At 39.2% G+C, this 144,179-nt stretch overlaps 1 protein-coding gene across 4 annotated transcripts; it reads right to left on the bottom strand.

The window, feature by feature from the left end:
* Nucleotides 1–37,949: 37,949 nt before the first annotated feature.
* Nucleotides 37,950–125,428, bottom strand: SNCAIP (synuclein alpha interacting protein). Of its 4 annotated transcripts, none has more exons than XM_015615063.2 (12): nt 125,217–125,428; nt 89,146–89,248; nt 79,385–79,457; nt 68,260–69,122; nt 66,422–66,601; nt 64,728–64,841; nt 59,226–59,351; nt 53,887–54,056; nt 48,040–48,132; nt 44,598–45,666; nt 42,711–42,778; nt 37,950–38,522 (listed from the first exon to the last, which is right to left on the bottom strand). In XM_015615063.2, the coding sequence occupies exons 2-12, from the start codon at nt 89,200–89,202 to the stop codon at nt 38,438–38,440; spliced, it is 2,898 nt and encodes a 965-aa protein (XP_015470549.1). In that variant the 5' UTR covers nt 89,203–89,248; nt 125,217–125,428; the 3' UTR covers nt 37,950–38,437. The 4 variants fall into 4 exon arrangements, with proteins under 4 accessions (XP_015470549.1, XP_018860869.1, XP_018860870.1 ...); XM_019005324.2 differs by lacking the exon at nt 125,217–125,428 and adding an exon at nt 123,001–123,097; XM_019005325.2 differs by lacking the exon at nt 125,217–125,428 and adding an exon at nt 100,025–100,120.
* Nucleotides 125,429–144,179: the final 18,751 nt, after the last annotated feature.

Raw genomic sequence — 144,179 nt, 5'->3', positions numbered from 1 at the left:
TTCAACTCATGTGTTCATAGATGAGGCCTATGCTCCCCCTAATGTTGATTCAGAGGTGTATTTTCATTTTGTGTCAAGGCCTCAGACTTTCTTCTTTGGAAGTCTGGATTCTGAGAAACTTCCTTTTTATCCGGCTCCTCTGAATGTAGTCCTGAAGCAAAGGAACTGGCTTAGAAGTCTTTTCAGAAAAACTGTACTGACTGTTTATGCAATTTACATACTGATACAATTCCAGAGATGATGTCCTTCAGGAAACTGATTGATGTCTGTGTTAACTCAGATAAAGCATCTGTCTTCAAAGGCAAAGCTGTGCTTGTGTTACCACATTCCTTCTGCACTCTGCACTCAGTCACATGCAACGAGGGCATCTCCTTTGTGCTGGAGCTATAGTATCCTCTGTGGAAAGCTGGGAGGCAGAACATTAAGTGTGTGTATGTGTGATTATGTCAGCACTGTCACAGAAATGCTCAGGGTCATTTCTACACTGCAGTGACTTGAAGCCAGGGACCACCTCCCATTGTCTGGGCAGAGCTGGGAGCCAGCCACCTGTCTTCTGTGGAAACCTGACCTCCCCAGGCACTTCCCCAAGCTGAGTTTGGAGATACTTTAAATCTAGGGAAGAGTAAGATTAGCTTTAATTAAATATACCCCCTGAACTGATGGAAGGAGACAGTAAATATCAAATTTTCTAACACAAGGAGAAAAAAAATCAAGGTGGGAACATGGTTTTCCTTAGTAGAAGTCTGTCCCAAAGCAACATCCCTTTTTCATTCTGTAATAATATTCAGCTGTGACTGTTGAGTCCTATAAACTTGGTCTGCAGGTGTTGAAATCTTCAACTTACATTCTTACTGGCTGAATTCCTACTGCTTGCACAAAAGCAGAGTTTATGTTAATGCCCAGATACTTAAAAGAAAAAAAAAAAGGAAAAATGTAGTGATCAGTATCCATCATCTTTCCAACTGCCTTGTCACTACATCAATTAATACAATTGAGCAAAAAATGTCACAAGCCCAGTGGAAAAACCTTTACACAGCCTTTCAGGGGGAAGTTTACTCCCAGCTTTTTTTCCCTTGCATTAGCTCCTGTCATCCACAAAACAACAGAACCCAGTGGTGTCAATTATATTTGATTGACTGAGTAAAGCACACACACAAATAAGCAAAAACAATGGACACAAAAATCTATATATGACTCCCCTTGTCAGTGAGAATGCTTGTCTTCTCCATTTTCATGCTGCACTGTGTCCTGCTGCTACGGGCTTAAATGTTTCCTTCAGCCCCCAAACTATCACCAATTAAGTTAGCAGGGTCTTCAAAGGTGTCAAATGACTCCCTGGGCAATTGGCTGTAACTGCTGTTCAATAAATGAGGTCTAATTTATCAGTTTAACTTCACTTTTAAAAACCTAATGTCTCCTGGTACCATGTGCCATTTGCCCAGAGTGTGAAGAGATGCCTGCCACGTCGCATTTTGAAAGTTGGATGAGCTCATGTTAGCAGTCACATGTTTTGTCTGTCATGCCTTTTCTCCCAATTTGAAAGACGTATTTGAATAAAACAGACTTGAGTGGTGTGGGCTTGTGCAGTATAGTATCCAAATAAATCATTCCCAGAAAAATGAATAAAAGGACTTAAACAGAGCTTACTGCTCCTTTTGGTACAGGGTGATTTGATCACACCTTGAAATACAGCCCCATGTTACTTTTCCTGCAGTGCTTTTTCATTGAGCCTGTGCAGAAACAATGGAAGCTGTGTTGAGGTGCAGGAGTTCTGTGGCTATCACAGGAGACACTCTTTCACAGGACACACTTTCCAAGGAATAAGGGGCAGGGTGGCTTACAGCCAGCACTACAAAGGTATTAGGCAGTGCCTCAAAAGGTCAGAAAGGCAGGATCAAAATTTAGGAGATAAAATATACAGGGAGCAAAACTTTTATGCCAGAAGAGTAGTGGTTTTCTGGCACTAAAAAATGAGAGAAGCTTTCACTATGGACAAAGCTTGTGCTAGGAACAAAACTTTTGCTTTCACATGTGTCAGCATTAATATACATCAGTAGTAATGGAAATTCAGGTAACACAGGGCAGCTTTAATTGAATATTTAAGTAAAACTGAAGTGATACTATTATGTGTTTTAGGGTTTTTAAATATATAAAAGCAAAGTTGCTCAGTCAGGAAAAGACATTCTCATGTGAGCTGCTGCTTCAATCCTTTTTCTTCTTTATTCAATCCTACCCGACACAGGATTTGAAACCTACGGAAAAGATGTGTTACTGATGAATTAAACCTGACACATTGTCACACCATCAGATGAGGTGTAATATATTTTTTGTGCAACTTTCTCAACTTGCTAGCCTCTGTTTTGATCCAAAGGTAACTACAGCACACCTACTCCCAACCTAAAACTGTCCTCTCCTACAATGTAAGAACCTTAATTTAATGCTGAAGTTCATTACATTGATGTTAGCATGGCACAAAGGAAACATTTTAGACTTTAAGCTTTATAAACAAGACAAGAAGAACAGGTCTGGCAAGTGTCAGAAGGCACTGCATTTCCCCATTCAGAAAGAACATACCATTGGAATTAAGCTGTGAAAGCCTTGTCCTCAAAAAAAAAAAAGGCTCTCAAGAAGGAGACAGTGCATGAAAGAAAAGTATGAAAGTTACAAAATTAATGAGACTCATAAATCCACATATAAAGAGTCACCCTTTGTAACATCAGAATGAGTCAACAGAAGCTCTCTTCACCTCTAAGACAAATCAAAGGGACAAGAGTAGCATGGGATGACTTTGGAATCTACTCATTTTACCTGAAAATCTTTCTCAACGCCTTCAGACTTCATTTATCTTTAACAGACTTCATTTATCTTTAACAGACATTAGAATTTTGTATACACCCCCATGAAGCCTCAACAAGTCTTTTACAGGGTTGCTGTAAAGTATTTTTGGTCCACTATATTACCTTTTTTTTTTTTTTTCTTGTCCATGACTGAGGACTGCATTGCAATCTACGATCATTGCAATATGTCTCTCATTTTCAACTACAAATTCTCTCTCTTGAAGCAGATTTTTTTACCAGTACCAATGAACCAGTGCCAGCATCTATCAATCTGGCCATTCTTGTTGTGAAGTTTCCTTTTGTTTGCATTGCTGCTTTCTTGCAGGACACTTAGATCCCCTTGTGCTGCTGCTCTCTCTCAACCCTACACCTTGGACAACTGCAAAGACTGCTAAGTGATACCACTTCCCATGGTGACTTCACAGAAAGCCCACCCTTAACTTTGGAGAAGGTGTTTAAACCACCCCCACCCAGTTCAAAAGAAACTGCTGCAACCTCATTTTTAGCCAATTATCACCATCTTCACAGTTCTCATGCTAGCTACCTTCTCATGCTTACATGGTGGTTTTTCAAGTTATAAGATACCAGATGCTTTACAGAAGTCCAGATGGCTTTCTTGCATCTTGTCCACCAAATCAGCTGTGGAAGAATGGTACTGAATTTTGGGAGAGAAAGTTTCTTGGATCTTAGATATAAATTACTAATTATGAACCTGTAAAGTTCAGGGTGGTATCACATATTTTTATAAACCTTGCCTGACTTGTGAATTTATTAGCCACAATTGTCACACAGAGATTATTTGCTCCCTCTTTTAAATGGACACTGAGCCCAAACAGTTAAATATAGATTTGAGGTTTACTTCTATCTTGGATATGATCCCCTTCCTTAATGTCCCTTTGTATTGGGTCAATAATACCATCTCAATTTTTTTTTTCTCATTACTAAGGAGGAAACTGTGTTGTTGCTCTAGTTAATGGTTCAAGCAAAGAAAAACTAAAATTTAGGTGTTTTAAAATGAATGCAACAGTAAATCCAACTAAAGGAAAGAGACTTCAAGCCAAGATTTATCTGAAATTTGCTCACACTCAGGCTGAACCAGACATAGTCCCAAATTTTAACTTGAGCAGCTGTGACAGTGCTATTTACATTAAAAGTAAGTAATAGACCTTATACCCACACTGTCTCTTTAAACTACAAAAAAATGCATCTGTACAGTATCCACTCTGAAAACCAGTGTGGGAAGACAAACCACAGAAAACCTTAAAATAATGAAGCCAAATAATGAACTATTTTTAGAATGTAAACAAATAGCTACAGGAACAGGAGTATTTGGTCAATATAAATTTGGGAATAAATAAATAAATAAATATATTCAGAACTACCTATGTGTGGTGAAGTGCTTTTTCATCCTTCACCTCTCTGAATATGAGATGTGAGTCTGACTAATTTCCTACTGCTTTGTTTTTTTCCCAAGGAAAGGCTTGGCAGTCAGGACAGCTCTTCCTCGGTGTCAGGGAGAGAAGTGGTGTTAGCATCAAACAATAAAGTCTGCACAGTCTTTATAAAAACTGTATGATTTATGGAAGCACAGAAGAATGATATGCAAACAGGCAAATTTAGCTTCATTCTTGGCTTTTTCCCCCTGTCTACCTTCTGTCTATTCAAGCTTTGCTTTGCTGATTGTAAGATTAAACTTATAATAGCACCCATGTGAGTTCATTTCTGCCCAGAGCAGGATCAGGACAAGGAAACCTCCTGTGCATAATGGGAGAAGAGGCATAGTGCCACCAGTGACACAGTGGGCAGTAAACATCCTGGTGAAGAATTAAAATGACTCCTGGGCTCCAGGAAGGAGCAAAAGCCATGACAGAAGTCACCTTCTGAGAGAAACTCGGGAGTGTTTTCCAGTATTGCCAGTGACAGCCAGAGTCGGAGTGATTTCCTAAAAAAACCATAGGCCCTATGTTGTGCACCTTTCAAAAAAAAAATAATGACTTTATTAAATAATTTAGTGGTAACCAATGTATTTTTTCTCCTAGTTCAAGAGTCAAACATTATGTTGCATTTGCAAAGCTGTGAAAGAGTTTTTGCAGCCTGGATGATGCCTAAAAGAATTCCTGTTTTCTTAATGTGTGAAAAGTTAAATATCAAAAAGTAAAATCAGAATAAATAATTATAAGATTTTATACACTTGCCACACTCATCTTAAAGCTGTTAGTTAACACCCATCAAGACTTTTCCAAATTACACAACCCCTCTTTCATGACCTATCTTCTCTTCATTTACATCCTATCTTGCTTTTCATCAAACATGCCACTGAACTCCCATTTGACGATTTTCAAAGGGAGAGTGTCCTTTTTTCTTTCCAAATAGACCCACACTCTGTTACTAGCTGCACTTCTGACAACCCTGGCTGTACCTTCTGCAGCCACCGATGCTGTGGGTCTATTGGCATGACTCCTGTTCTGCTGGTAGAATCAAGGAAGCTATTGGAAATGACCTTTTCTCTTTATTTATTTTTTTTTCCCCCAAGTGAACACGTACCCGTCGTGCTGTGGACTATTGCCCTCTGGAGTTCAAAGCTGGGATGAGCATTTTCTCAATGTGTCTTTCCTGTTCAGACTGCACTATTCTCCTCTTTTGCCTCGGCTGAGTGAGTTTACAAATAAGCAGGAATTTTTCCAGCTTTCACTGTGCCTGTTTTACCTGCATAGACAGCGCTGAAATATTTTCTCCTTGGGGTCAAGCCAGCAGTGGAGCTAATCCTTGTTCATTACATCATTAATGCTTATCTCAACTTTAGAACTATTTTAAAGAAGATTAGAAGCCTTTGACACCTTTGGGCATGAATGATTTCTTGTTCCCACGCACTGCCATTAATTATGGAATTTACTGTTCCAGCCTTGATAGCCGCAGTCATCACAGCACTGCTCTTGTGTGTGTGTGTGAAGACTACTCACTTATCCTTTCAAAGCACACTTTCAAGAAATAATATATGTAATTAATTCATTTTTACTTTTAATCCCTTAATGTGCTATTGCCTTCTGTGTAAATTTGGCTGTACAGAGACATAGGTTTTTGTCTGTGCTCAGAGTTGTCCATACAACTTAATTAGTAAATGTCTAGAAATACAGATTCAAGAAAGAATGGGACTTTACTTAGCTTTTTCTATGTGTTATGGAATCATGTATGTTAGTGTTCATCTGTGTATTCTGTTTTAACAGCATTTGAACCCTTGATTGCATGGAATTACGGGGGATGCAGCAAGAGAGGTATGAAGTTGGGTTAAATTCCTTAGGGTTTCATGAAAACAGGTGCCAAGACAGGGCACAGAGACCATAAATAATCCAATAAGGGTAGTAAATATGCCAGATACTTTCCTTCTTGGACTACTAAGTAAATCAACCAGGAAAAAAAAATCTGTAGGAAATCAGACTCCCAACACTCTGGTCACCCTGAAATTACCTGTTTTTAAATTAGAGTTTGGTAGGAAAGTGCCACCCCTAGCTTAGGTTTAAAAATACTTTCTGAATATTTAGAATATACTTAACTATACCGCAGACTGCCCTCCCAGACTTGGAGACATGTTCCCTCTCCTAATTTTCTGCCAGAAAGAACCTTTCAACTGCTTTGGTTTTGGTAGGGTTGGCAGGTGGTGAAATCAGGCAACCCACAGCCTGTGCCATCAAGGGTCTGTGGGAGTGCAGGCCTGAGGGAGGCGAAATGTCTGATGAGATTTCCTCTGGAGGAGCAATTTAGGCAGTGACCCTGCTGCCATCAGCACATACAAGCAGCTCCACTGAACCTAATGAGACCATTCACAAACAGGCAGCAGAACGTAGATGCTCAAATGGCATTGGAATATCTGTTCCTTAAAGTCACTGATAAGGAATACTTCACTTGACAAGAACAACATAATATAATCCTTGCTTTACTGTGGCATCTGAATAAAATTGCAGGCGGACACTGTTGTTAGCACAGCTCCTAATGAAGATATACAAGACTCTATTTTTGGAGAGTCTGTAACAGGTCTTGTGACAGCTCATGGAGATTTATACTGCAGGGTGTCCTCAGGCATCTACTGGTTTCCCTCCCACAAAGGTATTCCATGGTCCTATAGACTTTGTTCTGATGTATCTCAGGAGAGAAGGCAGCTTATTAACTCGTCTAGTGTGAAGTATTAACTGATGGCCTTATGCTACGTTTTGTCATGCATTAAGCTTTATCCAGTCACTTAAAAAATCAAATCCGTGCCCATGTATTCTGAATTCTTAACAGATATTTTACCAATAGTAACAGGAACATTTCTTGCCTTAACACCAAAAAAAATCAGATTTTCAGAAGCTGAAATACTAATCAATGATGCTTTAGGCTGGCTTGTTTTTATACTACATTAAAAAAGTTCTGAAAATGTTTGAATCCCCAAAAGTCTGTTGAAAAAAATGAAATCTTCTTCTCCCAGACCACAGTGTGGTGAAATAAATTAGTATAATGATTTATGTTTACGGTTTTAGTCAATTCTGATAGAGATTATAGAGACAAAATGACAAACTGCCTTAGAGGTAAACTTAAATCATGTCAGCCAATCTTTAGTTTTTCCTTACTCTAATTGCTCCTCTTGTTCATTTATCTTCCTAGGCAATCTTTAGAAGAAATACTAGTTTAATCAGTGCATGTGCAAACCACCAGAGATAAAAAGTTTAGCCTAATTTGTCTCACTAAATTGTAATGCCTCTAGTAAACAAATCTTGGCTTGAAAGGAAACCAAGAAATCTAAATAAACACCCTCCACAAAATGTTTCTCTCCTCTTTGTTAAATGCAGTACTGCTGATATTTCATAAACTTTGGCTTTTGATGCAAGCAAAACAAAAAACCTATGCACTATGTGCTTTTGCAGTTATATCAGATAGTTGCTTTCAAATATTTGTGATTGTTTTTAAGCACGAGTAATTTCATATTATTACAGAAAAAATAATGTAAATAATTAAATGGCAGAATGAAATACTATATTACAACAACTGTGCAGTATATAATCAGAAGAGATTAATTTTAATTTCCCTTTCTATGGTTTTGAGATCAATACAGTTTTGCAGCTCGCAGCACGCAGAATTTCTTAGCTTGGTATAGCTTTATTGCTGTTAATCTTATCTTGCTCTCACTCAAGAGAACAGTTTTGCCACTCACTTTGAGAGAAGTAGGTTCAATCCATTAAGCTCTGCTTCCACAAATGTGGAAGTGCTTGGCATGAAAACACATGCAAATGTGTGAATCTTTGCAGAGTAGAGACGTAAGACAACGTATAATCGCTGGCTCGAAAGTGTCCCGGGAATAAATTAATTCAGACCACTCTGTGCATTTCTGCAAAGTTAAGGTCCTTGAATGCAGAGGAATGCACTTAAAAAACGCACAGGTCTAATTCTGCAACAACATGCAGTGGCTCAGTTTTAGAAGACTGTTTCAATGGCTACATTTTGGTTGTTTTTCCAAAGAGGCCTATCAATTGGAGAAATCTCATTAAAGGGAATTTTGCCCTAATAAGGCGTCCAGGATCCAGACCTTCCGGGCAACTCAGATTAGAATCTGATCTCAATAGCTAGGTTTTTCAAAATACATCTGTGTGTCATTACTCATAAAACTAATCCCGGCAACTTGAATCAGACCTTATATGTGAGAAAATGAGCACATGTTTTCAAATACTTGCTGGGTTGGGCCCTAAAAACATTTTTTTTTTTAATATCTATAGATTTTTGGTATATATATATCACTGCATAAACCTTGATCCTGCATCTCCTGCTCTACAAGGAGGAGAGACACTTTTAAGCAAGAAGAGTCCTGCAGTATCTATAATAGGGTCATTGGCTGACATCTTGTTATTACACAGCATCCTTGCCAAATACATATGCACAGGGTGGAAAATATGCTTTCTTCCTAATTAAGAAATTAGAGAGCAAAGATAAAAGTAGAGCATCTCCATTTCTGGACAACAGAGACATAACTCATGTCAGATGCTGCAATTCTTATCACTTTCTCATTATGCACATTTATCATGGTCATTCATCTACTTATCAGGTCTGCAAGATGGTACAAACATCAAAAAAGCACAAATAGCCATAAGGCCTCTAAAGGAGCATGACTTTGTGCCTGACCTTTGAAAATATATCAAAAACACTTAATGTTCAGTCTCAGAGATAGCAAATTATGTAAATTTCAGAGATTAAAGACAAGCCTGCAGAATATATATAAAACTCTATTATCAACATAACTCTAATGGTCTATGTCCTTTTTTTCATTGCTTTCCTTGCTAAGGCAGCCTCTCAAATGTTTTAAATTGCCACTACATTCCCTACAAAAGCAAGTTGCAGCTGTGCCAGTTTATACAAGCTAAGGATCAAACCCATGCTTATTTCTGAAAAATTGTGAGGTCTGGATCCTGTTGTTCCAGGGCTTTTAGAGAACCTAACTATGCTGTGGGAACAGCACAGCTACACCAGTGAGAAAGTGGGAGCAGGTCCTCTCCAGTCACCTCAATACTACTGTGCATGGAACCACCACAGCCCTTTTCCCTGTGTGCTGCAGAGCCTTCACGCAGAGCCTCGTAGCCTGGCTACAAAGATAGCCAGATAAAAATGAAAGTTTCTCTCTGTTAACTTTGTCAAGTGATCAGCAGGTTCAATAAATCAGAACCATATTCTCTAAGAAAACCTAACCCCACTCCCAGAGCACGCTGACAAGCTGATTTTTATAGCTGTTCTTTGTAGGGATGGCTGTCAGGAGAGCAGTGCACAGGGTATAATTAGGAAATTATACCCTGATCTGAGACCTCTTGGTTACTAGTACTGGAAGCTGGTGGGAAGCAGAGGAAAAGGCTGAGCTCCAGCAAGCTGGTGTACTTGTATCCGTGTCATACATCCTTTGATCAGCTGCTGGGGGAAGTGGCAGCTGAGTAAGGGCATCCTGCCCCCTTACGTGGAATGGCAGAAATGACTGAACCAGACAACTGTCCACCCTCTCTGGATTACTCCTCGCATCTCCTCAGGGTCTCAACTAGGGAGCTGGCAGCCAGGGGATTGTGCTAGGTCCCGGCAGTTCTCAGGGGCACTCATAAACTTTCTGATACATTGCTTCTGAGTACCTTGCTACAAGTTTATCTGAATGAGAAAGAAGAAGCAGAATACTGTCCAAGCACCCTTCTTACAATGAAATTAAACAAAAAGGAGTAGGGCACTTGACATGCTGCTCATTTCTGGTTTTGGTACAAAGACACAGTGATTATGAGACCTCAGACATCATTTTAGATTTCTAGGTGTGGATTACAGAGAATTGAACTGAGTCTTGTAAACAATCTAACAAATGTACCCTTTCTGTGAGATGCTTAAGAGTAGATTACAATTTTGCAAAATAATAAGTAGTCTCAATTTTGTGATGAATAGTTAATTTAGTTGATTTAAAATAAAAATACATGTTGCCCACTTGCAGCTTTTGCTGTAAATGTCATATCATTTGACATGCTGTGTGACACCTTTACTGAATGGCTTCGGCATCATACTCATAATGAGCACCTAAAACATCACAAGGAAGGTGATCAGACAAGAGCAGGCAAGACCTCTTGACTTAAACACCACTTTAACTTCCAGCCACTGCAAAAACACATGCACCCTGGCTGTTTTATTGTTAAAAGATGTTGTGCCACAAGTGCCTAGCTAAAGGGGTGGTGGTGTTTGTGGTCCTAAAAGAAATAATTTTGGAATGGAACAGTGTCACTGGGAGGTCCAGCTTAGACCCCCTTAGATGTGATCTTCTGAAGACATGGCATGATACCAAATACTGTTCTAGCCAGTTCCCCAGTTAAACCCCCCATTAAATGATATGGGATGTAAAACCCATAATGGGGAGATGAGGACAGAACAATAAACTTGAAGAAAAAAAGAAGGTAGAGTAGTAGCCTTGGAAAACACAAAAAGGGTAGAGAAAGCTTTTCCCCTTGATCTGAGAACCACAGAATGGAACTTGTCAATGTGTCCAGCCTAACAATGCTGCCCTGCAGGAACAACCTTTGTAAGAAAGGCCATAACCTCTAGAGCTATTAAAATTCAGACTTATTTTTCTGAGAATAGCAAAAATCCAAATAAAAATGGTCATACTCTTGCTGTAGGGATGATTATGACAATAAGGATGCCACTATAATGACATGTAAAATAGGTCACCAAAAACCTACCCTTTGGTACATACCACTGCATAAACTTTGATCTTCCAGAATAACACTATCAGTGGCATTAGAAGGCACACAGCAAAAAACCCTTATGAAGGAAAAGCTGTGTTTCTGTTACTGATCCCACGAGACCACACAGCCCATTGTTTCTGTTTTCACTGAACTCTTGCTGGGCTCCGCAAGGATTTACAACTTTAGCACAGGATAATCAATTCAAATACACTGAAAACACCACTCTGAAACTATCCAATCAAAACCAAACTGACAGTGACAAAGAGATAAAGCGTGTGTCTGGAAGCTGCACACTGACATTACCAGAACTAGAGAGAGTAGTGGCCTTGCAGCACCAGGCAGAATCAAAATGTATGGGCAGAAGATAGACGACTAATGTGCGCAGCAGAAAGAGATTAAAAATGAAAGATGACAGGCTAAACATCACTGTTCTGCAGACTGAAGGTTGGGTAGATGGCTAATGATGACGATCCTTTTACACCACTTCCCACATGCATATAACAGGCCTGAGTCCTAGGGGGAAAAAGGTAACACCCCTACATTGCTGAGATTGTAACATAGCAATGAGTTTTCCTTTTTGCCCATGTTTGTTGGATTTTGGTTGTATTGATAGAGTGTATCACATACAACCTATTAGCATTTTACAGAAAACACTGAACATGTTAACCTAAAGGTCCAATAAGTTATACACAGAATATTCTGAGAGGGTTTAATGAAGAAAAATATACTTTAAAGTTTAATTCACAGCAGTTTGTTGGTTTGTTTGTTTGTTTGTTTGTTTTTCTTTTTTAAAGAGAGAATTACAGTCCCAAATGCCTATAAACAGATCATTCAAGCTCCAGAACAGAAAATGCAATATAATTGCATAATTGGAAATGCCTGTAATTGTCTAGTCTTCAGTGATGGTATTAAGATGACCTGCTGGTATTAAGTTTGAAATCTTTTATGAATCTCAAATCTAATTTCGGGGGAATTGATTTACTACTATTTTTGCGCTGCTGCATTTCTTAATTTTCTGCTCCTAAAATATTTACTTTTCTGGAAGGCTAGGTCGCAGGGTAAAACAACTTGTAATCAAGAAGGTGTTCCTATAAGAAATAAATTAAAAAGAAAGGGAGTGAAATCTGTCATCTAACAGACCTCCTTCGTAGACATGCAAATCAGAACAATTGAAATAAATGTGTAATTCCTGCAGCTTTGAACAGCTACCAACTATCTGCAGCAGACACTCACACTGAGACAAGATTCACAATTCTTCTAGGCAGATCATTGGCAACATTTATTCTATCAGAACAAGATCTGTTTAAGTATGAAATTTTAAACACACAGAATTAACGCCTAGAGATCACTATAAGAATATATAAAACATAGAATTTAAAAATAAATGCTATCTTGGTCAGTGACAGAAGCCCTCAGTTGTGTTGCGGGCTGCAAAATGGTATAAGCAGTATAGACAAAGCATGATGGGGCAATAGATCACAGTAATAACATTTGCAATAAACAATAACAGAACAAAGCAGACATCTATAAAAATCCCATGAGGAATTTGCCTTATCCATAATTTTTCTTTACATTTGAGAAACTGTGTCAGGAAAGCCATTACAGCCAATGGCACCAATTAATTTCTGCAACTTTTAATGACATGTTTCTGGGTAAAAACCTCAGATAATACCCCAGGCTCATGATTGATAGAAGGCTCTGTTTGATTTGTACCAGACTGTTGATTTTTTTAGTATTTTTAAAGAGTCCCAGTGCAGCCAATCAAGCAATCAACATGAAATACTCAGATCTTCTCTTGTAAAGTACAAGAAAACAGAAAGACAATGGGACTTCCCTCATAAAGTTGACAGAATATTGGTGATTTTATTTCAGTAGCTCTCCAGATGATGGATGACCCAGATTTTTATTCCAGAAGCAAATGATAGCCAAAAAGAAACCCTTTATTTTCTTTCCATTCTGGATATTATTTGATATCTAGAAGGGCTGTTGAAATGCAGAGGAGATAAAAATAATTGATTTTGAGAGGTGAAACATCAGAATAAACTGATTTCATGTTTGGTCATACATAAGCATGGAGAATTTAGAAAATGCAAACACAATCCCCCATTATTTTCCAGAAGTGCTTATCAACACCATTCACTTATACTTTGAGATCAGTTATAGAATTAAACTGCCTGAAAACAGAAGTAGGTGAATCTTTGCTGCCTTGTGAGCTTTGTACACCCATAGCAACAGCTTCTCACCTCCCCATCTCTGTAACAGTAAGATGTATACAACCGCTCTGGTATGGAAATTAACTAACTAATTAAATCTCTCAGCGAAAACAGAGAAAACTATCTGTTTGTTTGAATTGTTTCCGCAGGACAGCTGAGTATTCAGGAAAAGGTGTCCATACGCGCAGCTCTCTCTATACATACCAGTGGCTGGGGGCGATGCCTGGATGCCACAACTTCCAGCATGAACAAAAACAGAGAGAAAGTGACAGGGGCTGTTTTTCCTAGCTACCTGCTCGGCCGTGAGTGCTGTAATCACCCCTCGCTGTTCTCATGGATAGCCAGCCAGGCCTACAAGCAGCACCGAGATATGGCCGACAGGCCTGTGAATTCTGGTTTATTGCAGCGGCGTGGCCGCGTCGTGCTGGGGCGTGGGGAGCAGCAAACCACAGCCCTCACCCCTTGTCAGAGAGCCTGTGGAAGTCAGACTGCTCATGTCCAGGGCGTCTTATGGAGGCTTGGATGCATGTACCTCAAATGATCAGGCACTTCCCAGAGTCTCTGAGGTGACCCATCTGTAGTTGCTGGTGCCTGCATCCACATGCCTCCTAAATTCCCACAGATGGGATGCGTGTCCTCACAGTCTGTGGAGAATACACCACAAGATGGTCCCTCTGAAACTTAGCTCTTAGGACAGTGTTACAGTAATTTTCTCAGTTATGAACTCAGTTTAATTTCTGAGATCTGTAGCTTTGACATTTGGTGATTGCTAACTGCAGGTAAATACACAACAAGAACATGGATCTCCTTTATGAAACTGCCTCGGAGGCTTCCAGTAACACCAATTTAATTGATTTACTTGGAATATAAGCTGGAAAGCTTTGAAATACTAAAAGTAAGAAGACATGTAACATGAGCAGCAAATAACATTTCACAGTCATGATCCTTGGTGCATTGTACTTTTCAAGACTAGTACCTATACTGGTACCTTACTACTGAGACAGAATTTATTTTATTACCCTCTCACTGCTGATTAAGATCTCAAACTTAGGTAGGAATGCTAATAAGCTGTTTAGCTAAGCCCTCTCATCTGGACTGCCAGAAACGATCATAACAGCTCAAAGAAAAGGGCAATTCTACCAAATTTAATACATGGTGGGGAGTTCAGAACTGCAATCCTATGAAATTAATATATCTCATTCCCTCCAAGCCTTGCATGCACAGTGGAAGAATAACTCCTTTTTAAAACACCCCTCTATCCATGAAACTGATCTTAATCAGTCCTCCCAAGCTCTTGGAAATCAAAATAATTCTCCCTAAAAAAAGTCACTTCCTTTTACTGTTTGTTCATATTTAAGAAAAAAAAAAAAAAAAAAAATTCTATCAGTCCCTCCTTGCCTTAAAAACTTACAGTCTTCCCTCCACAAACAAGCAGATTTTCTAATTTTCTTCGGACAAAAACATTTTCTATGAAAGTCTTTATTTAATACCTCTTTCATTACAGGAAATCCTTGTTGCATTATCCATTACAGGGGTCACATCTGCTATCAGTGCCTAAAATAAAACTGTCATATAACTATGACTGCACTTGAGGTTAAAATTTGATTCTCGTAATATGTCTTCTGCAAGAATTTTCAAGTTCTTCTTGTCCCAAGCATTGTCCCTTGCAATTCCATAGCGTCTTCTCTTTGAAGAATAATTATCTACCATAGAAAAACAGTATCTTCTCTCATGCATATCAGATATGACAAATTCAAAAGCTACAAGTATTAATAGATAACCATGTTTAATTTTATTGTCAGAGCTATGCAAAAGAATACCCCAGGAACACCAGTTCCCAGTTCTGATATTAATTACTGTGTAATCACCAGAGAAGAGATTTTGGAAAAAATGCCACTAGCTTTTGGATACAGGCATCTTATTTTTCTTTCTTGTTGCCTTTGTGGCAAGTATTGGGAATACTGAAACTAAAATATTAAATACGTTGCATATGACTCAAGCAGACCTGTGTTTGTTTTGTGAAAAGACGGGTGTTTCATCCCAGAGCCTAATTCTGTAGATTTATCTGCTACAATTACAGTGCTTTGATCACTCCAGAATAGGTGGTGTAGTGTGGGGTGTAGCTGTCCTTTTCCAATTCACTCTCCTTATCAGGATACATGTCTGTTGATTTGTGGGAAGCTGGCTGTTTTTCGTTCCTGACAAACTCCAGTGATTAAAATGTAGTGGCTTGCTCTTGTTCCCCTGATAAAGGTGACAGCTGCAGAGTTTCCAGTGTTAGTGGATATGGTCCATGCAGATTGCTTTTTAATGAAAGCAATATATTATCTTACCTAGAGGCCCTGCAGCCTTACCTTGTTAATGTATTCTAGCTTGGCACCACATTCATCTATAAATTAGTTGTATTAAACATGCTTCTTACTATTTATCCAGTCTCTAAAGAGTTGTGGTTCTTTTGGTTGGGGTTTTTGGTTGTTTGGGTTGTTTTTTTTTTTCCAGTTTATTTTGTTCATAACTGTGCTTCATACCTCCTCCACCAACACCATCATACACACAATGAACAGGGGTGTAGAGCTTTCAGAAAAATGTCTAGGATTAAATAATACAGTGACAGACACTGTGACTCTCTACTTGATGACTTGATAATCCTTTACATTACCCATTAAAATATGCACTAGAGGATGTGGAATCAACATTTGATTATAAAAGTCATATCTGGAAAGGTTTTCCTCTTCAATTTTAAGATCAAGATGATTGGAGTAATTTACAAAACAAGGTTAAGCTAAACAAAGTTATGCTTCAATTCTGTAGTCATATCTCTTTTGAACTGTCTGAAACACAGCAGATTGAAAATTCCAGTTGCATTGTGTTCTTTAAGAAAATACTACAGGTCTCTGGAACACTCACATGTCAAATTCATTATCACCAAGAACAGTCTGTTCTTCAGGTATGAAAGTGTCACTGTCAATAATTTATATTATTTTCAACAACATTCATCTTGAACTAAATTTCAAAAAAGCACTGAAATACTACTTCTGTTCTTCTATTAGAAGACCAACTTCTGTTCTTCTATTAGAAGTATTTTTCTAGCAAAAGATAAATATATTAGCTGAATTCCTCTCATAAAATACGCATAAAAATAAAGCATTTGAATTACATTTCTGTTATTTATTCCTAAATTATAATGAGAATCTAGTACATTGGTATAATCCAAGGGTGATCATTACATTATTTTTTATAAATCTTTTGTATTTATCAAAATTAAAAGAAGAAGACGTGACTCAATAATTCCTAAATACATGAGCTGCTAACTACTGTGAGAATGTTTTATTAATCTTAAAATTAACTATGCCTGGGCCCATTCAAAGGCTTTTTCAGTGGTGGGCATCCTGCCTTTTGTATTTGAAATACTGGAATTTAACTCCCTTAGCATGTCTGTGTGTCTTTGCTCTATCTTTTTAACAATGCATGTACAGTAGGCAAGATAAGTAAGGGATTAGTAAAGGATTAAAGGAAAGCCTTTGATTTATATACACTCTGAACACTGCCTCCACAGTTAATTTTTTGAATTTTTGCATTTTGTTGGAAAGATAATGAAACAGAGTAAATGTTTATTTCCTCCATCTAAACTAGCACCTCTTATCTTCTGATTTCCCTAAAAATTGCCCTTTCTAAATATTTTATAAAAATAAGGATACTCTCAGCAGCAGCTTTGATGTGAACTATTTATTTATTTTCTGTCTTGCTCTTGTTTATGTTGTAAATTTTAAAGTCATCTGGATCTGTCAAGTTTTCTTGTTTCAAGTGAATAAATTGTCATCTTTTCATTAAATACCTAGCATCCACTGAGCCTGTGAATGCAGAGATAAAGACAGAGAAAGAAAGCATGTAAACCTGTAATTCTGAGAAGGGCCATAAAGCCTTCTGGTCACTTAACCCGGAAATACCAATTCGCAGCTGGGGTGGGAACTGCACTTTCTCATGCTCCCTTTTTTTTTTTTTTTTTTTTTTTTTCCTGGCAAGGTTTCTTTCTAAAAACAGATCCTCTTTTTCCCCATGACAAATATGTGAGAGCTATTAAAGGTGATATAAGTACACTTCATGCAACCTTGCACTCTCTTGTATTCCCTTTGAAATCAACAAAAAGGCTCCACCTTCCTAAGCTCCTTCAGGCATGTTTGCTCCCTCTCATGAAATACAATTTATTTCTGTTTTCTTTGTAACCATCTAAAGCTCTGATTATGCCATGCTGACATCTAAATCATATGTAAATAACTGAGGTCATAGTCAAAGATCTATTTAAGCTGGTAAAAGATCTATTTAAGCTGGTAAATTAACATCATGGGTGAGTTTGAGTCTTCAGAAGCCAATTTGTTTCTTGCTTTTGCTGGGAACAGTGTCATGAATTCATACAGGTACAAACCTGAGTAGCACAGTTTAACACTTTATGCCCTCTGCAGCTATCTAAGAAGGCTGCTTGCATGTACTATGCATCATCATTCAACTGCTTAGTACTCAAGTCTGAATGCCTGTCTTAGTAGAATTGGTTCTAATAAAATGGAAAACACTATAATTGAAAATTTCTTTTAAGCATTATCTTACAGATGGCTCTTTCTATTTTGTATGATAGTGTTAGTACTGCTGTCACTCCACTGCTATGTTTTGTGGAGAGTTCGTAGTGAGCCATGTGTTTCACAAGCCTAAAGTACATTTCATTTCATTTCATTTCATTTCATTTCAGTAAATTCTTGCATTTCTTTGAATACAGTAAGTGATCAGTAAAGAGCTTGTAAAATTATGTATTATGAACTTCAAGGTTTGATAACTGTGTAGAAAGCAATCAAGTGGACCACTGCCATTCTCATCCCACTAGGATATTAAAGGCCTTAGTTAATGTATTCTACATCTTGCCTTTGGCTTGCTCACATAGGCCCTTGAGAACACAGCCTCGAACCTTAAGTATACATTTCATCCTCTTTTTGCTCATCTTCTGTGCCTTAGAGACACTCAGCCACCAAACCAGACAAAACCTTCTGCACTTCCCCAGGTGCAGGGAAAAGGCAATGGCCAGGCCCTGAATGTGCTCCTTCTGTCCCAGAGAAGGCTGGAAAGATGAGGAGATGCAATGCAGCAAAGACAGAGGATATGACTCCACCATCTGGGAAAAGGGAAAAGTACAAAGGCTCAAAAGGGAAAAAAAGAGTTTTCATTTTGCACCCATTAATCATTTAGACAACTGTACAGGTCCACAAAACATACACAAGCAAACCCATAGAGTGCTGATTGCAGCATTTGTTCCTTACATATAACCAACCATTGCTTTGCAAATTGGTTCCTCTGATATATTTTGCCATAAATAATCTGTTTAAAGTAAACATTAGATACACTATATGGGCTGTTCTCCACTATCTTTTTCGTATATTGCTGTTGCACAAAGAGATTTTGATTGACAAAATAACACACTGGTATAAAACAAGCAGAAATGCCATGTCATAAATCACAACAGAAAGAAAAGAGATTATCAAACAACTAAATAATGCAACCCACAGCAAAACATACCAGTAAATCATACAAAGCAGGGTAAATTAGATAACACTGTCCATATACAATTACACCAGTTGGCTCCCACAACAGCCTTTAAATGTGACATGTTATTTGACATGTATGCAATTAGGGCTTAAAATCAATTTTTTTCTATTCCATTTAAAATAAAAAATGTACTATTTCCAAATCAAATGCTACCTTTTTAGTCAAGATGGACAAGAAATAGTATCAGGTTAGCAGCAGCATCTCAGCAGCATAATGCAAGCCAGAAAAGGATGGCTTCCCCGAATGCTGTGAAAGACCAGATATCAGGTCATTATTCAAGTACCCTATTCATGCTTAGTTATTATTTCAACCTTTTTCCTCCCAACACAGGGCTTATTGCAAAACCAGGACCAATTGAAAAGTAAAAACTCTGAAGTATGATTTTATGGTTGACACATAAAATACCAAAGGTTTAGCTTTAGCAGGTAGCTATGCACTTTTAGAGAGACATAGCATCTGTAGCGTTCAGCCCATGGGAAGTGGTCACAGAAGTGACACCCTGGTACAGCACTGAGCACAGACCTGGGAGGAGGAACATTGCTGATGTGATGTTTCAGGGCTGTCAGATTCATATAGCTTCTCTGTCACTGTACTTTTATCAGAAAACTCAGAGCAGCAGAGCTTTGCTTCTTTACCCAGTTTAGAGAAATATTAGAAATATTGACTGATTTCAATGAGACCAGTTTCATGGTTCAGTTTGAGCATGAAGGTCACTAGAAACTTGTTCCATGTTCAGCATCACTGGGTGATAATTGCCAGCCCAGTTGCAGCCTCCTTGTGCTTTTTGGCTATCCACTCACACGTGGGCACATCAAATGGCTTCATGGCTCCAGGATGACAGATGGGTGACATGACATCACACAAAGATTGCAGCCCTAGGTTTCTGGTCTTTCCTCACTTACACCTGCTGTCTTTCCAGCCAGAGAGAGAGTTTTCCATGTTCAGAGTCTGCTTCTATATGGCTTTTCCACAAGCAGTCCATTCCCACCTCCCTGGCTGATCCGTCTCCTCCTGACTCCATGACTGCTCAGACACTCTCTGCCTAAGGAGAGGAAGGTGGACAAACATGCTTACAGAAGGGGTTGAGAGTAGGTAGGGGGCCAAGAAAAAACAAGGGGCTTGCAGAGGCTCCTGTGCTACAAAGAGCCACAAACGCAGTTTTAGATCCCAGCCTCTGTGGAGTTTATGTTGTAGGGGCACAGTGGTATATCCATGCTGTGCTGTGGCATGCAGCAGACTGATGCCCCAGCTGGTTGTAAGCAAGTTCAACTCGGTGATACCTTCTCATGTTTTCCCAGAGATGGATTTGCTTCACAGCTTTGGAGAAGATAGGTAACTTTGATCTCAAATTCCTGAGTTGTATTTTTCCTCCTTTTTACCCCCCTAGAAGTCATCTTCCGGCTGTCCAAAGCAGGTTGTGCTGACAAAACAACAATTCTGACAGTTTGAGGACTCCATTTGAATCATTAGCAGAAAGTCAACATCATTCTCTGTGTTCTCCCTGTGTTTGGCAAAGAAACAAAACTTTTATAACCCCCAAAACAGAAAGATGACAAAATTATTCACACACACACAAAAAAGTATTTTAAAAATATACAGATATTTCCCTTATACTTAAAAAGTCGTACTCCATAAAGATCAGCTGTGCACTAATGTTGACATTTCTTGTACATTTTCATATAGAGAAAAAATTCTCCAGAAAGGTACACTATACATAGCTTATAAATAATACAATGACTACTTCAAGACTCTCAAAACCAATATTCGCTCCTTTGTGCATAAATGTAATTATTATTGGAATAGGATTTTATATATATATATATATATTATAGTATATATATATAATATACCATATTATATATGGTACTTTTATTTTATTTTTTTTCTTGCAGTCTATTTATTACTCTATTTATTATTTAAAAAAACGTAAAAAGGAAGCAGTTTACAATTTCCACACAAATTCCTTTCCAGGTCATCATGAAACTTTTGAGGAATCAAATATAATACATTGCACCTGAAGAGAGCCCCCAAAAGCGAGGCGGTTGCACAAGGTAGAAAGCCAGGGAAATGTTAAACACCACAAGTAATTAAAATTAGCGGGGCTGGCCATTCATTCTTCCTTCCCTTTCTGTGTCTGTCTTGTCTCTGAATAGTGGGGCTGTTGCATCATTAATTGGTTTTATTTTATCATCAGGTACATAGTACTTGCTTATTAAATACAAATGGAACAAGTTCGAGCTATACATAACAACTCTTCACTCTGTTCCTGTAGAGAACATGAAATCTCCAGAAATTATAACTACTAAAATGAACACTTCTGCAGTGATGGCTGTAATCATGATCTTACTTTAAGATGAGGTATTACAGTGGCTTCCTCTCTAATGCTTTTGTGCACTATCCTATTGGCATTAATGCTGTGCTGTGGAATCAGACACAGAGATAAAATGAATTCTAGTGATGAGTGATAAATCAATTCTTCACTGCCCTTTCTTTGATTCTATGTATGACTAAAAACATGCTGCCTTGTTAGAGAAAGCTCTTTCTGTATCTTTTTTAACCATTTTCATTCAATACACTTGATAAACAAAGGGCAAATATTCTGGAGAGTCCTCATTTCACACTCTCCATGTATGATGGTTGCAAACAAATTACTTTCCTGGAAAATCAGAGGAGGCTGAGAAAACGACACCCTTTGAGGATGGTGTTCCTGGATACACTGGCAGCAATTAAATCTCAATTAAATTAAATTAAATTTCTCTTATTTTGTCTTTGAGGCCTGTCCATTCCAAAATCAGGCAGGACCCGTGTGTGGCGCGGTGAACGTGGTGGAAGCAGCAGACGTGCTCGCACAGGTGTGCACGTTTCCTCAGATTTCCTGCTGCAAGGAGCGGGGATCCAGGGAGACCCGGAAAAACACAGCTGCTCACAGCAACGCGTCTCCCGGCCTGCTAAGCTTGATTTTGTTTCTGCAGAGGGCAAGCACGCTATCTCCGGCGGCAGAAGCGCTCCAGCACGCCCTTTAACTCGGGGACGGCGCTTGGAAATGCCATTTTCCCGCTCAGCTCCGCTGGCTCCCCGGGACAGGCGGCAAGAGAAGCGGGAAGGGCTGCCCTCAGCCTGCCGGAGCTGCCGGCCCCTCCCGGGACCGGGACACCCCCGGCGCCGCCGCCTGGCCTCTCGGCGGGGCGAGGGCCCCCTCTGCTGCTTTCCTTGAGGAAACCAGCTGGCTTCCCGGGAATCGTGCTGCCGAGCACGGCCGGCGGCTGTGTGGGGACTGCGGCCTCGCGTCTCAGCCGCTGGGGCCAGGCCCGAAGGAAGCCTTGGCGTCTCTTCCTTCCAGCGCGGAAATGAATGGGAAGAAAGAGGTGGTGAGGCGGCCTCACAGGGTATTCTCACCTCCTGTGCCTGCAGCTACCTACCTGGCTGTGCCTCAGTCTGATGCTCTGCCCTGTGAGATGGCTGGGCATTTTTGATCCGCCTTCGTAATTGCTGCTACAAAAGCCTGGGTGTGCGAACGATAGGGCACCCTTCACGTGTAGGCAGCCCCTCATCTTAGCTATGAAAAAGTAGGCAGTTTTACAGTCCTTATTTATGATGTTAGCAGTAAGTCAATATACCATACAATCAATACGCAATCAATATTCATAACTGGAGGCAGACAGAAGGGCAGAACTCAGCAGTCATCTTCCCAGTCCTGCAGTGACAAATGACTATATGGCAGTTCTGCTTATAAAACACTCCTGATGGATCATATAAAAGATCAGGTCACCTACTTAATGTATGAGAAGGGACACTGATCTCATACACCAAACCAATCCTGGGCCAGTCTGCCTCCAGTGACGACAGTTGTATTTACTCGAGGAGTAACATAACTTCTTATTTAACCTCCTTGTTTTCTTACTGTCCTTTGATAAGTTCTTCTGCTTCTCTGCATGGGCATCTCATTGCTCATGGCTACAGTCAGGAAACCCACAGAAAAGGTTCAGATAAGGCCCTGCCAAATAATGGAAATGCACCCACTCTGCAGCTGCAGAGAGTCAGTGCTGTAGGAAGCTCAGAGACTGACAGTAATTCAAAGCTCATCATACCAAATTACAAAAGAGCAAAAGCAGAGAAAATCCAAACTCGGATAAAGAAAAACCATCACATTTCAGAATACCCTCACCTATCTCCTACTCAAGATGCTCTCTGGGTTTTACCAAGAGTGCTATTTAAGCCTGATGCATTCATAAAAGTACAGCAAGTGTAAGTGGAGAGACAGCTCCATCTGACTAAAAGCATGACAAACAAGCTCGTGAAGGCTTATGACCACTGCATAAGCAGAAACAGAGTTGAGAAGCTGTTGTGAGAGAAGTTGTTACTATTCTTGTGTCTTTTTTAAGTAGCAATGAAAGAGGAAAGATGTTTTAGATTGGGTCAGCTCTAATAAATACCTGAGTTGTGAGGGACTGATGTAAAAACAACCTTAAGAAAATTGTGGTCATCCAAGCTGATTCCTCTATAACTTAGTGGATGTGCACCAGTTCTTCTGGCTTGCAGAAGTCAAACCAGCACACTACCTTTTCCTCCATGGCTAAAAAGGCTGTCCTGCTGCCTGAGCAAGAAGAGGGTTTTTCTCTAAAATGTATTTTCTTTTCTGTCAATTTAGATAATGAAAACATTCTGCTTCTACTGAGATCCTTGTTTGTTTTCATATTGTAATGTGTTTGGTTCCATGCTTTTAAACACTGTGATAAAGGTGACAAATTTGGGTGTCATTTGTCTCTGAATCAGACTGAAAGCAGAAAAGCAAGTTCATCTCCAGCAGAGGCCAGTACACATTTCAAAATAAAACATCTTGCCAAAGGGTGTTTCAGAGACCTGTATAGGCATGTTTCTATAAGTGCTCTCAGCACTCACTTGCACCAGGCATAGTACGAACATGTGGCACCACCCCTCAGTGCCTTGTTCATAATTTCATAGTCCTCTCTGCCAATTCCTTTCTTTTTCTGCAGTTCTGCTTCACAGTTTCTTTTCTGACATGAAGTTTTGTATTTGTCAGTGCATAAATAGAACCAGGATTGTAAAAATATTCTGCTTGGCAGCCAGGCTTGGCAGTTCCAATCAATTAGGGCTGGAAGTCATGATGGGATGGAGAAGGCAGCCCAGGCCCAGCATGTATAAATGTTTTCATGGCCCAAAAATTCTCTTGGCAACACCAGCCCCAAGCAATTCAGTCTGCTTAAATTACTGTGTTTTCCACAGTGCCTGTGCTGGTCTACTTTGCTTGCCTCATGCTTCTTAGGTTAGTGGTGCCTCCAGGATTGTTTCTGTGGTGCTGACAAAGCATGTACTTACCTTGGGGCCTGAGGGTGAACAATAGGGATAAGAAAGGTGGTTGACAGACCTCTGGTGAACATTCCCTGTGGATCTGTATGGGCATCCTCAGGATAAGATAGGAAAGGAGCTGTAGGAGTGCACAGCTTTCTGGACAGCTTTCTGTGGTTATGGTCAATCTTCACAAAATGGAGAAGGTGGCCCTTCTAGCTCGGCTCCACTTGCAATCTGTTCAACTTCTACAGCGAAGCATGGTGCAGCCCAGATAAGCCATGGAGAAAAGCCCCATAGGATTTACATTAAAACAAAAAAAAAAACAGTGGTGGTGGTCCAGACAACAATTCACTCTTTCCCTCTGACTACTCACTGAACACTGATCTTAATGGCATGTAGCGCAACACATGGTAGACTAATGTTAGCCATTCCTCAGAACTGTGCTGGCATCTACTACACCAGTGACTTACAATCAAGCTAATTTAAAGATATATTTACTAACATGCCTTCTACAGATGCAGCCACAGGGATAAATCATGTTTCTGACAGCTACCTGTCTGTCCACAGCTGGATGCATGCATTGCAACACAGTGTTCTGTTAGTTCATCTCAGCTGTAGGGCAGAGCAACAGGGAGAAGTCAGGACCAAAACCAACTACCTTACCATTGCAGCTATGGATTCCTTTATTTCACTTGGCAGCTGATGCACCTTGCCAAATATAGGTTTAATTTCTCCTATGAGGGCTGCTTTGCCGGATATCAGCTCTTGCTGGGTAAAGCGAGTGTAGTAGTGATTAAGTCAAGAACAGAAGAACTCAAATTCATCAGCTGGCTCAACAAAGAGTTTAGTTTTGAATTTAACATGGTCTATGGCCAATAAGAGAACGAAAGCATTCATGGTCAAAGCTCTGTGTGTACTGCAGCCAGTGGGTACCTGTGTGCAGCATTGACCATACATTCTACACACTGAGCTGGGTGTGTTACATACTCGTGGTAACAGCTGCTTCTTTCTATCAGATCCTAAAATGCTAGTTTTGGAAAACCATTCTGCTGGAAAAGATGCTCTGGTTTCAGCTGCATTCTTACTTTGCTGAATTGGTGGTTCAGTCACTGTTCTTGTGGGCAGATTAGTATCAAGTCATGGGAATGGCCAGTTATCACTGCATCCTGATCTTCAGCTCCCTTTCTCAATCTGGCAGTTTCAGGCAGGCCTTCTCAGTTCTCAGTACAGCTCCTAAAGTTTTTACCTCCAAACAAGCCCAAGACCAAAATTACAATCACAGGATCCAGGCAACAGATTTGGATAATCCCTCAGATTAACTGCAATGGGAGTTCGTCCTCCTGGTTACTGGTTGCTAAATTCAGGCTACAATGTGGCAATCTCCTGTTAAAATTCATAACAGACTTGTCCAGTGAAATGAAATATTTTCCTAGTTTAGCTTCTTTCCCTCAGAAAACATGCTTGAGATTACCTTTTCTTTTTTTTTTTTTTTATTTTTTAATTCTGTCACTGTTTGTGTTAAACACAGTGTTGTTTTAACATTGGCCTTTTTGGCCTATTCTTAAATTCTTTTTTCCTGTAAAGGAAGTCTACTTTGCGTCCTTGCACTATGAGTATTTAAGTCCTCTCTTAGGCCTCTCTTAAGCTTTGTTAAAGCCTGTATTGCTTACTTGCCCAGCAAATACACAGGCCTCATTTACCTTTTGCAGTAACCAAAACTGAAATTATTGATTACCTGTTTCCTTCAGGACACAGTGTTAAACTGCTTCACTTCCAAACCAGAGAAACTGCACACAGCAGAAAATCCCCCAGAAAATGTAAAAAGGTCAGTGGTGCATTTGATGACATGAGTGCTTATGAAGCCACATAATTCATCATTTGTTACTACAGAACTTGTTCCTAGGGGGATTAACATTTGCCAATAAATATACCATATGCTGGATTCTGTATGGAGATTTTTTTAAGCTACTTTACTAAGTCATTAAGGATCTCCCATGACAACTATGACTAAAATGGGCCAAACCCACCAGGGTTCCCTAGACCAGTGAAGCATGTAGGTTAAAGGATGAAGTCATGTCTCATTCGTGTACCAATTCTTCAGTGAGACGTTTACAATTAAATAGTTTGGTTGTGACTTGTCTTTTGGGCAGAACTATTACTCCTCTGTGAGGATGTGGACTTAACCCTTCCTTCTCTCCAGAAGAAGAATGGAGAAAGAACACAGATGAAAGGAAAGTACAATCTCAGCAGCTGTTTAGTGTCTGGTGAGGTTTAGATTCCAATAAGAATCATGGACATTGAAGAAAGTTTATTAGTAGTTTCCTATTACAATTGAATTGTAACTTATTTTCTAAGTCAAAGGACCAAATAAAAGGAGTAAAACCAGTTCTTGGAAGTTGGTCTCTCACAGGAAGCTCTTATATATTCCACTTTCATGCTGTCATGGTCCTTCCTTAGCAAAGTTGCCTGAAACTGCAGAGAGAGAAAATGGGCTTTCCAGCAACTGCAGCAGGAAGCTCTGTGAGACAGACACAGGCATGAGCTCACTCACGGTCTGTAGCTGCCTGTACCAACCAGCTGAGAAAAATCCTTTTGCAGATGGTGAAAAAGCATCAAATTGCTTCTTTGGATCTCAGCTATCTCCTGACTCTGGTGCCAAAATAGTTAATATTTCCGTTGCCTCCCATCAGCCTCTCCTGTGTTATGCTCTGCCAGTAAATGAAACAATGGCTCTTTAAAACACACAACCTGCCTTTGTGAGTGTACAGGCTCAAGCACTCACACAAAACATGTTTGGTTTTTGATATAAAAACGCTATATATACACACCCAACACTGCATGTGCTGAACTAAAACCTAAATCACATCACTGGAGCCAAATGCTTTGAAGAATTAAGTATGACTAGGGGCAGGTCCATAGCATGTGAGAAACTCTGAAGACCTCTGGAGATGAAAGACATTACTTAATTTTTAACACTGGGAAAAATTCCCAGTATAGCTGGAAGTTAATGACAATATTCCCAAGGAACTTCATTAGAAGGAATATTTGGCTCATGTGACATGGTACAGATGGTTAAATTTTATCATGATGGATACTGTGTAGATGGCTAAATAAAGGAGGAAAAGACATGATGAAATAAAAACAATAGTAGTATATATTTTCTAAAGTTATCTTAAAATGGGTGCTCAAAATAGATGTAATCCTAGGCTTTTGCTTTCTTGAAAAAGTCTTTTTCCTGTTCTGAGTTTCTGTTTGCACTAACACAGAGATTTCCAAAAGCAAACCATGCTCTAGCAGAGTTAATCTCAGTTCAGGTAATACTCATGTTAGTGCATGTCCTATCTGTAGAAATATATATGGCTTCTTTTCTCTGGCCACTATATACAATTTATTCTGCCAGTGAGAACCAGCACAAACTTGACATGAGTGGAAATAGAACAAGAGAACAGTATGTGTCTGCTTATCTATTTCAGGTTATTTTTAAATGTGAAAAACTTTCTGTGAAGCCAAACCCAAACAATTAACAACCAGGTAATCCTGTTGGCCTGACTGGTCAAGAAATTGCATTATTTCAGTCCAACAAAAGAAATGGTTCATAGAATTGGCATGTGGGACACTTTTTCCACACTAAATTTAAAATAGCAATAGCCAAAATGAGCCAAGGCCACAGCCATATATGAAGGTGCTATTTTGAACAGAAAAAAACGAGTTATCTGATTAAAAAAAAAATTATTTGCCTTGCTGTGCTTTTATTTTTTGCCTTGAAGTTTCAGTGTCTTTCCTTCTTCTACCCTATACTTTAAGTAACTTTTCATACCACTGTGTTTGAACAGATAAAAGCTGTTTGTACCTGGCAACTTAAAATGAATGCTGTGTAAGGAGTCCATTTCTCCTGTAATCGTGGGTTGTACACAGAAGAAATGACAGATTTTCTGTGTGTGTTTTGAAATATAGAATACATGAGAGTCCATATTATCCTGACCATTACAGAATGGTTTTGCTCCAACACATATCAGGGAAATGACACTGAATGGGCTTTCAGGGAAAAACTGTCTGACAGCCCAACTACTTGCAAATCATTAAGTTGCCAGTTTTTCCTTTCCTATCAATAAAGTAAGATAGAAAGCAGAATGAAGTAATTTAGCCACATAGGCAGTTAGCAAATGCAAGTTCTTGAGAGCAGAGGATGTTGATTAGCTATGGGACCTGTGAGAAGCCATTTCATCCAGGTAATTATGAGGCCTCTGAGACCTGCTGGTCTATTGCCTGGAGAAGTACCATGATTTTTGGCTGCTAGATTTTTTTCCAACAGTCATTGCTAAAGCCACTGTAGACTTCTAAATCATTATTTTGGCTGATGGAACAGTAAAGGCTTGAGTTCATCATCCACAGGATGATCTCACTGCTCTGTAGGTGTCAGGCAGAGATCATCTCTGCTGTCTTTTCAGCCTTGTTGTAACACAGGTTAATTTCAAGAACTGCGGCTATAAAAGAGAAAGTACTTCTCAGTATTCTCACCATCAAAATTTACATCATACGAAGAAGTTTTGAAACAATTAAATATCATTGTAGATGTGTCCTTTTTAACAACAAGAGGTTCTCTCTAGTGCGCAGATGGGGCCTCAAACACCCCTTTCATTCTCTCTCAACAAGGAATCACCCCAAAAAGCACATATGCACATGCTTCTGTGCTGATTTCGTCAAACCATTTGTGTTTACATATGTATTTCATTAACTTAGAATAAAACAAAATTATTACTAGTAAGTCTGCCTGTATTCAGAAATATTTTGTCCTATGCTGGTAGAATGTTGTTCATTTGCCTCCTGTCAAATGCATGTCCACCCAAAAGAAAACAGAGCACAGAGCAGTGAAATCTCATTATTATTCATATTGGTCACTGTTTTGGAAACTTGCATAATCCCATGCTACCTTTACCTTGAGCACTGCCACTTTCAGCACTATCCTAAAATGTTACACGCTCTGTCTCCCTCTGGTGATCAGCGAGGCCACAGGGCAGCCAGATATCCCCAATATGTGTTTTTGTCATTTGTGGTCTACACACAGGACACTGTTCATTTGCCACTCAAAATCCAAGCGATTGCATCCAAACAATATCTGCATTCATACCCACACACCGTATATTTTAACAGCTTAGTCCCTGCGTTTTCTCAACAGTCTGCTGAAAAATGTTCCTGTAATACTTTAGTGCCTGAAGATAGACAAAATGTTAGACGCTTATGCTTTAAAACCTGGACCATGCTGCACTCAGTGTTGCATAAAAAAAGCATCTGGAATACAGAAAATAATACTCTGAGGATAGTTACTAATTGGATAATCATACTACTGGCATATGATTTTGCAGTTACTGAGTTTCAAATACAATTCCAAGACAAATGGTTTGAACTCGTCTTCTAAAAAGTTTGTATGTAAAATCTTTCCAAGCCATGTTGAAGCAAGTTCTAAATACATCATTAGGAGAATTGTGCCTCCTAAAGAGACTTTTATGTGAAATATTTCTTGAATAGCTCCCTATTGCCTTGCGCAACATACTTTCAGTGCTTGGAAGTTACTCTTATTCTGAGTAGGCGGTGTTTGACTGACATATGTTCTGCTCCATAAATCTAGATGAAGAACAGAAAATGCCAGAGAAAACCTGATAGTTTAACAGTAGCTGCCAAGTTACATTTTGAGTTATACCTGTGTGACATCTTAAAATCTTCTGATGTGTATCAATACATTTACATGTAAATATACATATAAAATGGTATATATCTATCCACATCCACCCACAGAGGACAAGGGTAAAAATGAAAAATAAATCTCTGTAGAAATGGATTTCTCCTGTTTCTGGAATTCTGTACTCTGTTTATTTTCAGAACAAATTCATTCTCTTCCCCTACCTGACTTAATAGTCCCAAAGCTTCTAAGTGCTTCAAAAGGTGCAGTTTCTGGAGAAGCATGAGGGGGCTCTTGACTGCCAAGCACTTATCTAAGAGACAGCAATGGAAGTTTCCACAAGGCTTAGCTGCTTTGGTTTTAATCAGCCCTAAACTCACTTTTCCTTAGCCTTTGCTGGTTATGGTCCAGTCTTTGTTTTAAAGGCTGTTCAGAACAGATAACAGACATGTTAAACACACAGACTCTGGTCTAAAAATTTCATGTGGAAGTGCAAGTCTCTCCTGTCTTTCAGGAGGAAGTCTAAAATAGGCACTGAAACAGCTCCCTGTAGATGCCCACTATACGTGGCAAATTTCCTTACCCAAAACCCCCAGAAATTCCAAAAGAGCAAGTTCACTACTTTTCCAGTAGAGGACTTTCACAAACACTACCTCAAATTAAATTAGATCATATATGTGATTTTGATGTCCAGATGAATATTTTTGTCTATTTAACACTGCCTAATGAAATATGTACCCTTTTAATGTTTGTTTGTTTTTTTTTAAAGTATAATAAAAAGCAAACTAGGAGAATTCTCGGGGTTTTTAATTGCTAGAGCATAAAAAGGATTTCCTCCCTGTTTCTTTTCTGTGGTCTGTTTCAGCATATGCTTAGCCTGTTCATATGAATACAGCAAAGGCTTTCAATGTGAATATCTGCAATAGGATCTCTTTGTAGTAATCTTTGTTTTTAATTTCTTTGAATGCTTTGAAGTACACTTTAAAGCATGCTTTAAAGCACTTACCTTTAGTGCCATAAGGTTTGTGAAGACATACTGCTATTCTACTAAAAACTGGCAAAAAATATCCTCAGTGCTGACACTGGATGTCACTGGATGGCAATTTTCTACCACAGAATTAGAGTTGCTCATGAATACATTTGACTGTTTTCTACTCCATACTGCAGAGGGAAAACAGCTTCAGAAAAGCCACTTAGGAGAGCGTGCCCAGGAACATATCAGGCAAACATATTCAAGACACTGAGACATCCAAGTGACTTTTACGTGAGACCAGTCCACACTTGGCCCACAGCGCTGTTCATGCTATCTTAAAAGCAATGTAAAATTATTTCTTGCAAATGTATTCCCAGTGGATCCAGAAATTATAGGCTACAGGCTTTGAGGACATTTCTTTCTTCTGTTAAGATTTTAGGAAATCCAAAGACAATTATGATCTGCAACATCAACTGTAAGGGGTACACAAAGGATTATCTCATTATCAAGTGCCTCAGAAAGTAGTTCACACAAATGCAGCTGCCTCAGACATGTTTTTTGGATTTAAATCTTCATGGTAAGAGGAAGTTTATTGTCTCCTCTAGGTGAACTGTCAGATGTCATGCTCCAGGAAATAAAAGAATTGGCTGATTTATTTACTTTTTTTACTTGGTAAATAAAGGATCTAGAGCAACACAGATCTAATCAGCATCCTATTGTGTATTGCCAAGTGAGTTCTTCTTGAGCAACATCAGTGAATCATCTCTTGACACCAGCAGGAAACAGTGAACCCTGCAGCATGTGAGTGCACAGAATGAGGTACCCAAGAAAGTCAGTAGTACCTGTAGCAATTTCACCCAGTGGCATATTACAATTACCTCTGAGAAACACGAAAAAACTGCCTGTTTTACACAAGTGCTTTTACAGTGCAGCTCTTTTCTGCACAGTCCTTGCTCCCATTGCTAGTAAAGCAGACAGTTTGTAGGGCACCAGCACTCCTGCTGCTTTGCAGATGTTAGGGGAGTGCAAATCAGTGGATTTGCCCAGTAAGAGGCCTGAGTACCTTATGAAGCACCTAATGCTGCAACTCTTCCATCCTCTTTTCCTCCCAGAACATGCCATTATCAGCAACAACTCTGGCTTTAAAGAGCCCTTCACCAATGCGCCCTTTCAATGCCAAAGAACTGACTCAATCACTGGAATGGCAAAATGTTTTCCTGTGCTGATAGAAGGGCACTTCTATGACAGAATTCGTGTTCAAACAAAAGGGTGTCTATTACAGGACAGGATCAGCTGTTCTGCTAACTCTCTTAGGCAGTGGGAACTTCCCTTCAACAAAATGTGTACCTTCAGTTGCTGTTCAAGGTTCTTCTCTTTAAGTAAAACTGGACTGTTCAATTACCCTCTGTAAGCAATCACAGAATCAGAGAATGTTTAGATCTGGAAGGCATCACTAAAGGTCAGCTAGTTCAAGCAGGGGTCCCTAGAGCACATTACTCAGACATGTTCTGTTTAGACATGTTTTGAACCTCTCTGAGCAGACTGTTCAGTCATCCTCACAGTAACGCTTTCCACATTGTTCCTGTGCTCCAGTTCCTGCTCAGTGTCCCTTGTCCTATTGCTTGGCAACACTGAGAAGAGCCTGGTCTATCCTCTAGACATCCTCCCTTCAGATACCCACAGACACTGATAAGAACCCCTCTCAGTGGTGTCTTCTCCTGGCTAAACAACTTCCTCAGCCTTTCCTCATATGAGAGGGGCTTCCCTTCTGCAGCCCTCTGCTGGACCTGCTCCAGGAGCTCCATGTCTCTCTTGTGCTGATCCCAGAACTTGACACAGCACTCCAAGTGAGGGAGGCCTCACCAGGGCCAAGTAGAGGGGTGGGATTGCCTCCTTTGACCTGCTGGCAATGCTCTTCTGAATGCAGGATTCCATTTGCCTTCTTGGACACTTTGGCTTTATTTTCTCCTGTGCCACTACTGCATATAGAGTGAAACCTGAGAATCCTGTAAACAAACTTTCACTTTTAGCTTCTGGTGCCCAGTGAAAACTGGGCATTGCACTGAACAAAAGGTTTTATTATCTTAAAAGACCAGAAGAATATTTTAGAAGCTGTTGCATTTGGGCAGACATTTTCAGGAAAGCCTAAAGTTGTCACTTACTTGATTCCTTAGCAAAGCTGTAGATGAATCTCATCTGACCACTGCTCTCAGAAAATAAACGCTGTATCATGGACCACTGGCAGAATTGTTGGTTGTCTTGACAGTGCTATGAAAGTCACAAGGTATGAAAAACCTCAGATTTCCCTTTTGATTCTGTTACAGAATCACAGACCCATTAAAGGAGAACTGCCTGAAAGGGATATCAGGAGGTCATCCAAATCCAGCTGCCTGCCCCATGGCATTTCTGATGGTTGTTGCTGGCATGTCATTTCTGACAGTTGTTTCTCCCATCTGTACTTAAAATCCTCTAGTTACCATTCTCTCCCATCTTCCTCCTGGGTATTGTTTCCAGTGCTGTCGTTATTTGTGGGAAGTTTTGCTAACACATGACCTTCATATCCTTTGCTCCAGTTCTGTATTTACTGTTTCTAGTTCTGCCCCTAGCAGACTGTGCAGACCAGCAGGGGCATTATTTCTACCCTCCTTTTTAGCTGTGTACTGGAAAACTGTTGTCTTAATATCTGCATGCATATACAAACGCACAGATATATGACCAGGCCACAGCTTTTTGAACTGCATAGCCCCTGAATTTGTCCCTAAGCTGGAGTTTTTCCATACCCATCTAAACGTAAGGCCATGTTCATGTCTGAACAGGAAAGAGGGAAAACTCCTTTAGGGCCTTTTCCCTTCACTTCCAGACCCACGATTTTCTTTTCTTGGAGAAGTATTGCCTTCTTAAAACAAACATAAAAGCTAGCTCTGTGTTCTAACAGCATCAGGATTTCTTATCAGTTTCCCAAATATACCCTGAATAATTATTTTCCTTCTTCCTGTCCACTGCTTGCCAGTAAGCACACTGGCAAAACACCTAACTGTTAGAGTGGGAAAGGAAGTGACTCTGCAGCTGTCAAAGAAATGTTCTCCAGGAAACAGATGGCTAGAGCTATTATTTACAGCTGACCACATATGTTAGACTAAAGCCGTCCGCACGACAAAACCTGGAGTATCTGGAAAAGAGGTGATGCATTACCAAATGTGTGCTAAGAGGATGGGTGGTTGGTGCTGTGTATATAGCACCCTTCTTTAATTGGAAGAGATTGTGTGGCATATTAAGAACCCATCTGATCTCTCCTGTCTGAAGTCTCTGATAGTTGGATCAAAGTTACATATTTGAGTGGCCACTATAAGGAAGAAAAGATGGGTACAAATAGTGAATAGTATGTCTGGTGTATGCAAGAAGGTGATAGGGCAGCAATATTCTACAGAGCCAGAGCATGAACTGCAGGTTAAAAAAAGCCCTCCCTGGGCTTTTACACTTGGGCATACAGTGCTCACCATAGTTGTGTCTGAAGGATATTTTGGTTGCAGGGCATGTACTGTATTTCTCTTGCACAACTGTTTGCTTACTTCCAACCTCAAAACGCAGAGAAAAACAGTTATACAAAAACCAACTAAGTAACAGCCCATACGTGAGCACAGATGATGTACTGTTGGAAAGACATTTCGGAACTTGCAATAAGAAATTAAATATATTTTGAGAAATTACTCCTACTATGTCATTGAAAAAACACTTCATGACAGACAAACAAAGCCTTGCAGTTTGACACAACAAATGCAGGGACTACATTTTAAACTAATCTTGCTGTTGATTTTTCATCAAGTAGGTTTTTAAAAGGCTAAGAAATATTTCAAGCATATGAAGAGGTGAATCTTAGTCTACATGGGAAGTTGTCATCCCTTGAGACCTGTTTACTAATCCATTAATTCATACCTGGCATATGATGTGCTGACATTTTTACTTTCGTTTTGACGGTTTGCACGATCATATTCTGACGCTTCTTGTGATGGTAGGTGATGAAACATGCAATAAATCAGCTCTCAGCATCTTTCTGAGACAGTTACCATTTTGTTATAAATAAGTGGATGTATTTTTTTTTTTTACTGTTACGCTGTCAGTCATATTTTGTTATGCCATTGATCTTATGCCAGCTTGATGTTACAAAAAAGTTTCTGAATGACAGTTACAGTGAAATGAATATTAAATCTAAACGAACTAGTCTCTTCCACTTCATACAACTATGCTGACTATAGTGATTTTACTTATTAATACCTTACTAAACTAATGCATTTGACCTCTAACTTGGACATTGAAAGACAAATAAATGGAGTATTATGAAAATGAATAAATGATGAAAAAGGATAAACACCAAGAAGCTTATTCTGACATATTCTGGGTGACAGATCATGAAAAGTTACTTCATGTATCTGTGGCATCCAGAGGTACAGTTTTACTAGGACACACATTGGTTCACTAGAAAATCACTGACTTCTTTGATCAAAAATTTCTGAGTGGATGGAGGACCATCTTTTATGCAAGAGCTGTAATCACAAGGGGTTTATGTTCCTGCTAAAAGCTTTTAGTAAGTAGTATTTTCTGAAGATGTTTTGGTGGAAATTTCCTGACCATCTCTTCTGCCTCTGGGAAATGCTTATGCTCTGCTGACAGAAGCCTGACTTAGATTCATGCCAGAAGGGATATACTTGGAGGATTAGAAACTGAACAGGAGGAGTAACGACACCTGGATTTTATAGCTACTGAGGATACAAATATGTGAAACACACAGGCATCAGCCAGCTGCAGATCACAGAATCAGCATTTCTCTAATAGGCATGACATCACGATGTACCAAGTGCAGGCTTTGGGGCCCTGGGGAGGAAAGAGACTACAAATTAGGAACAATAAAATCAGCAGTTTATACAACATGAGTTCACCTTAAGCCTTCCAGACACTACTTTTCATGCTTCCATCAAGCTGGCCTCTTTTCTGAACTAGCTTGCCCCAAAATATTTTTCTGTTGCAATGTGCTCAAGAACCACGGATGTCATTAACCACAGACCCCAAACATCTCCTGGCATTGTATTATCTCATGTAATAACTTGCATTGCCCTAGGATACTTGCATAATTTGATTCTCCACATGCTGTATATTCTTATATTCTAACATCCTTGGAAATTGCTACATTACAGAGAGCAGATAACTTTTAAATCCCTAGTCTCTAGAGTAGGCAGTTTCTTACTTCCAGGGTTTGACAATATTTACATCTTGGTCTGCTTCAAATCCTTTCATGGAAATTCAGTTTCATCCCCTGCTTCAGCTAGGTACTGCAGACTGTGGCAGATTTTACACATCTCCAGTCAGTCAAGATCACTCAGCAGGACTGCTGCTTCTGCCAGTCACATGAACACAGTCAACTCTTCACATTCTCAAAAATGCAAATTGCCAGTTTGTTTTAAGCCCCTCTGCCAGACATAGAATCTCTCCTTTTTAGCTCTCTTTCACCACTCTGGCAATTGCAGCACATGTGTCTCTTCTCATTTTGCTTTCAGATTTTTCATATGCACACAGATGACAGGAGGCCCAGTTAGAGGTATTGCTGTTCCTGGCTCACAGATATTTTTGGAGGTTTGGTTGTTTCTTTAAACAGGTCAGATAGAGTGCTAGGTTTATCACTTTAGCTAGAAAATCAGAGTGCTGCCAAGTGACAGATAAGAACTGTGGAAAGAATTTATGAATTTTATTTCTGCAAGTACAAGCTTTTATTTTTTAATATTGTGTGGGCTTTGGAGTGGGTTTTTGTGTGTGTGTGTGTGTGTGTGTTGGATTTTTTTGTTTGTTTTGGTTTAGTTTTTTTGTTTGGGTTGTTTGTTTGTTTGTTTTTCTTGTGTCTCAGTTGGCCCTGTGTTATCCAGTAGGAATCTGTGCTTACCCAAAGCCTACGAACAGGGTGCCTGGGGCATTCAGCCATCCTGGTCCATGCAGGATGTGTGGCCAAATGTGACATCACTCTCAAGCCTGACACAAAGAAAGACATTTATGACACTTAATTAAAGTCATCCAAAAAGTAAGTAACTATTCCAACAGCTTCACTATCTCAGTTCCCTGTAGTAAGTAGGAAGGGACTAGCTGGTTCTCCTGGCAAGTAAGAGATATCTAATAGGTAGAATGCGTCATATTCAGGAAGTTTCTCCTCACTGACCATAAATGAAACCCAACAGTCAAGATAAACACAAAGAAAAGGCAAGAGAAACTGCACGGAAAGCAACTCCGTTGTACTTAATCAAAATCCTCATGTGCCCACATTTTTTTAGTTACTAGTTCTGCCTTTGCAGGAATTTAATTATCACAGTATTATAATTTTTATGTCCCTGCCCACTACTGGGAGGTTGGAACTAAATGATCTATAAAGGTCCTGTCCAGCCCAAACCACTTCATGATTCTATGACTGTCTTTGTGACACATAAAAAATTTCCTTGGCAAACCTTCTTTGACTTCCATGTGTTCTATTAGAACAGTCAGCAAAATAAATCCTCATGAATTTGGATCTTTCTCAGCAAACTGTAGCACTCTTCAAATGGAAATAAATCAACATAATCAAAAGAAGGCAAATATATACACATATATTTGCTATAAATAAATGTGACAAGTAAGGATTGCCTAGTAGTCTGCTTTTGGATGTTGTGCTGTAGGACACATTTGAAGAATGTACTCATAGTTTACCACAAACAAGGCAAATTTTTTTTTTTTTTTCACTTCTGAAAAGTTAAAAGAACTCTCAGAAAAGGGATCATGACAGCTTTGAGAAAAGGTGGATTAGAGTTTCAGCAGATTATGCAATAACTTCAACAAAACTGAACATACTGCCAGTACAGGGCAAGTAGCATTAATTGGTTACTTAAAATTGCATTTATACTTCTTGCATTTTTTACATGTTTTAAAGCTGATAAAGAACTACTAAAAAGCAACTCTTAAACTAAAGAACTATTTAAAGCAACTCTTGACACAACTAATTGACTGAAATCCAGAAACTGGACGTTGTCAAATTATCAAATGAATGTCAAAAAGAACAATAAAAAATTAAAGCTTGAAAAAGGAAATTAATATTAGGAAATATCTGGACTCAGTGTGTCCTATTAACACCTTCTTTATTTCCTTTTTACAAAAAATAGAAATAACAACAGATAAAACATACTAAAAAAAAAAAAAATCAACGCTTTTGCCTTGATCTCACTGAGGAGCTGCACAGGCAGAGTCCTGGATGAAACTTTGACAGTATATGCTGTTGACAAAGGCAAATAAAGATATATGACAATATATCCATGCAAGACACAAAGTACAAAACGTGTTCTGTGGTCTAACAAACATTTTGGAGGTTGCAAGTGTCATAACAATTTTCAAATTGTTACTTCTGCTCACCCATGCCTTTACACAGCACAGTTTACAAACAAGTTACATATACACATATATCATAAAAAAGATTTGTAAATGGTCTAACTGATACAAATTAAGGCATCCTAACAGCTGCTGTTTTGCTGGTGAAGGGTATGTCTCATATTAGTGTTTCCAAAAGGCTATATTTCAGGTATTTCAAACTAAGTGAGACATCACAACGTGGTTTAGAGGAAGAATTCCTGCAGCTCTGGCTCTTCAGTACTCTTTTGAGCATCAGATTTCTGGATTTTCCAGTTGATGTCATCATGCCTGGAGAAAAAAAAGGAGAAAATTACTCAGTGGTAACGCTAAAAATATAAAGGGGTTGGCAATGTATTTATTTACTCTGCTTTGTTCCATTTTTATGTGCTGAAATATGAATTCAGCTTTCTCTCTGGGCTTATTTTTCTAGACATATGTATGCTGTGCAAAATACTTTTTAATTTTCTGGATATTTCCTGAGTTATAACCTCCATTCTGAAATCAAACCTGAAAACCAATGGGATGATGAAGAGCTTTTTAAGTGTCAGCATTAATTCATGTGCTATTGACAAGTTCTGGTAACAATGCAGATACAGAGTATCAAAAAATTCCTCATACTTTAGAGAAAAGTATCACAGTGACAGAAAGATCCACTACAATCAACATTAGACATATCCTATTGGTTTCTGACTCTGCCTGTAATAGAATTATCTTGTCCTCGTTAATAATTATCAGGGAGAAATGAACCTATCTATCTATAATGTATGAGACCTGAATGACAGCTTGCCAATTAGAGTAGAAAAATTAGGCACAACATATTTGTAGCACTCATTTTCTTCACTTTCTTTCATATGTTCTTGTTCTGAATTCCCACTATATTCCCATTCTCTTCAATTAACCTTCCGACTAATTGCTGATGAAGCATCCAGTCCACAGCAATTGTCAAACCCATTAAGAGCCTCACTTTAAGTTATTACTACTGAAAAGCAAAAGTCCTACAATACAATCATGATTAGCTGGTTTGCTGCTGCAAAGAACAGACACTAGAGTGAGAGCAAGAGTGTGCTTGAAGAAGCTTGCCTTTAATTCATGTATCGGTGAGCCTGACTCTTGTAAGCCAGAACAGCTTTATTTCAGTCTACAACCCTCACACAGAACCAAATATTCCCAAGAAACTTATACTTAGGATGATTAGATAACCTGGTGGTTTCTTCAGGGTTTAACAGAAGCTGACCTCAGGGACCATAGTTTTGGGTCCTAATAAGAAGCATATGTGTGATCATTATATTTTAAACCCCACTTTATACATCTAAATTGCAGTTGTCACCTACCCAAAGCAAGAGCAAAAGGCACAGAATTGAACCAGGTGAGACCAGCTTTGCAGGACTGAATCTGAGGAGGTAAAGGAGGAGCTTAACTCTTTGCCAGACCTACATGTTGGCATTTTAATAGGCATTGCTGCTATCGTAGTGTTAACTGTGTATCTTTACTACAGGAGGCCTTCTAAGGCTAAGATTTACCTGCTGCATTGGCTTGGGCTTGCAGCACTGAAAGAGCCCGTGGGTGGGTTCCCCATGTAGAGAGGCTCACCAAAGACCCACTTTGGCAGCTCTACAGTTGCAATGTGACTTCAAAGAGGTCACATAAAATGTATGTGAAAATGTATTACCAATATTTCTAATTGGTAACCAAATTTCTAATGAAATTTCTAACATCTTCCAGTGCCTGTATCACCAGGCAACCAATACATCCTCTCATGCAACAAGTAGTGATGCATGATCACAACAGTTCACCAGAGAACTAATGTAAATCTTCTGTGACAAAGGTACTTTCACATTCATGTTATACTCTGCTGATATGAATGGTATGATAACTATTTTCTTAGACATACAGATAGGCATTCTTTTTCTGGAGGATATATTTGAAGTTGTAATTTATCCAGTATTAGGCCTAGCAGTGGGATATGTATTAGGTTAGATACATTTGCTGTTTCAGAAGCATGCCCATTTTACTATCTGACAGACATCTAATGATGGATTCTGCTGAGTGCTCCCATGTAGGAAGCAATTTTTGCTGTTGATAGCTGTACCTAATACAGGGTTTTATACTGATATGGTGAGTTACTGCTTATTTTAATGTAATGTAGATCTCAGATGACTTAAAATGTGGGAAAGAACTGTTCATTGGCATACATGTAAGATGGAAAAACTACTATGAGTTTTTGCTTGGAGTTGTAATATGCAAAAACTAGATAGTCCTTCCAAAAGAGGAAAAAATATCCAAAACTATATTACACATCCAACAATTTCCTCCAAGGCTTTAAAAAAAAAATAAAAAAAATTTAAAAGGCCACTAAAATTTTAGCACAGTTGTCTACTATTAAGCTGTGACCAGCTTGAAAAAGTAAACTACAAAGCCTTAATATACTTTAGGGCATTTCTAATGAAAACAAAATAACAAATGAAAAGAACAGAAGCTGAAGAAAAAGGTGCTGGAAACTAAACAACTGGAATGTCATTTTGCTGAAAGTAGATCTTTTATAATGACTTCAGATTTCAGGAAATGCTAACAAAATCCCCTATATAAGGGTGTAGTGTCAAAATGGGCTTGGGACAGTGTTCAGAAATATAACTGTCCAATATAAAAATCTGTAAAGGTTTTAACCACCGAAGACCATCCTGCTCTCCAAAAAATATTTTTTTTTTGTTTTCTTTTTCTGAAATAGTTCTGAAATGGCAATTACATAGTCTCCCCAGGCTATCCAGGGAAAATTCAAACAGTGTCCAGGAGCTTGTAGTGCACACAATGGTGATGTTCTTTTAAGATCTGAATGTCACAACTACTGGGCATCATGTAGTTGACAAATGTCAGGCACCCATTTTGCTATTCAAAAATCACAACATATGCTAAAGGTCACTGCAAAGGCTAGCTTAGAAGCTCTGAGAACCTTCAGGTCTGTGTCCTGATTTCTGAAAACCAAAATACAACTTCTATTCTTACGTGGTATTTGGGAATCTCATGCCACAGACTTTGACACATAGTTTTCCTACTTCCTAATTTTTGGGTACTGTAACAGCCTCCTCAAGCTGTGCCCTTCGTGCACTCTGTTCCTTCTTTCCTATTCTGGCTCTCCATGTGTCTATGGTAATGGGGGCAGCTTTAGGACATGGTGCGTAGACCCACAGTGCCTGGAGGGATAGCCAGGAGTTCATGCCTAGCCATCACCCTCCCAGCAAGTGACTGCACAGACCTGCAGTGGCAGCCAGACTTCCCCTGTCTCTCACTTCTGGGAAAATGCCACATTGCCAGGGATTTCTCACACAAGAGCATTTACGCAAGGCAAGTGACAAATTACAACAACTGCCAACATCTGGGAGATGGCTCTAACATAAGGATGAGATTAATCATTTTGCATTAATCTTTAATCTGGACAGCCAGCTGGATGTTTTGACCGGAAGCTGCCCCCTGATGCTCCCCTCAAACTGCTGCTATTCAGCCTTCTGCAGAGAAGTTTCCCTCTTTTTTTTCACGAGAGAATGAAACCTCTTGGAAATCTTACGGTTTCTGGTTTCACATACACTGTGCCAATGGCTTCTGGACAAGACTCTCATTTCCATTACAGAAATTGAGTTTTTAGGTATGGGAAGGTCCCGGCAATAAAGAATAGTGAATGGACCTCCCTTCCTTCATGTATTAGATATTTAGAAATATTGAAAGTGACTTAGGGTTTTGAACTGCAGAATAACTAGTATCAAACTACTTACATTTCAGTTTAATAGAAAAAGAAAAAAGGAATTTGTGAATGTTAAGAGTTAGGTGAAAATGACAGGTCCTTTTTAGAGACCATTTGCTTATAAAATAAACAAATATTTTATCAAGTGGTGTTTTTTCTAACATATCTTTATGGAATTGAGGGACTGGTCTCTATCTGCCTGAATAATCCTGATGGAACACGACTAAATTAAGGAGCTTGAATACAGGCACAGTTAATCAGACTTAAAAATGAAATTTAACTTCGAAATCTAAGGGAGAGTAAGAAAAATGTGTGAAAATAGAAGAGCACTTAGACTTAAAGTACAGCATTCTGCTTCATGTTCTCTATATTCTCTATTTAGAGATGAACTGTGGTCTTTTTGCTCTTCTCATGAGAGGAAATTTAATTTCCATTCTCATCTGGTACTTGACTTTTATTCAACAGAGGCAGAATACTCAGCCAAAGTCTGCTATACACCCTGGTGGATTTATGAGACTGAATACTTTCTGTACTTGCTTGGAACTGAAACCCTGTAGCGAGTTCAATTGTGACATCAGCAGAAATCCATCATAAATTTCTGCTTTTCTAGGAATTCAGATGTTCATCTGCTTTCCCTCTCATGAATCAACTGATTCCAGTGTTTCAGTTACAATGTTAACAGACACATGCAATTTGAGAAAAGGCAACAGAGATGCTAAACATTACCATGCATAAGCACATACCAAGCAAAGTTACACAGTTCTTCATTCAAGGTGCTAGAAGAAAGACTGGTGTAGTTGAAGTAAGGATCCTAAGGAAGTACAACAGCATATCAATTAAGAGCATGCACAGAGCTTCTCACATGCATAACATGGAAATCTACTAAAACATGCAGCCAGATAGCAACAGTAACATTTTAACAGATTTATTTTTGTGCCTGAATCTATTACCTCTTTGAAATATATGCGGTGGTCCAGTCAGTTGGTATGAACATTTATTTTTTCTACAGTTCTGATGCTGGCAGCAATACATGCAAACATGGCCTTTTCACAGAACAAGCATTTTACGTTGCAAGCATCAATACTGTTAGAATTACCTGATATAATCCTTCAAATTTCTTATGGAATTACAAAAATGACTCATGGCCTTGCAACCTATCAGAAAATCTGAAGACAGTCTGTCTTTTCCTCTGCCACTATAAAAACTGATTCACCCATTTAAAAAAAGAAAAAAAGCACCAGTGTGTTATAAAAATACTTAGTTAAATTGGGTGTTCAACTAGATGGTGCATGTCTTTAAATACTCAAATCAGTAGTTCATATTGTAATCCTGAGTAAACCTTAAGAAATGCAGTCCCACTTCAATTTAGCCCTTTAGGTCTCCTTTGAATTTTTCGTTTAGTTTATTTTAATTTCAGTGTGCTATAGCACTACTGGTCTAACAGTACCCACTAATGTGAACTATTCACTATTTCCCAGTTCTCTCTTTCCACTGTTTCTTTTGCTTCCTCTTTGCCTAAGATTTTCCTGTATTATTCTCCCATTACCTTGTCATATTTTTTACAGTATATAATTCACTTCTGCTGCTTCCCTTCCTATTGGCCTGCTTTATGGTGTTTTTTTCATCCTGAAATCTTCATTTCTTTCCATCTACTGCTTCCCTCCCTCCCTGTCTTCCACAGAGGATTAAATCATCTACCATTCCCTCTCACTCACCTCAATTGTATCTCCAGATGCTTACACTTCTCTCCACAAACATACTGCACCCACAGTATTTCCTACATCTGTCTGTTCTATTCAGTACAAAATCAAAGAATCACAGAATTAACTACGTTGGAAAAGACCTTTGAGATCATCAAGTCCAACCTATGACCTAGGCTGACCTAAAACCTTGAAAGATGCAGCTGTTCCAAGCATTTTCTCCTTTCTTTTATACAAGAAGACCAGCCTTTTAACTGTGCACACCCCTCTTTCCCTTGGGTTTCCAGAAAAGGCACTCTGAGTTCACTACAGAGAGATGGGAAGATCTGAATCCAGTATGTTTTATGGCAGGCCAACCATATGCTCTGATACAAGAAGACTCTATGCTATGAGGATAAGGTGGTCAAAGAAGACTTGTCAATGACAGCTTCAACACCTAGGGTTGGCTGTAGCTCCCACAGAAGCAGGAAGGAGCATTTATGCAATTTTTCCTTGTTATTTTTCTTATTCTTTTGGCTTCATCAGTCTTCATAGGACAGGACAGGGCTAGTCCTTCAGTTATTTACTCCTCAGAAAACCCATGGTTTCAAGACTGGCATTCTCATCGTATGTTTTGTCACTCACTGCAACAGCAAACATCATTTCCATGTGAATCAAACCTCTGTGGAAAGCTTTCAACACAGAATATGTGAATCATGTGCCCTAAGAGCACAGACTCTATACATAAGCAATACCTGCCGCTCCTTGGAAAATTCTTCCAGAACTAAAAAGTTCCAGAACTAAAAAGATGGGCTTTCTGTAGGTCAAATACAATAAAGTATTTGTCTGTATCATTTTGCGAAACAAAGGCAGAAGGAAGAAGCTGTCAAACTTATGCATTACTTAACGAGACAAGAAAATAAAGGCCCCTCCTTCTTTCCATGTACTCACTGGCTTGTTTCTTCCTTTTGAGACAACTGCTGGATTTCCCTTGCTTTCTGTTGTCTTCCTTCCTAGTGAGGTAAAAGGCAGCGTTGAGGAGGTTTTGATGAGGTTTGCTGTTTGACAGTTGTTGTTGTTATTTTGGTTGCCACTCAGTGTCTCCATTATGGACCGAAAGGCTCCAAAAGGCCTTTTCAGCTGATCCCCTGCATGCTCCCCAGAGCTGGCTGGAGCCCGCATGAGTCCTTTGCTCCGGTCTTTATCCTTTTCCTCATTTAATTCTGACTCTGCTAGTTCCACCTGCACCACAGGCTCCTCAAAAGTTACTCGCAGTTTCAAATTCTGAGAGGTTCTTCGCTTTGAAGATGGAGACTTGAGAGCACTCTTAGGGCTGGTGGCAACCTTCTGGGCAGTGGCACTATCCAAGCTGGATGGAGAGTTGTCTCCACAAAACTGGTTTTGAGGTACTGTACCAGACTGATACGGGGCTTCATTATCTGGATCGCTGCTCTCCGAAGTAGGGGAAGGACTGTGGCCGTCCACAGACTTAGAGACCCGGATACCAAAAGGGAAGCGCCGTCCAGCTGTGGAAGTGTGCTTCTTAAGCATCATGTTCAAACTCTCTGTGCTCTCAACACTCTCCACTATAGGCTGAGGTCTTGGTTTATCAGTTCTTTTCACAGGGGTGTTCTTGTGCTCCTCAGAATTAGCTGAATCTGTATCAGACTCGCTGAGAGACCGCTGCATCAGTTGCCTCAGTCGGGCTAACTTCAACTCCCTTTTCTCTGGCAAAATCTTCTTCACGTTCTTGGAGGATGCATGAGCATCCTGAAATTCCAAAGTCAGCTTTTCCTGCATACAGACATTTTCAGAGATTTCCTTCCCCAACAACTGGCGCAGGATTTTATCTGAATCCTCATCTTTTATCTTTGCTCGAGCACGACTAGATGTGCTTGTTCCCAAGCTGCCAAGAATCTGAATCCCATCTTGGGTGTTCAGTTTACTTTTTGGTGGAGACAATTCATCAGCTTCAGATGGTTTCCACTGGAGTTTGCTAGAAGCAGGAGATGATGGCAAGCTTAAAGAAAAAAAGAAGAAATGTCACAGCAAATGAAGGCATACCAAAATGTGAAACCAGCATTTTCAATGTATATGTCTGTCTCAGTTTATTGTTACTTTTCCTTTTCATCACTACTCACATGGTCACTACATCACTACTTCATCACTGTGATGCCACAGCAAAGACCACATAGAGAAGGATGCAATACTGTTTCCACTCCTATGTAGAATTTGAGTATCTTCACCTTCTCTTACACAAAAAAAAAACAAACCTCCTTTTTTTAAAATATCAAAACTTAGAATGGCTATTCAAACACCAAATATGACTTTATGAGGAGAAGTTTCTTAGAGAAACCACTCCTATTTGTGTGAACTGACATGCAAAAAATTGCCACAAGGCCAAATGCCTACTATCCAAGTCATGTAATAGTACAAAAGTAGCTTACTCTAAGTCCTGTGAAAGTACCACCTCTCTGCATAGCAATGATTTCATAAATCTAAACTGCATCTGGTATTAATAATAACAACCATATAAGACCTCATAAAAAGTCAGGGCAATTTGCACTCAAAACCTTTTCAGATATGAAATACTGAATAGCAAGAGAAAGGTGACATGTATGTATTTCAATACAAACAGAATAATAAATTAAATTTAGAACTCCAACTGTTTTACAGAAGGAAGCAGCAATTTCAACAATGCCTGATTTGTGAAGAATGTAAATTGCAGAGACCTTTTCCTGTGGCATATGCTAGAGCTCAAAACACTTCACATTCATAGTTTAAACTGCTTTTCCTCTAAGCAAGGAAAAATTTTGGTTCTTGTAAAGATTCTTCGGCTCTGACGAGTTTCAGAGTGTTGAAAATTCACATGCCTCTACTAAACACCTTATGTTCAATTAATTCTATGTTTTTTTTCCTGAGGCAAACCTAAACACTCTGAAGAACATGCATTATGTTCTCTTAGATCTGCTACTGCCTCTTTGGATGATAAAAATATCTACAAGTAGATCCAACTAGAAGGAAAAGTAGTAGCCAAGTATGAAATTATAAAATAGAGTGTAATTTTCAGACTTGCTGACTTAACTAAAATGATGTTGAAGCCTACCCTTTTACAGAAATAATGAATGATGAGGGATCTACTTTCACCTGATCTTATCTGATACTGAAAATGAAACAGTCCTGGTGCAAACCAGAACTTAGATAAGAGACCACTTGGAAAGATGAGGCAGCAGAAATCGCAGAAACCAAATGAGCTGGAAAACAATTTTTGGTCCCATTCTCCCTGTTGAGCTGGCACACAGGAAAGACAAAGATCACTTAAAACAGGCAAAAAGCCCTTTTTCCAGTGTGGTTTTCTCCTTCAGCAGGAGTTTGGAGTTTACAGCCCTTTCCTAGATGAAGTTCCTTTACACAAATGCGTCTCCAATTGTAATGTCTTTGTTATCAACAACTTCAACTGTTTGCACTTGTCTGAAACAGTACACATTAAATTCTGGGCCACAGAGCATTTGTACAGAAAAATGCTCATGATTCTGTGAGAATTGAAAAAGAACAGTCACTGACCCTGCAAGTTCATACTTGATGAACCAAAGCTCAGATCGTCAATGGCTGCAGAACTTTTACGCCAGCTTTACAATTTCACATGCATGTAGCTCCCTAACAACTCTGAAACAGGGAGAAGCACTGTATATGGCTTCCAGAGAGAAAAATGTATTAAAAACAAGGATAAACCGAGCTCTATTTGCATGTGAGTTACTTTATTTCTTTCAAAATCATCTTCAGATTGCTGTGAGGGTGAAGTCATGCTTGCTTCATCTGGTTCCATGATGATATCTCGCTGTCAGAGAGATCCAGTCCTTTGTCTTCCTCTTTAATGTCTGAAACTTGTGTTTCTCTTTGTGACTTCTAACAGGATAGGTAAACAATACATAAAGTTTCCAGAGTTTTAACTTTTTATACAAGCTATGGCAGGTAAAAGATTTAATGACTATAAGAAGCTTTATAATATGAAAGCAGGTCTTTTTGGTAACTTTTTATAACTTAGTGCTGAAAGTAATGTATGATAGACCAACAAAACACCAAACTTTACATCTTTCCTAGGGTTTCTAGGATTTTCTGCTGTTCATCTAGTTCAAAATATACTACACTCCACTGTAAAATTGGCTTTCACTCTATTGGGAAGCAGGAACCATTATACTCAAAAATTTCCAATATTTTTCAGCATTACCTGCTGTCAAATTCCAGAAGCTCAGCTTTGAGTTCATGAGGTAAAACCCCCACATCTTCTTTACAGAACACATCTACTATTTAGCCAGATGACAGCTTCTCCTGACAGCTGATATATTATGAAGATGTGCAAATACAGGCTGCAGTACAGTTCCAATCACCTTACCTTGGGGATGTGGGCAGCGACTTGCCTTCTGACCGCTGAGCTTCTAAAAGCTGCTGGAGCTGGTTCTGTAATGTCACATGTTCCACAGTCTGCCTGCAAGAAAATAGAAGACTGTTTACCTCAAACTGTAAAACTGACTGCAGAAGCAAGTTACAGGAAAACTGATACTACCCTTTCAACTTTGTATTAAAGAAAGAAGTCCTTTTCACCTGTACTTTATGTACTGAAAAGAGAACTTATAATAAGAACATAGAGAGTTTGTACTTCTGTCTGAATCTCTGCTGACACTTTGTAATCACTGTACAAGAATAACTGAGAAAAACCTACTTGTCAGATTATTTATTATACTTCATGTAAGGACAAGTGTGTGATCATAAGCAATAGTGAATTGAATTGTCAGTGAATTGCCAGCTTAGGGTCATCTGTTTCTTACTTGATTATGGAAAAGAATAGAAAGCACACAGAGTAAGAGTAAGAAGTCACTTCCTAAGTTCAGTGGATGGCCTTAATCATCTAAGCTTGGGGAACTTTCTATTTGCAAATGAACTCAAAGCTTCTGCCCACTGGAAAGGATTGGTCCAAGCTACAGCTGTGGGATGGAGTTAGGTATTTTATGTCTGTACCACACCAGCTTGTTGTACAACCTTTCCAAAGGTCCCACCTGGGCTCTGCATCCACCTTATCTCTGTGCTATATATACCCAAGTCTATCACTTTCAGTGTGGTGATATGATCTACATTTTTTCAAATAACTTTAGAGACCAGCAGTTAAAAAATTGCAATAGTACCTAAAAATTGTTAGTAATATGAGAGTGATATTCACAGTACAAACTCCATTCTCCATTTATCACCTGTAATCACAACTGCTGTCCTGCAACATACCCATTTCCCCAGGAAGGTCTCAGCTGAGCATAATAATCTGCAAAGCCTCAAGTAGTTTTACAAGAATGGCAGATCAGCTTGCCACAAAAACGTCTTCTTTTCCCTGCTTCCATACAATTCCATTCTTACATCAAAACACCCCTTTTTGCTGACCACCACAGATCACAGATAACGTCTGTTTAGTGATCTGTAATTTCCAGTGCATCTAAACACTGCACAGATAGAACTATTAGAAAAGTTCTAGAAATTAGATTTAGAGGTTTTTATTCCCTGGTCCTAACCAAATGACCATGGGTAAATCACTTTTTATCTGCTTCCCCCGGACTCTGCTTCTGTTGCTGTCTAAGTAATATGTTTTTAGTACTTTTATTCTTGTTGGATAGGCAGAACTAAGGCAGTTCTCTACCAGTGAGCTGGACACTTTCCTAGCTCACATGCCATCAGCAAAAGGTTTAGTTGTGTTCCAGATGTAGTCCTGAAAAATGGCAATGTCAATGCCAGAAAGAATCCAGATCACTTTTTAGACTACAGGTTGTACTTGCAGGCCTGGCAAAAAAAAAATGTTTTAATGTATCAAAGTGAGTTTGAAAAGTGCCATAGAAATAAAGGTGTGATTCTGGCCATACTGCCTTGCATTTTACAACACAGCCATGCTTTATGTAGATCCTTTCTTCCTTAAATTTTCCATCTTCCTTCCTCTGGCCTACACACTTCCTTAGACTATTTTAAAATTACTCCTACCATCTGTCAACATTAGCTTATATTGTAGCTCCCCAGATACTCTCCTCTAAGAGCCAGTGAAATTCTTTTTAGGTTGTGATGCAATTCATCTGTTTTCTTTTCCTTTTATCATTCCGTCAATTTATTTTTCTAAATAATGCAGCTAGCAGTTTTTCATGTTTTTAGCTTCAGTGGAGATCTCCAACATGTCTTCCTCTTGAGGTAATGTTCTCATTCCACTTAAACAATTTATTGTGCTAAAAGAGTTGAAGCTTAGTCCATTTTCACAGTTTATCTAGTTAGTACAGAAGTCACAGAGACCCACACATCTTGCTAGCACTATCCCTAAAATATAAATAACATGCATCTGTATCTATCTTTATCCATCTATATCTATATCTATATATCTATATCTGTATCTATATATGTATATCTATATCTTCCAAGATAACACTGGAAACAGGGGATCACAACTTCTTGGAATAGCAATACTGTAAAGTATTAAAGCCAGATGGATTTAGAAGATAAGATCTGTGTAGCTTCAGGGGTAAGAGGGTATACTTGTTTTATCGTAACTGATGACCAAATTCTGGGGATCTTAGCCTGTGCTCCCAGTGAGTAATATGTAAGGACCCTTTGGTGTCTAGTTAGATATCTGGGGATCCCAAATACCTCCTTATGAAATCAGGGAGTTCAGTAACTGCAGAGGGAATAGGCTGAAGCACTGGGCTCTGTAGGAGTACCTCTCTTAGCATGTTTTATTTTACTCCTTTTTTTTTTCAAATAACACAAGAATGACTATACTACAAAGCAGAACATAAAATGGCTTAACTAAGTAAAAAAGAGATGAACATTGCAAAGTTTATACCAGGTTTCTTACTGTATGTCTATATAACATATTCTAGCCCCAAAAAACTCCACCCAACCAAACACCTCAACAACTTGCACAGACTTTACCATACCACTACAGAGATTTTTTTTTTATTCAATCATTTTTACAGCTACTCTTATGATGTTCCAGGAAAATAATGGATTTCTTTCATACAACACAGAAAAGTGCCTACAAGAGAGAATACCAGATTATTTTCTCAATTTTTGACTCATGGTTTGTTTTGATCTTTGCATTGATGGAGATTTTTGCTTGATACCATATCAAAAGAATCAGTAAATGTCTCACTCAGTAATTGATTTGCCCATCCAGGTCTATAAATGTAGGACAGTACAATCTGGAAATGCAGGTCCATTGTCAGTCAGCATTGCAAAAAGAAGTCTATGGAAGCACTCACTTTAAGTTATTAATTATGACATGGTTTCCTTGGACCAGGAAAGCCCAAATAAAACAAGTTAAACAGCACGTAGGAATTTTCTACACTGGCAACTATGGATTTTTTTGGGCAGGTGACATCAGTGAGAGAATAACTAAGATTGTAAGACTTGTGAAGACCTTAGGAAGTAAAACGAAAGCAAATTGTTTTGTATAGTCTCATGGGAAACTTTTGTGACTGTTGTAAGTATTTTTTTTAGCTCAGAAAGTCATACTGGATTGAAAAAAAACTACTGTAATTAGCAAGAGATTTAAAGCAAAGCTTGCATTTTGTAGCCAGTAACAGCATGTCTTTAACGGCCACTTTCCTTTCTACCTATGGAAAGAATTGCTTGTTTTTTCCCTTTTGGGGGGAACCCACAGTTAATCCTCTTGTGAAGTTTCAAAGGAACATTCGTAATTTCCACTTACTTCCCTCTTACAAATATAAAGGCTTTTTCCCCTGAATGGAGACTTAGTGTCAGCTCAGAATATTTTTCTGTACTCCGCTGTATTTGTCAACTGAGCTGCTTTGGTTCAAAGAGCTGAAAGATGTGAAGATTGCAAAAATGTGATGTTACTGTTTTAATTCTGTGCCTTCTCTTAAGGACTGGCTGCAAACAGTATGAGAGCTTGGAATAACTTCTCTCTAACTCCTCTGTGTTGCTTGATGACTGGAAGAACTATAAAAATAGAGTGGAAGATGAGACATCCTTCTTTGGGTGAAAACCTTTGAAGATATAGGTCCTTATAGTTTCTGCACTGTTTTTCTTCTTGCAGAGTATCGACCATTCCAGTCTTCCTGTGGCTGGGAAAATAGTGTTACCAGAGGAGGCTCCTTTATTTCATCAATAAGGCACTCAAATTAAAGAGGACTGCATAATCAGCTCATGCTTATGGAAGCTGAAGGAAGGCTGGGAAGCACATAAGAGGCCTCGGTGTTGATACTGACTGTTCAGGTAATCCATCATGATACAATCATACTTCTTCCATGTCTAGAACAGTGTTCATTAACCCTGGGAGAAGTAGTTGGTGAAAATCCAGGAAAGCCAGCCCAGGTTGCAGTTATTCCTACATAACAGCTATATGACGTACATTTGGAAGAATTAGATAGCAACCTTGACTTCCATCTGTTGCCATCTAATGTCTTCAAGATCTTCAGAATTGCTTTCAGGATTTTCAGAGGTGCTGCAGCCAGTGAATTCTCCTGTGCTAAGGGTCCCCTTGACAAGCTGTTCAACAGATATACTTTGTACCATCCTCGGATTTTTCAGAAGGATGAGAACCGCAAAGCAGGGCAACAGTCTTCTTCCATTATCCCTTCTGGCTCCTGAGCATGAGCCTCTGAACATGGTCCATTGCATCTATCAAAACCACTTGTGGCCTGAGGCCTGCAGCCCAAATAGCCATGCAGAAGCTGCTCCTTCAAGCAGAAAACAGATTATTTCACTGCCTCAGTAAACTGCAACAGGGTTGAGCAAGAGACAAATCTTTGTAGAATAGGGAGAAAAGGCTACTGCTGCACTTACTGAAACTAATCTGAATCCTGAAAAATAGGCTGCTGAAGGGAAGTAGATTAAACTCCAGCTGAAACAAGCAAATAAACTAATCAGGAGCCAGACAAGAATAATTTCAATGACTTCCTATGGATGCAGTCTGTGAGACAATGGGAATACTTGGAGAAGTGTTAATGCTTTTGTCATGAAAGTCACAACTAGACTATTTCTGTGGGAGTAAGCAGCCTCCTGACTCACATAATAACTCCTTTTTTTCCATATGAGAGGTAAAACTTTAATCAAATACTGGATGAGAACAGAAAAGAACTGAAGCATGGGTATCCTGTGGCTGCCACCTCTGCTTCCTGGTGTGTGTGTGGTTTGGTTTTTTTTTACTGCTGAATTATGGGGAAAACATATTTCATTATATATTGATATGAGTCAGATGCTAATGCTGTCTTCTAGGGAAACACCCTATGTTTTTTTGTTTATATTTTTCCTTTATGTCAGTGTTCACAGAGGTGCTACAAGAATGACTGGTGGGGCTTAGCTGTGTCCTGCAGTGGGTCTATTGCAGAGAGGTCTGTTAGCAAAGGAAAACCCCTCACTTGTTCTCACTGAGGCCACTCTGCAGCTCCCCTACTAGTAGAGTATTGTAATTTATACCCAGTACAATTAGTTACACATTTATCACCATAAAATGATATGGTCTCCTTGAAACATGGGGTTGTCAGAAGTTATTTTCATGAACTGTGATAGCTGACATCTTGATCATGTATCTGTGCTGGAACAATTTCAGGTCAGTGGTGATGGTTTCTAAGAGTCTTATGAGGATAGTGACATGTTAAGCCACAGTAACTGCATCTACAATTAAAACAAGCAATTAAAATAATTTTTGTTTCAAAATAATAGGCTCTTTACAGAATGCATAATAAAAACATACCAAAATATTAAAAGCAGTTCATATTAAGAAATATAGAATAGAAGGTATTTCCTGAGTAGCCATTGTAGGTTTTGGTGACTTTCCAAGACCAAAAAAAAAACCCCTTCCAACTATTATTTCCACTATTCCTCCCAACATCAGCATGCAGCACTGTAACCTGTACATAAAAACATGCTATATGAAGAGAAATTGTCATCTGTAATGATGTGATTGCAAGATATGCAAAGGGAAAAGGGACTGGCTTTCTTCATACATACCCTTTTCAGCTGCCACTCCCTTCATGTATGTACACAGCACAATGCCACAGAAAAGAACAGCTGAAAAACAGCTGCTAAAGGTGAAGGGACAAATACTTGAGAGCAGGAAAGAGTGCAGAAATAAGGTAGAAATATGACTTCAAAATATCATATATAAGAAGAAGAAAATAGACACTGCTAATAAACGGAAGATGAATTAGGTTATTGTTTTAAGATCAATGCCTCTTGCTAACAATGAAACACTTACTCCTTCAGCTGCTTAGTCAGCTTGACAACCTGAGAGGCCAGTGACATACATGTCTCCACAACTACTAAGTAGCGGGAACACATGGTGTGCCCGTGCCGCTCAGCACTTTGTGAAGGTTTCTCTCCCACGTGGTTCTGCATGGTCACATTTGCTCCATATTCAACCAATGTCTGTGGAAACATAAATAGGGAATAGTGACATTTGTCAGTGTAAATCTCTGTTGTGACTTCTGATCAGCCCAAGAATGGTTGGACAAGCACGCCTGGGTAAATGCTTGAAAAACATTACTCTAAGCCAGTCATTTTTAAAATTCAGTCTCTGACAAATCTGTTTGCAGCTTGAATTCAAGCCAGGTACCACTAAAATCTATCACTCAGGTGCAACAGTAACATAGTTACTATGAGCTGCAATTCAGAAGAGCTATAAAGAGACTATATTTTATATATTATTCCTTCCTCTCCCCTTGAAGTTCTACTAAATTAATTTGTTTTCCGTTCATTCATTTGTACAGCATAGCATCACTTGTAGCATTCATACAGTGAGTGGGACTACCAAATGAAAACAGAGGACTTCAGAGGACTTTAATTTGGCCACCTATTGATTCTCTCCTGTACCACAGTAATAAACTTTTTCAGATGCACGTATCTATGCATTACAGAATACTGTGGTAAGTTTACACATGGCAGACCAAGAAAAGACACAGAACACCTGCTCTAGATTGCATCCTGGTCCAGAGCAGCATGAACACCTTGCTAGCCAGTTTATAGTGAAGAGTGATGAGCTGTAATGACTCTGTTCTTGGGATCTTCACACTGCAAGGTATTGCAACACACCCTTAGAATCTCATTTTAGTAATGTCTTTGCTATAGTAATTGACTCCTTTTGTTGGTTAGCTCTCCATTTTCTACCACAGCAGAATCCCTATGTTTAAAACACTCAATAGGGAAGTCTCAGTGTCTTGACTCCTTAACTAAATAACGCTTAGATACGAAAGATAGGGCAGATACTTCAGGTCAGACAGGCACAAATTTCTTATTGCAGATAAAGAACTGTACAATGGCTTTTATCAATCTAGTTGGAATTTTTTTTGGGTGGGGGCGGGTTGTGGCTTTTTAATGCTGACAGAAGTCTCATTCCTTTGCACTTGCTTGGTTAGTCACTATTTTCTTCTGAAGAAACACTGAAATATGTGTCAGCTTTTAGTCTTCAAGAAAAATAAAATCTTACACCCTGATGTATATACCTGTATTACTCACTGTACCAGCAGAGAAACCTAGCTTGCTGCTGGAGAACCATCCAGGTTGTAAGCATGACATCTGAGTTATTCTGAGACTAGAATAAAGAGCATTCTGTGTGCATAAGAAAGACTGGCTGACCTCAAGCCATCCAATAACTGAAGCAAGATTTGAGATCAAGCCTTCCCTCTTTATGATCTGTTTGTGATGATCAGTTAGGAGCTATTTGCATTGCTGGAGTAGGTAAAAATAGGATCTAAATATTCTCAGCAATGCTTTGATACACACTGATACCAACCCCTAGGAAAACTTGTGATCCTATACAGCCAGAAACTACAGCGTCATTAACTTTATACATACACCTACAGAAGACAAATTGCATGGCTGAGCTCTTGCTTGACTTATCCAAGCAGAGCTGGTAAACCAGTGAGGGTTGGAGTGACTTGGCTGACCACAAACAGTAGACACAGAGATCTCTACTTCTGATGACAGAGAAGTGGAATGGGTGGTCTGTCTGGTCTGCTAAAACCATACAGAAAGGAAAGTTATGAACTCTTGCACTACATCTCATATCAGTAGATTGGGAATAATCTGTCAAGAAAGAAACCGAAGGATAGTTATGACCTTGCAGGAAGTAATCATATAGTTTGAAACATGATAGGAGTGTCATGCTCATAAACACAGTAAATGGGACAGGGAATCACTGACAGCCTGTGATTCTTCAATTTTTATGCAGCTGCCTATAGTTTCCCTTTACCACTTCTTTCTTCTTACCAGATTATTCACTGTACATTATTTTAAATAAAGCTGTAATCTTACTGGGCACAGGGCTTATTTTGTTTCACAGGACAACAAAATATCAACGACATTTAAGACTGTGAGCTGTTATTGAAGTGATATTACTGATAATGTGTATTTTTATCACCACTAGATACTTTAATGAGTTATTTCTCATAGCCTCATTTAAAAAAAAAGGCACTTGTTGAATTGTGTATTTACCTAAAATAAAATAATCTTTAAAATTCTAAGCCATTTATTAAGGTTTGTTCTTCACAGGGAAAGCAGGGCTAGTCTCTTTGTTTAGTTTTATCGTTGAAAACAGCCTGCAGATGTCACCACTCTGTTCAAAATAATCTACACTTCTCCTCCAAATGCGCTGCACATCTTGATGAGGCACAGTTGAGATAGCAACCCTAAACACACACTCCATAGCAACCCTAGGCATATCCTCTACCAAAACAGTGCCCCCCACTACTGAATCATAAACATTTCCTCTATCCATTTTTCTCCAACTGATCATAGCAATTGGCTACAATACAATAATAAATCCACTAGATTCAGGATGGATGTAATGGTTTGTTTATTGTATTCTCATATGAGTTTCTACAGGATCCATTCCTCATGTCTTTATGAAAAAAGACATGTCCTCTCAGTAAGAAAATGCAGTGATGGTAATGTTCTCCAAATCTATTTGATGTCTTCTTTTCAAGTCTATTCATTCAGCTCAACCTGTTTTTCTTTTTTATTATGTGATACCCTCAAACTGGCTTTTATAGAGTTATGTCCTCTTGGACATAACTCTATAAACACACTGTAATAATAGTAATAATAGCAATAATAGCAGTAATAATAATAATAATAATTTTAATTAATTAATTTTAATAATTAATTAAAATTAATAATAATAATAATAATTACATCTATAAAAGCTCTGCAGCTGTAGATCCAGCTTAACAGTGTGCACAAATATTTGCTCTCTGAAGAGGTTAGCTAATGAAAATTCACTCTCTGTATTTCTTTTAGGGTTGGACAATACAAATACAATACAAACATTTGCAGCGGCCAGAAGGATGATGTGGATTGGTTCATGCGTGGTAACAGGAATAACATGTTTACTGATACCTATTTGAGTCCTTTGAGAATTACTGCTCCTTCTTAGACATGTTTTCCTCCCTAACTTGACTTAATCACTTTAATTTTTATTTCTTGCTTTTCTGCCAGAGGTTATTTATTCTTTTATCTGTTCTTCTCCAGTGACTGGTTTGTTTATCAAATATCTCTCTGCAATTTCCTGGAATAATTTTATTATTATTTCTTCTCCAAACAGCTTTTGTTCAAAGTGCCGACAACACAAACACTGAAATGTACTCCAGTGACTACTGGTTCTAGAAAATTTGATGGACAGAGGATATATCTGAAATTAACACAAAGTTAAGTTGCTTCACCTTCAAAATTTACCAGAAGCACTGATCAACCAGGGAGGTTCCAGTGACTGGAAGTTGCCAAACTTGGCACCCATGTATAACAATGGAAGAAACATCCAGGAAAGAACAGTCAACCTGATTTCAGTGCTAGACAAGTTCATTGACCAGATCATCTTGTCTATCCTCATTCAAAACGTACAGGACAACCAGGGGATCTCACCCATGGCACGGGTTTATGAAAGACAGGCTCTGCTTGATCAACCTGATCTCATTCTGTGACAAAGTGACCTGCCTAGTGGATGAGGAAAAGGCTGTGGACGTGTTTTACTAGATTTTAGTAAAGCCAGTTAGTAAATATGGTTTCCCACAGTATTCTTGTGGAGAATCTGGTTGCCTATGGTGTGGATGTACTGCTCACTGAGTGAAAAATTGGCTGGATGGCAGAGCTGTGAGGGCGTTGATGAGTATATTTAAATCCAGACTGTGGCTGGTCAGTGGTGGTCTTCCCCAGGGCTCAGGGTTGGGGCCAGTGCTGTTTATTGTAATCAACAACATGGACAAGGGGATCATGTGCATTGTCAGTAAATTCACAGATTATGCCAAGTTGGGCCGGAGTGCTGATGTGCTGGAGGGCAGGAAAGCCCTGCAGAGGGATCTGCACAGCCTGGATTGAAGGGTTGAGGCCAGCTACATGAGATTCATCTGCACTTGGACCACCTCAAGCAGTACAACAGGCTTGGAGCAGAGTGGCTGGAAAGCTGCCTGCAGAAAATGACCTAGAGGTATTGGTTGACAGCAACATGAGCCAGCTGTGCCCAGGTGGCCAAGGGCATCCTGGCCTGTGTCTACAATAGTGTGACCAGTAGGACCAGGGCAGTGACCATCCCACTGTACTGGTGAGGCCACACCTTAAGCCCTGTGACCAGCTCTGGGTGCCTCATAACAAGAAAGACATTGAGGCAGCTGGGGCTGTTTAGCCTGGAGAAAAGGACACTGAGGGGGCACATTGCTCTCTACTGAGGGAGGACATTGCTCTCTACGATTGCCTGATAAAAGGTTGTAGTCAGGTAGGGATTGGCCTCCTCTCCCAGGTAACAAGGACGAGAGGAATTGGCCTCAAGTTGTGCCAGGGGAGGTTTAGATCAGCTATTAGGAAAAAAAAAAATTACGGAAAGGTTTGTTGAGCACTGGAACAGACTGACCATAGAAGCGGTAGAGTCCTTGTCCCTGGAAGTGGACAAAAAAACCAGTGTACATATGGCATTTGAAGACACTTGGACAGATGTATCCAAACTGGTCTATTCCAGCTCCTGTAAATACTGTAGATGTGTAAGCCTTCTCATCTGGACAAATTACCATTTTTAGCACCTCTGTAAAGAAAACTATATTGGTTTCAGTGGCCAAGATGATTCATTGAAAATTAGTTAGAAATCAGCATCACTCTTTATTGTATAGCACAGATTCATTCCAGGATGGTAAGTCTGTAAAGGATGGTTTACTCGAAGTGTAAATCATTCAACAAGCCTATCCTTTATACTTCCCCAGAGCTGTAGATCTACAAATACTCAGTGGAAAAAGAAACAGAAGAAAAATATGCATATCTGCACTGGCTGCCCTTTTGTAACACAAAAACATACACTAGGTGCTTATATGTAAACAATATAATCATGCTTTTGTCTTGCAATACAAGTTAGTTTAGGCTTACAACATCATGCTTGAGAATAGAATCAAAACCACACAGCTTTTCAGTATTTCAGTCTGACTCCTACTGGTTTAAAGTTCTTCCTTCCTGATATATTTTAATGTATCAATAATTGTTCCCACTTAGATTTCCAATTTTTTTTTTTTTCATTCAAGCTTGAAGTTCAGAGGTTTTTGCTATAGCTATCACTCACTCTACCTGTATGCATCCTAGATAGCCATGTTGAGCAGCTATGTGAACAGCAGTATTTCCATCCTGGTCAACTTCATCCAGTGAAATCCCTTGTTCTTGCATAAACTGAAGAAGCCACAGAAGGATTTTCTCCTAAGAGCAAAGAAATGTCACAAAAGATAAGAAATATTGGAAAGCTAAATATACTAGAGGAATACTGGTGCTGTCATCCATTATTAACACTATCCAATAATTCCTTGTTTTCAGTCTGTCTTAACTTTTTAGGCTTAGTGTATCATATGACTCTGGTTTGTCTTTTTGGGGGTTTTGGGTTTCTTTTTTCCCCCCCAAGGAAAAAAAGCTGAAATACCTTATTTTATAAAAAGACATAATAGGAAAAATATGAGAACTGTAACACATTTTGAGAAATTGTATATAATTTCTTATATTTGTGCATTGTGCATGCCTCTGTGCTGGTGATGAAACCCGAGGAAGAATAACCCATTTATCAATCTGAAAATCAGGTTGTGAGATTTGGACAGACTTTAAAAGCCTCTCTGGAAAATTAAAACAGGATTATGCTCAGATCACAGAGCTGAGCAGTTAGATTCTTCAAATTTATAATCATTCCCCACCTCTGTCTGGTTGTGCTAAAGAAGAAAAAATTCAACTAAAACCAGAAAATAAAGCTACCCTAAGAAATCAATGTATTGACTCATGAACCATTCATATGTCCTGCACATTGGGAAGAATGGGGAGATCTGTACTGCAAAAACTTGTCATTGCAAGTCTGGAATGCAACTCTACCAAAATTGAGGTAGAAACTTTTTTTTTTTGATAACACCACCTCTTCTAACAGTGCAGAGTTATACATGTGCACTAAGCTTTTTTGATTTCTTATTTTTTTCCGAGAGTTTATTTGGAAAAAAAATTATTCTCTCTAGGAACATGCCATACTACTCCAGATTAAATTTCACTTTGCCATAATGAATACAATACCTATTGAAAATCTAGAATAAATCTATAGATTACATAGAAAAGTGGGGTTCATTAAAACTTCCTGCAGCTGCTTTCCCAGTTCTTCTATCTGAAAAGGTGAAAAGACTAAATTACTTCCTAGCATAAAAATTTGTTATTTAAACATGTATTTTTTAATATCTTGCATTGATACCTGTCATATTATACTGACTCAGAGCTCCAGTTCAAAGGGGCTTTGTGGATTCTAGTGTTGCTGAGGCAAATGCTGATACACAGACGTAACCTGCAGCACCTCAGTAGCTTCAGTGACACCTAAGTACATAAGCAGCCAAAACTAGAAAAGTGGAAAACTGAAACAGACATAAATAAAACAGTACTGAAAGCACATATAGGATCTGAGCAGTAATGAAGTAGAAAAGCGAAAGACGAAAATGAAGAAAGTTAGTTCTATAAAGGTTGGATATAAACCTGCATTTTTTTGTGTAAAAGTACCACAGAAATGTTAATCTCAATGGAAAGGAAAGGAATTGTCAGACTCTTCTAGAGCTACTCCAGGATAATTCTGCCCATTCAAACATCAGGGATCTCTGCTTTTTACTTCAGAGGGCTACACTGTCTGATATTTATCTTCTTCATATCTTCACTTTAGCAGCAATTTTTCTCTTTTTACAGGGTGAAGGCACAGGTATTTTGACTTCTTGGCTAAATGCCCAACACAGCTGACAGCCAGCATGGAGAGATGACTACAGATGATCACATATCCCTTTAAAAATACTTCTGAGCAATTTCTCAATATACCAGTGGTGATGGCCAAAAAGGAAGAAGAATTATACTACTCCTATGAATTGCCCCTATGTTTTAATAATTACAAGAAAAATATTTTAACAAAACTTACCTGCAGAATTGGGAGACAACTCTAGCTTTGAAATCATATACTTCTTTGGAACGTACTACGGATCAGAATGTTAAGCATGTTCTGTAATTATATGACCACAACCAGCATGGAGCACATGATACTTTCTATCATTTATCTTATCAACAAGGAAATCAAGTGGATGGGTGGCTCTATTCAATCATTTGTACTTAGGACTACCTGTGCACTAAGTGATCACAGGCATTAGGTCATAGTTATATTCAGTTTGTGTTTCAACAAATTTCTCCTTGACCAAAAACAACCCAGGAAAATAATAAATTTCACTTAAAACTAAGAAAAAACAAAGCCATCATATATCAAAGAATGCCACATTTCACTTTATTAACTCATATTATGTATTTGCAGGAAAAGTGTTTTCAGGAATAGATTTATAGTCTTCAATTTATTCAGCCAAAATGACAGATAGTAAGAATACATCAGATGAAGACCATGAAAAATAATCACTTTTTTGTTAAGTAATAGGAACTGATAAATACTGATAAATTATTCAGTTACTTATATCTGTTGCTTTTAAGACCTACAATACTTATGCTCTAGCAGTTATTAACACCCCTCTGACATATTCTAGACCTACAATAATTCAAATCTCTCTCTCTGCAAAAAGATTTCAGAAAAATTTGGGACAGGCTGCTGACTTCAGTACTATCAGATGACTTCTGGAGAAGAAAGTACAACTAACATGGACCATTTAAATTATTACATGGCCTAGAAAAGGAAGGGTTAGCATGCTGAAAAGTACTGATTCTACAGCTAATCCTAGCCCCATCACTTGATATTAAGTAAATAAACTGGTCTTTCCAGTATCCCTTTGCAACAGAGGAGTAGGAGTGAGTGAAAAGAACACACTGACTTTGTAAAAATGACATTTGACAGGAAAGCAAATATCCTGAGATATGAAACAAAGGTGTTTTGTTAGGTATCTGAATGTAATACAGTCCTTCCCACTGTGCTCTCCAAAACTTTATCACCATGAAGGTGTGCACAGGATCCCTTCTAGATCCTCAGCCATGCTTTAGGCGGGTTGCCAAAGTCTCCCTAGATTCTCTGGAATTCAGAAACCCTTGGCATTCCCTACCCTCTGCCTCTTACCAGTGTAGTCCATAGTACCACAATATCCCTGATGGGAAGGTTTTCCATCCCCATGAAGCTCTAAGTCAGGACTAGGGCGATTTGCACCTAGGACTGGACCACCACCTTCCTGTGACATGGTGACTCGGCCAGACACAGCTGGCATGCCCTGTACTCATGACTTATGCCCAGCGTGAAAAGGCCTGCCAGCTATCGTGGTTTCTCTTGCATAACCTCATGCTTTAAGAAACCCTTGCTAGGAGCTATGCTGACCAGGCTACAGGTTGACTTTGAGCTTTTGTTCTCTTCAATCAGATTAACTTATGCGGTCCCCTCTCCCACTGGAAAAATAAAATGTTGCTGACGTGTCCTTGGAGACAGGCCACCATGGCTGTAGCTTGATGACCTTTAATGTAGAAACTTTGCTATGAACTCCCTTCTGCTGCCTATTCTAAATTATAATTCTTCATGAAAAATATGGAGTGCATATCTAATGCCTCGGGAAACAATGGATGGACTGACTCTCCTAGAGAAAGATTCAATAACAGGTCTTCCTTGTAAAAATATTACTCTTGTAATTCTGCCAAGACCAGTGTTTACATGGATTATCTCTCGTGTAACTAATGGTAAAATAAATTAAAGCTTCTAGGACAGCGCCAAGTAAGCATTTAAATTTATCAAAGTTTTTTTTTCGCTTAGTACACTTGGGTAAGGTAGTCTGGCACCCCTTCAGCCTCAATATTTCCTCATGTTTTAAGGTTGTTTATGGATTATTAAAAAAAAAAAAGATAATTGGCATTACATATGAACTTTCTTTGGCATTCAGCTAACAAAGAAAATTTGGCAGCAATTTACATATCACCTTTTCAAATTTCATGGATGGCTGATTGTAGCTGGTGTTTCTTAAGTGGTAGAGCTTCCGTTCTGCTTTGAAAAAAATCTAGAGAAATTGTGCCAGATCTGTTTCTGGCAGTAGATAGCACAGCTCACTGAAAAAAACCCCAAAACTTCATTGGCTTTGGTTTATATAAATATCTTCAGAGATGAGGACAAAATTAGGTTAATCAAGTGAAGATATGAATTTAAGTTCACATGCAACTTTCTCTTCCAAACTTTTTCCTCCCAGTAGCAAGCACTTTTTCTCTGATCTGGCTCACATCTCTCTATCCTCTGTGCTGAGTTTACAGCAAACTTGCTAACACCAGCAATCTGTATATCCAGCAGGGTCCTGTTTCACACCAGCAACATCTGTGTAGTAGGAAAGTGCAGAAAAAGGAGGTCTTTGCACAGCATGGAAAAAGGGTGTCTGTGTACCTATGGAAACAGCAGGAGAAAAAGTAGACTCCCAGCTCCATAGCTTTCCAAAACCACCTCCTCTCCTTCCCTACTCCTACAGTAAATTCATGGTTAGACAGAAGCAGTTAGCAGCCAAAATATGACACAATAATAGTATGGCATTGAATGAGACAATCACACACAGCAAAGACTTCTTTTCTTAGTGGTTGTATTTTGGTTGTTCTCTCTTACGAAAAGAGAAAAGCATTAGCACAAAATCAGTGATGTTTGGGGTCCCTACCAATGTCTGGGGGGTTGGAACTAGATGACTTTTAAGGTCCCTTCCAACCCAAAGCAGTCTATGATTCTGTGATTCCATGATTTATCTTTAATGTCTGTCGAAGAAACTGTGGGATAAAATGGTCCATCTGCCCAAGAGATTAGAGAAGAAAAACCAATCACTCTTCCTACCACAGTAGACTCTGGAGAAGGTCCCTTGAAGAGGGGTTATTGCAAGATCTTCTTAGGAAAAAGCAGACATTGTGGAAAGACAATTTAGTGCAATTAAGTGGCATACATGTTCCTCCAGATATTAGCAAAGCACTAGAGTGCCACCCTTCAGTGGTGTTTCATTGTTCTATCAATGGGCAAGTTAGGTGTGAAACAGGATTGATTTACAATTAGTTCAGCTGGCTGGAGCATGATTTTAATAACACCAAGCTTGTGTGATCAAGCCCCACATGGACCATTTATTTAAGAGCTGGGCTAGATGATCCTTGTGGTTCCCTTCCAAATCAGAATATTCTGTGAATCTACAACTTATTTTTCCTATGTAGTTTTTAATGACAGTGACTGAAACTAGACAGATGATGTTCAAATTCCACTATACTTCACTGCCAATTCAATGAATTCTTAAATTGCAAAATTTTGTTGCTTTTCTGATGTGTCCTATGACTCCTCTGAATGACAGCTAATCTCTGTAGACATTCTTGGGATTTACTGGTTGGCTTAACATGCCAGCTGATCTTCTCCTTGCTACTCTTCAAATCTTATAAAACAAAACCTAACCAACCAAAAAGGAAACAATCAATCAAATAAACAAGTTTAGAGGGAAAATGCTGAAAAAATTATACAGATTAAGTTGGGAAAGATTTTGCTATACTTCAACTAATTAAGAACACCTGTAATTAAAAGCCACAAAATTACCCGTGTACATTAATTTAAATTCTTGTGTATCTAAGTAATCTATTTGAAAAAGTAAAAGAAAGTCATACCTGCCCATAGCAACCTGCATAATGAATAAGGCTTGGGTGGTCTTTTGAGCAACTGAGCTCTGCAATAGCTTCTGTTTCGCTCACCATCCACCGAACACACTCCAGTTGACCGTTCTAAACAAGCAAAAAAAAAAGGTCTAAATTCCAGCTGCTTCCATTCTACTAGAGACCAAAAAGCTTATCAGAATTATTGAAAATTTCCAGTTTGATTAAGAAATTAAAGAATAAGCCAATAACACCTTTTGTCTTTTTCTGCAGAAACTCTGGCTTATTTAACAATGGGTTCCTTCCAATAATATTCGAGCATACTCTGTCATTCAGAGAAGAGAGTGTACACGTGCTGCAGTTCTTCCTGTAAGTGACGGTTCCCCAGCACAAGTATTTCTAATGATGACCTACATTGTCCTGGGTCATTGCAAAGTTCTGTAAGAACTTTTAAGTGATCTGGCTTAACTAAATCTTATGGCTCTTGATCCTTACTTCCAGAGTGGTTTTCAGCACTGATACAATGATATTTATTTTTCTTGCTCTTCCTTTATACCTCTGTAACTCCCATAATGTTGTACTACATTGGGTGTGCACCTATTTTCCATAGAAGTGGTAAGTGTCAGAATTTATTGGCTTACACATTATATATCTACCTTGAGAAAATAAGAAAGAAAAATTGCTAAAATTTTGTTAGTCTTTAAAATGGCAGGCTGCAACGACACAGTTTGACATGGGCCAATATTTCAGAGCATTTCATTAGTGCAACTAGGTATCAGTTAAATTTTCTAATCATATGGCTTGGCCCAGAAAAATAATAAAAAAAGATAACACTGCCACCTGCACTAGGGCCCTAGGTCATTGAAATGATGCCTCAAATAAACAAAACTGCAGGTTGGAATCCACTGATCTTCTCAGTTTCCGAACTCTTCCCAGGAAGTAAGTAACAACAACCTCCCCTCACCAAAGAAACAGAAACTCTTGTATTATGTTTCACCCCCTCCCTTCTTTGGGAAGAAGATTCTTAAATACCTTTAGGGTATTCAGAAGATCAAAGGAATGACATTGAACCATTCACTCTCACTAAAGAACCAGAACCACTATTGTTTAATCATCAGCTTTCCTGCCCTATCTTTTTTTTTAGTGTAATCACGCCATGAATTTTCCTATCTTCCTACATAATAAGTTTTCCTGTAAACTTGGACATTAATTTTTTTTTTTTTTTTTTTATTTTAACAGGTTGTTCTGCAACATGTACATTTTAACTTCGGTGCAACTGCTTTAGACAACTGAGAATTTTCACCTTGAGGTGCTTTTATGCTTTGTAAGCTTGTCCTCACACTTGTCTTACAAGATTATACCAGTACTTGTAAAAAATCAAGAAACTGTTATGCTCCCTAAAGAAACAACTGAATCCAAGTTAAATGAAAACTGCTTGAAATATAACAAATAGTCTTTAAATGCAGTAGACCGATTTAAAAATTCATGCATATGCATTGACAACAATGTAAAAATTGTCATTGCTATACAGTGGATATAACATCTTGTGTAGTAATCCATTTTACTTTGCTTATGTAGTACCAGCCAACAGTTTTTTTCCTCACTTATAAAGCTTGAAAAATATCCTGCTGGATGTGTTTCCTACTGCCATCACAGAAGGAAACTAAATGACCTGCATGTTATGTTACAGTATGGAAAGGGCCCGTTACCTTTATGGCTAGTCCAGCTGGAGTTAGCTGCTCAATGTTTCGTTCATTCAAACAGTCTTCACCCATCAAAGAAGTGAGATGTTGTAGGCATTCTGCATGCCCCTTTGATGCTGCTACATGCAACAGATTGTTGTCACATTCATCATGGATCTTATCCAGATTATCTGCTGCTAAATGTGGCTGTAAAAAAAAAAAATCCGTATGTTAGTTACAACTAAGGATGAAAAGATACATTTATCCTCACAGCCCAAAACACAAGCCAACACAAAGAGGCTTCTCAATAGGCATGTTCTTTTACAAGTCAAAATCCAGACCTTTTCACTTCCCTGTATATAACCTGGGTACTATTAGCATAAGGATTGAGGCTGGATGTTCATTGGCTTGATTCATTGTTAAGTTTCTCTCCTTCTCATGCAATTGTCATGCAACAGTGCAAGATCTTATGCGTCTTTAAGTCTTTGCACATGTCTGATCAACAAAGCAGCTGCAAAAATGCCCACATTTTAATAATTTCTGTCTATTTTTAGTTTTCTCTCCTTTTTTATTTTTTGGCATTATATTGATGAGTAATTGATGAGAAAACATTCATGACTTCTGAAAGACATTCCTGATTAATTTTACTTACCGAAAAAGAGGTAGCCTACACTAAAAGCTGTTTAAAATGTAGTTAAAGCATGTGACAGAAGACTTTTATGTGATAGTTTTTTTCCACAAAAATACTTGTTGGGACATTTACTCAAAAGTTCTACATCACCATGATGTAATACATTATTTCTGCCCAATTCTAATTTAAAGACAAAACAGCTGGGATTGAGAAACTCCAAAAGAAAAACAGAAGATTGAAGACAGAGTCAAGGAGTAGCAATAACAAAGTTCCTAGAGTTATGCAGTCTTGCCAGAGTATTGTTCCATGACTGTACTTCATGAAGAGGTTTCAACTAGTTTGGGAAAAAATACGTATTTTCTTACCTCTAACATTCTCTTTCCCCGCCCCCCCCAATTCCTATTTCAGGATGAATTTAACTTGCTTTTATTTCTTAATAAGTAATCTAATATTCTCTTCTGCCTCTGTCTAGTTTTGAATATCTTCCTTTGTTTTTGCTTCTATGCTAATGGCATGCCTTTGTGCTTGAGCTAGACTGCTAAACAGAGAAGCTAAACAAAAATCTAACAAAAACAGTTTTTATACGTACACTGTGTCTTCACCAGCTGTTCTGTGCGGAGATCACATGCTCTGCATCATTGCGCTAACTTGTAACCAATTACTTTGGAAACCATCACTGACAGTGCCAGATCACAGTGCTAGAATTTACTAAAAAAACCTTCATATGGGTCAGAGGCCAGCGTGGCTTTACAGAAAGCTCCTGCCTGAGAATGCTGCTGCAACAAGACAGTATAAACACGCCTGAATAATAATCAGAATACAACAGAAGCCTCTCTGTTCCCATCATCAACCTCTACATAACAATGGTGGTAAACCAGCAATAATCGAGCAAAGGGACCCACAAATCTGAAAGGAAAAACTCAGCTGGGACTTAAATTTGATATTTAATTTGGTCCTATTAGTTAAAATGTCTGCCTTCTTTGTAATTTCAGTGTACTGCATAAAACAGCAATCTTGGCCATGTATACATAAAACTAGTATCTTGGTTTTGCTGCATACTTTAATCAAATATCAATACTTTCCATTTGCAATCCCATATGCTTAATTTCTAAGGAGTCTACAAGATAAAAAAGGCAGTGGTTCAAAATATGAACTTTATCAGCTTAGCTGGTTTAATAAACCACATCATAGATCACTTTTATTCTATGTTTCTTATGAAAAAGATGATACTTACCAATAAAGATATTTGGCCTTCCTTTACAATGTTTAAGATGCTCTTAATTTTTTTCACCTCTTCACTCCTCTCTTCTGGCCCCCCTGCGCTGCTCCAGTTCATACCCAGTTCCTCTAGCTGCTTGCTTTCTGCCACTGCCGTCTGCAGGTGGAAAGTCCTTCGGTGGCAGTTTGGCATAGTCCTCTCAGCTTTCTGAGCAAGAGGATCAGCAAGTGTCCTGCTGAGGAAGCCCTTGCCCTGGGCTTCAGATTCATGGACTGAGCCACACTTAACTGAAGGCTGGGAAAGCTCTAATTCCTCTGCTGAATGCTTGTGCTGATCTAGGACAATGGGCTGTGTTTTTCTCAGCTGAGTGCCTTTCACAGGAGACAACACACAGAACTGCGTCCCGCCAGCAGGCGAGCTCTCTGTGATCCCTGCAGGACAGGTCTTGACACTTAGACCATTCACGGCTGAACACACACTTAAAAGTTTTTTCTCAGGTGCTATTTTTGTAAAAGCAACAGGCTGCTGACTTGATTTAATATAAGGCACGTCCAAAATTTCATCCATATCCAGGTCATAGTGCTCCAGCTCCCCAAGCAGAACAGCAGGCTCGGTGCTTTTGCTTTTAAGGCTCTCTCCTTCTCCTGGACTCTGGTCATCATTTGGAGGTGCAGACTGAGAATCACTGCCTTTCTGGTATTCTCCCTTCTGGTTCTTCTGGTCATCGCTTTCGTTGTTCTCAGAGCATTCTGGCTGGTGCTTTAATGGAGAAACCCTCTTCACTGGTCTGAATTTATTGCATACATCTGCAATTCCTGTTGGCTTCTGCGCATTTCCGAGAAGAGTTGAGACCCCACAGTTCCAGCCGCTGCTGGAAACTAGAGAAATAGAAGATTTAGCAGTGAGTGCTACCTGACATGTGACATGATAGGATGCTTTAAAGATATACCTGGCCAAACACCAGAAACAAGAATTATATGATAACATGCCAGATTCATATCTAAACAGATTTAATGGCATCTCTATCAAAACTGAAGAATTTTACATTCCTAAAAGAAACTTTCTTTGAGGATGTATGATGTAATAATTACAAATAATTAGTTCTAATTAAGTTCTAATCAAGAATTCAAGTTGTCCATGAGCCAACAACGTATACTTGTGCCCAAGAAGGCCAATGGTATCCTGGGGAGCCAGCAATAATCTAGAGGTAATCCTCACCCTTTACTTGGCCCAGATGAGGCCGCACCTGAAGTGCTGTGTCCAGTTCTGGGCTCCTCAGTAGAGACAGACATGGGGCTACCAGAGTGGTAGCAGCAGAGGGCTGCTACTATTAAAGGACAGGAGCATCTCTCTAACCAGGAAAGGCTGAGGGAGTTGGGCCTGCTCAGCCTTGAGAAAACACAACTGAGGCAGGACCTCATCAACGTCCATGAGTATCTGAACAGACGGTGTCATGAGGATGGACCAGGCTCTGTTCACTGGTGCCCAGCAATAGCAGGAGAGGCAATGGACAGAAACCAATGCACAGGAGGTTCCATCCGAATAAAAGGAAGAGCTCCTTTACTGTGCAGGTGACTGAGCACTGGAAGAGATTGCCTGAAGAGGCTGTGGAGTCTCTCTCACTGTACATATCAAGAACAACCTGGACACAATCCTGTGCCATGTGCTCTGGGATGGCCCTGCTTGAGCAGGGAGATTGGACCACATAACCCACTGTGGTTCCTTCCAATCTGACCCATTCTCTGAACAACAGCCTAGTGGCATTTACAGGGGTCCTGTCCAACGATGTTAGCTTGTACTCTGCTCTGCATTGAGAGGCATCATAAGAGTAGGATGATTTTCTGGGAGGGCAACAAGAGTTAGTGAAAACGTTTTAGTGGATTTGTTTTAACACCAGTAACAACAACTCAATTTTTAAGGCCTGTTTCCTCTGGAAGATGTATTTTTCTTACAAGAACTGGAAATTCATGAACATCAACTGAGAGCTGGGACTGGTCAGCCTGGGGAAGGAAAGAGTCAGGAGGCATCTCATCATTAAGAAGAGATAACAAGGCTGTTTTCCATGACAGGACAAGAAGCAACCAGCACAAAGTAAAATATAAGAAATTATATCTGAACACAAGGAAACACTTCTTTAATTGTGTGGCTGGTCAAACACTGGCATAGTTGCCCATACTTTTTGAAATCTCCATTGTTAGAGATACTGAGAATTCAGCTGGGCTTAGCCTGTTCTAGCTTAAGCACAGTCATTGAACTAGATGATCTTAAGTGGACACTGCTAACTTAAACAATTTTGTGATTCTCTGATCTAAAAATTAAGCCTACTTATTGAGATGTGATGATCCTAACAAACTTCTCCTCTCTATGTTGGGCCATACTTTCCATCCCTTATATGTATAACCTGTATACACCCACACCCCCATTCACATCTATAGCTCTGGACCTTCTAGACAATTAATTCACTGCACTGCAGTATAGAGAATCTGACTTGAGAGAAGGAAAGGAGCTCAACTCAACCAAACTCTTAATTCTACCTCTTAATCCTACTGAACTTGAGCTTAATCCTACTGAATTTGCACTCTTTCATAGTCCCAGCTACTAATATTGATGATCTTCATAGCAAGCGGAATTCTGGCAGAGTTTTCTTTCTTTTGTTATTTTCAGTTGAGGGACTAAAACCACAAAACCATTTAGGCGGTTACTATGTCCCTTTCAATGTACACTAAGAGTTAATACAATCTAAAAGTCACGAATACTGTTCAAACAAAGCAGATTTATAACATGTGCTAACTGCATATCAGTGGGATCTAATTTGTGGTCAAAACACACCATTTGCCACGAACACCTTCCTAAGGAAACAGATATATACACTTTCAGTGCAACATTAATATCTGAAGCAAAAGATTAGTATGGCTTAGTAGTTATGGATGTCTGAAAATTGCATTAATACTTTTGGAAGTGCTTAAGAAAACATTTCTGAAGAAGAAATAAAAATAATAATAATCAAAAGGCATGTAACTTAGTGGGCCAATACAAAGAACGCACTGTACTGATTTATTTATGTATTGTATAAGATTCTAGGTTCAAAGGACTACACTTTTATGTTGGTTTTATTTACATGTGAAATTTTTTCCAAGTGATACAGGGAAATGGATACCATATGTTTCCCAGCTGTTTTGTTCTGACAGGAACTATTAAGCACTCAGTATGGAAATGAATTCTGTCTGAGTTTTATGAAAACACTGCTTTCAACACAGGGGTCTAGACAGAGGAAAAGGCATCAATATTTTGTTTGTCGTCACTTTATTTAAGCTTACATTTATTTTGTTGCTTCACTTTCTCCACATTTTAAGTTTAATAACATGAATTTACATAGAACTCTGCTAACCAAACTGTAAAATCAGACACTGAGAAAAGGCAATGATATTTGTTACAAATCTGCCTCAAATAATTGTGAAGTCATGTATTTCTCCTTTCTTTCATTAAAGTTAGAGCAAAGTAAGGTACTTCAATTTTTCATTTTTTTTTTTTCCCCACATCTCTTTACAAACACTGTTTTTCCAGGGGGAAAAAGCCAGACTGGAATACCAAAACCAGTTAGCAATATTTTTGCTCTTCACTCAACTGAGATGATGAATTTCCACTGCTTTTAATAAAGAATTAGAACATGGCATTTAACCATATAGCTGAAGGGATGAAAGCAAGTCAGACTAGCAGACACAGTATTTCTTTGTGCCATTTACTCCTGGGGAGCTGCATCAGTCCTTAGGCAGTTACAGCATGGTTTCCCTCTACGTGACACTAAAGCCATAGCCTGGAGTGGACGAGAACACAGCTTGAATCTCTTTCCTTCTGCTTTCAGATGCTTGCTCCCCAAAGAAGCAAAAGCAAGTGTTGTCTATAGCCTCCAAAGCACCAGCACAGCAGGAGTTACATTGAGTAGTCTTAAACAGCTGTTCCAGAGGAAAAGCTCTTGCTCATCTCTCCATACTTACGAACTCAGACAGGGGCCATTAAAAGTCTGGGTCAAATAAATACTGTTTGATTATTTTATAAACAACAGTAAAAAATGGTCTGAGTTTAAGACAGGGGGCTAGAATGTGGAGCAGCTAGTTTGATTCCAGAATCTGACAAATAATTCTGGTGTACTCCTAAAAGGTGATTAAATTTTTTTCTCAACTATGTGTCAAAATTATTTCCCAAACTTTTATTCATTAATATAAAAGACTTAGATAATAATACTATGTCTCAATAATACTATTGTATTACTGAGACAAAAAGTGTGAGGAACACAAAAACTGCAGTCTTCATTCACATCAGTAAAGAAGCATCTGATAGACCTGAGATGTCAAATATTTCTTTGGTACAAAAAAAACCACTTTATCTGATGAAAACCTGCAAGGGTCAAATTTGCAGATGTAGTTTTTTACCATATATTGTGCTCTATGTTTTTTTTTTGAGAAAGACAAAACTCAAGTGAGTCCAGAGGCCTGCAGGCTTATTTATAGGTTTTATTATCTACTTGTTTACTTACAGATGTCCTAGAACTACTGGGGGCAAATATGCAGAACAGAGGGACAACAAGGAAACAGCTTCTCTTTCAATTAATCCCCATCTGAATCTATTTTCAGGAATCAAAATTGACCCTTACATAACATGTTTCCAGTTGGAAGCATCTGTTGACTTCAGAGTATTTTTCAATCATCTTTGTGTCTAGAGCATGGTGACAGGTGGAGTTTTATCTGATATACAAACATCTGTGGAACTATAGGGTAACTGAGTTTTCTCCAATCATCAAGATAACTTCATGCACAGATGACCTTTTACACTTGTGACAGGCAGTTTCTGTGATATTTATGGGCCATGCCAAACATCAAAATGCCTCTAAATTGTCCTGAGTATTATGAAAATATCAGTATCATGTTTTACTTTAAGAAAGTCTTTGAATAGCATTGACAACTGCCCATATTTTTTTAAATGCAGTATTTCAACATATTGCTCATGTAATATTGGCAAGGGACCTGCAGCAAGTCTACATAAAGCTTCATAGTTTGAGTTTTACTGTCATCTGAAAGAAATGCCTGAGCTTCTTTCTTGTGATATGCCTTCAGCAGAGACTTGAATCAGTTCAGACCTGCATTAATTCCAGGTCCATCTGAAACACTGTATTCTGACTTTGTATACAGGAGCTGAAGTGTTGACTACAGTAGGGAAACTTCCCAAAAATTCATGGTTGTTATCACCAGTGTATCTCTGACATTTGTAGAAGTATGTGGGCTCCATGTGATAGAGGAAGAGGTGTCTCTTACAAATAAATAGAAAATTAGAGCCAGATACGAATATCTATTTACTCCTTCATTAGTATCACAAAATTCATATTTAACTGAATTCATTTTGACTGAAGGTGGCACTGTTTTACAGTTTTAATATATCAATAACTTGTACCAGGAATACATATTAGAGTTCTTTAACATAAGCTCTATAGCATGAGAACCTGAATTAAGGAACAACCCTGCACAGGAAAGAATGGAAAGGGTTTGTGGAATTTCAGGTCACTTTAAAGAAAGAAGGAGTAAATAGGGTAAATAATAATTAATGCTTTCAAATAGCAGGACATCTTATCCAGGTAATTCAATCATTTTGTGTCTCAATGAATGAATATTTTTTTCTTATATTGGCTTGAGGAAGTTAATAATACAAAAGCTGTCATTCTCAAGTAGAGAATATAGGAAAGGCAAAGAAAACTTTGAAATTAATAAATTTGGTTTACTCTTGTATAGACTGATTTGCGGATGTAAAAGGAAGGTAGAAAGTAAAGTTCTAAAGAAGGTAGAAAGTAAAATGAAAAATTAGAAGAGGTCATTCTGGCACAAAATGAGTGAAAAAAGAAGAGGGAGGATGCAAAAATTAGGTATGAAAAGAACTGGTATGTAACTAGCACAACTGTTTTTTTACTAAGAAAATTCCTCAGTATTCTACCAAGGAATGAACCAATCAGTATTGTATTGTTTCAGACATATTTATCTCGGAGATATTTGGAGATCTAATCTGTGAAATTGATACCTTTTAACACTGCTTCCAAATCAAATTTTACTGCATTTTCTCTTACAACTAAAAACTGCCAAAAGCTTGAGACAGAAATTTTCTGTAACTTTATGTTCATTGATTTATTTATTTTTCTCAGTTAGGAAACTAATATTTTGAATAATTTTTCAAATGGTAGCTTCTTTGGGAATGAATAAAGCAGTACAGAAGGATAACTGATGGACATTAAAAGTGAATTTGTATTTACCAATCTGTGAATAAAGATCTAGAGTAGTATATTGCTTTTCATTTGAAACAACCATTTAATGACAACTGAAAGTTGTCACAGATGACAGAATATACTTCAACAATGACATGGTTCAGTGAAGCTTGTTGAACACAGTTGTCTTGAGCTATTTGTTCAAGTGTCCTTAGAAAATCTGCCCAGAAATAAATAAAATCAATTTCATGCTTAGTAACAAAAGCATAAAGGACTGATTTCTGTTTCAGTTCCTCAGTCTGTATTAAACAATGCTGGAAATCAACAGGCACTCTGGCTAACACTTCATTGCAGGAAGAATGTGCTGGCTAGGTCCATTTCTAAACCACACTCTTTAATTTTCCATCTTTGAAGATAAAAAAAAAATACAGAATCACAGAATATTCTGAGTTGGAAGGGATCCACAAGGATCATTGAGTCCAGCTCTTAAGTGAATGGCCTGTACAGGGATTAAACCCACAGTCTTGGAGTTAATTAGCACTTTGCTCTAAACAACTGAGGTAATGTCCACCTTAGCGGTTATTATGCTACCTAAAAGATCATTATCTTGATGCATGATTCTAGAAAAAATAATTACCCTTAATCACATTTTATTGTGGACAAACCATGATTTTCCCTTCAATTTTTTGCCAATACCAAATTGGCACATATATTTTGGCTCCAAGGATCCCTTGGAATTTTTCTGAGTCAGAATTCCCTAAATCCAAGAAGGACTCAGAGAAGTCATAAGGGACTTGGATGCAGGACTTGAAGGAATAGCAAGTTTGCAGATGATACAAAATTAGGAGGAGCTGGTTATTCCCTCTGAAGACAGAGAGGCCCTGCAGAGAGACCTTGAGAAATTAGAGGCCTGGGCAATCATCAAATGTATGATGCTTAAGAAGGGAAAGTGATGCATTCTGCACCTGGGATGAGGTAACCCTGGCTTTACAGACAGACTGGGAAAGGAGAAGCTGGAGAGCAGTGCCACTGAAAGGGCCCTGGGTTTCCTGGTCAATGACAAGCTGACCCTGAGCCAGCAGTGCCCTGGCAGGCAGGAGGGCCCCGGTGTCCTGGGGTGCATCAGGCCCAGCATCACAGCCGGGCAAGGGAGGGGATTGTCCTGCTCTGCTCTGAGCTGGGGCAGCCTCACCTCGAGTGCTGGGGACAGCTCTGGGTGCCACAACACAAAAAAGACATTGGGGTGTTCAGGAGTGTCCAAGGAGGGCCATGAGGATGGAGAAGGGCCTTGGGGGGAAGCCGTGTGAGGAGTGGCTGAGGTCACTTGGTCTGTTCAGCCTGGAGAAGAGGAGACTGAGGGGAGACCTCACTGCAGTGACAGCTTCCTTGGGAGGGGAAGAGGAGGGGCAGGCACTGATCTCTGCTCTGTGGTGACAGCGACAGGACACAAGGGAATGGCCTGAAGTTGTGTCAGGAGAGGTTTAAATTGGATATCAGGAGAAGGTTTTTCACCCAGAGGGTGACTGAGCACTGAACAGGCTCCCCAGGGAAGTGTCACAGCACCAGCCTGACAGAGCTCAGGAAGTGTTTGGACAATGCTCTTGGGCACACGATGTGACTCTTGGGGTGTCCTGTGCAGGGCCAGGAGTCGGACATGATGATCCTTGTGGGAGCCTTTCAACTCAGAATATTCTGTGATTCTTCGATTCTGAGTCAGGACTGAGACTATGTTGCTGCATGACTGTCATGCACATCTTGGAAAAGAGTGAGGAAAGGAACAGGACCTTCCCAACAATGCACACCACCAGCCAGTGCTGTCCAATAAAGGGAGGTGACGGTGGCATTTCAAGGAGGAAAAACTACACATTGGGAAAACATGTCAGACTTTTTAACACCTCCCTTTCCAAGAGAACAAGTAATCTGAGCAGAAGTTACAGGCAGTCAGAAATAGTTAAAAAAAACCCAAAAAGCCTGCTGAAGTGAAATGCTTGAGAAGACACACTGACATCTAAACACCAGTATTTGCCTAGGATTAAAAGTCCTTGGAGTAATTCGAAAACAATGTAACCAAATACTTTCATATGTTACTAACTTATTATTCAATGTTTGCGTGAAAGGAGGAAAAGAAAACAGAAATGACAGGGCTATTTACCAAATGTATCTGCAAACAATAGTAACACTTCCATATTATTAGCCATATAGTTAAGAAATGTTAATTCCATAATGAGGAACTCGTCTGGTTTACATCTGTTCTAACAATCCTGCTGGTGAAAATAGTTGCCTATATATATATAAAATATTTTTTCAAGTATAAAATTTAATCTTACCTTCTCTATAATTTTGTCTTAACTGTCTTAGAGAACTATTTTCCTGAGACAAAGATGACAGACAACTGCTTTTTAGACTGTGACATGTCTTGCCTGTGATCAATGTTTGCTTAACTTGTAGTTCTTCTAAAAAATAGTTGGATAGTTCTACTTTCATAGCCCTCTCTGTTTTAAAGGAGAAATGCAACCTCTAGCTAAGCAGTATGAGGTAGAAAGCTGGATCCGCTCTCTGTAAGACTTCTGAGTTCTTCTATTTGTAACTACTTGAATTAACAGTGGAATGCAGATATAAAATAGTATGAATGCTTCATGCTATAGTATGAAAGATTTATTATATAATCTATTTTCATAAAAAATACCACACATCATCAATACTTTGCAAACATTATTTTAATGACCCACAGTATAGGGAAGGCAAAAGACTGTGTCAAAATCAACAATGAAAAGTTATCAAATGGGGCCTTACACAATGCTGACTAATCCAGCTCTGTTTATATTTCAAGATACTTGAGATACTGAATTCTGTTCAGATATGTAAAGTGATAAACTTCTGTTCAGCATTATATTATTACTCAGTGATTAAGCAGAGTAAAAGCTGAAGTATTTCAGTACTATCTCCTATTCACCAAAGTGGTAAGCAGCAATAAAATCCAGCTTTCAGTACTATTTCCACTTTGTCAATACTACTATCAGTGCAACAGATCTCTTTTTCACTCAAGACTTTTAACCAATCTGCAATTAACTTCCACTGGCAGATACTCCAGAGCTACTGCTGTCTTCCACCAATCCCTGTATTTGCTTCTGTCAAACGCTTTTCAAGGGAATAGTACTGATGTAATTAAAATCTTAATCAAAAAATGTCTGTCTGCAGAGGAAACTATGGAACAAGAGAGATATTGCCAGCATCCCACATTCTGAACAAAGAGCCCAAAACCAGTATTTCTTCCTTACTATTGGACTGCATTTTACTTTATGACTAATACCTGAATTTTAAATAGAGAAAGAAGAATGGGAGGAGAAATATGGGAGAGAATGGTGGGAGCATGTGGGGAGCAACGAGGGATTAAATGCTATGGAGAATAGCAGGAAAGAAGGAGAAGCAGAAGGGGGAAGAAGTGGGTGAAAAAGAGGAGAGGAGAGAAGGATGCAGGAGGAATGAGAGAAGAATGGGAGAAGAAAAGTGTGGAGCAATGGTGTGACAATAGAACAGGGAGAGAGCAGGGAGAGTGGGAGTAGGAATGAGGAGAAGGAGACAGGAAGAAAGGAGGAATGGAATGGGACAAAGGTGGAAGATGGAAGGATGCAAGGGATGAGGAACGGGGGAAGAACCAGCAAGAGGAAAGAAGAGAGAAGAAAAGGGGTAGGGATGAGGCATGGGAAGGATAGAAGGGTGAAATGGGGCAGTACCGAAAGAAAAAGGGGAATATGAAGGGGAGAATGGAGGAGAGGATAGGGGAGAATGGGGGAAGACTAGGGTAGAATGAGACAGGGCAATTTGAGGGGGGTGGATTAGGAGTCCTCACCCTTTACATTTCTTCCCTGCTCTTGCTTGCAATAAGTAATAATGTGTGTGCAATCACTGCTGTGCCCTGTGTGGGCAATAATCTGCAAGCAAGTATTTAAAGGAGAGCTTTGCTTCTCTTTATTGGAAAGGACAGCGGCATGTGGTAACCTGGCCTTTACCAACTCTGTTAGAAGAGAGTTTCCACTTAAGTTAAACACAGTAGAAATTTTAAAAAGTCTGAAAGGAAACATAGAAATAAAACTTGCTGAAGTATAGCATGGTTCTTAAGTCCTTCCATGTATCATCCCGTGAATTACAGATCTCCTGTTTCAGTTATAAAAGTACTTGATGAAACAACATTAACAGAAGTTCAATTAAAAGATCAAAAAGCACAATAAACTTTTCATAGCTCAACAAAAATGCTTCTCATACCAATTAATTTCTCCTTCATCAGGAAGAGAAAAATAAAAGCGGATTAATCTGATTTACAGAGTGAAAAACAACACTGAATGCACTTTTTGTCAGGGGGCAGGGGGAAGGTCTCCAGCTGGTTCTCATCTATATGCCATGATTCTTCATTTAGTTTACACTATTAAACTAAAAAACTCAGCTTTAATCTTAACTATTACAGTATGCCTTAGAGTAGATTCTATCATGTAGCATCCTTGATACAGACTCTGGCAAAACATCATCCCTCAGACTGGTCATGGCCATATGGGTAGTAAATGTATCCAACATTTTTTCATTGGCGCCTACATTATTACGTCTTGTCACCAATGGTTTCTTGGGTTTTCAAGTAAATTGTTGCACATACTGTGGTTTGGAGCTGCTGAGATGAAGCCCTACATTTATCTGTATACAGCCAAATCCTTTTTTGGAACTTTCTTTTCTTCTAATGAACTAACATCTGTTGAAAAAAAAGAAACTCATGTTTCCAGAACACTGTACATAAATGAGAAAAAAACAAAACAACAGGACACTGCCAATAAGCTATTGTTGCCAAATTGTACATGATTAAAATAAAAAGCCTAGAATATTAAGGGTGGACAGAAACGGGTGTCATACCTGATCTGTCTTCATTTTGTGAATCACACCTTCTACATAATTCTGGGATGGTCTTGAGGGAAGTTACAGAATACTGTAAAAAAGGAGAAAAAAAATGTATAGAGGTAATAATTAAAAAAGATAAGAAGTAAGATTTTCAAGAGGTTCAAGTGTCATGGACTCTAACTAAATCTACAAACCAAGGCTGCTTCTGGCAGTCTGATGGCCTTCTTAGGTTGAATGAGAACAGCAGATAGCACCTACTTTTGTTTCCCACCTCGAGACATATGTAAAAGACTTTCAAAGCTAGAGCAAAGCACCTCCTCACCTCAGATTTCTCCTTCCTACAGGTCACCAATATTCAAGGCACAAATACAATGCAACACAATGTGAGGTACATCAGAGGTCAGGCCACATTCAGGCTTCATCATAAACTTCAAGGGTCTCACTTTGCCCACCTATGTACCTATTATGGTGTTGCACTGCAACAATGATCATGCTTAAAAATTAGAATTCAAGCTGTCACAAACCAGTATGTAAAAGGGATTCAGAATATCTGTGCTGTAGAGATCTGATTTAAGAGAGGGGTGTGTGTACCCACACATATCAGGCAATAGGCTCATTTCTCTAACCTCGGCTTTATTAAAGTGAACTTGTATTGTTATTTTGATGTGACAAAACACATCTGATACGAATCAGTACATTATTCTATGCATTAACCATTCAAAAATGGAAAGAAAAACCCACAGGTGCCATAGGTAGTTTACTAAAGAGAATTTTTTAGTTTATACACTTGTAGAATACATTTGGAAAGATACAGGATCCTATGCTATAAAACCATACATTCTGATATGCAGTTGCTTTATAGCAAGTCTTCCTTAATAAAATACTGAAATGATACAGGAATCTCCACTTAGATGAAAATCATTGTATCTATGAAACAAATACCAATTACTTCGCATATACAAAACATTTCCTTATTAAAACCAGTTTTTTTTTAACTTAAATAGAAAAAAAATATTTAGGATTAGCACAACTGGAATTTTTCTAAGAATACACAAATATCACACGTTTTCAAAGAAACAGGTATTTTTAGTTGGTGTGCTGTTGACCAATGAAGCAAAACAACTACATATAAAACCGTATGAACTTTCCATACAAAAAAGAAATGGTGATACATTGTCAAGGGCTTTGCTGACAGTTTGTCATTCAGTGTTTGACATGTTTCTAAAGCACAGCTGTCAATTTCCTTCAAAATAATCTGAATTTAAGCTCATGTGACCAATTTCAGAATAATGTACTTTTCTGTTACTCAAATGACTGTAGTTACTTCATTAAGTCTAGAAAACCTCCAAGGCCCGACTTTTTCCCTTTGCCAACCTAATTCAGGGATGTATTGAGCAACCTCAACCACAAGAAGAAACCCTCGAAAGTATTCCCAGGATCAACACTGAACTTATTAATTAAAATGTGTAGCAGCACTCCAGAACTACCCAGTGATTCCAATCCCCATTAAACAAGGGGTTTCCTAAAAGGCTGTGACTGCTTCAGGATGTGACAGCCTAAAGAGAAAAACAACAGAGCTGAGAAAGGGAGAAGGATGCTACTAAAGACAAATTAATACAAGTTAAACACAGACATGGACAAATACCATGTGCTGTGCTTCACTTTAGTCATTGTTTAATAAAGCCTGAGAAGTTAAGCTATACATCTTGCTATTTCAGCATAAAGACTTAGAATGCAATGTTGAACTGTAAGATTCAGAAGAATCTGAAGAGTAAGATTCTTAAAAGAATCCAAGGAGCATGTCTCCAAGGAATATGGTAGCTTCATAAGACCAGCTGTTGCAGTTTAAACTATTACACAGTTTGTAATTCAGTTAGAAAGAGGCCTTTTGTACTCTAGTGATATGTGTTTGGTCAGTGAACTTCAAAAACAGAAAGCTGTCTTTTTGTCTTTTTCCTGCTTTCTTGGAAAATCAGATTTTTTTGTTTCAACATTGCTCTAAAATGTATTCAGTTAGTCGTCCCACCACCAAAAATCTATTGAATGTTTATAAATGTTATGCATTTTAATAACATTGGTTTAATTTCATTAACAGACTTCCTCCCACTTACCTCTGTCCTCAAAAAGACTTCAGCAAATTTGTATTTCTGCCTTCTGTATTTTGTGGCTAAAATGTAAAGAACCAGCTTTTGGTCCAGGAAGCAACTAAAATTACTTTTTCAAGTGGAACTTTCCCAACCATAAAACAATCCATTCCCAGCTCTTCCCACTAGAACTGATTTCTCACATTTCTAGCTCCAGTTCTAACCATCATTAATGTTTTCTAGCTTTTCTTCAACTGTAAAATTTCAAGATAACACAGAACATCAAAAGAAATTGAGATTGCAACCCTTCATTGGAACAGAATTTAAGACTTAATTCTTATTCAATAGCATTTAAAATTAATTACTTCCAACTCTTCATTCAATAATTTCAAATTTTTTTTTGCATACAAAATTGAACTCCACTTCTCACATTTCACCACTTGAATAACCACGTCAGCCAGAGCTGAGGGCCATAACTGAGGGTGTAACTGAAAATATAAGAGCTGAGCACATCATGTTACTTCATTAGTCAATGCTTACCGTGACCTTTGGTATTTAATTAAAGTCTGTTGTGGTTGATAGTGACATTCAGTAACAAACTAAGAGCTTGTTCCTAATCTAATACGTGTAATGGAATTCTTGATTACTGTTTGAGATCTGGGCTCCTTTTCTGCATTTAAGGTCTGCCTATGTCCAACCTGAAACAGTGAATTCTAATAAGTCCCTAAAGAATTTTGTAAGATGGAAGAGCAGCATGAACAAAAAATGAGACAAGAAGCAGTACCAAGCATTCCATGCAAATATAAGATATTCCCAGCTTCTTCCAGACACTGCTAATTCAGAGAAAATGGGACCTCCCTTTTAATGCCATACATTTGTTCATTATGTAACACTGCACCATAGAATCTCAATTAATGCTAATGCTAACCTTTTAAATTTCACATGGTTTTCAAATTTCAATGCAATGAATTTTAAACAAAACACATGAAAAAAAAATCTTTAATAGGGCTGTTCTGCTCTGTGCCCTTTGTCCACCACTTGCAGATGCACTTGTGTTCTAGAAGCATCCGAAATAACTGATGAGTAGTAGCAGAGAAATATTATACAAAATTGTAAAAAACCAAATAAATTAAATTAAGAATAAAAAATTAAATAAAGATTTACTAAATAAAGAAACAAAAAAAAGTTACCTTTTCAGCATTCTCTTGTATCCTAAATGGAGTCAAAATGCAAGCTGTATGCATAGTGCAACTCTCAGACCACATTATCACAATCATGACACCCCCAAAAACATTAAGGACCACGTCCAACTGTTTACAGTATCAGAACTCAAATCATTTGCCGCCACCAATGATCTGGACTGGATAAAGACACCAATGACTCTGTCCTGATCCTAAATGCACACCTCTTTGTCTTCATTTTGACACTGAAAACAGGCACCTTCCTCCATTATACCTAATTTTTTCCCAAGTGTTTCCAAGTAAACAGTCACATTTCAATTAATTTGTGATAGTGGAAAACAAAATGCTTCATTTATATAAAAACCTATTAAATTAGTAACTTTACAATGCATTTTCTTAATAATTTATTAACTGTACAACGCCAGTGTATTTCTGAGACATTTATTTGAGAATAGCAAGATATACTGAGAAAAAGTAAAGGAACAATACTTGGCCTGATGTTGCAGGAAGATTTTTCTCAACAGTAGTGTCAAATTAAGCAGCTTCCAAACAAAAAACAGAGAAGAGATTATGGTGAGATGCATGTAGGAAATAATCACCTCCCAAGACTAAATGTCTTTCTTACAGCTGTGCTGAGCATTTTTGTACTATCTGTTGTGTGTCTTATATAGATGCTTGATATGTTATTCTTCCCTTTAGCTTCAAAGGGGACTAACACTGTTAGGGGTACAAAACGTCTGTCTGAAACTAACACTTCCTATGAACAGCTTAGTGGACATCTGCATTTTGCTTCATTCTGAAATGGGAGATGTAAGAGAGAGCTCCAGATGGATGGTAAATAAATCAATCTGCTGCAGCTAATGATTGTGCCTGCACAGCGATGCTGGACCCCGCATGCTGAACCCAGCAGGACTGGTGGCTGGGCAGGCAAAGTCTGGCTGTGTGTGAGCCTGAGGGGTGACCCAGCTCTTCCTGTGGCCAAGGAAGGGTGCAGCAGGCTCAGGAGGGGCCCTGTGCTGGGTAAATGGGAAGCTAGCAACTTAGGCATACTCCTGACCATGAATAGTCTATGTCTTCCCTGCCAGGCAAGGATTCACAAGAAGTTTTTAAAGCTGTTCCAAAATTCCTGATGACTCAACAGCTGTTTACTTAGATTTGAACTCAATTACTTCACCTGCATTTCACAGACCTTTAAATCAGGCACAGTCTCACATTGGCACCACTGAGCCTGGCTTTCACTCATACAGAGCTACGAGAATGATCAGAGCAATTATCTGTACATTCAATCTCTAACAGTTTACTTGTATCTTAGCACAAGCAACTCTGGTTATGATGAGGTTATCTTGTATTATTTCCATAAACAAAGAAATAAAATAATTTAAATTTTCTCAATTTGCCAGTGCAAGAAAAATCCTGCATTTCAATCAAAAGGTTAGGAAATGGTCAGGTAACCATACCAACAGCATAGAAGTTAAGAGCAGAAATAAATTTATTGCCAAAATCAGGAGATATAGGAAAAAGGTGAAAGCATAAAACATACATTTGATAATGTATCTATTTAATGCAACCTAAAGGTCTTCTCTTCCCCTTCTTTTCTGTGAGCAGTTATTAATGAAGAAATAAATGAAAATATTCAGCTGGGTTGTTTAACATCACTGTAGACAGACTATTACTTTTCCTTAACGTAAACAAGAGCCCCAGAAACCTACTCTGCTCTCTGAACTACAGTCAAATATAATATATCATTTAGATCAAGAATGGAACCATCTTAGTTTATAAAATAAGCATGATATTTGCATTCCAGAACCCTGATGGAGATGGTAGAGGTAGCTGCTAAGCCACTCTCAATAATACTTTAACAGTCAAAGCAGTCAGTCTCCAATGACTGGGAAAAAGTGAGTATCACATTCTCTTTTAACAAGAATGAAAAAAAGGGCCCCAGGAACTACTAGTAGGTCAGCCATGCCTCAGTGCCCAGTAAGATCATGGAACAGATCCTCTTAGAAGTTATGCTGAAACACAGGGATAGCAGAGAGGTGATTAGAGATAGCCAGCATGGCTTCACAAAGGGAAAATTGTGCCTGACTAAGAGAGTGGCATCCTACAATGGAGTGAGAGAGCTACAGATGTCATCTACCTCAGCTTCTCTCATGCCTTTGGCATACTGTATCAAAGTACAACTTCCTTGCCTCTAATTTGGAGAGATATGGGTTTGATAGATGGACAAGGAACTGGCCACATCCAATAAGTTACAATCAACATCTTGATCTCCAAGGGAAACTCAACAATGAGTGGTCCCTCAAGGATGCATACTGCAAACAATAGCATTCAATATCTTTGTAAAGGACATAAATGATGAGCTCGGGTGCACACTCAGCAAGTTTTCACATGACACCAAGCTGAGTGCTTGATTTACTGGAGGAATGGAATGCCATCCAGATGGAACTTAGGATGGCTTGTGGTGTGGGCCCATGTGAACATCATTACGTTCAATAAGGTCAAGATCACGTGTCCCTCTATCCATGTGTCAGAGCAATGCCCAGTATCCACGCTGACTTGGATATTGAGAGCAGCCCTGCAGAGAAGGACCTGGCATACTGGAGGATGGACAATTTGACATAAACTGGCAATGCTCACTTGCAGACTAGAAAGTCAGTCATATCCTGGGCTACACAAGAAGTCTGGCCAGCAGAGTAAGGGACGTGATCCTCTCACGGACTTCATTCTTGGGAGAATCCACCTGGAGTACTGCCTTCGGCTCAGGGGTCACTGGGACAACAAAGACATGGATTTGCTCAGTGCATCCAGAAGAAGATCATGAAAACAGCCAGGGGGCTGGACCATTTCTTCTGTGAAGTAAGGCTGAGAGCTTGGATTCTTCATCCTGGAGAACAGGAGGCTGCAGGGAGACTTTCTTATGGCCTTCCAATATATAAAGGAGGCTTATAAAAAAAATACAGAAAGACTGTTTTCCAGGGACTGTAGTGGCAGGTCAAGGGGCAAATGAAAGAACATCAATTTAGATTGAATACAACAAGGACATTCTTATAATGGGGCTAGTGAGGCATTGTAACAGGTTGCCCAGAGAAGTTGTGGATGTTCTACACAGAACTGTGTTTGGTTTGGGTGGAAAACACCAAGAGCAGAGGCTGCCTCCATGTAGGCCTGGCCACTGGCAAAGGCTGAGCTCATCAGAGATGTTGGTAGCGCCTCTGGGACAACAGATTTAAGAAAGGGTAAAAACCACTGGAGTTAGATCAGCTGGGATAGGAACAATAAAATATGAGACATCAAGGTCAGTGAAGAAGCAGGGGAAGACAGATACTTGAGTCACAGGACAATGCCATGGTAGAGCAGATATCCAGCTTTCAGCCCATAGAGGACCTCACACTGGAGTATGTGGATGCACCCTGAAGAAACCTGCAGCCTGGTGAAAGACACTTCTGGAGCAGGCTCCTGACAGGAACTAATTTTTGTGGACAGGAGACCACACAGGAGCAGGTTTCCTGGCAGGAACTGTGACCCTTGTGTGAGACCCATGCTGGAGCACTCTGTTCCTGAGGGGTTGTAACCTGATGCAGTCTCTGAAAAACTGTGGTCCTTGTGAAGAACTAACACTGGAGAAGTTCACAGAGAACTACCTTCAGTGTGTGATGGGACCCCATGCTGGTGCAGGCATGAAGAGGATGAGGAGGGAACAGTAGAGACACTCTGACAACCTGTTCTAGGTTGTAATGTAAGATGCACTCAAAAGTATGTATTCTATCACCATCGTCATAAGCTGTTAAAACCAGGTTGGGCAGTGTTTCTTATCTTATTATTCATGACTCCTCCCAGATAACTCCAGGGGGATATCTTCTCCTAATGGGCCATCGAGTCTTACTGTATGACTGATAAAAGTACATCACCTCTGCTCCATCCAGTGGGAGGAAACAAACATTCCTACCTGGATATAATCTGAGGTTTGGAACACAACAGGCAGCCTTATTCACTGAATTCCCAGAGGACAAGAGCTCCATAACCACCACTGGATCTTCAGAGGAAGATCAAACCCTTCTACAGGATTACTGCTTCAACACAACAACATCTGTCACTGCAGGAGGACTGCAGCCACCATTTAATCACACTGCTACCAACACCCTGACCAACAGGGTGTCAGGTTGTATTCTGATTCTGTCAGTGTTTCTGTATTATTGAATTTAATTTTCCTATTAAATTGTATTTCTGACTTGGGATCTCCCACTGGTTTGCTTTCAAACTGGTACATAACTTGAATGCAAACTCCATCCATCCCCATTCCCCCTGTGCTTATCAAGGTGGCAAGGCAAAGCACTCAGGAGTGAAGCTGAGACTACAAAGAGGGAAGAGGTGGGGAAAACATGCCTTTAGATTTGTCCTTGTTTCTCATCATGCTGTGTTATTTGATTTGCAATAAATTAGTATTGCCAAAGTTGTTTGTTTTTTTTCCCCCCCTGGCACTAATGGGTGAGTGGTGTCTCTCTCCTTAAAGAACAATCTTCTTTATGGAGTAGGAGTGACAGGTGGGAACCTGATGACCAGTCAATGTCAACCCATCACAATGAGACTTAGAGCAACCTGATCTAGTGGAAGGTATCCCTGCCTAAGGGACAGGGAGATAGGAACGGAACGACCTTTGAAGGTCTCTTCCTACCAAAACCATTCTAGGATTCCATGATATTGGAGAAATGTAGTTTCCTCTTCTCATGTACAAATGTAACAACAGCAACCAACCAACCAAAAAACCCACAAAGGAAAATAAAACAAAACTTGAACAAACTCCCACCACTTTCCCTTACTTACATAAATACTTGCCTTTTAAAAGGAATTCCTGTCTTTCTGTCTATCTTTTTTATTATCACACTTCGGTCAGCTTTGCTGAAATGGATGACAAGTGTCTGGACTACAAACAGTGGCTCTCTAAATGAGGTACATTTGTAAGTGCATAATTTTAACAGCCTTCTTGTTGCATTATTATTAGTCACTTTTCTGCACTGGATTAGAACCAGAGGGCTAACATGAATAATATAATTTGCCAATACAGATGCTATGCAGCTGCTCTTACAGAGCAGGCTGATGATAAAATGTGAAGGTCAGGTATTTCTAAACTATGTATGATGAGATATGAGTACAGCACTAGAGTAAACATGAATTCGCTTGTTGATCTGGGTACTGGCAACAAATCCTTTGTCCTCTTACCTGCTAAAGCAGGGAGTAGCACTGCTACCTCAATTATTTGTAATGATTTTTTATTTAATGTTCAGCATCCACTGAAAGAACAGCCTATTAAAGTAGGAAGCCTGAGTTGTTCAGCAGAAAAGTGAGTAACCTAACCCACCAGTATGCAGCAACAGCCACAATGGGAGGGACATGGAAAGGTTACATCTATTATGTTTTACAGTTTTACTAAGCTGAGTATAGAAACAGATACCAGGACATAATCTGACATATAATAGTAATATAAAGAAAGTTGCCCATAATAAGGTATTCACTCAATATTGGCTCATTGTCTTGTAATATTTTGGGCATTTGCCACATTCTGCTCTAATAAAAATTCAACAGTACAATAGGTAGAAAAAAATAATTCTCTTCAAAAGGAATTTGTCAGTGAATAAAGCATCTGGAATGCTTTAAAATAAATCAAGAGTCCCAAATTCTAACGGGAAAACCAGGCCCTTTGTACAAAAAAATAAAAAAAATTTACTTTAAAACTATGAAACATGTGGAAGGAGATTGTGGCATACTTTCATCTGAAAATTGAATTAATAAATTCTCTTGTAGGAGATTTAATTTATGTATTCAAGTCTATTTTTTATCAAACACTGAATTTATGAACAACTCTACTGCACAAAAAGCAGAAACGCTGACAGTAGGAGTTGCACTATGAGTAACAGAGAAATACACAGTACCAGTGCCTCCTAGAAAAGCACTAAAAATGTGTAACAGTAACACAGTACTTTTGCTTGCAATTAGGGCTTTTATTTCTGACACTATGGATCACTCCTGCCTATGAATCCCTTGAAGTCTTTCTATCTCTTTCTGTACACTACCACATCACCTGTTGATAAAATCAAGCTGTACTGGGAAATGGCTACTGGTGGAAAGGGCAAAGGTAAGAGAAGCAGTTTTTTTACAGCTGAAATACACTTGATTAAAAAAATAAAATTCTGGTGTCTAAAACTAGCACAGCAGCACATATAGCTCAATCAGGACAATACAGGAGAGAAGCAACCCAGAAATGAAACTCATTTATTAATTTTGTCTACAAGTAATTTTTACTACCTGATGGAGAGGAATCAAGTTCTCATTCAAAGCTTTTTAGAGAACTTTCCTTTACAAAATATCTGATTTTTATTCTAGATTCAACTATCTAAATATTCCTTTATATGAAGTAAAAAGAAGTGTGGATTCTAAAAACAGTGTTGCTTTTTAAATCACGACAGATATGTAAGGTTGTCTCAACTTGAACAAATAAAATAAGATTCATACTTACCGATATATCATCACTAAAATCTATTTCATCCAAATCAAGGTATTCAGGGGCTTCCATTATTCTCTTATGGACATTTTGGGTGAGTCAGCACATTAGTAAAAACCTAATTAAGAAAAGAGAAAAGTGTTGTCTTTAGAGAGCTAAAATCACACAGCAGAGTTTTCATATAGTTGCTACATTACTGAAACATTCAACTTGAATAGTAAAGTGTTGCATAACTTAATCTTGGAAGATAAATACAATTTGCCACCTCTGCTGTGCATACTGTGAAGCAGACATTTCAATTTTTTGGGAGAACAGCTAAGTACTACTTGAAGTAGAAGTAAAAAATACTTGGTTCAGCATGAGTCAGTCCCTCCAGAAGTTCCATAAAGGTATAAAGACCTAAGATGTTGAACACACTCATGCCCTTGCAACTATAGCTGGGTTAATGATGTGCCTTCTCGTAAGGATGAGACATTTACTCACAGCAACTCCTGTTACCATACTTTTCCTCTGCCCAAGATGGCAGCAAAGAATTGAGATTCTGCTATGCACAGACAACAAAATCCTATTACATCCTATCTCTGCTTACAAGCAGACTAAGACACAATGCAGCCAGTGCTTTACAGATTAATGGTTTACCATCCCTCAGGCTCTGAGTGCACATCCCCCAGAACGGCAAAGAATTCAACACCAGAATTATATCACGTACACTAATTATCAGGGGCATTAACCATTTTCTTACAGCAAGAAGAGACGAAGAGCAAATTCTCTTGCAAAGCAAGAAATTTGGCTGGCAAAGTCATTAGATCTGAATAAATTGAAGGTTCAACAATCAGAAGATCAAAGACAATAAACCCCTCACCGTCAATCCTAACTACAATGAAGGTGTGTGTTATCACTACAGACGAGTGAAACAGAAGTAGAAAAGCAAGGTATTTTAAAGGAAGCTGAAAAACAAAAGCACAATGCATTTTTAAATATTGTGAGTCAGTACATAAGGATTAAGTATTATTGTAGAAGAAAATTAAATTCTCCAGTACTTGCACATAACAAAGGAATCAACTTAAGGAAAAAAAAAAACCAATTTATTCATATGACAACTACCAAGAAATATGTTTATGAATAATGAAATCAGCTGTGCAGACCTAAATGAAATCACTGTGTGAAACTTGCATATGCATTTAAAAATGTCCTAGGATATGGGGTCTGTAATAATGCCTTTCTGTAACTGTCAGACAAAATCCTAGTAGTTAATCTCCCTAATAATACACTATCCAAGCACAAAGCTGACCTTAATACACCTGTTCTTGAGAAGCTATGAGAAAGAGAACCAGTAGGCAAAACTGCAGTACTATGTTGAAATAGATGGAAAGCATAATTTTTGTTTCTCACCATGTTACCTAAGCAGTATCAGCATAATTTCCTCATTATGTGAATGTTCCAGATTTGGCAGGGGTGGAGTTAATTCTTTTTTTACAGTAGATAATACAGGGCTGGGATTAGGATTTGTGCAGGAAACAGAGTTGATAATTCAGGGATGCTTTCATTACTGCTGAGTGAGGCTTACACAAAGCCAAAGATTTCTGCTCCTTACCCCTCCCAATCTGTGGGGGAGTACAAAAGGAGTTGGGACAGCCAGGACAGATGATCCCAACTAACTCAATGAGATATTCCACAGCAGATGACATCATGATATGCATAGAAAGCTGGAGGAAAGGAAAAGGAGTGATGGAATTTGCATCTTCCCAGCTCAGTGTTATGCATGATGGGGCCATACTCTCCTGGAGATGGCCAAACACCTGCCTACCTATGTGAAATGGTGAATTAATCCCTTATTTTGCTCTGCTTGCATGCACAGCTTTTGCCTTTCCTACTAAACTGTCTTGGATCTCAACCCAAGGATTTTCTCACTTCTACTATCCAAGCAATTGTGTGGTGACACTGTGGAGGACATGTAAGAGCAACGTCAGCTACCTACAATTTTCTCTCATTGTGACTGCTAGACTTGAGTGAAGGAGATGGAAAAGACACGACTACAGAAAGGTAAAACCGAAAGTGTCTCTACTGTAAAACTCATCAGAAGCTTTTTATTTTGCACATTCACAAATGCTAAGTTTATTCTCAGAGGGACCCACTAAAATCAGACAAAAGCCTGACAATGAAAGGAAATAGCTATTTTGAAAATGCATTACACATTCAATTCTACAAACTTCTGCACTGCAGATTTTCCTTAGCAAAAATATAAAATGTCACTATAGTATTTTTGAAAGATTTACGTATTTGGTAGACATTACAGCTTAATTGCGGCAAAATGCAGTGATTGGCAAGGCAAGATTTTGGAAGTGGGAGATTTACACAGTTGGCTTTTGAAAGAAGATGCTAGAAGTTTCTGCTGTATCTGATGGAGCTAGTTCCAGACAGTTCCAAAACAGACCCACTGCTGATGAGAGTTGAGTCCCCCAGTCATGGTGGCAGCACCTCTGGGATAACAGATTTAGGAAAAGGAAAAAAGTTACTGTGCAACAGCAGCCAGGAGGGAGGAGAGAGAATATGAAATCAACACCCCTGCAGACACCAAGTTCAGTGAAGGACTGGGACAAGGGGGTCCAGTTGCCAGAGCTACTGAAAGGCAGAGTACTGAAAGGCAGAAAGTACATGGAAAGGCCATGATAGGGCAGCTGTGCCCCTGCACCCCATGGAGGAGCCTGTGGAGATCCCAAGTCAGAGCAGCTGGAAGCCCGAAGGATGCTGTGATCCCATGGACAGTCCGTGCTGGAACAGGGTCTTTGCAGGACCTGTGAGCATGTGGAGGATGCAGACCATGCAGAAGCAGTGTGTAGACAGGACTTGCAACCTCTCTCCAAGAAGCAGGAGCCTATCACTGTGACTATGAACATCAGCTCAAACCAAATTATCATCAGTTTTTGACATAAGACAAAAGCCGACTGCCTGTGCCAAATGTATTTGACAAATTCTGACTGCATATGCCAGCTACCAGAGAGTGTCTGGGCACTGGAACAGGTCCAGGGAAGTGGTCACAGCACCAAGCCTGACAGACTTGGAGGTTTATCTGGACAATGCACTCAGACACGTGGTGTGCCTCCTGGGGCTTTCTGTGTAGAAAGCTGGATTCTATTATCCTTGTGGTCCCATTCCAACTCAGAATATTTTTGTACAATTATATGATTCTGTATGCACTGTCCTACACAAATTAAAGGACTGTGTTACTACATAAGGAGATAAATGTATGAAGTACGAATGAGCATTAAAATGTAAGTTTAAAAACATATATGGACCATATAATATAGAAATATTCTGAAAACAAATCAAAGCTTCAATGAGTTTCTGTTTTTCACTGGAATTAAATGGCTTTAAAGCTGCCTAACCACTATATTTAAAAGTCAACAGAAGAGACAAATAGAGCTACTTGAAACACGTCATGTAAGAAAGAATCAAAAAGTGACCCAGAGCTTTGATTTTCAACAAAAACTGCAGTTATTCAGTTAAAATTAATTTATAATTTTTTTTAAAATAAAATTTTGAATTAATTTTTTAAAAGTAAATTAAATTAGTCACTTCAAAAATTATTCAGCTCATAAAAACTCTAGTTAAAAAAACTCCATAGCTTTAGTAAACTATTTAGTAATTATTATTCCTGGTTACCATATATCAAGATTTAGAACAGAAAGATCTCAATCTTTCAAATTTATTTTTTCACTCCAAATTGGAAGAAGCCATTGAAGCAAAAGAAATTTGCTGTATCCACGCACAGCTGACAAAAGGACTTCATTCCACATAGTGATGTATAAAAGCCATGAAGTCAGTCCACAGTCCTGCATCATTACTTCCCCAAAATGTTATCTTCTGTCTTTTCAAAACTCAAAGACTATGAAACACACAAAGGCTGAAGAGGAAGTCAATAACAAAAACACTAATTTTCTCTATGGAAAGCTTTTTGAAAATAGTGCTCAGTTATATGAAAAGAAGGGGCAAGAAACTAAAGTATTCACTTCGCTACAAGATTTTAATTTTTTTCTTAACGAAGTAAAATTGAGCAGCACCTCAATTCCATTATAATGATTAAATAAGATTTCTCATTATTATACTTGGAGTTTAATGCAAAAGGTGTACTTTTTGGACATGATTTTTCACAGTAGAACTCCACCATGCATAATCCAAACCATGTGATAGGGATGGTACTCAGAGCTGTGACTGTTTTGAGAGCTTTGTGATGGCTGAATCCAGCACACAACCAGAAGCAAAAACAATCTGAATAGGATTCACAGGAGGATCACAAGCACAACTGGCCAAATTCAAGGTAGAAATAATTGCAACCAAAATTGCAACTGCCAGCAACAGCTGACATGAGATGAATAATGTGTTTCCAGTATCAACATCAAAGCAATACAGATGACTGTCTTTAGCTTGTCAGCAGAAATGTCTGACATTTAACCTATAAATGTTCCTAACCATATATCAGAAGCTAGTAATTTAATATTCCATGAAATTTTAACCTCCAAGAGGGCATTTCCTGTCTGGCAATTTGACTTGCAGAGAGAGATACACACACACATATATGTTTTATACAGGTTAAAGCAATCTGGTTTGCTCTCTGAATTCACAACTAAGAGAAGAAAACCACATAAACATCACCCATATATACTCAGGGAAAAAAGTGTCTTGTTACAATTTTGTGAACTAGCTCACAAGGAGAAATCAAGCTAAAATCTACTACACAGAAATGGGGTAATACTAGGATTATTAGTACTACAACATATTGTGTATGTTGCAGTTCAACAGATAGTAGTACTTGGAACCAAACTCATCCTTTTACTTTTCAAACACGAGCAACAATCACTGGTTGTTTTTTTTCAAAACAGACTTCCTCTGCTGCTTTCCTTCTCAGCTAAAACTAGACACCTGAGCTCAAATACTGCTGCTAATAACCAGTATAATCAGATGAATGAGGGGGGAAAAAGGGACAAAAAGAGCAATTTCCCGTATAATACTAATATTAATAATAATAGTAGCAATGAAGCATCCCTGGATGCAGGGAACAAATCAATCAACTTCTGCAAACACTAAAAAACCACTCTGGATTGATGGCACGTATTACCAGCAGATGTAATGCTTACAACTGTTCATAGATTTAGTTTCTAAGGTAGATCAAGCACTGGATTTTCCTCTCCATACACTCTCAAACAAACAGCCACATCACTAGCAATCCCTAGGGGCTGGTGTGCCTTTTGAGGATGAAGTAGCCTTGATGGAGGAATGGCAGGAATGCTTTAAGAGTCAGATCAGCTCTGTCACATAACCCATACTAGTGCTCATAGGGCAGAATAAGGCCCTGCGGTGAGCACTTGCTGTCAGGCAATTAACTGAGTGAATAAGGAGACTGATAGAGGAGGCAGAATGTGTGCGAACACCAGGTTCAGGTTCCTGTTCTGACTGCTCAATGCAAAACTGTGGAACGAAACACCATATCTAATTTGTAGTGATTCCTTTGCCACAAGGCTGTAGTGAATTCAGTAGCTTCAAAAGCAAACTGATCCAGTATCTCAGACAAAAGCAGTGTCAGCGTAGCATGTGAAAGGCCAAATCCAAGAGGGAGCACAGGGAAAATGTCCTTTACTGAGCCAAAATAAAACAAGTAATTGAAAATGCATAATTTTAATTATTTATGGATCCATAAAAACCAAGAACAAATAACAATAAAAGATCTGCTGTCAATTAAATCTTTATTTCAGTTGTAACTCAAAGAAATCCTCCTAAATGCCACATGGGATTTTATTTTCCACATGTCAGAACTACTTTAACAATATATTTGGGGATTTACTTAAACTTTCAATCAAATATAAAGTGAATCAGATGTAAAATACTTCTTTTAGCACAGTTAATATTAAAGATTTAGGCTTTAAATGCCAGAATGTCATGACAGTTGCCTTTTAATTAGGGGATAAGGTTACATTTTTCAATTATAGGTCTAAGATAACAAAATAAACATATGGTCCTTTCCTAAGCATCAGGAGCTATAGTAGCTCAAGATGAACAAGATCTGTGGGCAGAAATGAAAGACTTTACATCTTTAATTTAAGCACACAGTATGTGTTTCAACTAATGCTTGAAATCTGGTAGGCATCTGACTTTTATTCCCTACCATTAAGAAATACCAAGATCATAACCCCAGATTTCTTCACTTTCAAACAAATAGAACAAAGTACCATTACATTATGTTAAATCTATGCAGCATGCAATGAAAAGCCAAGCACACAGTTAAAATCTACCGTTGAGGAAGGGATGTCAGCACTAGGAAATGCCTAAAACTGAATTCAGTTCCTCCATCCTCATATTCTACTGTAACACCTAAGTTATATCAAAAATTTATTTGGCCTTCCACCTCTATTTAATACACAATATGTTGAAAGAAGGACTGTACATGCAATGGAGCATTGCCATAACTGGGGGATGTGAGAACTGGGCTGCTGAAGGAAGGCAAGAAAGCTTAGTTGCTGGATTCTAGCAGAGCTACTCTGCGCTAACACTACCACCTCTCTAGCTATCCCATCACTTCTTATGCTCCCTGGTACTTGGCTGTGTGTTGTCTCCTGTTAAAGATTACATGTTCTTCCAGAAAGGGATTGCGTGGTCACTCTACAGTTGTCTGTAGCTGTTTCATGAGTGGGGCCTGGAAGAGAACACATTTGAACCTTTGCAGAAGATTCCCCAAGACAACATCTTTATTCATTAAATACAGATGGTGCCTTTGCAGGTGACAAATGCAGAAGTCAAGGAGAAAGCATCAAAGACACAGAAAGCATCAAGGACATAGGAAGCATTCAGTTTCAATAGACTATAAAAGAATAGTTGAGTTGGAAGGGACCTACCATGATCATCTAAGAACGAGCAACTGTTTAAATTTAACACTATACATATATGCACTCTTAGAAGACCCCAGCTTCTAACTCATATTTCTATTATCTTCACCATCTCTTAAAGTGAAAATTACTTGGATATAATCAATACATTTTTAAGCAATGTGATTTCAGGAATATAAAGAGTGTCACTGAAGCTCAAATCGAGGCTCATTTCCGTAGCAAATGTACTGCTTTAACTTCATGCATTCAAATAAAATGGCAACATGATACATAGCTAGACTATGTTGATATTTTTAAGTCTTATATGGGTTTGTGATTAATATAATGTACTCTGAACTGCACTGTGCAACCAATTTTTGTTAGATCTCCCAAAGTATTTTTTCTAATTATGTGATGTAACATTTTTCCAACAACTTGTCATTGAAATTACCTATTAAGTCAGATTTTAAACACAAAAATGTAAGAGGAAGGCTCAGTAGGAGTGGTAGGAGATATTAAAGAGTTAAGATGAATTTTAAGTAACAATTTATTGAAGAAAAAAAAAGCTGTTATAGTGAAGCTGAAAAAATATGTGATTTATTTCAGTAAAGGAATATATTCTGCAATCAGGATTACCTAATCCCTTATTGCATTTATTCAGGAATACTCTTGAGTTTAAAAGTTCACAACAGCAATTCATAATAGTACGATACTTCTACGGCAAGGAGAAATAAAAGCACTGCTTATAATCACCACTCAAGTACTATCAGTGCACAAGCTACACTGATAGGACAGGAAGACTGAACTCAGCAAAGCACAATATTCCAAGACCACAATATGCTGTTTGTAAAATTTTACTTCAGAAAATCTCTGCAGACGTACAGAAACAATCCAGCTATAGCCCTGAAGAGTCCTAAATATTGAGCTCAGTTCTGTTCCTAATGAAGCCAGTGTACATAGAGGACTGCTTTAAGATAAGAATAAATGTATTTGTTCCTGGCCAAACGTAGTTGAACTTCTGCTGGTTATATACCCAGACCCTGAGAATACATATCATCTTGGTTGTATATAGAGGACAGGACTGTCCTGCCCTGCTCTGCACTGGGACCTCACCTTAAGGTCTGTGTGCAGTTTTGGGCACTACAATATAAGGATCTAAAGCTATTAGAAAGTGAACAAAGAGTGAACATCAACATGGTGAAGGGTCTTGAGAGGAAGCCATAGGAGTGCAGCTGAGGTTGCTTGGCCTCTTCAGCCTGGAAGAGACTGAGGGGAGACCTCATTCCAGTTCTGTAGTTCCCTCACGACAGGAAGCAGAGAGGCAGACACTCATCTCTTTTCTGTGGTGACCAGTGACAGGATTCAAGAGAATGGCATGAAACTCTGTCAGGGGAGGTTTAGGTTCGGTATCACAAAAAAGGTTTTTCTGGTGGCTGGGCACTGGAACGGGCTCCCCAGGGAAATGGTCAAAGCACCAGCCTGACAGAGCTCAAGAAGTATTTGGAAAATGTTCTCAGATACACGTTGTGATTCCTGGGAGTGTCCTGTGCAGGGCTTGGAGCTGGACTTTGATGATCCTTGTGCTTATCTACTGACTTGGGATTTTCTACACTTCTATGATTCTATTATTGAATCACATGTAGTCTTAAGAGAGATGCACAATGAAAGCCCAGAAAGCCAAACGTGTCCAAACCAAGAGCAGTGTGACCATCAGGTTAAGGGTGCAATTCTGCCCCTCTACTCTGCTCTCATGAGATTTCAGCTCAAATTGTGTGACCATTTCTGGGTCCTCAGCACAGGGAATGACCTGTTAGAGGGGGTCTATAGGAGTGCCACGAAAATAATTAGAGGGAGAGGAAAGGCTAAGAGAGTCAGGGATGTTCAATCTGAAGAGAAGGGTCTAAGGAGACATTTCTGCAGCTTTTCAATTTCAGAGAGGGCTTACAAGAAAGATAGGGACAGATTTTTATTAGGGACTATAGCAATAGAACAAAACTTAGTAGTTTAAACTAGACATAAGGAATTCTTCTTTTGCAATGTGAGTGGTAAAACACTGGAAGAAGCTGACAACTTGCCATATGCCACCTATCCCTGACAACATTCAAGGGCAGGTTGGACTGGGCTCTGAGCAACCTGATCTAGTTGAAGATGTCCCTGCTCATTGCAAGGGATTTAGACTAGATGGCCGTTCAAAATCCCTATGATTGATTCTATGATTTTGAAGATGTCATGTGGAAGGAGGTAATAGTGTATGGTTCACCTACCCTAGTACTTCCATGAAATGAATGGAAAATTCATCACAACCTCAGGCATCTTAACATCAGATATATTTAACTTCTATAAAGACTACACGTAGTCTGTAAGATGTGTGTCAGCATATACAGCATGAAAATAAAGCATGCTTGTTAAGATGCAGCTCCTTGGTTTTTTTGGGATTTTTTAGCACACTGAATAATGCTTCAGATAATTTCCTGCAAGTGTTACCCTAAGGATGACATCTGAGCTGCAGTAACATACAAGCAAGCTTTGCCATTGATCTGTGTCACTAAGATGCTACCCACCTTAGGGCAAGGAGTGTCTATTTGGAAGCATCTCCTTCTTGATTTTTTTAAATTCTGGTCCATTTAGTTATCTCATGAACAACCATTACACTTTATATTAAAAGAGGGTGATTCTACTCCTTCATTTCAAAATTACACAGCAACCTAACAAGAAGAAAATAATGTTCAGGCTAGTGGGTGACCTGACTAAGTGAAGAGTTGTTTTTACTGTAACCCAACTGGAAAGGCATCTGCTCACTGCAAACCACCTCATATTTCTTACAAAAAACCACATTCTTTCCACCCAACAGTTTTATATTCCTTCAATATTCAAGCACAAAGAAATGTGGACTCCAAGCATTCACCCAGAAATACGCACTTGAGCATTTTGGAGTGGCCTAGAAAAATAAAGCTGTTTGTTTCAATTAGCCTTGAAAGAGAAACTGTAGGAGTTGGGAATTAATACCTGTTATTTCAAAACTGCCACAGCATTATGATTCAAGCACTGTAGAAAATACACTAATACACAGTCTGCTTAGCTTTGATGAAAGGATCAAAAAAATAACAGGTCAACTGATCTGTTCAAGAATATTTAATTGGCTGTATTTGATTAATTTATGGTTTTATTCCCTTTGAAGTACGACATGGTTATTCGTTCTTAATATAAAATATCCCACAGTCATGCAAAATTAATATGCTTATCTCATTGCAATCTTGCTTATATGGCAACTGTTTCAGTTATTTCAGACCAGTTAACTCTTTCTTATGCTTTAGGACTTACTGACATGCAGATCAAAACCAGGTCAAACAACCTCCCTTTGTAAATAATGTCTGTACATAGAGGTGCAAAAGCAGGGAAAGCAAAAACATCACTAGAAGACAGAGCGAGAATAAACACTACTCCATTATCACAACTTGTTTCTACAATACTGCTGTTAGTAGTGATCTACTGACAACAGAGGCCAGAGTGGGATGGCGGCTGCACTGGACATTGTGTTTGGAGTGAAGCACACAGCTTCTGCCCTGGATGTAGTCCCAGACAAACTCTAAGAAAAGCAGGTGGTGGAATTTACTTCAACTTCTAACACCTTAACTTTTTCACTAGAAGTGGAATCGGGTCTGGCTTTGCCACTTACCAGTTGTCAGCTGAGGCCAGTAAGAAAAGCATTGCTTTACTGAGGTACCACACACAGAGGTACAGCTTCTGCTGAGTGCACTGCAGCAGCATCCTCTCCTCTTCACTGTGACATGCTGTTGTATTTGCACACAGGGAACACGGAGTAACTTTAACCATTAATGTCTATAAGCTCATTCCTTATTTAGTAATTTTCCATATTAAAAAAGAGGCTCTACCTAAGAGGGGAGATTAAATAAAACAGTGTACTATTCATTCTTAGCCATTTTTTTGTTAATGGCCTTCAAACTAGTCAAGCATGGAAAACAGCCTGTAGTTCTACTTATTTCTACTGCTGCTTTCATGACACTTCAGACACTTACCTAAGCAGTGGAGTAGTACTTCCTGCCAGCCACTGACCCTACTTGGGCATGAGGGCTGCTCCCTTCACTTGTTTAAAAATGGTCTTTAAATGGTAATGAGCTTCTGCTTCTTCCTTTATGCTGCTCTGTGAATACATATTTATTGTCATGTTATCTTCAGTTACTATTTGTTCTCAAAATGGATTTGTTCAGGCTTCCCGTTAAATATTTTTGTGACAGCACGACTAAAATAATTAAGTGCTTCTGCTTAGTGCAGAGAATAACAATTCTCAAATCTCTAGTACAAGAGAAATAATAACTTTTATTGAAATAACCTACTTGTAAATTTAGAAACCTTTCACCCAGAGGGATAAGAAATAGTTGCAAATAAAGCAATCTACTTAAAGTGTGAAATTCTTACCATACATGTATGAAATGACCACTTCCCACAAAAAAGACCAGCACCATCCCCATGATATGCAATTCATTTTCTCAAATTAAATATTCCTATCATTTCAAAAAGGACACTAGAGATAAACACTGCATTTGCAAGAAGAAACTGTAACAGCAAAAACTTAATTAAAAGACTACTTTCCATCAACAAAAATCAATTTTTAAAAAAGAGAAAATTCATTTTCTTAAAGAAAAAAAAAATAAAAGTGAGAAAAGACATTTTTAATAGCTTTATATATCCTCAAAAATAACAAGCAAGTAGATCAACATTATCTCCCAAAATGGCAGCACGGAGCGGGTGAAGTTAAAGCACAGAATGCCATAGGCTGAAAGGGTCTGCCTGAGTTCACTTAATTCAACCCCTCTGCTCACCCACGGTCAGGTAGAGCAGTTTCAATCCAGGACTGCACCCAGCTGGTTTCTGAATATCTCTAAGAATGGACACTCCAAAATGTTCCTGGGCAACCTGGGCCAGTGTTTGACCAGCCTCACAGCAAAAAAGCATTTCATTGTGTTTACATGGAATTTCATGTGTTTTACTTTGTGCCAATGGCCTCTTGTTCTGTCAGTGTGCACAGAAGAAGTCTTCATGGAGAAGAACCTCACTCTTCTTCACTCTATCTCAACATGGAAAAGAGAGAGATTACCTTATTGGGGCCTTCTAGTTCCTGAAGGGAGCCTACAGGAATGATGGAGAGGATCTATTAATAAGTTAGTGACAGAAGAAGAGCAATGAATTAAAATTGAAAGAGGGTAAGCTTAGATTAGATATCATGAAGAAATTACTCAATGTGAGGCTGGTAAGGCATTAGAACAGGTTGTGAAAAAAAGTGGTGGATGCCCCATCCCTGGAATATTCAAGGCCTTGCTGGATGGGAGGAACCTGAGGTAGTGAAAGTTGTCCCTCCCTATCATCAGCAGCACAGAACCATTAAGGTGGGAAGAGACCTTTAAGATCATTAAGTACAACCATCAAGCCAGCACTGCCACTGTAATTCCTAAACTCTTCAACTGCATGATCCAGCACCTGATCCAATCCCTTTTAAACAACTCCGGAGATGATGACTGCACTAGCTCCCTGTGCAACTTATCCCAATGCCTGACCATGCTAGTAGGGAAGCAGATTTCTAATATTTAAGCTAAATCTCCTCTGTCTAAGGCCATTTCCTCTGGTCCTCACACTGCAGTGCATGGCAGAAGGGACCAGCCCCACCACACCACAAACTCCTACCAGAGAGTTGTAGAGACCCATGAGGTCCCCCTCTCTTAACCTTTTCTCGAGACTAAACAAACCCAGGAAACTCAGGAGTTTCTCATAAAACACGTTTTCTAGACTTTCCAATATCCTTGTTGCCTGTCACTGGATGTGCTCCAGTGCCTCCGTGTCCTTTTTAAAGTGAGGGGCCCAGAACTGAACTCCAGGTGTGGCCTCACCACTGCCGAGTACATGGGATGAGAACACACTGGGCTCACATTCAGCCAGCTGTTAACCAGCACCCAAGGTCCCTCACTGCTGAGCAGCTTTCAAGCTTCCCCTGCCCAAGCCTGTGGCTCTGCAGGGGATTACTGCAATCCCAGGACACAGTCTAGCACTGGGGTTGCAGCTGAACATTCTGCAATAGCCTCAGCCCACTGACCAAGTCTGTTCAGGTCTTTCTGCAGAGCCTTCCTAGCCTCCAGCAGATCAACATGCCCACACAACTTGGAGCCAACTGCAAAATCACTGAGGCTACCCTCAATCCCCACGTCCAGATCATCAATAAAGATGTTAAACAGGACTGGCCCCAAAACTGAGCCCTGGGGAACACTGCTAGAGACCAAGTAACATCTGGATTTGCTCCATTCACCACAGCTCTCTTGGCCCAGTCATCCAGCCTGTTTTTTATCCACTGAAGAATACACCCATCCAAGCCACGAGCAGGCAGTTTTTCTAGGATATTGTGGGAGATGGTTACAAATGCTTTACTGAAGTCTAGCTAGATGATGTCCACAGCTTTCCCTTCAACTACTAACAGGTCACTGTCATCCATGGTGAATCAGGTTGGCCAAGCAGGAGCTTTGTTTCGTAACTCCATGCTGGCTGGGCTTGATTCCCTGGTTCTCCTGCATGTGCCATACAATGGCACTCAGGATGATCTCTTCCGTAACCTTGCCTTCCATAACCAAGACTAGGATGTTTAGCAGGATGCTCTGCTCTGGGATGTGGTTCACCCACTGGACAATATCCAATTTGCAAGGCTATCAGCAGTGTATTGAGAGGGGAAGCTATGTGCTGCTTTTGATGTTGAATTATGCTAAAACCAGTCTGGTTCACTAAACCCGAATTAATGTCCTGATTACTGAGGCAAGTGCAGACGTGACTGGCAATTAATCACTTTATACTATGAAAGTCCAGTGCACTCTTACGTGGTTAGGTTCTTCTAACATATTCCTTCTTGCAGTGTGCATGAAGTTTCCTCCTCTAGAGTGGGAATTCTCCTTCAAGGATACTCCTTGAGGCTGAGAGAAAGACATCTGCCCACAAGCATTGGTATGGTGAGTTACATCTATCACCACTTAGTAATTGTTTCTTTTTCCTAACTTTAATAGAATTCCTTTGATATAGTGCACTATCCTATCTTGTACTATATACTACTAGTAGTTTTAGTTTTTACACCGTGTTGTAAGAGATTCTGATAACAATATTTTGTCTGATCATTTGTCATCATAAATAATACATTTTATATATATACATCTGATGTGCCACTTTTAATTCTGTGAGACAAAGTTATTTAAACTCTTGACAAAATCTGGGGCTAAGATTGGATTCAGCTGCACCCAGGCTCCTCTTATGAGGAGTTTAGAAAGCAAGGAGGTTCTTCCTGCACGTCATGACTCAATGGGACAGCTTCTCCAATAAATTTTGTCTGAAGCTCCCACTCCCACCTGACAGGCTGACAAGCCTATAGTTCTCTGTATTATCCTTCCAAGCTTGTAAATGGGCACTATATTTGCTAATTTCCAGTCAGCTGGAACTTCTCCACTAAAACAGCACTGCTGTTAGATGATTGAGAGCGGTTTGGCAAGTTCTTTTGCCAGTTCCCTCATTATTCTGGGGTGTATCCCACCACAGCCCATGATCTTTAAAGTCCCTCCCAACCTTTCTATGAGGCCTTTCTATGATTCTGTGATCAACAAGTGTTTTCTGACTCTTATTTCCAGGGCTGTACCCATGGGATTCTTTCAAGTAGGTCTCTGAAGTTATATGGACCGGCATTGGTGGTTTTTATACTAACAATGACTTCCTCTTCTAAGTGTTCATTTTCTGTTATTTTGCTAGTTTGCAAATGTGTGTCAAACTCAGTGATAGGAAATTTGTATTTCAAACACAGGATATCATAATGCTAGTAATGTAAGATATCCAACACTGAGAACTAAATCCAAAGCAGACATGAGGACTAATTTTGCATTTTTCCAGGTTGGCAGGGTTTCAATGCTTTCTCATTCTAGTGTCTTTTTTATACATTGAAGTATTTAGCAGAGATAAGAACAAAAGAGAGATAATGCTGCTTTCAAGGCTTTTTAGCATATGTAGAAACAGAAATACCTATCAAAATAATTGTTTGCATAATCATGACACAAACAAGCTGCAATTAGACTGTACTTGTTATTTCATTATGCTGCTCATTATGACCAAGATATCCTGTTTGTTCTGCCTGTTCAAACAGAAAAAAACAACCCTTCATGAAAGCAATTCTTTAATAGTGTTTCAGAAGGAAGCTGTAGCTGGTAAACACATGTTCTTATGGGAAATTGCCATAATCCTGACTATATCCCAGCAGGCTCTGAAAATATTTCTCACAAAGTCTCTTACATAAAATCTACAACATATGTACAGCAGACTGTGCTTCACATCCTTTTAAGGAACTTGCAAAATAAACGAAGAGGACATTATCCTCGCTTTTCCTTCCAAATATCTACCTCTTGCAACAGGTATTCTGTAATATTTGTTTGCTCTTCTATTTTAATGATTTCTGCACTATCATGCATCCATAAAAGAGGGTGTGAACATTTACAACTAGACCCCCTTTCAAGAGTGTCTTACTGTAGGCTTCTATGCAGCCTATCCAACACACAGTCTATTGATAAATGCATTTCATTACGTTTGTACCACTAAGCTCCTACCATTCTTCCAGGGCAATTATCAGAGAAATCAATACAGTAGTTATTTTTTATATGGTTGCTAAGAGGTTTTGAAATTGGTATCACTTTTTTTTTAAAATTACTATTTACTGATATGTGAAAAAAACCCACAAACAGATCAACATAGCTCCCTTACTAATTGCCATTCAGCTAAATATCTATAAGCCATTAGGGACATATAAAAGTCACAAATTTCTGAATGGGGAACACTAACTTGATGAAATTTTTTAAAAACACCATTTGAAAAATGTAGATCATTCTTCACCATCTAAAATGGACCAAATGGTTTTCTCCACTATTTTTTCTTCACTACTTCTTAACTGAGCTTTTGCCCTCTTGCATTAAACAAGACAATTCAGTTAAAGAAAATGAGACCATATTATAGATATGGAAACATTCTCAATGCAACCAGAGAAAAATTCAAGAAGTATCTTGAGCTTTTTATTTTAAATATAGTTTCTTTGATATTCCAAATCAGAAACCTAGTAATTAGTCTTTTTAAAAAGCTCTGTGATCCAGTATCACCTACTGTAATTATCTATTTTTATCAAAACCAGAACCAGTAGCAATGAGAAGTCTGCCAAGACTACTGTGTGTGTTGTCTCCTGCCTCATCTTTTTTAACTGTTGTTTTTTTTCCAAAATTGTTTATCAGACAGATGAACAGCCATGCCTCATTGTCTTCTACTCACTGGAGCAAAACTGACCTTTACCATTTGTGCAACTTGAAATTAAGTATTTAAAAGACAGCATGGATAATGACGAGGGTGGTACACTTCTGACCTGTGTAATTTAATAAATCTGTAAAAAGTGGATTTATAACTTCTCTATTCTGATTTACCAGCATTATGCTCATACTTGTGCTGCATTTGTAGGAATAACTGCAGAAAATGAAGGAGGGAAAGAAGAAAGTCAGACCTTTAATGAACATACAGAAACTTATAACCAATGTCCTCCACTTTGAAGTATCACAGATGGCAAGATTAATTTTTAAACGACTGTGCTATCCTTTACCACATGCAAAAATATTACAGTAGTATTTTTAACTTTTTGGATGTTAGTTGGCCACAATTACTTGCTACTACAGTTGGAAACCAGACCACAAATGTTCTACCACTAAAGTTTAAATCTATCTCTTGGTTTTGACTCCACACTATAAATTACTAAAGTAAACAGGAAAACTTTTCATTTGTACTTCTGTTACTTTCCATCCAGGACTGTACTCTCCAGAAACTATTCAGATTTCCCTTCTCTGTGTTACATGTTACTCTTCTAAAGCTCAAGGTTTTAAATGCTCTGCCTAAAGGACTCTAGCTACTTCTGTGGGTGTCACTGTTAATCAAGGGCACATGGAAAGGAAATGAAGGAGCCAAAACACAGCCTTGTTGTCTGGAAAAACCTCAGAATACATGGACATGGGTGACAACGGTAAGAAAAATCAGAGCTGGATAACAGGAAATGTTTGCAGCTTACTGAAACAGTTTAATTAGATCCTTCTTTTAAAACATATGAAGATGAATGAACAAACTTTCAGCCTTAAATTAATGGAAAACTGGGGCAATGACCACAGAGTTTCAAATGTACCCAAAACCCCTCAAGACATTATAAGGATGAGCCTGTCACAACTGTTAAAACAAATCTTATTTTCTTTTTACATAGTCTATACTCATTAAAACACACCTTATTTTCTTTTATATGTCCTACTCAAACTTCACTAAACCTGTAGTCATTTGCAAAACTACGAAACCATGTAGTCAGCTAGACAGAGTGAATTAGGATGTTTAATAGCTAAAAATGATCAGATAGGCCCTGGCAGTAAACCAGTAAGGAGCAACAGAGATACACTTACCTATTAACTGATTTGAAATAAAGCTTTTTAGTCTGCAGTAGCCTCATTTTTGCTCCGCACCAACTACATTTCTGTTCACAGCAACAAGAAAAGCATGACAAAAGCATGCCAAAACTAGGTGATTTCCATCTCTGGTTACTATTAACTAATACCCCATTCTGGTTTCCAGCTGCTAGCCTTCACAAGTGGAACAATAGAAACATATAGCTTAGTATGACCTCTGAGAAGGACTGCAATTTAAAATACATAAGCTGTATGTCCAAACTGCTTATCATACAAAGAGAAGAGCTGATCTTACACTACTGAGCTATCAACTTCATTTCCAGATGCCCTCAACTCCTCCATTTCCACTGAGCTACACCCAGGAACTCTTTTCTAATGATTAATCTTGGCCTACCAAGAACAGCTACAAGAACAGTTACATTTAACACAAACTACTGACAGGGGTTTAAAAGAATGTATGGCCAAATATCACAATCTCTTGGTTTTCTACTCAAAACTTATACCAACCAACATTCCTACTTCTAGAAGGATGCAAAAGAATAAAATTAAAAACTGGGAATAGAGGGAAAAAAACCCCCAAAACTGACAATATTTGGCAGACAGCAGTTTAGCATGACAAGTATTTAGTTGTCCACAACTAAGAAGCAGAAACACTGATTGGCTAGACTTAATTAAAAAATCTATGCAAGCAACTTAGAAGCAATGTTAGAATGTTTCATTTTCCAGTAAACAATACTGCCCTAGGAAAGCGTGTGCTTGTGGACAGTAGCACTGTAATCTGTAGTTTTATTAACATAATTTTCAGCATCTATAAAATAAATCATCATGTGATCAAGGTACAAGCATAGATGCTTCACTGGGAATAAATGCAGTTGGCTAGGCAGTGTTGTAAAACTGTTAATCCCATTTTTTTCCAACAAAGGAGTTACTGCCTCTTCTTCACACACATATACACTGAAACAAGCAACCAGTTACGATCTCTCCCAATTTCAGCAAGGGAAGACAGTTTTAATACTACTTAGAGCAAATCAGTGCCAGTTGCAACTGTTTAAGAGATTATTCCTTTTAAACAAGCTCCAATCTTTTCCATTCACTTGTTGCAAGGTAAAGGGGCATTACATCTGGTGAGAAAGAGGAACAAGGATTTCCTGCTTTGTATATCCTGCTACACAGAAGAAAGCATTGCCAATCCCAGAAATTGGATTTTGGAATACTGACAAAGTTATGAACCTTATGTGGTCCAGGATGTTCATATGGTATTTCAATTACACAGATTATTCACTCTTATTTATCATAGCCATACAGTCTGAAAAGGAACTTTGCATTGCTATGTCAGTTAAGCAGTTAGCTGCAACTGATGAATATGATCTTAGGTTGCTTGTTATCTAGCAAATCCATCTTTTAAAAAATACAGTCTTGCTATGCAAAAGTCAGTTGTTACTCTCACAAATGCTCTTAGGAGATATGAGATGATGTCTTACAATTCCAGCAGAACCATGCTGGGCAAAGAAAAGAGTGTATTGTCTGCAGCTGTCAGAGTCCAATCTAACAAATCCTAGATCCAACTATTTCCAGCCCTTAGAGCCAAGTTCTCAAAGTTCTGACCATTAATGAAGAATTTCACCCTCTTTGGCTGTTCAAACATTCACAGATCCAGCACTGTCACAAGTGCAGACCAGCAAAACTGAGTTTTGTAGCAGTACCGCTCTTTGAGGATTTACAGAAACGCATGCAGAGCCATAAAGTGCTGAAGAGTCACACAACGAAACTACTAAGCAGCTTATGAAAGTTTCCACAAGAGATCAGGCACATCTGTAGAACTGTAAGTGATAAAGACACTAATCTCTCCCTTAACTGATAGATCCAAAGAGCCCATCACCAAAATACTTAGGAAGCTACATTCTTCCCAGCAAGATCACAGCAGATCACAGCCTGCAAGTTTGTTAATGCTTGTACAAATTCTTTAAAGCCCTAGCAGGGCCTTTTAAGCATGGAATGCTTAATCCTTTAATGCTGAGGAGAGTGGCTGTTTCCTTAAGGAAAGCCAGGTCTAAAGTAAGATCTTTCAGAATCAGCTGGCAGTCGCACTAGGACAGAAAATACATTGCTGTATACTTGTGTATATATAGAAACCAGGACTGAATATAATAAGCAATTCTACAGAGTATCTCGCTCTACCTAATCTACCAGAGAACCTAAAATTCAGATTTACACTGAAGAAGGCAGGATTTGCTCTTAATGTAAAATATCCATCCACCCACCTGAAATCCAGAGTTGCTACATCAGTCTCCAAAAATGAACTTAACTGAAGTTGTAACATATATGAACTTTTCAATCCAGATATTTGAAAATCTCCCTTTTGAGTCTTAAAAAGAGCAAGCACTGATTACCCTTCCCATTTCACCAGTGAATGATGTACAAGTTCTAGAAGCAGCTGTGCTGACTCCAAACCACCACCACTTCCATCACCCAGGACAGGGCACCTTAAACGCCACTGGGTCTGAGTGAGGAATGCAAAACTATTATTACTGTCTCTTTTTAAATGTTTGCTAAATTTAGTTTACCAAAAAAGAAAGAGAATGACTTCCTTCATTCTGCAGAATTACAGTGATGTAAATATCAGCATTGGAGATTTTCTCACTTTCTCAATTTTATGGAAGCCATCTCCCTCAAAGCAGCTTATTATGTTACCATCCTGCAGGCCCATGTCTAGAAAAATTGTTATCTGTAAATATTTAAAAATATTTTCCAAGTGCAGTAATTTTTCAAGCATCTTGACTAATTTAAACCACTCCATTTTTGGGAAAAGAAAATGTATTTCTGTTGGTCCTAGTGAAACTTGTATTTTCCATGTTACAGCTGGAGATCTAAAATACACTTAGGGAACACTATATTACCCTCTACCAGTAATTAAAACATGGGCTTTTCTTTCTTCCCCATCACAGCCATGAGCCTCAACATGTTTTAAAATATTAATAAGAAAAAATCTGCATTTTTTATTTATTTTTTTTCCTAATTTGGATTCCAAACTTTCAACACCCAAAGTAACAGCAATGAATTGATAGTGCAATATTTTCTTATGGAGGTTCTAGCAAGATTGAATTTATCACACTGTACTACCTCATAATCAACACAACCTCTGAAACTGCAAGACCTCAGCAACATGTAAAAAGCAGTTCTGTCAGGGTCTTTGAAAGGGCTTTTTCCTTTGCTTTTAAGTGGTAAAAAACCATAAAGGATATTGTACAAATGAGTGGACTAAACCAAAACAAAAGCAACTGAACCAAAGGAAAAAAAATTACATATCCTATCAAGCCATGAATAACATTAAATTAGACCAAAAGCAGAATCTGGAACAACCAGTAATAAAACAAAACATGCACAACAGTGGGAAACCTGCCATTGATATATTTTGTAGCACTGAATGTACGAAGCCTCAAGCTTAAATTGTGCAGCTAGTAACTAGTTCACTGTACTTCCTCTAAGCTTTAAAAATATTTTCTTAAGCAGAACTAGCCAAAGAATCTCCAAATATATTTGTTTTGAGTACTGGTAACTTAATGCTAACACCAAACCCAGGTTAAAATAATACATGCACATACAGATCTGGAGATTGTGTATGACATAATTTTCCGTGGAAAATTATGATTGAGCAGAACATCAGGAATTTAACAAATCTGTTCTTCAGTCATTTTAGAAGTGTGAAATCTGACCAGAAAAGCTTTCTTTACAAACTAATCTTAAAAGACATTCATATTTTTTCTCTACTTCCTGCAAATTTCAGGGAAAAAAACCCACTGCTATTCCAAAGTGTGACTCCCTGGAGAAAATGTACATACAATGTTTGCAATTACCAGGAAAAGTCCACTGCAAACTGAATTTATTACTTTACTAGTGGAAATTCAGCAGCTGAACTAACAAAATCAGGTTGAGTGTTGATTCTTTTTAATAACTGCCTCTTATATCAGTAAATTCTATGGCAGAAATAAATTTTATTTAATGTTACCTATCTGTTCTACCAATGCCAATGCAGGAAGTTCATAAATGTGAATCCTCAGGAGGCTTACACGCATCACTGAGAACAGTAAAATGAATGGTTACACATCTGCAGTCTGAACTTTGAGACGAATACAAGCAAATTGTGAATGTGCGTTTTTCAAATGATTGCACCCATTATTTTCCACTGACTCATGACTGTTGGCAGAAATGAATAATACATTTTAATATGTAGAGGTTCAACAATCACAAGTACAGAGAGTATCTGTGAGTATATATCCATCTTTGCTGCATACATAATACTTAAGCTAGGGGGTTTCATCTGTTTTTTATACTTAAACATCAAATAATTTATAATGCAGAACTGTAAAATATATATAAGAACACTGCATCAATCATGTAAAAGTACAAGTGCTGTTCAGCATTTCTGTAAATCCTCCATTAAACCTAGATTTGAGACCAAACCAAAGATTTACATGGATCAAGTCATGGTCACTTGGAATACTGAGAGACATAAAATGCTGTGTTATTTCATGTCAAGATTATTTGCAGTTCTCTTCATTATTTCAAAGAATATTAGTGACAAATACAGTGCATTCCACAATAAAGCCAGTGCTTATGCCCTTAAATTCAGGAGGCAACTGCTAAACAAGGACTGGGAAATCAGCTGACCCGAGTCCTGAGGTATTTTATATAACCAGTACAATACTAATGTCCACACAGAAAACACAGATGTGTAACTTTCAGTAACATCATCAAACAAGAAGGAATTAATTATTTGAATACTAATAATGTCTTGCTTTGCATGTCTACATTTCCCATCAGGCTTTGTAAAATACCACAAGCTGTTTCTCAAGACATCAATCACTACATGTTCTGTATGGAAATACATGGAAAAAAATGAAAATTCAACTATTATATGGTGGCTGAAAGTGTAAAGCCCATGAGAGCCCACCTAGAATCACTTCAAAGCAGCACAAAACTTTACTAAAGTAAAGAAACATCACAGAAGAAAATGTGTGTGTACACTGCCCTCATATTTACTTGAGCAAGACTACAGAGACATGCATTTCTGGATAATTAAGCAGAACATTCAAGAAATTAATAGCTTGATATGGTTCCCAGTCAATTCAAGAAGAAATTGATACATAAAAATATGCATGATATTTTGGTTTAACAACTTTTTACTCTAGGTACAATTTGAAAAATACTGTGCTGTCAAAGCACTCACAACCTCTAGTCTTTTGGCAAAGGTAATGAATATTGAACATCTGCAGGGTTGTTGTGAGTTCATGAACTATAGAAATAAAAAATATGCCTTCTTTTGGTAGCCTAGCTCTTATGTAAAAATCCAAAAATAATACACCCTAGTAACCACATCCACAAGGAACCAGATACTTGGCCCCAAAGTAAGACAGAGCAACATAGGGCTTATGGTAACTACCACTGCTAATGTAGCTCCAGCACTTATGTTAGGATGAAATCAAGCATAGCAGAGCTCAGCCTTTCCAAATCATGCATTGGGGGGAGGTGGAGGATCCTGTGTCAACATCTTTAATAAAGCAGATGTGACTCACTGCACTCTCATTTCAAATCATAAACTGAGGTTTCTCTCCTTTCTCTGAATTAGTTGCAGCAGCACCAGGGGCAGTAGCACTGGGGAAGCAATCCCTCATAAGTTTTCACTCAGTATAATAATTTCAACTAAATTATATTATTTGATAATGCAGTTTTGTTACAGAAATCCTGACTTTAGTTTCTCTCCTTAATATTTTGCATCCTTAGTCACCTTATCTTCTGCAGGTACTGATCACAGAAAAATACAGAACCAATTTAATCAGTATATCACCCCCATAAATCTTTCTAAGACGCATTTTCTTTTCACTGAAAAACACACTTCATTTATTGTAGGAGCGTGGGCCTGGATTAGACAACCGGGTACTACCTGAGGATTTCAGGATAAAGGTGCCTTGGGCGGTGAGATGAAATAAGAAGTGGGCATGATCTTGAGAAACAAAAGAACTTTAGTAAGGAGAAAATAAGAAACCACAACAACAATCAAGAATGCAAACAAGGTATGGGGTGTGCTGAAACGGCGAGGGCCAGAGTAGGTTACAATAACTTATATACACTAAGGTAGGGGCAGAGTCTGAGGGAAGGGTACCAACCAGAAGTGAAGATTAGGAATATGTAAAACATTGCGCCAAATTCTAACCAATAATAGAGAAACTATAGAACTTTCCAGCATGATTAGCATATACTTTTTCAGGGGGCATTGTGGGTGAGATTTTGCTCACCCCAACTTGGAGATCCTTCTTCTCAGTGTCTGGGGCAAAGTCTCTTTTCAACCCTTTGCCCTGATGGACTCCAACAATTATAAGTGTTGTTTCAATAAAACCAAGTAATCTAAAATTAAAATATCTGTGCTAAACATACTTTTAATGTTGAAAGCATCTGGTAGGTCATATTAGGGTTTGAGGTTTCTTAAATTATTATTATTATTATTACATCGGTGAGGAAAAGGAAGTCTTCAAACACTTGCTTGCATCTTTGCTTTTCCCATTTAAAATTACTCAACCTAGATTCAATAATAGTCCAGTAGAATTTCAACACCTTGTAGCCCCATAATGGCCTGCTCAATTATTTCTAGAAATATCCTGGAAAATAATTAATGCCAAACAGTGCTCTTAAGTTTGCAACATTCAAATGCTGTATTTGAAGTTAGAAATTTAGAACTTGCTTTATTTACATTTCCCTGCCAAAATCCTGCATTCAGTCCCATGATGATTTTTTTTTCTTCATGTGAGCTTTAATTATAAATTCAAGGGAAAACTCATATGTAAGTAGACTCTCTGCTTCAAAGATCACAATACACCCAATGTATTCACCATTTGTGTGAAGTCTGTGCACCATCCTGCTCTCTTGTGGGAGGCCTGTTTTCAGAACAGGAAAGTTCAAACCACTCTCCTATTCTGTCTTCCAACTACAACCTTTTTTTATTCTCTCCTTTTATATTTTTGGGCTGTCAATTCCATTGGCCCATCCTTTGTGCCCTGAAACTGGCTAGAATATCTAAGAGCTATACTCACTCAAGCATTTTCTGACACTCCAAATTTCAAAGCCAAATTTTCCACTGACACAGGTGAATTTCACTAACAGTCAGGATCAGGGGGCAGCAGTGGGTAACCAGCATTACACTACAATTTGGGACATGAGCCAGCCTCACGCAGGGCACATCACACATAGCATATATCTGTGCACACGGACAAAAAGAACCAAACCTCAAACTCAAAAAAACCTTGAACTCAAAAACTCACTCCAGAACTCATGCTCCTTGTCACTCAAACCAACCCACTTTCATTTGAGACTATTTGATGAATAAAATAAATATGACAAATAATATATACATATATTACAGGTATTTGCTTTTAAAGCAAAAAAAAAATAATATTGAAAATACTGAGAATATTATAATTTCTACTGCAAACATTAACTTTTCTCTGACTTAGAAATGACACTTGGCCACTAACATCTATGCAAATATTTTCATTTTGAAAAATTAAAATGAAGACAGTAGAGAAACATCACAATTTGTCATACTTTATTCTGTAGACATAGCCTATGATGTTGTTTGCAAAAATTCTTAAAAGTTAAATAGTGTAAACTACTGTAAATGTAAGCATTGTCGAAAAAGAACCTTTTGTTTCAGTTACTGTTTGGTGGAAACTGAAATATTCAGTGAAAAACAGCTAAATTATTCCTGAGAGACATCTATGCCCCTGAAACCAGAATGCTGTCTTCTGAAACCATCATTATTTTCTCATTTGAGAAACTGATTGCAACTGCACCTCTGCAGTTATACAATGCTATCCTATATAAAGCACTGCCATATAACACTGTTTGCTTAAAATGTTATGGGCAGCAGACACAACCAGCACTACTGTTCAGTTGTGCAGCTATTAGTGCTGTAATATAGTGTGGGATGAGGTGGCAGAAATGCCAATTACAGAAGTACCATTATTTTAAGCTGAAATTTTTTAGTGTCTTCAGAGATTCCTCAAACCCTTCACACAATAAAAGAAAAATTAAACTATATTTAAGAAATGATCCTCACTACCTCACTGCATCAAAACCCATGCTGTTACAAAATTTATGCGCATTCTTTGCTTGTACTGATTTTGATGCTGGGACTAACTGAAGGATCCCACTTCAATGCTTTGCAAAAGGTGATCTGCCTTATGCAGTGCACACTCAAACTACTCAGAAATATCAGGTGTGCATTTTCATTTCTTGTGTTCCCCATCCAGAATTTAACTAGCCTAATTTTTAAATTTATCTAAAAATTTAAACTGCCAAAACCCTATAGAAAGTGGAAGATATCCTTGCAGTTTTTTCCATGGAAGCTCATCAGAAATGTCCAAGTGTTTCACAAACATGCCTCAATTCATTCACAGTCTTACACACTGCAGAATGAGAAAGCATTTTTATTATTCCCATCCAGAAGCTGTAAACAAATGGGCTTACAGGAAGCTGCAGAAAAACACAGCAGAAGGGCCAGAACAAGAAGCATGGGACCACACAGGTGTTTCTGTGCATCTGTCCACATGTCCAGATTGTACAGATCACTGCCAGAAGTGGAAGGTGGCTCTCACTGCAGTTCACTTACCACATATATCTGACACCAACAGGCTCAATGAAGACAACCTAAACATGAAAGCACATGTTTCATGGCCATAGCCATGCCACGTTTTGGCTTGTGCTTAGCTGTGTGCAAGGTTACCATCACAGACTCTGTAGCCTTGTGTGTATGAATTATAACATGCTTCTTCTTTTCACAGTGTTTCACAGAATCACAAAACAGCTGAGGTTGGAAAGGAGTTCTGGAGAACATCTAGTCCAACCCCTTACCTATACCTCAGCTAGAGCCTGCTGCCCAGGACTGCATCCATGTGGCTTCTGAGGATGTCCAAGGATGGAGAGAGACTCCACCACCTCTGAGAAACCTGTGCCAGTTCTTGGCCACCACAATAAACTGTTTCTTCAGTAAGGCTGCTGATGACATCAGGCTGAGAGTGCAGCTGATACTCCTGAAGGGTGGGATGCCATCCAAAGGGACCTGGACAGGCTCAAGATGAGGTTCAACAAAATCAAGTGCAAGGTGCTGCACCTGGGTCAGGGCAATCCCCAATATCAATCCAGGCTGGGAATGAAGGGATTGAGAGCAGCCCTGTGAGAAGGATTTTGTGGTGGTGGTGCTGGTGGATGAGAGGCTGGAAAGGACCCAGCCATGAGCAGTCACAGCCCAGAGAGCCAAACTGTCCTGGGCTGCATCCAAAGCAGTGTGGGCAGCAGGAGAGGGAGGGGATTGTGCCCCTCTGCTCTGCTCTGGTGAGACCCCACTGCAATGTCCAGCTCTGGGGTCCCAGCAAAGAAAGGACATGGACCTGTTGTATCAAGCCCAGAAGCAGGCCATAAGGATGATAAAGGGGATAGAACACGTCTCCTGAGAGAACTGGGATTGTTCAGCTTGGAGAAGGCCCTGAGTAAACCTCACTGTGGCCTTTGGTACCTGAAGAAGGCCTACAACAAAGTTGGAGAGGCATTTTATACCATGACTTGTGCAAATAAAACCAGGGGCAATAGTTTCAAACTAAAAAACAATCATTTTAGTTTGGATATTAGGAACAAATCCTTTATTGTGGGACTAGTGAGGCACTGGAACAGGTAAACAGAGAAGTGGTGGATGTCCCACTCTGTCCCACACTGTGAGCCGCACACTTTGAAGGTGCTGGAGCTGATCAACATAAAGAATGAATCCTTTTAATAACAAAAATATTAGGCACTGTTTGATCACCACATTACGAGATATTGCTACTGTCAATTTGCAGTTCTTGCCTCTATTTTCTTCTCATTTTATAGATGAAAAGAATTATATCATTTATTCAAGACCAAGCATGGCTGAAACCAGGCTTAGCTTGCATTCTTGTGCAGCATCCAGTGAACTAAGACTGTTCTTTTTCCTCAGAAAGGTGTCAAGGACAGGAGTAAGAAACACTTCTTTTAAAGAATTGTTTGATAAAAGATGAGAGAATATTTTACTTATTTCAGTTTAACCATTTATCTAGAAACAAAATATTTTCTTGGCAGACAAATAAGCTGTAGCATTCCACTAGGCCCAAAAGCTCAGCTTCACCTTAGTCCTCTACAGCATTTCTCATGTCACAGTAACATATGTTTTGTTGAAAGTCTATTTTGTATTCCTCTTTGTCTGATAGTACTGCTTTTACGTGAAATATTTTTGTGGCATGAAGAAAAAAATTGCACTAATTAATCCTTTTATGTTCCAACTTTTAAGCCATGTTTTCACCCTTGTCTTTGTTAAATAGCATGAAAAATGCACAAAGAATTAGATACTTGACAGATGGTTTCAGACTATATCCTTAGATACAGATTAGTTTTACTGTTCTCTGCAGGTTTGGTTTTTTCTTTTTGGTTGGTTGGTTGATTGGTTTTTAATGAAGAAAGAAAATCAAGCTCTGCATTAAAAAAATTACTAAAATCTGATGTGCGAGTATACCTGCTCACTCATATAATGTGTATACCTCACTCATACAATATAGTACCTTAATAAGAAGGTTCACTGATTTAATTTTCAAGCATAGGGAGTAACTTAACTACTAATCTGATGAACCAAAAATAACCCTTATTACATACACTAACAAAAAAAAGACCCCACAAAAAATAATAAACTCTTAGCAGTGCAAGGATCTTCCCTGAAATGCTGAGAAAACATACACATTCCTTCTCTTAAAAATAATTTCAAATCCTTTTAACAGAGTTGGATTGTATTTTTTCTGTTATAGTGACCTTACTGTTTTTGATGATATTTATTTTCATTCATATAATTTCACTTTTTTTCTTCTCATAATTGTGCTCTTGATTCAATGTTTTGCTCCAGAACATTTTAAAATGCTCACTTTCTAGCATTTCTCCTTTAACATGGTCTCTTGTCAGAAATTTAACACTTGCAAAATGTATGGCCTGGACATGATAGTTTTTTAAGGCTGAGCTTGACAATCAAATTTGGAATAAGGACCATAAAACTAATTTTGGGAGTGGAAATTTGCCAGAAGTCTCTCTGACACTTTACTGCCCTTTCAATAATTCCTTACAGAGGGGAATTAAATAGTGAGAGTCACTTAAACTCCAAGGAAACACAGACTACCTCAGTACAAAGAATAAGGGATATGCACCCAGATGCAGAGCATCCACCAACAATGCTGCAGGAGGCATGAAGTGAGCATGCAGTCATGAATTTATGTCAGCACATGTAGGCATATCCACGACAGTGCAAATCTAGAGAGGACAGTTAAAAATAGCAGTGCAGACAGATGAAAGCAGACTTCAGCACGGTTTAATGATCTGTCCAGAAGGCTTGGAAAGGCCTCTCGTAAGTCTAGGCTGGCATGTCTTCACATCACATACAGATCAAAGAAATTACAGAGCTGTCTGCATGTCCTGCAATCGCACTACTCAATTGCAGTGTAGACACATCCAGAAATAGTGCTACTGTAGATATGTTCATCTAAAAACTGCATTTGCAAAAAGCAAAGCCAGGAAGCATACTGTAAAGCATATGGGACCTGATGAGGAACATATGCTGGAGAGTGTCCATTTTGCTAAATTCCATTAGCTAGAATTGTGCTAATTCTTCCCTTTACACAACCTGCTTCCTGTGTACTCCTGGAGGACCTCCTTTATACTCCTGTACCATGTGCTGGATGGCCTTTCCTGTGAAGATTCACAGAGTCAGGCCAGATCAACCTGACCCTTCAAGGACAGCAATTCACCCAGCTTTGTCTGATGAAGAGACAGCGTACACTCTGCAGGCAGCTGGGTGCAACCTTGTGACATGTAAACAGCACTCATATCCTCTCCATTCCAATGCAGAACCAACGCTGGGTTCTGAACCGTTAACCCAAGCAGGCATATTAGTTACCTACTGATTCAAAGCCATTGACACCAATGTCTTTTATCTATTAGTGCTGCTAACAGGGGCAGAATTTATGGTGATGAAGAAACCCAGAGCTGATAAAATTCCTCAAATTCAGGACCTCCTCTCCTCCAGCAGTGGTCTGCTGCATGGCAGCAACACTACAACTGCTCTACTGGCTCTAGCCTCTACTCCCCACAAACTACAACAGACACTGCATCTTCTCAAGTATGGCTTACTACCATTTGTCCAGCAAGTGACCAGAGGGATCCACACATGCTCTTAAACTGACTGCATTCTGAGTAATTCACTCTGAGGAGATTTTATGTGCATTTTGCTAAATTGCAACCAGAGGACAAGTTAAGAAGGAATGCAGTTATTCAGCATACTTTGCCATCTTACCAGGAGGGTATAAAGACACACAAGAGCTACTGTTGACTCTGACAGTTAGAGATCTGGTAGGAATTGGATCAGAGCAGAAGGGATTACATATAGGCTAAGTTATCATGGGAAGAAAGCTAGTGAAATACATACAGTTTTGGGTGCAGGGATAAACATTCTGTGCTGCTGCCTGTCTCTTTGTGGAAACCCTGAGCACATGCATAGTTGTGCTCCAATTAGTCGTCTGGACCTGAGCATCTCAGCACTCAAACACGGCAAACCTCCAGTCACTAGGCAGCACCATTCCAGAAAATTCCACTAAACGGGGAGGAGCTGTAGACTTCATTGAAGAGATGCCCTGCAGACACCTTGACAAATCGTAAGGCTGGGCAATCACCAACCATATGAAGCTGAACAAGGGCAAGAGCCACATTATGCACCTGGGACAGGGCTGTCCTGGCTCTAAGGACAGACTGAGAGGCTGGAGAAGGAATGAAAGGTCTCATGGAACAGGATCTGATGGTTCTGATCGAGAGCAAGTTGTATATGAGTCAACAGCATGCTCTGGCAGTCAAAAGGCCCAACTGTATCTTGGGGTGCATGAAGCACATGGAAGAATTCCTCTACCTTATAAATGTCAATTTGATACCTACACAAACACTACTCTCCATTCTTTTTTAACAAAAGAATACCCCACATCCTGGGGTGCATCAGGCACGGCATCACCAGACGGGCAAGGGAAGGACTGTCCTGCTCTGCTCTGCTCTGGAGTGGCCTCACCTCGATTGCTGGGGGCAGTTTTGGGTGCCACAATGTAAGGAATATCTAAAGCTATTAAAAAATGTCCAAAGCAGAGCAATGAAGATAGTGAACAACCTTGAAGGGAAGCTGTATGGAGCAGCTGAGGTCACTTGGTCTGTTCAGCCTGGAGAAGAGGTCACTGCAGTGACAGCTTCCTTGGGAGGGGAAGAGGAGGGGCAGGCACTGATCTCTGCTCTGTGGTGACAGCGACAGGATGTGAGGGAATGGCCTGAAGTTACGTCAGAGGAAATTTAGACTATTTATTAGAAAAAGGTTCTTCACACAGAGGGTGAAGGCTCTTCACCCAGGGAAGTGGTCACAGCACCAAGCCTGTCAGTTTCAATGTTAATGAGAAGCAAATAATTAATGATGTAAGTATAACTCATTTTGCTGGTGATTCCATTCTCTAACTCAAGATAAGTTTTTGACCATGTCCTAGCAAAGCACAAATATTGTGCTTTATCCACAGCTCCGCATATGAGTTTGCAAAATGGTAGTATCCTAGACATTAACATAATTTGGATACATACCCTAAGCCTCTTTCCATGTAACAAGAGAAATGAGTACACTTATACTTAGCATGGTAGAATGTGGGTCAGGGAATATGACACAGCTTATTACCTTACTAAGCAGAGAAGCACTCTTCTGCTTCTGTGTGCAATATTATTTCCCAGATATATTTTGCTTCATTTTGTTTGGCCCTTTTTTTGTTTGCTTTTAAAAGTATCTTGGAGCCAGCTTTTACAAATATTCAAATAAGTGCCTCAACAGGCTGACAATTTCAGTATTTAATATCTTGAGCCCATTCAAAATCAGCTTATGGGATCTCCATAAATTTTCTACTGTGACTCAACTGGAACTGACAGCACAGTATACAAAAGGCGTTAGATAGCATAGATATTTATATCTGAATTTTAGTAAAAGAGAACATGAGGTATGTACATGCACATATAAGCAGTTAAAGGTATTTTCTAATTCTAAAAAAAAAGAGGCCAGACAGTATAGCAAGATCCTGCAAAAGAACTACATGGATGAATAACCCACAGAGAAGTACAGCTCCAAATCACAATCACATCCATGCCCCTGTGATGCACATCACAGATTCACAGAATGGCTGGGGTTGAAAGGGACTTCTGGAGATCATCAAATCCAGTCCCCCTGGTGAAGCTCACCCAGAGCAGGCTGTACAGGACTATATCCAAGTTGGTCCTGGAAGGAGACTTCCCAACCTCTCTGGGCAGCCTGTTCCAAGAAAGCTATGCAGCAGAGTCTGATTTTTTAGTCACAGATGTAAACAAGTTGCTTAAAATGGGGGGAGGGGGGTGTGTGTGTGTGAAGGGAAGTGCTAAGTTCCTGATTAGAATTTAATTTTAAATGGAAAGCTCCAGATTGATTCAGTAACAATAAAACAGAAGTGGGGGGAAAAGGGGGAGGATTTTTATATAAGAAGAGGTCATGTAGTACACTGTATGGAGTCTAAAAGATAAGTAAGACAATGCTTTTTATCTGGTATAAACAAAAATAATGCCAGCAGCTTGACTGCAAACAAGAACTGAGGAGGAAATTGCACCAGAAAGGAAATGCTTACAGCAAACCTCACAAACCTAATGCTATGTTTCAACCAGAAAAAAACACTTTCAAGCACTGCTTAGTAACTCTTTATGAAGTGCAAATCAACCATATTCATATTCAAAATAAGCTTTTGAAAACACTCCTTAGCAGACAAGAAAACATACCTAATGAAGGATTGCCCCAGTTGCCCAACTGTGATGGCTGAATTGCACTTTCCTTTGATAACTCAGGACTAAGACCTTCAGAACCCTGAATAACTTGGAGCTTTGTTGTAGAAGACAAAATTACCATTCCACCTTAGGAAAATAGCAGACAATATTTCTACTACAAAAATTAATTAATTATTTTCCCCTCTCAGTTTAAAACTCTCTCAGGGACTTAAATCAATAAAGTGTCTGATGCATATGTTCTATCTTCTTGTTTCCAATGGTTCCACTGTGCATATCAATCTATTGTAGAACCACATTTGCATTTAAAAAGCAGTTCCCTTGTGTTTACTATGCACCTGCTCCATGTAAGCCTATCTTCTCTACCTCCTTTGAGAAACAACAGATCTGCCAGAAAAAGAGGGAGCGCAAACACAACGCTACTCTAAGTCCTATTGCCAATTATCTAAGCACCATTTCCTTCAGTTTAGTTTAGTTATAGTCCTATTTGGACACGAGTTGAAAAGAATTACTATTTACCCTTCCAAAATCCAATGTTTCTCAACTTTTTCTAACATATTTTTCATTTTGACAATGAACATATACATTTCAACTGTAAAAAAACACTGTACTTGCTTAGCAACACACAGTAAGGCACTGGCAAAGAGATTACTTACAGACTTGCATATGAAAAGTATAAACTTTTCTTTATTTTACTTGGCATTAGCTTTAATTATTACGGCTGCATAAGGAAGGATGAGAATATTCTCCTCTTGACATCTACCTGAAAAGGGATGCAGGCTTATTCTAGTAAAATTGAAATAAAAAAAAAAAAAGAATTGTTCCCTGCTTCCTTGGTCATGATTCATGGGTTGCCTCTAGAGCTCCATGTGCACAATCAGAGACAGACAAGGGTGCAGATAAAGCTTTGCTATCCACTTCTTCTAGTCAGCTAAAACATTTAAACACCAGATGAAGGAGATAATTTGCTGTTTCCTATAAAGGCTGCTGAACTACTGGCCTTTGTGCTCCTGAGGTGCAGCATCACTGCTCCATGACAGCAAATGTCAGGTGTCGCAAGTACCATCATCCCTGCACCACTGCCAGCAGGACTTATGTGCCGCTGTCTATGAAAGATCAGTCACCTCACAGGGCTGCCTCTGGCTGCCTGCTCCCCTTTCTTGTTGCTATCTTCTCACCTGTGGAGGCAGCACTACTTGCATGTCTCCATCTCAGAGGGCAGAAGCTATAGCAGCTGTGGCAGGGCTGTCATGCTTTCCCCTTCCTGCTTCTAATCAGACAAGTGTCCAAGGACAGAGCTGCTGTGGAAGCAGGTGTAGGTCTGAGACACTGAGACATCCTGGAAGTGGACTGTGAGAAAGAGAGCTGTGCCAATGCAGGTGATATTCCACCTCAGGAGTGTGTGGGATGAAGACTTCTTGCACTTACGGAGTCAACATGGGAACAGATTTCAGCTGCCAGGAAAACCGGACAATTGGAAAGCAGAGGGACTGTTCATAGCTTTTCAACCTCTGTTGATGCCCAGTTAAGAAACAGTTACAAAATATGTAATATTCAGGATCATGCTTTTGCAATTATGAAAAAGATGACTTATCACTTACTCACAATGCTCCATGAAGGGACCGAATCTTCAAGGGCACCTTCAGTCAACTTGTCCAAGCAGTCTAATTTTACATGTGGCTCTTTGTAAACTCAAAAGCTGGCCCCAAAGAACTCATGATATACTTAATTTCCATGTTGCTGTCGCTAGAGAAAAAAATATTAAGACAAGCAGCTTCTACCTAATGCAAGATACTATCTTCTACAGAACATCCTTACCTGAAAGACTGCCCATCTTCTCATGCCAAAATGATACTTAAAAGCATTTTGAGTAGCCTGCACTGGACTGCTTGCTCAAAAACGACAGAGGTTTTTTTTCACTCGCTGCATGAGTTTGGAGGTAACTCTACACTGGGCCAGTACTCTGATGTAGTTCTATTTTACTCACTTTTTCAACAAGCTGCAAGTCACACACGTGCTTTCTGCAGCACACTCAATCAATGACAAGGACCAGAAATCACAACACTTGAAAAAGAAGTAAACTGCCAGTTAAGACAGTGTACACAACTGTATTAAGCAGAATGGTGAGTGTGCCTAGGTTCATCTTTGACACATGAAAACATGCAGAAATTAAGCATATCACACCTTAGAAAGGGAGCCTTTTCACTACAGGCCTTTTCACACATGGGCTATCTGTGCTAAGGAATACCTGAAGGGTAAATTAAAATTTTTGTACTGTAACTGCAGTGATGAGGCAAGTGTCTCTTTGACAACTGAACAGGTCAAATTCTAATTTTTTTTATACCGGCGAAAAGTGCTTCTGTGTTTGAGCTAGCCCTTGAGCAACCCTCACAAGCCTGGTCTTGAAACCAGTTTTTCAGCTTACCTGCTAAATCTTCAAAATATGGCTCCAGTATTGCACAAGGCACATTTGCAGGCTTAGCAGTATGAAGACAGAAGTGGCTTACAAAGTCCACCAACCATAAGCTCACACATGAACTAGATGCCAACAATTTTAGGGTGAAGAAACTCATGTTTATGGGTGGTAGTAAGGCAACAGGTCATGCTTTTTATGGCTTGCTGGAAGCACATGCAGTGCACATAACTCAGAAAGGGCAGGACACCATTAAAAGTCTGCTACAGCATGCTGCACAAGGTTAAATGCACATCATTCAATGTAATTTCTGGCTGCAGGATCAGTGCTATTTGCACAAAATATAAAATTATCTTGATTTCCCAATGCTATGACTGCGTATCTTTCTTCAGCCATTCAAATAACAGAAAAGGGCCCAACAGTCAAGTGATCTGCTTCAGAATGATTCTTTAAAAACTTTTTTTCAGTTACCTTTTGCTATTGGAATGCTGAGGCATAAAACAAGGCTAAGATGGTAAGATTTTCCATGGAAAACACAGGCACTAGCAATTTTTTAGTGGGTTTTGGGGTGAGGGGACTTTTAGAGGAACAGTTGTGACTCATTAATATCTCTATAAGAGATGTGGCTTTAAGCCAACCATTGAAAGTGCTCTGAGGTGATAACACTGACAATGAAGACTGAGAGGGGCTGGTTTGTATCCAGTACCATCAGAACCTGATCCTTGGGCTCTCCTTTATAAAAATTACATCTGCTCACATAAAACACTCATTGATAGGGGTATGAAAAAGGTTCGATCCCTGCTGCTCCAAAACCACGATTTTGGATTGACCCAAGTATAAGCCTTGGAGCATGTCCCTACCAGACAGCTTGGCATTTGCTTCCCCACAGTTACAAACATGCCACTCCTGCTTGATTTTCTTCCAGATTTCGGCTTGCCCGGCGGGACAGGAGGGCGCTGAGGGCTGGGTGCCCGCCCGGACGCCCGGCTCCGAGCAGAGCAGCGGCAGCTCAGCGGCGGCTGCGAGCGTCCGCGGCTCACACAGCGCTACAAGGGCTTCGCGGCGCCACTTCGCACGGCTGACATCACGTATGTGCTCAGCCCCGCCGAAACCCCCTGCGTTCAGCCCTGATTTCATGCGCAAAGCACTTCCCCGGGGCGGGCTGGCGGGGGCCAGGGCTCGCCCCCCGCCGCCGCTCCCGCCCGCCGCCCGCGTCTCCCGCCGCCCGGCAGCCCCGCTCCGGCGCCCCCGGGGACGCCTCGGCGGGGGGGAAGCGCCTCCAGCACCACCCGCGCCCCCGCCGGGCACCCCGGGCTCGGCTCCGCGCCCCCTCTCCCGCCGCCCCGGGGGCAGCGCTGTCGGCGGCAACAAAGCCCCCCGCCCGCTCCGCTCCCCTCTCCTCACCTCACCCCTGCGCTCCGCTCGGCCGCGGCCGTTCCACAGCAGCCGGGGGTGATGGAGACGGGGAAAGGACCCAGGTGCCGCCTCTCGGCTGCCGCCCCCCGCCACTCCCCGCCGGTGCAGGCAGCGATCCGGCAGCGGCCCGGCTCCCGCCGCCCCGCCCTCCGCCCCTGCCCTGCCACCGGGCAGCGGCCGGCAGGAGCGGGAGGAGGAGAGGGAGAGGGAAGGAGGGAGCGAGGGAAGGAGGGAGGGGAGGGGAGGGGGCGGCCCTGCTGCGTCACAATGCGGGGGGCGCTGCCACGTGACCGGCGGCGCGGGGCGGGGGCGCGGAGGCTGCGCGGGACCCCGCTCTGGGACCGCTGCCCCCGGAGCCACGGCCACAGATCCTGCCAGCGCCACCGACCCTGCCTCCGCCACCCATCCTGCCACCGCCACCCATCCTGCCACCGCCACCGACCCTGTCTCTGCCACCCAGCCTGCCTCCGCCACCACCACCGCCGAGGCTCCGCGCCCTGCGGGCCCTGCGCTCGTGAGGAGCGATTGCCCGCGGCGCCTGAAGACTGCTCCGGCGTGTCCGATGCGAAGCGCATGGCACCCCGCCGCACTAAAAATAATGGAAATGCAGAGCTCGACCCTTGAAAATGCCGAGTTCAATCCGCTCACATCTGTTTGAAATAAAACTCGGTGGGTTTGGGGGGGTGGATTTTCTTTTTTATTTTTTAATTTATTTTGGTCCACTATAAAACCTGGAAAGCCTCTCTGGTTCATAGGTTGACGAGGACAGAGGCATCCTCGTGCACCTTCCCATCGGGCTGGTCCCACCTGCCTTGGCAAGAAACCAGCGTTTTCTGGCGCAGTGCTGCTAAAGGTGCTCCTGCGCCCCGCCGCTGCAGGTGCTCGGTGAGCCGGGCAGAAACCTGCCGGCTGCCCCTCGGACACTGCAGGGGTGCCCGAAAAAAAGGAGTCCTCCAAAGAGGTTAGCCCCAGTAACGCCCTGCCACCCAGGCATCTGATGGCAGCAGGAGAGCAGAGAAGTGAACCTTTGGCTGGCTTTTCTTCTTTGTGATTTAGCCTATTTCGTTTTCCCCTTACTTTTCATAGGCATATTTTCCATCCTGTCTCTTAAAGTGTATCCTTTTATTTACCTTTCCACCTTCCACTGCTCTTGTGTGCTTTCACCTTTCAAACACAGAACTTCTTAAATTTAATTTACTCTGAAGAGTGAGGACTGCAAAAGCCTGAGAGATGCACGTAGGAAATTTAAGTGGATTTGTACTACTTTGGCATTTTGGAAAACTACTGCCCACAGAGCACACTCAGCAGTACTGCAAGCATGCCCACATCAGTCAGCGTGTAGCAGTGCTCTGGAAGAGTGTCTCTGGAAGTGCGGAAAACACTTCAGTCTTGTGCCTAAACAGCCCTGTTCCTGCCCCTTTTAAGTAATTTAAATCCCCTGAGACATGGTCATCAGACAGTAACAACCTTGATAAACTTGTCATCTGCACCCAGCAACTTGGACGTGAAAAGAAATACAGTCCTCCATGATTCATTACTTGAGCTATCTAGGAGCTGCAGCATCATGCATTTTTAGTTTATGTAATACATTTGCCTAGAAGTGAAAAGCTATTATATTTCTTTCTTTTTAAACTACATTTTTGAGATGTGTAAAAAACAAACGAGTATGAATTACAGTGATGTCTTCTAATGTTTATGTGCAAGGCCAACTATGTGGTGCAATGCTATACTATCTTAACCACATGTGCACACTGAACGTGGAGAAAGGAGTACTTTGGACAGGTCTACTTTTATGTCATTTACTTTTAGGAAAATGATATTTGGATACTGCACGTTTCACACTTGTACGTGCTTGTTTCATACTTGTACATGTATTTGAGATAGTGAACATTTGGGGTATTTGTAATGCACTTGTGATTAGATGGTTTTATCCAGGAATGTTGGTCAGCTGTGTGTGATTAAATGGTTTAAAAGGAATGCAGGTCAGCTCCAGAATACAATATCGTGTAGGAGTATGGCCTGCCTGACAAACAGTGTTGATGAAAAAGCAAAACCAAAAAGTCTTATTTTAATTTAGAGTCTATAAATACCATTCAGATGCCAATACAATTTGTAAGATAAAAGCTTGCCAAGCATCCTTGTATGTGTTATATATAACAGTGTCTCGGTTAGTACCGATAACCCTGTTTGTGTATATGCTTCTGAAATCATTGCTGAAAATAGTGTTTAAATAAGAAGTGCTGACTAGGCTGTGTAACTGTAAAAATCCCTTAAATTATGATACACAACTTCAGTTCTTGTAAGAACTTCAGGGTGGATTTTTACTGCCCGTTATATGGCCCCATCATTATTTTTTGTCTAAATTAAAATCACAGAATGTTAGCTCTCTTCTTGCTGTGCATGCTGATGCAAACATTTGCTAAAATAGTGAAAAGCTTGTCATTGATAACGCTATTCCTGATGGAGTAAAGTGTTTCAAAAGTGCGTTGCCCATTGTTTTTCTAGGGATCATTCAGTGGCTTTGTTGAACCTCAGTATTCCTACGTGGTGAAGCCAAAGCCAGTATTTGTGTCAACTGCAGAGTATGGCTGGATGCACATGTGAACAGACTGATCTGTGGCCCACCTCAAGGGCCCATGGCAGTCAGCATCAGTCACAGCATCTGCCAGTGATCACATACATTGACTTTAATGAGCACAAGACAAAACCTTCCGTTCCTTTTGAAAATCTTCTAGGAGATGAGTTTGAGGCATTTAAAAGTATGATGCTTCATGACACTGCTTATGAAGACATGACCACATTATACTTAAGGCACAAAGTCCATGGAGACATTTCCTGCAAGAGATTTTCTATTCCTATGCAGGACCAACACTGGTGCCTCTATGCTTTTTCCTGGATATGTGCAGCAGCCTTGTGAAGGAAAAGGTAGACTGGAACAGAAAGGAGGCAGCAGAAGCCTGGAAGAGATGAGCCCAGCAACATAGCCATTTTTCTCCAGAGCATTAAGGCTGAGAATCAGTGTTGTACAGGTAACTCTAACAATTGGTAACCTGAGGGACTTTATGTAACTAATACATACAGGCAGCCTGTGAACATCCAGGTTCTAGACCTAGGTGATCTAGGTCTGCTGATGTATAGTATCTCCACCAAGGAACATCAACAACTGTATCATATGAAGCAAAACCTAGCAATTACAGTGTAAGGGTATCTCCTGAAACAACAAAGAACAAGCTTTAGTTTGGTCAAATGATGAACCATGATGACTCACAGTCATTCAAGGCAGTCATCTCTTAAAAAAAAAATAAAAACTTAAAAAGATTAAAAACACATTTAGCTTTGAGAATCGGTAAGAGCAACTACCATTTTTAGGGCATGACAGAATTTATGTACTGATTTCAAAAGGGTGAGTCCAAACCAGGTGAATTTTTCCTGTCTTCACCTTCAGATTCTGAGTGGAGGTAAACACAACACAGATCAAGTCAACCATACATCTAACTTCCGAAAAGTGTCATTCCTAAATTTTCCCACCTTCAGTCTACCCTGCAATAAAAATATAAAATATTTTTCTCATTTTGGAAAAAAACCCCAACATTTTAATTCTTAGAAGCACATAATAATTTAGAAAATAATGGTATAGGCACAATTCTGTTAGGTTGAGAAAATGATGACAATGTGGCATGGACTGCTAGAAGTAATGACTTACTGTTTCACTTGGATTGGTAAAATGGTACCACACATGCTGATGAGTAACTCAACCATCTCAGATTCATGGAGCTGCTACATCTGAAGGAAAATTGAGACTACATATCTGGGACTGCAATAAAACAATTGTTTCTCTGTTGTGTTTTTGCACTGTTTTCAGTGCTTGTAATGCCTGAACCTGATCTGTTAGCCCACAGTGGACCAGTCTGACATCAGCAGAATTCAGAAAGTAAGAGTTTGCCTTGAAAAGAATGCAGATCAGTTCCTCATCCATAAGAAGAGAGAGACCTACAAAAATACAAATAATTGGTTCAAAACCATCTTTCGGTGCATATAGCTTTGTTTCTGGGGTTGGGCAGAAAGTATTTTCTGCAATCTTAAGAGGCCATTTAGTTGGCAGCATTGTGGGCAGAGAGGAGACTCAAGCCTGGGCTTTATTAAATGCTTATTTATTTAATCTATTCTGCTGGATAAATCACACAGAGGATTTCACAATGTGACATCCAAGGTCTTGCTCACACATTTGGCACAGCTGTGCAGGAGAACTGAACATTGTATGTATGGTTGGAAAGCTAGTACATGGCACCATTGCCTCAAAAGGTCAGGGACAATTACCATAATCAGCTACTCTGATTTGTGGCATAAAGCCCCACAATTCCTGGTTGAACTAGAGAATGTTTTTCAGAAAGCGATCTAATCTTGATTACTACAGTCCTAACAACATTGTTGTAATATATCATTAGCTTCACTGTTAAATTATGTATGCTTTGTCCATCTTTTCATTCAGTTTGTTTGAGTTTTGAGATTCTGACTTTGCCCAATGTAAATAGGAATCTGTCCATGTATTTACAGTATGTTTTCAAGCCCCCTTCCAAAAGTTCTTTTGATAGTTTATAACAGATTTCTTAAAACTTCCCTGATATTTTAACAGTAATTCAAGCCCACAACTTTGAATTTGAGAATATTTGACATCACAGATTTTCATTCTGAAAATTAATTTTGGAAAATTGGAAAGCTTCCAAGTGTGAACCTCACAACAAATTACAGATCATAATAAATCTTCCTCTTTTTTTTTTTTTCTATCCATTATTCCTCTGCTTTATGCACCAAGACCACCTTTGGATATGGCCACATTAGCAAGTTGCCACAAGGTAAGACAGAATTTGAAGCAATGGATTACATGTCTGCTCCATAACTGTCCTGGCCTAGCTCCTTCTCCCTCCCATGCTGAAGCCAGATCACTTGCTAGGGGAATGCTCCTGTTTAAGGGGAAAGTGAATTTGCACTCTTCAGAGGATGAGTGCATGCACAGAAGCAGATCCCACAAAGCAGCTGAACCTGATGGGTTTTTGCATTATCTTACGGCATTAGAGCTTTGCGGGATTACTTGGCTACTGTTTTATACTGGGAATACGTGGTTGGCTGTCCATAATTACACTCCACTTTTCTCCCATCCTGTATATATGACACACATTCTCGATGTGACCCCCATTAGGCAAGAAAAACAAGGAAGAAAAGTTGGGTTTTTTTTAATGTGATTAGAATATAAAGATGTTGCATGGTGCCAAATCAGAGATAAGATAAAAAGTCAAAAGCCTTGGAGTTTAGGTTCAATGTCAATTTACACATATCCTTTTCAATTCATTAGGGGTATGAATGAGTCATTAGAGGAAATCCTGACTGGGGAACACATTAACTTGGATTAAGACCAAATATTATGTTTCACTTGAGCCTCAAGCAAAATCTGTACCGCCATAAACTTATTGTAAGAGCCAGAAGTGAATTCCGGTCACAGCAACATTGTGAAATAATAAAAAATTTTATAGCTTTAACCAGTACACCACTACTGATTTGACTGTTTTGAAGATGCCCCAATTAATAACATTATTTTGAGAAAGTTTAAATCCATGCTTACTGTCAATCCCTTGGCAGAAGACTCTTATTTCCTGAATTAGATCAAAGCAAGACATTTCAAACAGTCTTTAAGTAATTGCTAAAATAATGTTTTAAAAAAAAACACTCTAGAGAAAACACTCTGTAAACCAGCTGACTGTAATAAAAGCCTGAAAGGAAGGCAAATTCCCATTAAAAAGTTAGGGCAGAAAAGGTTCGGTTTTGGGGATTGACCAGTGTATTGGGGCCTATTACTTCTCAGCTGAATTCACGAATTCTACAATAACTCTCTGTGGAGAGAACTCAGGGGACACAGAGAAAAACAAAGTGTTTCTAAGCAGTTAGAGAGGTGGCTGCTTCCTGTTTTCTTGTCTTACTGAATCTCAGGCAACACACGAAGACATGCAGTTGCACATAGACACACACATCTATCTGCGTATCTACACATATGTAAAGAACTTGACACAATGACGGCTAAAACTAGCCCTGAAATCATTCCTTGGTAAGTAAACATCAATTCTTTATCCTGCTTTGCTCATTTAGAAGAGAGGGTTCATTTGCTGTATTAGCAAATGAGAGTATATAGTGGTCTGCTTTGGTTCTTATAAAAGTAAAGGTGCCAACAGTGGCCACACTGCTCCCAATACAGACCACTCTCATTGCAATGCCATCTTAAAAAACCTCTCAGAGGACTTCTGTCATGATCAAAGGCACTATTTTGGGTAAGGATAGTAACAGAGTTTCAATATATGGTGAGAGATCACAGACAATAAATGTGTTTACACAGAAGGTTGAGTACAGGCATTTTGCGTGTCAGCATCAACCCAAGGCTACAGCCATCTTTAGTAAAGGTGCTGCTTTGTCCTGGAAGAAAGCCAGTTCACCTGTAACATCTGATCATTGCTGTGATCAGATATTGAGAGTTTCCATCTTCTCAGTTACTGACATGATGCTTCTGAACATTAATATTCACATAAGGAATAAAATTTCCCATTCGTGTGACTTCTTATTTGGCAAATCCATGTTTACCAGAGCTTACTAAAACCACCTGTCTGCCTGAGCTTCCAACTGCAAGATTGGAAGTAGTTCTGTGAACAAAGAAAAACACAGGAGAATTCTTCTATGCCATCATTAATATTTAATATTAAAGATATTTACATATTTCTATACATTCCTACTGGAAAAGGGAAAATGTCTTGGGAATCTTCAAGCTGACTTAACCTGACTGCTTTAAGGTTAAGAAATCAGGTTTCAGGCTGATTTCTGTACAATCACAGAATCATAGAACGGACCAGGTCTGAAGGGACCTCAAAGATCATCTTGTTTCTGCCGTGGGCAGGGACATCTCCCACTAGACGACATTGCAGAGGGCCATCCAGCCTGGTCTTGAGCATTTCTAGGGATAGGGCATCCACAGATGCTTTCAGCAACCTGTTCCAGTGCCTCACCGGCCTCACAGCAAAGAATTTCTTCCTACTACCTAAACTAGACCTGCTGTCTTTCAATCTGAAACAGTTCCCTCTTCTCCTTGTCAATACCTGCTCTTGGAAAACATTCCTCTCCCTTAGGCTCTCTTCATGTGAGAGAAGGCTGCAGTTAGTTCGCCCTGAAGCCTTCTCTCCTTCAGGCTGAACAAATGCAATTCTCTCAGACTTCCCATGTGGGAGAGGTGCTGCATCCCTCTGAGCAGCCTGGTGGCTCCAACAGGTCCATGTGCTGGGGACCCCAGAGCTGGATGCAGTATGCCAGGGGGTCTCACCACAGCGGAGCTGCAGGCAGAACCACAGGAAAACCTCCTTTTCTTACTTTGCACAGAGACAGTTACAAACAAGCTTATTTCAGACAGCATTTTCCTTTGGTTCTCCTGTGTTCTATTCCACTGTTGTTTTCTTCCACTGTTGTAATTACCTGTCTCTTTGCTATCTTTGATATCCAACAGATACCTATTTAAATTATTGGGAACTAAAGAAGAAACAATTCATGTTCTTTTTTTCTGTATTATTCTGCTGTTGCTACTAAGTAGTACTTGTCTGCAATAAATAATTCATAAAAGAATCACAATTATAAAGGCATATTAGACTGTGGCACTCTTTGTAAATACCCTTAACAAGAAGATAAGGACTGTGGGTAAAATAGACCAAAACCTAATTAAGAAACAACATACTGTTCTTCATGAGGAAGAGGACATATTTTCAAAGCACAAGCTGAACTGAAGTTTAAACTAAATCCCTCTGAACTCAGGATACCCTCTGAGCCTGGAATACCAGTTCTCCCCACATGGCCAATAACACAGTTGACTCTTAACACAGAATCAACTTCTCCCTCTTCCAACACTCACACATGCAATTATGAACCAGCAATAACACAATTTGGTAATTATCATCTGAAGTCATCATTTAGTTGTTCTGATACCAAATAGGGCTTCTGCCAAAGAAAACTTAGTTATTCAAATAGCATTGTATTAAGCATTCAAAAGACTTTGAAAACTCAAAACAGCAGTCACGTCCCATGGGATTCACAGTTCGTATTGTCAATCCATCCTCTGTCCCGTGATCATTGCTGTGATTTACAAAAATAAAACCAGAAAAAATGTCTAAAAACAATATGGGCCAAATAACAGCTGTTCTAAATTGTCATAACTTTTCCAATCAAAGAAGAATGATGTTGATCTAACACCCATGAAGATTCCAACTCTGATCTTTTTTTTTTTTTTTTCTTCCAGTATGTCATAAGAAGGATGATAGTAGCCAATGATAACACATCTTGCATGGTATTCCTATTCTCTTTGTATTTGTCCTGCTAGTATTGTGTTCTACACTAGAGTTATTTTTCTCTTTTTTCCAGCTGTTTCTGTTTCTTCTCCTCTTTCTTTTGTGTCTTTTCCTTTGATATATTTGAAATGGCAAAGAAACAGGTTCCAATTTTTTTTTTCTCCAGAAGAAAACATATTTATTTGAATCTGTCTTCACAGCATGTTCCCCACTCGTGGGCCACCCTGCAAGTACCAGCCTCTGCACTTTGTTACAACTCCATTGTTCTAGATACTGGTTGTTATTGTGGTGTGCCTGCATAATGAGAAAAAAATCCAGAATACACAGCCTCTTGAGAGCTTGGAAAATGAAGATGTGAAATTATATCATCTCCTTCTTCTACACTCTTAACAACATGAGAGGATCACCAAGGTATTTGAAACTTATCATCTACCAGAACAGAATTTCCTAATTTCCAAGGAAGCCTTATCTTAGCATCTAGGTGGCTCCTTATATACAATTTCTCCTCCCAGTCCGAGAACTGGAAGCTGGCATGACTGCACTGGCATATGCAAAACTGGCAGATGTTTCCTCCAGAGCTGCTTTCAGCTGGCATAGTTTAGAAATGCCTTTTGGTCACTTGAAATGGTTTGGGAGCTGGCCTTGGATCAACACGAGGACCAAGCTATTCAGCCCTCCTTTCCCCACACCCCTTAGTGTGATTGGCAAGCCCAAACTGAACATCTCAAATAATCTTCACTAAAAATTAGAGTTTAGCCCAGAAACTTACTCAGACAGATGTTTGGTCTATACTGTAGAAATTTGTACAGAATAGGCTATCACATCTCTCACTCTTTGGGAGATTATGCTGGGCCAGGTATGGTACACTGCAGTTATGAAGCCTGAAGGCTCACAGGGTCATGGGTTATCCTCCATTAGCCAAAACACGCTGTCTCCTGGCCAGCCCAAAATCCCAAGGTGTTCTTTTGCCAGCTATTGCTTTTTGGATGTCTATTTTAAGTAGTGAAGCATGAAAAGGCAAGGTTTGGAACCTGATCTAAGGGTCTGAGGTTAGTTGTTTCACTTAAGGATGATATCAGCAAAATAAAATGTAAGTGGAAGTTCAAGAAATGGAGGTAACTATGACTTAGCTAAAAAGGATTTGTGAACTTCAGGGATAAAACAGACAAAACAAGAGTAATTGTGATTTGACATTGATGTGTGCCAAAATCCTGCATCTACATTTGAAGCCGCACAATTTAAGAAAAGCTGTGGAATTTGCAGTGTCAACACCTGTCAAGATTGCAAACTGACTTCACAAACTTTTTCCAAACACAGGTTAAAACAAGAAAGTGGAAGGATTCCTGAAAGCAGGTAAAGGAAGGCACAAGTAGAAAAATACAAAATATATAAGAAGATGATTTTACTGGGTCCAGTGTGAGTGGGTGAGAATTTGATTACAGCATATGTGAGAGGGTTGGGAACACAGTCAGCAGATTCAGAGAGAAAATAGGTCAGAGCAGTGTTAACTGCAAGAGAAATTCCTTCAAGGAATTTCAGACCATATGGAGTAATTATAAAATGTATTCACAGAATTGTAGAATATCCTGAGTTGAAAAGAATCTATAAGGATCATTATGTCCAGCTGCTAGGTCTGCACAGGATAACGCCCAAAACCACACCATGTGCCATTGTCCAAACAGTTCTTGAGCTCTGTCAGGCCGGTGCTTTGACCATTTCCCTGGAGAGCCTGTTCCAGGGCCCAGCCACCCTCTGGATGAAAAACCTTTTCCTGATACCCAACCTAAACCTCCCCTGACACAACTTCAGGCCATTCCCTTGTGTTCTGTTGCTGTCACCACAGAGCAGAGATCAGTGCCTGCCCCTCCTCTTCCCCTCCCAAGGAAGCTGTCACTGCAGTGAGGTCTCCCCTCAGTCTCCTCTTCTCCAGGCTGAACAGACCAAGTGACCTCAGCCACTCCTCACACGGCTTCCCCCCAAGGCCCTTCTCCATCCTCATGGCCCTCCTTGGACACTCCCGAACACCCCAATGTCTTTTTTGTGTTGTGGCACCCAGAGCTGTCCCCAGCACTCGAGGTGAGGCTGCCCAGCTCAGAGCAGAGTGAGCTCCCTTGCCCAGCTGGTGATGCTGTGCCTGATGCCCCCAGAACATGGAATATTGTCCTTTTGCTGGTTAGAACTGGGAGCAGTATTCATGCAGGCAACACACTGACATCTCTAAGGTGGAAGAATTCTTCCACGTGTTTCTTTGGTTGTTTCTCTACATGGAAATCCAAAACTGTTGCCAGTGTCACATTGTTCTCAATTGTCTGCTGTGACATTGCATAGAAATACCAGATGTCCCAGCATTGCTAGATGATTTTTCAATGCCTTATTGACCTAAAGGAAATGGTAAAACATTTCATGCAGTTGAATATGAAGTAATCCTGACCCAGCAATGAGATGCCTATCTCTGGCATTGTTTTTCTCCTTGCCAAATGTTGTCTCAGCCAGCTGCTATTTTCAATTTGATGTCCTTGACTTGACGTATCCCTTCTGTTTCCTTTATTTACTTCTTCTTTTTTTTTTTTTTTTTTTTTTTTTTCTAGTTTATGTCATTCCCCTGTATGGAATAAATAATTTTTAAAAAGCCCCAAACTCAAAAAGAGTATTATCAGGAAAAAGGTAATGAGCAAAATAACCTCATCTGACCCAACATAACTACACAGATAATTGCTGTTGAAATGAAACAAAAATTTATTTGCCACACCTGATTTCCTGATAATTTCCCTAATCGACATGATCTATTTTTCACTCATCTTGTATCTTCTTCTCCCACTTTAGATCCTTTAATCTTGATGTATAATTTATGGAGTTCTGCCTTTCCATACTTTCACTCTATATTTATCCTGCATTTTCCCTCGTGGTCCGGATCACAACACTATGGCAAGAAATGACAACACAGACAAGCCACTTAGAGTTTACACTTCACTTCCACTGAGTCTTTTCTTCATTCTGATTGCAGAATAGCTTAGGCTAAATGTGCTAGGGAAGCATGGAGTGTTTGGTAAGCATCCTGTAGAAGAATTCATTTAACTTCTAACCTACTTCAATTATTCCATCAAATACTCTATCAACAAAAGACAAGACAAATTCATCATATGCTTAGATATTCATGTTCATTAGAAAGCACTAATTCAGAGTCAAACTAGATTTCCAACATGAGTAGTCAGAAATACAGAAGGTACTACATATATTGTGAACATCATGATACACTGAAAAACTGTCCCACTAGCTAAGTGGGTCAAAGTTATGGTTGGCTACAGAGACCTCAATATTTTTAAGATTTCAAGGAAAATGTTATACAGAAATAATAGGTATCTTCTTTGAGTTCTCTTCATCTGCCATCTACCAATTGGAGAATTTTAGTTTACCTTGTTGGAATATTTTTGTGCTTTAGGATAATGGAATTTTTTTTTTAAAATAGGTGAAACATACAGTAACAGCTCCAGCTTCTATAATGGATAGTACCAATTCAGTGTCTCAAGAACTACCTACTAGTAATTTTACGTTGCTAATTCTTGTTCTGTTTTGTTGTTTTGACATTGCTCTTCAGAGTAAACAGCACACTGTCAGTATGTCCGTGATTAATAGAAGTGGCTTAACTAACTTAGTCCTTTTCAGCATGCTTCTCTCTCCCATATAATATATTCTAAGAGGATGTATGGATTCAAAGTGGTTTGTTGAAGTGTTGAAAGATCCTGAACAGAATGTAATTCTGGCTCTAGTGAAAAGAAAAAAACAAAATTTCCACTGGCTCCACTTGGAATCAGGATTTTACTTGAAAGATGTCATGTTTCCATATTGCATAAATAAACTCATTTGGCCCTTAACCTGTGCTTGCTTTTTGCATATCCTGTGTGTCTCCATTTAAAAGACAGGTGTCTGCTAAGGAAGGCAGAAACCTCCCTTGGAATGGAAAATGCAAACCTCCTCCCTCTGAATTATTATAATTTTGAAATTAAAGAGCTCTCAGGTAAATACATGAGGATAGGAATAACAGTTCTTTACTAATATGTATAAATAAAAGAAACCCCTACAACTCCATAATTAAAATTAGAATAAAATGCAGTAGTACTAAAACCACTGACAGAGTCAGGATACAACCTGACACCCTGTTGGTCTGGGTGCTCATAGCAATCTGATCAAAGGGTGGCTGCAGTCCTCCTGCAGTGACAGATGTGGTTCTGTTGAAGCAGTGATCCTGCAGAAGGGTGTAGGTTTCCTCTGAAGGCCCAGTGGTGATGTAGAACAGTCTGGTCCCTCTCCTCTGGGAATCCAGTGGAGAAAGGCTGCCTGTGGAGCTCCAAGCCTCAGATTATATCCAGGTAGGAATGCTTGGCTCCTCCCCCTGGGTGGAGCATCTGACAATGGGATGATGTCATTTTATCAGCCATGCAGTGAGACTCAGTGGCCCATGAACAGAAGATTTCCCCCTGGAGGGAGGGTGGGTGGTGGAAGAGGTAAAGAGCACTGCCACACCTGATTTGAACAGATGGTGATAGAATACATAGTTTTGGTTACCTCTTACACTGCAACCTAAGGCACTGTGAAACAGACACATAAAGTTCAGCTCTTTTTGAGGGATTCAGAGAGTGCAAAACCTGCTAAAAATTAAAAATAAAAAATAAAAAAGAAAATAACTTTCATTTGGTATAGTTCTATACTTCTAAAATTAGGCTGTTCCCACTGTTTAAAATAAGATATGTTTAGGTTTGTAGTCAATGGGTTAGATTTCATTTAACTCCTGTAGTATCAGGTCTCTTGGTTCTATTGTCCAGGTAGTCTTAAGAACAATGCTTTATTTCTGAGTGGAATAAGCCTAGGTTAATTTATTTTCTTAGATTTATGGAGGAAATTATGTGGAAAGACAAAAAAGTGCAGATAGTTGATGGGAATACACATTTATTTATTCCATGAATGTGTCATTAATAAAACCAAAGGATAAGTTCATCAGCACTGTTGTGGTTTTTTTTTTTGATTTTGTGGTGGGTTTTTGGTTGGCTTTGTTTTGTTTTTATTTTTTTCATACTTTTGATGTTATGGCATATTTTCAATCTACATAAAGCAGTGTACAACCCCACACAACTAGAGGTATAAATGCCTATGGGCCTTGTTTAGTCAAAGCAAATTATTTAAAACACATATCCTTACGAAATTTAAGAGGCATAAAAGAATAGGTGGGTGCTGATCAATGAGATGAGTGTTGGAGAAGTGCTGACCAATTCTTAGCTACAGAAGTATTAGGGACCCGTGCCATGGTAATAGTATAAGCTGTTCAAAGAGAGAATTAAGCTGGATAAACCTTTCTCCTTACGCCTGAAAGAACGCCTTTATAAGTCAGTGTTTTTCTCAGTTATAATCCTTGAAATCTAATTCATGAAAAGTTTATCACATAAGATTTTCAGTCAAGGAGACTAACAGTCCAAAAAGTAGGGCAGGATTTAGATATAACAGCTCATGTTTGAACATGCAAGTACATTAATTTGCTTTAACAAGGAATTTTCATGGTAAATAAAGGACAATACATCAGACCAATCTTTACTGCAATGATTTTTGTTTTTACGTAAGAAGAGCAAATGCAAGCACCTGTACTCTATGATGAGCTGAAATGTTTGAAGACCCTAATGGTTGGGTGCATTACACATGTTGGTACTGGAGATGACTTGAAATGGCAAAAGGAATATTTTTACTTGCTCCCCCAGCTCCCCTCCAGAAACATTCATATGCCTCACTGTATTAAGGGATTGCAAGCTCTGAATTTTCATGCTATCTGGTCAGCTGTAACAATCACAGCAAAATGGTATGCCTCTGGAAAACAAAAACACCACGAAAATACCAGGGAAAGTTCACCTGTCCTTTGTGTTCACCTTTTCTGAAAGTATAAATATCCAGCAACAATATCCAAAAGAGCATTTATTGTATCTTTCACTATATTCTTGGTGAAAATTGATCCAAAGTGAGAAATCCATGGAGAAAGCAGTAACCACTAGGTTATTATAGATTAGAGAAGAGGGACTCTCTGTGCACAGGATAGTAGCAAAGACTGAAAAAGTAACCAGCCAAAGTAAGGCAGGCAAATTTTGCCAGGTCACAGGCAAAATGGGCAGCAAAATAAAGGAAAATATACCAAATTAGAAATGCATTATAAAAGAACTCAAACCAAGGTTGGACAATATGGAGATAAAAATATCCACATTGCTGTTTGTATGCTACCCTTTGGCATGGGGAATAAGTCTTAACTGAGGCATGGAGAATTATTCTTTTTTTCAAGCCTGTAACTGGAACGAGTAAAGCTCTTCCATATATCAGAACCAAAATATTTTGCCTTCTAGGAGTCTTTGACAACAAGATTTCTTTGTGAGTTAAATCTCTTGTTACTTCCCCATTTACAACTGCAAATTTAATGTGATTTTTTTTCCCTCTAAAGATTGTCATGCTACCTGCTTTATATTCATGAAGAAAAGATGATTAATTTTGTCTTCTCTGCTACTGGATACTGTCCTTTATTTATAACAAATAACCATCAAATTGAACTCTTTTTTGTTTTGTTAATTTCCTATTAAAAACCATACATGGGAAAATCTGTGATGGAATTTGTTGCAATTTTTTGAATATAGTGAAATAATGGCAAAATTAGAACTTGCTTTCTGAGTTTGAGTCTGAGAGCATGCCTGTGTGAGAGGCTGCTATGGGCTGGCTGAAGCTACAATGCCTTGGCCTGATGTAGCACATTTTCCCTTCAGCAAAACTCTCAGCAGGCCCATCTAAATTACAGCTCTTGACTATCACTACTGAAATCACTTCCAGATGGGAACAGGCCTGTCACCATCTGCCTGCTGGGGCACAGGCAGTGGGGCTTGCACCTGTATAGGAAGACACACTTCCAGCTTTCTCTCCAGCAAGCATTAGGAGTATCTTCTGTTTCCAGCTGCTACCTTTAGCATAGAGCATCACAACGCTTACTTTGGAGTAAACACTATTTAAAACATACCATGCAGTTTAACTACCATGTTTCCTGTCATAACATTCATTAAAGATAAATTTTTATGTTAAAAGCAAAATTATTTTGAAGAAGTCAGAGTTTCAGCTAATGTAATTTCATGAATTATGAGGACCACGAAGAAGGAAGAGGAAGCAACCGATCCAGATATTACTGCCTCTTTCCAAAATATGGATCCTGAAATAATCTCCTTCATTATTTAGGACTGACATTAAGAATTCTTATTTAACTCTTAAACCTGAAATTCTCAAATTATGCTTTCTTGACACAGGGCTGCACTATTAGCTTAGTTTTCTTCTATTGTAATATTTAATTTCAGATGTTCCAGTTTGGAATATGTTATTGCTGAAGGAAGTAGGTCTACATACAAGATGATAATAACAATGGATTTTACGTCTTAATATCTGATATACTACCAAAAATTTGATTCATTATTTAAAATTGAAGAGCTTAGAACAATAGCTAATAATAATAATAACATAATTAATAATAACTAATATAATAATAACAAAATTAGTCACTAGTTCACCTATATAAGACAGAATTCATGGTTTCACTCTGTAAGCCATATTTTGTAGGTTAGTCCTCTGGTCATATGTGATGGGTACATTTCAGTCTTACAGGAGAGACAGAACAAGTATATCAAATGAACTGTAAAGACAAAGGTCCATTTTCTGCTAGCTAGTCTCTGCCAAAGTCTTTTCACTTGGCACCAGGAAAGCAATGAGTGTCTGGACTTTTCTGATGCTTGCAAAGGTGGCAAAGCTTTCTACAATAGGGTTTGTACAGCAAGGTGGTGTCTATAATCTATTCCTAATTTCTGTAAACACTCCTTCTTGCTTTATCTGCAGAGACCATTGTTATAAAGTGGACAACCCCTGTCACTAAGAGTATCATATAAGAAACAAGTGACCAGCTTCAGCTTGGGTTAGACAGAACTGTGGATGCTTTGGTGCCACGGAAGGAAAGAAAACATTCAGATGCAGACTACATCCAGAAATAACATGCTTTGTTTGAGTTCCTGGGAGAAGGGGAGGTGGGGGAGAAACCATGACCTCCTGCTTTGCCTGCTTTTGTACAACCTAAATTCAATCTATAAGAAGGAATGAAACAGTCAGCATTTCAGAAGCTTACCAAATAAATTACTAATGCCACGTCTATTTGTAATTATAGGTCAGTTCTTAATACTGCTGTGAACCACACATTCCAGGGCTTTTCAGGCACTTAAGAGCATATTTTAATCTCTCTGGATAAAAGAAGCTGCCATTGGCAACAATAAAAGAAATGCAGACTAAGTCCCTTGGTTCTTACTACAAAATTATGCTTTTCACTACTTTAAACAACTCCCCCAGCACACAAGCTGCATGCCCTCACATACCACCCATGCTAAGCTATTTCTTGTGACAGTTTCAGCTACATTATGGAAAAACTCCATGTCAAACTGTATCAGAGCACCACACTGACAGTGCTCTCATGATATAATGTCTGGAGAGTATGATAAAAATATCAGAGGCGATGTTTCATAAAAGGCACTCACTGCTAATGGCTCCACAGATGTGTCAGATCCAAATGTATCAGATCCAAAGAAGCTGCAGGCAAGTGTCAATGGCAGAGGCTTTGCTTCCTATGGATATAATTGATCCTTTTGGATTTTGGAAGTTGTACAAGGACGGAAGAGTTGTCTTTTTCTACTGCATGTGCAGTGCTCAATATTAAGGAAAAACAACATAAATTATCCTTTGTATTAAATGGAATGGAAAACGTGCAACAACAGCAACAAATTCTGCTGGTACACTGAGACATTCCTTTGCCCTGAGATCCCTTACCTCCTAAAACCAGGTATGGGAGACCACAAGACTTGTTCTGGCTTCTCTGCCTCTGTCAGATGCAGCTGTAATTGGCAGAAAGGGGAGGCTGGAAGGTGCTCCTGGGCCCACCAGCTTAATGAGGGCTCAGGATCCTCAGTGCAACTCTTCCTGATGCTCTGGCTCCTCCCTTGCCCAGAAGCTCTGTGCTGTGCTCTGTGTCTGTCACCAGGGCTTTCAGCTGCCCCACTAATCATGATGTGATTCAGCCTCCCAAATGGGCATGGCTGGCAGGCAAGGCAGAATCAAGACCCTAAATATTTTCCTTTGTGTTGAGAGAAAGAAGTGGGAAGCTGATGTTCTAGTTCTTATGTTAGACTACCAAAGCACTGGACTCAGGAAATGAGGGACAACGTGGACCTTAACATTTTTAACGTACACTTTATTTAGCCAATTAGTATAATTAATAAAAAAATTAAAAAAGGAAAACCATACATTTTCAACTATGTCTGAGTTCATGCAAAACCAGAAGGAAAAAAACCCCAAAGTATTTTTCTACCTTTTGCTCATTCCCCATTTCCAATGCTTGCTATCCTGCTGATGAACGTCCAGCATCCTGGCTGATGTCAATGTCAAGTAGGCCAAGTTTTGAAGATTTCATCAGCGGTTACAGTGTCACAATCTAAATGGTGTGCCATTAAGTGAGCAGTACCACCCTTTTCCATCAAATATGATAGAGCTCATCCTGAAATGATTGACAAGTTCAGCCTGACACTATTCAGGCTGCAAACAGATTTGAATTTTGGGTCACTTCAGAAAGAATTAGACAAACAAGAAAGTTCCTCTCCTTCTAAGAGAGATTATTCATGTTGCATGAAATGTGTTTTTTGCACAGGAGGATGCAGATGCTCTTTGCATTGATGAATGCTTTTGACATTCTCTTGGGAGGAAGAACTTGTGTCTTCCAAGAACTATTTTGTGCATTATACAAAGTGGAAACCTTTAAAACAGTTCACAGGTCCGTTTCCTGACTTCTCAGGTATTGGATTGCATTGTGGCTGGAATACGCTGCAGGAAACTGTTTACATCCCCAAAGGCAGAATGTGACTGAATCTGAAACTGGCAAGTCTTGGTGTATTTTCTCATAACTGAATTGCCATGAAAAAAGGGTTGCTGTCAGCCTGCCCAGCCTGTCATATCTTTTCCTCTTTTATTATTTTTTAAAAGTACTCCAAAATGAAAGTACATTGTTTCTGACAAGTGTGAGTTTTGGCATGCTTTGATTTGGTTTTGAGCACAAAACAGGCTCTGAAATATTAAATGCCAAGTATGAAGGTGTTTTTGTTTGTTTGTTTTACTGCAAGAAAACTCCATATATATTTGCCCTCTTTTGAGTTGTTTTTATTTTAGGCTCATACGGGCTGTGATGACATCAAGTCTTAACTATTATTTTGAACTACCAGAATCTGGGCTTCTGCTATAAGCTATAATAGCTTTAGAGGTATTTCATGTCAATACTTTGATACACAAAAGCAGCAGGACAGGTTTTACTGTCTTATACAGTAAGCCTGATTCTGTTCACAGCAAATGTCATTGCCACTCAAGGAGAAGCCAGTAGCTGGGGTAGAGGTAGCTGCATATGTTTTGTAGCTTAAATGAGGGTCACAGCAGTAATGTAAATTCTCATCAAGCAGTATTGGAACTGGTTTCAAAGTGCAGGTGAAAAAACCCTCAATTT

Source organism: Parus major, chromosome Z (assembly GCF_001522545.3).
Source record: "Parus major isolate Abel chromosome Z, Parus_major1.1, whole genome shotgun sequence".
NCBI classification, from domain to species: domain Eukaryota; kingdom Metazoa; phylum Chordata; class Aves; order Passeriformes; family Paridae; genus Parus; species Parus major.
This window is presented reverse-complemented; position numbering and strand designations above follow the sequence as displayed.

Coding starts and splice junctions, on each gene's coding strand:
- SNCAIP (XM_015615063.2), bottom strand. CDS start 89,202: ATGGAAGCCCCTGAATACCTTGATTTGGATGAAATAGATTTTAGTGAT. Junction 79,458..89,145: donor ATTTTAGTGATGATATATCG/GTAAGTATGAAT, acceptor CCTTTTTTACAG/TATTCTGTAACTTCCCTCAA. Junction 45,667..48,039: donor TCGCTGCCCACATCCCCAAG/GTAAGGTGATTG, acceptor TTTTTCTTTAAG/CTTGCCATCATCTCCTGCTT.